The following is a 130,957-nucleotide window of genomic DNA, read 5'->3' on the forward strand; positions in this document are numbered from 1 at the left end:
CATTCAAAACCAAAGGCCATTTATAAAGTATCTTATATGAGTGAAAAAGCATTTATTAAATATTTAATATGTGTCAAGTAGTGTGGTATTGAAAATATAATTATAAGCTGGCAAGACAGGCCACGCACTGAAGCTAGTTACATTTTAGAAATGACAACACTGTTAGAGCATTCCTAGCCAGAAAATAGTATTTTATATGGAGAAGTAAAACAGAATGGTGACTAGAGTGATTGACTGATATCCTTGTAAGTCATACTAGTGTGGATTTGATGACTGTTCTCAGAGCTAAAGTTGGAAAGGGGAGAGGGGTGCAAGAGGACTTCAGATACCTGGGAAGAATGGCATCACAAGAATGTGATCTGAATATACATGGTGGACCTAAGAATAGTCAAAGCACAGTTAAATACTTACCAGAGTCTAAGATGCAACAGTCAGTTCTGGAAGGCAGTAAAGGATAGTGAGGAGATAGTGTAGCATGGAGATGGTGGGACTTTTCTGGGCACTGGGGATACAAAGATCAAAACAAAATATTCCCTACCTTCAAAGCATTTACATTCTACTAAATGGCTGCAACATATGAATAATAATAACAAAAACAATAATGTTTTTAAACCTCTTTAAGGTTTGCAAAGTGGGTTACAGATTAACAGATTTTATCCTCACAACAACCTTGGGGTGTAGGAGTTACTATTATCCACCTTTCACCAAAAAGGAAACTGAGGCCAATAGATGTTAAGTGAATTAACCAGGGTCACAAAGCTATTAAGTCTCTGAAGCTGAATTTGAATTTGGTTTTTCCTATTTTAAAATTCAAGGCTGTATCCACTATGCCACCTATCTACCTATGCACATTGGGAGAGAGGGAAAGAGGGAGTTTGGAGGTAAATAAATACAAGAAAATGAGGGAGAAATAAAATGATAACAACTGGGGAGAATCAGGACAGATTTAACATAGGAGATGTCATCTCTTCTGAGCTTTAAAGTGAGTCAGATATTTTAAGATGCAGAGGTGGGGAGACAGTGCATTTCAGAACCAAGGCACAATTTGTGAAAAGGAATGATGACAGGATAGAATTCAAGAGTTAAGAAATTTTGGCAAAAAAAGAAAGAAAAAGAAAAAAGCAAGGGTAGCTAAGTGGTACAGTGGTAGAACACTGGCCCTGGAGCCAGGAGGAGCTGAGTCCAAATCTGGCCTCAGGCACATACTAGCTGTGTGACCCTGGGCAAGTCACTTAACCCCAATTGAAGGAAGGTAGGAAGGAAGGAAGGAAAGAAGAAAGAAAGAAAGAAAGAAAGAAAGAAAGAAAGAAAGAAAGAAAGAAAGAAAGAGAGAGAGAGAGAGAGAGAGAGAGAGAGAAAGAAAGAAAGAGAGAAGAAAAGAAAGAAAGAAAAAAGAAAGAAAGAAGAAAGAAAAAAAGAAAGAAAGAAAGAAAGAAAGAAAGAAAGAAAGAAAGAAAGAAAGAAAGAAAGAAAGAAAGAAAGAAAGAAAGAAAGAAAGAAAGAAAGAAAGAAAAAGAAAGAAAAGGCTTGGCTAGAGAATAGAGTGACTGAAGCTGTGTGGAGAATGGACTACAGAGAGTTAAGACCAGAATAATAGAACCAATTAGGATATTATTATAACTGTTCAAAAGATCTTAATAAGAGTAGTGGCCATGTGAATGGAGAGAAGATGGTTCAGCACAGAGATCTGGTGAACATAGACAAAATTTGGCATGGGAGAAAGAAAAGTCAAGAATTACTCCAAGGTTGTGAAGATAGATGAATGGAAGAACTGTGGTTGTCTTTTTGGAAAGAGGGACTTTTGGAGAGGTAGGGTGGTGAATATGAAGATAATGAGAAGAAAAGGACATCCTAATAGAAGCAGAGATGTCTAACAGGCAACTGGTAAGAGTTCAAGGCAGACGTTAGAGCTGAATATATGGATCTGGAAGTCATCTGTATAGTGATGATAATTGAACCCATAATGCAATCACTGATCAGAACCTACAATGATTTGAAACTCAGAGTAAGCATTTATCAATACTTCCCGATGAAGGTACTTTCAGTAATTTTTTTTAAAAATGTGTTTGTATTGGCATCTTTTTTATATCATTATGTTTTGCTCCACTATCCTTCCCCCTTCCTGTCCCAGACAGTCATCATTAGCAAGTGACAGATTTACACATCATTTCAACTTACAATTTACAAATTAATAGCTGGCATTTTGGGGCAGCTAGGTGGTACAGTGGATAAAGCACTGGCCCTGAAGTCAGGAGTAACTGAGTTCAAATCTGGCCTCAGACTAAACACTTGACATTTACTAGCTGTATGATCCTGGGCAAGTCACTTAAACCCAATTGCCTAAAAAAAAAAAATCACCAAAATAACTGGCTTTTTAACTGTGGTATTTTGAAATTATATGCTATATAGAGCCCAAGTGCTGACTATTTTAAGGCATAAGGTAAATCATTAACCTATTGGCTAATCATCTAACCTCTGACTAAAGCATCATTTTTCAAAGGATTTTGCTTCTTTTGTTGGCTGACTGGTTATCTTAACTTTCTTGGATCAATATGCATCTGGGTGTGAAATCAATGGTTCTATTTGCTTGTGGCAATAATTCTACCTACTAGTTTATAATTAATAGCATATTATAAATATTGCATTGAGGGACATCCTGTAGGGCTTCATTTTTACTCAAGAGACTAATTTGAATGGCAGAAACATTTAAATTTGATTGGCTATTCTAACTTGTCAGTTCCTTTTAATACCAGTGTTACTGAAGTAAGTTCTTCCTACAGCAACTGATCATTTTCCTTCCAGTTATTCTCTGATCTAGACAGAAGTTAGCCTCCAACATCAAAATGTTTTCTGGGGAGTATGTAAGTATAATTATGTAGCAATATATTGTACACAATATTATATATATATATATGTATATATATATATATGTGTGTATATATATATATATATTATATATATTATATATATAAACACTATATCAAAGTATATATAAGATTATGTAATGTAATATGTATGCAATACATAATCTATAATAAAGTATAATTATGTAATATGCATACATATATATGGTATTTCGGTAGAATATTCTACAGATTTTTGACATCTGAGGTACTAACTCTGAATGATAGATAAAAATGTGGCTTCAATTTAGAATTTCAATAGGAAAATATTGTTAAACTGTAGCTTTTCATTTCAATTGCAATGTATTTATAATTCTTTTACTTATATGTAACAGAAAATATGCTAAATTTAGAGCCATAGGACTAAGATTCAAATCTCAGCTCTGCCATCTGGGCTAGAATTTTCTCATCAAAGAAACATCAAATTTATTAAACACCTATTATATGCAGAAAGTTATAAAAGTAGATGGGATAGGAATAGGTGATCTTTAAAGTTCTTTCTAGCTCTAAATGTCAGGAACAACCTAGAGTGGAAAGAGACATCTAGTCCAATCTTTGTTTCTACTCCAGTAACACGAATTCAATGTGGTAATGCACATTAGCCAGATGAACATTTTATTGCATCTCAAATGTATTTTAAAGTTGAGATACTGCCTGATGAGGATGATGAGGACACACTCAATATTACTAGATTTATAATAGAGCATTTTAATAATTAGAATTATTATGGGAAAATGAATACATTTGAAATAAGGGCTGTATTCTCTGTATTAATATCCTGTAGTAAAGATAAACAATTTTAGCTATGTTCATTAAAAAAAAAAATCTGAAAAACCTAAGATCCTTTGCCCACAAACAAATGAAAAGTTATCTGATTAATTTTAACAGTATAAGAAATTTGAACCTCTTTATTTGACTTAACTATACAGTCATAAATGTATCAATCTAACAGTGGACACATGCATTTAAGAAGCAATTAAAATAGATAATTATATAATAACCAACATTTATATCATTGGTTAAAGTTGCCAGCATGCCTTACATACCTTCTCACATTTAAACCTCACAACAGTTCTGTGAGATGGGTCCTGAAAGTATTAGTTTACTAATTTTAAAGAGGAGGACACTAAGAATTAGAGAGGTTATGAGGTAAGCCTATAAAGACACAGCTTGGAGGGGGCAGAAAAAAAATTTGAACCTAGATTTTCCCAAAAAAAATTCATTTATCTATGCTACTTCCACATGTACTTGACTTTATCTGTAAAAAATTTGATGCTGACCAATTTAAAAATGCTTTTAGGGTGGCAGGAACAAGATTATTCCAATAACTATGGCTTAACATCATATTTTTAAACTATGTGTGTGAAATTACGATTGCTGAACTGAGTCATCTCAATCTACTTACAAAGCATTTCTCCTTACGGAACTTTCTTGACCATCTTCATTTCTCCAGTCAAACTGACATTAAATAGAGGTCTATAATAATCTGATTTTCCACTAGTGTGGGTTTAGGGAACTCAAGTACGTTTTTAGACTTCATAATCCCAGATACACATTGAATTTTTCATTACTACTTTGTTAATTCCATGGTCATTACATTTCACTAGAAAGCAAAAGATAGGATTAAATCATTTGAGCCAGCTTGGGAATTGACTCAATTTGAAGGATGATATTGTTTTTTTTTCTTGTCTCTGACTAATCAAGCCTAATTACTTGTGGATAATTCATACTGCATATTCAGTATCACATAGCACTAGATTCATATTAGCATGGCCAATTTATCAAAAGAAACTTTCAGATAATTTTGAAACTACATCCCAATAATACTTATAAAGGGATCATGCTAACAGAATCCTTTTGAAATATAGTTCATAGGCTCATAGATTTTAAGTCTCTTAGAGCTCATTTAATCAAACTCTTTTATAAAGGAGAAAATTAAAGCCTAGAAAGGTAAGATCACACAGTCAATTAAGGGGGGCAGTTAAGTGGCACAATGGACAGAGCAAAGGGCCTAAGGTCAGGAAGATCTGAGTTCAAATCTGATGTCAAATAAAGGCTATGTGACTCAAAGTGTCACTTAACCTGCATTTGCCTCATCTGTAAAATGGAAATGGTAATAGCACCTATCTCCCAGCATTGCCATAAGGATCAAATAAGATAACAATTATAAAATGTTTAGTACAATGCCTGGCACATAGTAAGTACTATATAAATCTTAGCTATTATTGTTATTATTGTTACTATTATTATTATTAGTGGGCAAGCTGGACTTTAACCACAAGTGCTCTAACTTCTAATTCAGTTCTTTTCCCACTGCTTTACACCTTAGACAAAGATTTGTTTGCTTTTCTAAAGCAAACTCCACCAAAATGGAAAATCACAATGTGACATTAGCCCATGTAAACATTTGAGGTCAGTACTTCAAAAGTTAATAATGGTGATAATTATAAATGAGCAGGGACCTTATTTTTGCATTTCTTTGTATATCCAGAACTTGTCACATAGTAAATTCTTAATAACAACTTATAGATGGAATACCCAAATGGCTGACATTAATAGTTATAATCTAGTATAGCACTAGATGCATATTTGTGTTGCCAATTTATCAAAAAAATTTCAGATAATGTTCGAACTAATTTCCAATGTGGTAACCAAACAGATTATTCTAACAGAATCTATCAATGCTTTACTTGCTAACATTTATATAACACTTTGTATCTATTACCTATTCAACTTCTTTTCTAACCTTTAAATAGACAAAACTTCAGGTAAAGATTTGTTTTTTATAGTCATGCATCCATGAAATTATTGATATTGGTACTCCCTGCACTAATAAAGCTCATCCTGTGCAATTTTTGTCTATATCTTCTTGTAAATTCTTCATAGAGGAGATATCCAAAGTGATAGATGTTTTAATCTAGAAAAAATTAAAGCTGTAGAAGGCACATAATAAAGCAAGTCACTTTTTCTCATTCTAGGCAATTGTTTAGTGGGTCATAGTATAGTGGTGATAAGGTGAAAACAGACTCAGTGACAGTACTATGTTTCCAAAGAATAGATCACATAGGTATTGGGTATTTTCAGCAAGTTAAGTTTGCAGCTATGCTTGTGTTATGTTCAGTACGTATTTCTATTTGTGTATGCATATCTATCTGTCTTTCTGTCAGCACTTAACATGGGGCCTGACACATAGGAGGCACTTAATAAATGTTCATTGATATCTAGCTATTCATCTGTCTAGCCATCTTAAACCTGACTGAGCTAACCTCTGGACCTTATGTGACAGAGGTGAATCTTGAACCAGCCTTTCCTTACTCTGAGGCCAGTTCTCTGTCCACTGTACCATGCTGTCTTTCAGTGCCCACCCACTCCTCCCCCCAACTTAAAACAATTCTCTAAGGTAAGAATTCTTAACCTGAGGGTCCATGGACCCCATGGGGTTTGTTAACAGATACCAGAAGGTCTTTGAACTTCAACGGGGAAAAAATTTCATCTTTATTTCAATATCACTGGTTTCCTTTGTAATTCTATGTATTTTATTTTATGTATTTAAAAATATTACTCTAAGAAAAGGTGCATAGGTTTTCTCTGACTGCCAAAAAGAGTCCATGACACAAGAAAGGTTAAGTCTACCTCTCAGATTAATGGCATAACAAGTGCCACATGCATTCATAGAGGCTCTACTTTTGAAATCATAAGTATGAAAAATATAAAAGTAGAGATAGAAAGTTATATACGTATGCATTATGCTTAGTGCAGTGCAGACAATAGAAAAAAATTCACTCAGAAAATCCAAACTAACCTAAAGCATTTTATCTAGGAATGAGCATTCCCTATAGTTGATCTTTGGAGGAGAACTGTCACCTCATAAAGGCAGATAGCACATAGCTTACTTTTAGACACATGTTTTTGTTTTTGTTTTTGTTTTGTTTTGTTTTTTAAGAGTGAAAGGTAGTCGTTCCCTCAGAACTTGTTCTGACCAAGAGATCTGACTTTCATTTTTTATCAGCACTATGACTTACTAAACAAATATTATTAAAAGGTTGATCATACTCTAGATTGCTTTTTACAATCATGAGACTGCATTGGCTGACTTTTATACACCCTGAATCAATAAAAGTTTTGAATCAGGCCAGTTATAGCTTCAACTTTCCAAAAGGTTTCTATTGAACTCCTTAAGCCTCAGAAAGAAGAAATCATAAAGTTGCAACCATTTTTTTTTCCTGACTTGACTTATATGCTTAGAGTTAGAATTTTTTTTAAGAAAAGTTCCCAGCAGTTGTCTTAGAGTTGGTGGAAAAAAATTATGGAGAAGATTTTGGGTCAGTCTTTGCAACCAAAGTAAGTACTGGAAAAGATAAGATTGATGGAAAAACAAACATGGAAGCAGAACCATTCCTCCAACTTTAAGATAACATTTAGAAAGCAATGAAGAAAGACTCTTTCTATGTCCAATGATTATGCGTACTCAACCTGAGCTTGCAGGACATGTGTTAGATCCTTAAAGTGGTAAATATCAGTCAATCAACAAGGACTCATTGACTATCCACTGAGAGTTTTGAATTGTAAAAAGCTATATAAATTTAAATCTTTTTATTAATAGTAACAAGAATATCTTTTTTAAATAATAAGAGCAATAGGCTTAAAGTGGAAATAGTAAGCAAAAACATTTCCCACATTATGTAACACTAAGCATATAGATTAAATACCTGAATGTTGTGTGTAAGTGATTGTTTCTACTTAACAACGACTTTATATTGGGTCTATATATCCATAGATATCTTCTAAGTGTTTCCTCTCCAATTTTCTTGAATTACATTTATACTTTTCTTACAATAAGAACTTATTGGGTGTCTGCTATATTCACAGTATATACACTGTGTACTTATGGAGGAGGTGACAAAGAGGGATGTAAAGGGGAAGTTTAAGACTAAGATGTGGTTTCAGTCCTTTAGGAACTTAGAGTTTAGTCAGCCCTGTAAGTAGGAATTCTGGTGCCTAGAACACATTCATTTGAAGTGGAAAATGAGTGGTTATCCTGAGGACAATCTGTATAAATAAGTAATGGAAGGAGAGGGAAAAACTGGTGATAGGTTCCTCCTTGAGGGGTTGGTAATGACCTTGGTGGCAAGTAATCATCATGAGAGGTGGCAGCGGCAAAAGACCTTGAGGATGGCAGTTGCAGCAGAGGAGAAAAATGCCTTCCTAGGGAATAAGTACCCTTCACCCCACCATGTCTTTGTAGCAGTTCTCTCTGAGGACACGCTTACAAGGAACAGTTATATAATAGTATTAAAAATGGCTTAGATAAAGACATTCTGTGACAGTTAATAGTAGAGGGAGATCAATATGGCCTTCTGTAGTTCAAGAAGACCTTATGGAAGATTTGGAACTCAAGCTACATTCTAACGAATTGATAGGATGTAAAGAAACAGAACAGGTTGGGGCAGAGCCAAGATGGTGGAATGAAAGCAGTGACTTGCTTGAGCTCTCCCCCAAACCCCTCCAAATACTCATAAAAAATGTCTCTAAACAAATTCTGAAGCAGCAGAACCCACAAAAAGACAGAGTGAAACAAACTTCCAGCCCAAGACAACCTGGATGATTAATCAGAAAGCTGTATTGTGCTGGGCTGGGAGCACAGCACGGCGTGGGCATCCAGGCCGCAGTTAACCTGAAGCAGGCCTCAGAGGACTGATTCTCGGGCAGCTGTGGAGATTTCCAGACTCCTCAATGCACGAATGCCAAAGACAATTTAGAAGGTCAGTGGGAAAAGTCTGTTTCTGTCGGTGGTCAGAGAGGACCCCTGGCAGGGAGTGGGGCGCAGCTGCTTCCTGAGCTTCTGGCCCACAGACCAAGGGGGAATCCAGTGGCTGATCAGAGACAGACTGCAGGGATCTGTTTGCCAGTGCTGAGGCAGGAATCTCTTGCTTTGCCCAGGTGTGGATCTCGGTCACAGTTCTGGGCGGCTGTGCTGGGGGTGAGGAGGAGCGCTGGCGTGGTAGAACTTGGAGTGGCTGTACAGAGGAACCCCTCCTCACAGTTACATGACAGAAAGGAATACTTGTGGTCATAGTCCAGGAAAGAAATAAACACCTCACCCCTTATCATACCACCTTGGAAGAACTGAAAATGTACAGGTCCCTACAAGTATCTCTGAAAACAGCTGTACAGACTCCTGAAGCTTGGGACAGTACACTCTCCACATTGGAAGCAGACTCTTACCTTAACAAAGAGTTTAAAGCTCAAGTAATTGGCTGGGATCATGAGCAAGCAGTGCAAAAAGAGTCAGACTATATCATCTTACTTTGATGACAAAGAAGATCAAAATATACAACCAGAAGAAGACAATAAAGTCAAAGCTCCTACATCCAAAGCCTCCAAGAAAAATATGAATCCATCCCAGGCCTTGGAAGAGCTCAAAAGGGATTTTCAGAAGCAAGTAAGGGAAGTAGAGGAAAAACTGGGAAGACAAATGAGAGTGATGCAAGAAAATCATGAAAAACAAGTCAACAGCTTGCTAAAGGAGACCCAAAAAAATACTGAAGAAAATAACACCTTAAAAAATACCCTAACCCAAATGGCAAAAGGGGTTCAAAAAGCCAATGAGAGGGGGAAAAATGCCCTAAAAAGAAAAATTGGCCAAATGGAAAAGGAAGTCCAAAAGATTACTAAAGAAAATACTTCCTTAAAAATTAGGATAGATCAATTGGAAGAGAGTGACTTTATGAGAAATCAAGACACTGTAAAACAAATCCAAAAGAATGAAAAAATAGAAGAGAATGTGAAATATCTCATTGGAAAAACAACTGACCTTGAAAATATATCCAGGAGAGAGAATTTAAAAATTATTGGACTATCTGAAAGCCATGATCAAAAAAAGAGCCTAGACATCATCTTTCAAGAAATTATCAGGAAAACTGCCCTGATGTAGTAGAACCAGAGGGCAAAATAGAAATTGGAAGAATCCATAGATCTCCTCCTGAAAGAGATCCCCAAAGAAAAACTCCTAGGAATATTATAGCCAAATTCCAGAGCTCCCAGGTCAAGGAGAAAATATTACAAGCTGCCAGAAGGAAACAATTCAAGTACTGTGGAAACACAATCAGGATAACACAAGATTTAGCAGCTTCTACATTAAAGGATCGCAGAGCATGGAATATAATATTCTGGAGGGCAAAGGAGATAGGATTACAACCAAGAATCACCTACCCAGCAAAACTGAGTATAATCCTTCAGGGGAAAAAATGCTCATTCAGTGAAATAGAGGATTTTCAAGCATTCCTGATGAAAAGACCAGAGCTAAACAGAAAATTTGACTTTCAAATACAGGACTCCAGTAGAACATGAAGAGGTAAACAGGAAAGAGAAATCATAAGAGACTTATTAAGATTGAACTGTTTACATTCCTGCATGGAAAGATGATATGTGTAACTCATGAGAACTTTGTCAGTATTAGGGTAGTTGAAGGAAAAAAAATTGTAGGTATGTATATATAGATAGGGAGACAGACAAAGGGCACAGGGTGAGTTGAAGATTAAGGGGTCGTATCTGGAGAATAAAATTAAGGGATGAGAGAGGATGATACTCGGAGATGAAAGGGAGAGGTAGAATGGGGTAAATTATCTCACAAAAAAAAACAGAAAAGAAAAGTCTCTCACAGTGGAGTGGAAACAGGGGAAGGTGAGACAGAATGAAGGAATCTTATTCTTATAGGATTTGGCTTAAGGAGGGAATAACATACACATTCAATTGACATACACATTCAATTGGTTATGGAAATCTGCCTTACCCTACAGGAAAATCGGGGGAGAAGGGGACAAGAGAGCAGGGGCGTGATAGAGAGGAGGGCAGATTGGGAAAGGGGGTAATAAGAAGTAAATACTTCTGAGGAGGGACAGGGTCAAAAGAAAGAATAGAATAGATGGGAGGGCAGGATAGGGTTAAGGGAAATAGAGTTAGTTTTTCACAACATGTCTACTAGGGAAGTGTTTTGCATAACTGCACATGTACAACCTATATTGAGTTGCTTGCCTTTTCAGTGAGGGTGGGTGGGGAGGGAAGAAGGGAGAAAATTTGGAGCTCAAAGTTTTAAAAACACATGTTTTAAAAAAATGTTTTCACATAATTTAAAAAAAAGAAACAACAGAGAAGTAATATATTCTAGACAGGCAAATAATATTACTAAGTCTTGTAGTTAGGTGATCAACCCTGTTGTAGTAAAGGGTCCATTACCGGAAAGACTGAGAGCTGAGATAAGAAAGGTAGGGTGAGGCTAGATTACAGAGAAAAGAAATACCAGACTTTATTCTGGAAGCCAATAGAGTCAAACTCAAAAAGAAAGAGAACTAGTAAATCATATGTACATAAGAACTCTGTGGGCACTTATTGACTTAGAAAACCAAATATTAACATGTGTTATTGTACTTTATGTGTGTTTTGTCATTCTTTTAAATTTATTTTGTTAACTATTTCCCAATTACATTTAATCAGGCAGCTTTCATAAGTGTTGAGGGCCATATGGGCCTGTGACTACTTTAGACAGCAGTTGGAAGGTACTTGATAAAAGGAGTGCCCTAATCAATGGGAAATTTTAGGATGTAATTTCCCTTTTTATGTTTAATCATTTTTGTGGGGAATAGACCTAGATCCATGACCCCATTGACATAGGGAATCCCAGTAAGGGAACTCCTACCAATGCAACTTAGTACCTACTGTAAAACTTAAGAGTTTTGGAGAGTTGCCTGGGGTATTGACATGTTGTTAATTAGTCAGTTATTAAGTATGCATTAATTACCTTTTATGTGCCAGGTACTGTGCTAAGTGCTAGGGAGACAAAGAAATACAAAAAGATAGTTCCTGCCCTCAAAAAGCTCATAATATAATGTGAGAAGACAGCACACACACACACACACACACACACACACACACACACACACACACACAAGAACCTAGAAAGGTGTGGAGGTTGGGTAAATGGGAGAAAATACACAGCACAAAGGTATGATGAAATCCAGGGGACTGCAGCCATGTGGAAGATGATGAGATGTCTGCCCTGGGAACCCTTCTTAAAAATGAAATATCTAGGAGGACTTCACTATTGTCTACCCTCCAACCTCTCCAATCAGAGGGATAGAGGAGCCCAGGGGTAAGGGGGGGGCTGAACACAGGTAACTTACAGAATTAATTTGACATAGCAGAATGAGGAAATTCTGGAGAGCAGTGATGACATCCAGAGGAGTGGGTGACTTTCAGGGTTACACAGTCAGTAGGTTCAGGATGCAGACCTTGCTTCCTTATCTGTAAAACAATGGGATTGAGGTGGATGACCTCTAAGTTGTCTCCCAGCTCTAAATCTATGTTCCTACTGTAGAAAAGAGATAATTTAGCTTTTTCTTATAAACCCGCAGTTCAGGAAAAACTCCCGTTCTGTAGAAGTTAACTCTTCTTTTTTTTTAATAGATTTTCTTACAGTTTTTTTTCTTCACACCAATTCAACAAGAAACATTTTTAAAGCTTTTACTATGTTCCAAGCACTGTTGGGAGTGCTGGGAATACAACTATAAGCAACAAAAAATAGCTCCTTTCGTCAATGAGATTTCATATTAATTTGGAGAAATAACACATAAAAATCAGGAGAAAAGTATGTATGTGGTAATGAGGGAGCAAGGGAAGAGGGGAGAGTTGAGGGTGCCAGTCAAACTGAAACCTGCCTCTCTATGAATTCCACTTAGTTCCTAGTTCTACGAATTCCATTTAGTTCCTAGTTCTGGTCACTGGCACCAAATATAAAAAGAACAATGCCTCTTCTACATAACAGCCCTTCAAATAGTTCAAATGCTATTAAGCTTATCCAGTATTCTCTTTTCCAGATCTAACAGGACTTTCCATTTATGGCATGGTTTACAGTAATCACTATTCCGGTAAATGTTCAACAACATTTGAACATCTCTGAAGAAAAAAAAAAGTTGCACAACCCACTTTTCAATTTAATCTGCATGATTAACATTTTCTCCATCATTTTCTTAAGTCTAGCAATCAACTGAATAATAAATCAAGCATAAATTTGTACTATTTTCCAATTTCTAAAGTGTAAATGCTTACCTTGAAAATTTAACCATAACTGACACATAGTATTCTAAGTGTGATGTAAACAGGGCAGAATATGTTTAGAGAATATCCTTCATTCAGTGCATTATTCCTCTTTTGTAGCAACCTAGGCTATTTTTAGCTTTTCAGGCTGCCATGTGTCACTGTTGACATTTCAGACCTCCAGATCATTTACACAGGACTATTTGACATCTACTCCTTCCTCCTATGGTATTTGGAGAGTTTGCTTTTTGAATCCAGATAAAGGATTACAAATTAATTCCAAAGAGTTTCACTTCATTTGATTTGGCAAATGACCTAGCCCAGCATTATCAAACTCAAATAGAAATGGGTCCCTGTGGGCCACATATTAATTTAGAATACCACAAATTAACATTTTCTGCATTTCATTTTCTTTTTATTTATTTTAAACATTCCCCAATCATTTTAATCTTGTTCTGGCAACACACAGGAATTTTGCTAGCCCTGGTGAGATCAATATCTCTGTCCAGCCTAGAAACACCATTTGGATCATGCTTCTACCATCCAATGTGTTAAACATCCCTCTTAATTTTAAATCATGTGCATATTTCATAAGACCATATATGCAAAGTGAATGTGACCAATTAAATTTGAAGCAGCCCAAGGCAAATGACAGAAGGCTGAGCTTCTTTATTAGAGACTTCCTTTCAAATTGTCATCAATCCACCAATCACTAAACTTTTGAGTTTGGTGATTCAAGTAGTTCTAAATCCTCTGAACTGCATCCAGCCCACATTTCCCCATTTAATTCACAAAGATGTCATGGGAGGTGGTTTCACCAAATGATTTGTAAAAAATCTAGATAAAAATATGAAACATTTCCCTGAACTACCAGTCTATGACAAAAAGATAATAGGTTAGTCAGAAATGTTCTTGATGAAGGCATACTGTTTTTTAGTGATCGACCCTTGTCATTTTAAATTCTCATAAGCCATACCTTTAATGATACTACACTCTTAAAATGGGGGGAGGAGGGAGAAAGGGCTATATATGTATATCCCAAAAGATTGTGTTCTATCCTTTCCAATTAGAAGATCATTTTCCTTTAAAGAAAAAAATCAGCAAATGGAGTAGTTTTGCCTTTTCCCTCATATCAACATCCAATCTGTCTTGAGCTGTGGCCCTATCCCTTCTTTGGTTTCCCACTTGTCCCAAAACTAGCTTTAAAAAAAGCTTCATTTGAAGTTCTCAAGATTCCTTGTCAAAATTAACTCACCATGAATTTTGAGGGGTCCAGAAACAATTATCGAAGAACAAACCCATGGTTTAAAAAAATCTTCCATTATACATCTTTGGTTCCACTACCTTTCATCTTCTTTAGATGTTCTTTTAAAATCCAAGTTGTCTGAGGAGTTCTCTGTTCATCTACAATAGTCTCTTTATATTATTCTTCCCCTATTTCTTAATCTGTACTGTTTGTGTCATTAGAATTCCTTTTAAAAGAAACTGAACATCCTCTTGTGATGACTCAGTTGCCAAGTCTTATTGATTTTACCTCCAAACTGTATTTTGCATCCATTCCTTCTGTCTACCTACATAGTTATGAACCTTTTTTCCTCAAACTTCATCACCTTCCACCTGAATTATTGCAGTAGCCTCCTAATAATTTTCTCTGCACTGTCTCTTACTCTTTAACCCACCCTCTGCACAGCCACCGAAGTAATTTTCTTAAAGCATAGAACTGACCATGTCACTCCCCTGCTCAATAAACTCAGATGGCTTCTCACTGCCTCTATAGTCAAATATGAATTTGTCTGCTTAGCATTTATCCTTACTTCAACTTACTTTTTCAGTTTCATTATATTAACCTCCCTTTATTAACTCTACAATCTATCTGTTCCTCACATGGAGAACACTGTTTCCCATCTCCATACCTTTGCAAAGATTGCACAAAGATTGCCCAGAATGTACTTCCTACTTAGCTTACTTTTTAGAATCCCTAATTCTTTTCTCAGCTCAAGAACTTTTCAAAGTCTTTCCTGATTTCTCTCAACCCAGTTGTTGTTGCCTTCCTCCTCAAAGTTATCTTGTATTTATTTTTACAGAGAATGTATATACTTATATGCACATGTATCTCTTTCATATATTGTGAGCTCCTTGAACACTGAGACTGTTATGTTACTGTCTTTGTGTTCCCAATAGCTGGCACATTGGCACTTAATAAATGATGATTGATTGACTGACTAACTAACTCTTTGTATAGAATCTTAGGCTGTGGAATCACACCTATGATCAGGGGCCTAAAGCACTGGACAGTTGTTAATGCCCTTTCTTTGCTTTCTGAGTTTAACACTGCTTTCACTATTCTATAGCATAATATTTTCTGAGTCTTTTTTTCCCTCCCTGTAGCTTTTCAAAGTTTTGATGTAGCAGCATTTGTTATACCATGAAGTCACTATACCATGAATCTGTATCATATCATTGATCCAGTTTCACATATTTGGTGTCTTGAATACAGAGTTTTCATAAGGTAAGGTACCCTTGGAAAATTGGCAACTTACCTTTAGATAGTGTAAATATTTTAGCTTCTTTCCACTATTTGGAAAGTTATCTAAAACATCTTACTTATCTTGGCTTCCTCACCAGATTGCCATCAGTACATGTTTTCTCCCCAAAGGTGAAATCTAGTTAACAAAATTGATTTAAATCACGTAAGATAAATAGAAGTGCTTTTGGTAAATTATGATTAGATGCCCACCTGTTATCTATAGATAAAACTTCATGAATAAAACAGCCCCCCCATGCTAATGATTCTTCTTCTGCATGACTTTTGAAAACTATCAATAATCCAGAAAGACACAATTCAGCATAATTCACATCTGAATTTACCCAAGGCAATCTGAGTAGAAGAGCAAGTGATGAATTTGAAACGATGGGACCTGAGTTTGAATCTAGTCTTTTCATTTTCCACCTGTATGACATTTGACAAGTCAGTTAGCTTCCATGGGTCTCAGTTTCTATATCTGTAAAATGAAAGGATTGGACTAGATGACACTTCCTGCCCTAGATCTATGGGTCTATCTATGATCCACCCTAGAGTGAAGTTAGACCAAGTATTCACTAAGAACAATAAATAGTTTTAACTAACCTGGGATTGACCTCCAAGTGCCCAACTCATGTTTATACCACATGGTCACATGATTTTGGTGTAAGAATAATCTGTCTTCAATTGTACCTAGGAGCCATTTTGTCCCTGGGGATTATCAAAATGTCTTAATTCCAAATTGGTTTCCGCCTGTAACTCACTCTTTTAGAATTTGGAGGTGGAAAGGACCTTAAAGATCATCTATTCCAAGTACCTTTTCACAGATAAGAAAATTGAGGGAAAGTAAAGACATGTAGCAGATAGGTGCAGAGTTCAGACTAACACTTAGGAATTCCAATTCCAAACTTAATACTTCTGGAGTTGGTAGGGACTCAGAAATATCTAATTGGGACCATTTCACTCTCATTGGTCAATAGTCAATAAATATTTAATAAGTGTCAACAATATGCAATGCACTATTACAAGGGTTAGGAATACAAAGAAAGATAGCCTCTGTCCTCAAAGAAATTATAATCTAATGGGGAAAGACAATATACAAAATAAAAAAGCTAAAAAGTCAGGGAGGCCCCCAGAGAACAGCTAATGGGAAATGAAGTTAAATGGGAAATTAAAAGCTCTTTATAAAGGAAAGCTTTCAGAAGGGCTTATTGTCCTGCCCTCCAATCAGAAGGGAGAGGTAGATGAGGTAGCCAAGGAGGTATTGAGTATTAAAGCTTAATCAGTCTCCATGATGGTGAGATTTCAGATTATAAATTTATTCTGGGAAAGGCATGATGTTCTTGGAGACAAAAATAAGCAGAGCAGCTGATTAGAATTTTACAATATGGCAGATGAAGGAGATGTGGCCTCAAAGTAAGGAAGACCAGGGTTCAAGTCCCACTTATGACATAAAGTATTTGTGTAACCCTCAACAAGTCACTTAACCTACCCCCAAATAATTCTTGAAACTTATAAGTCATAGCCTTGTTAAAAGGAGTTCCTCACAGGGAGCTAGCTCCCTACATTGACAGAATCACAAATCTAATTTTTTTTAAAAGATGCAACAAAGTTAAATCCCAAATATCTTGATCACAATTGACTATGGAAAATTAACACATTGATCATAGAGAAATAGCGTTAAAGTGGACCAATATTTATTGAGCACCTACTGTACAGGGTGCTGGGGATACAGTGATGACAACCACCACAGTCTCTGCCCATTGTTTCCATTTTGTGAAATTACTGAAGTTTTGAGAGAAGCTGCTTAATGACATATTTTGAAGAAAGCTGATGAATTTGTGGAATCACCCTTCATCTAAAGACAACATCATTTTGCTGGAGTAGATTTAATAACTCCATGAAATGCAATATTTCACACATGAAATATTGGCATAATAGAGTATGAAATTCACAACTGTGTGTTTTACTTTGAGCATGAAAATCATTCCAGTCATGTATTGAATTTACTTCTTTCCTGACAGGAGCTATTATATATTGCATCATCTCCCATAACTAGCTCTCCTGGGTGTGAGTCTCTGGTCTTTTTTATTTGAGACAAATGACAAAATAACATTTTTTGCAATGTGTGCATTATGGAACATATTACCAGTCAAGACAAATAAAAGTCTTTACCGTAGTACAATAAGATGCCAATACAATTTCTACAGTTAACTTCCTTCAGTACTTCTAAGAGAGTAATAGGTTCAATCCTAGATTTTTCCATTTGGCCTTGGGCAAGTGCTTTGAATTCTACAAGATTCAGTGTTCTTATCTGTAAAATGGGGTTCAATGTCTGTGCTACCTGAGAATACTGTGAGTAAATTTCTTTGTAAGCTGTGTGAAAATATGAAATATTATATATATGTATGTATATATATATATGTAACATTGTTACCTTTCAATATTACATATTTGAGTACTCCTTGGAAATGCTTGTATTAAAAATAAAAATGTGAAGGGGCTAATGCAAGTTTTCCACAATCTGATGCTTTGAGTTTGAGGGATACATTCATGATTCTGACTATGGCCCTGATTTTCTCAAAAGTAATTTATGGTCATATATTATCTTTTAGTTATAGAACAGTCAAAGATACTCACAAGATCTATGGGTGATCAAGAAAATATAAAAAATGGATTGTTTTCCTACATCTAAATATATGGTATCTTCTCATAAATAATTCATCCAGTTAGAAGGTCAGAACTTTTTAGTGTACAGAATTCCAAGCTAATGAATTTTATTAAATTCAACTTGAATTAATCTAACAACTAACTTGTATTCATTGAGCATCATCTATATAATTAATATCCACCTTAGGCTTCCTCTGAGTTCTACTATTAGGGAAAAAATGTTCTATTGAAGAGTCAACTTATTATTTGATAATCTGCATTTATTAAGCACTTTGTATGTGATAGTCTCTGTACTAGGTAATGGGTATATAGCAAGAAATGAAATCATTCTTGCTCATAACAAACTTATATTGGGATATGCAAAATTAAAATGTTTTCAAGCTAATTTCTAAGAGGACACTAGCAGTTTGGAGGACCAAAACAGGCTTCCTGTAGGCAGTGGCATCTGAGCTGAGCTTTGAAAGAAGTTATGGGTTCTAGGAGATAGAACTGACTAATGAGCATATTCAAGCATAAGGGACAACCTGTCCAAAAGACAGAGAACAGATTTTCATTCTCAGGGAAGCACAAGGAAACTGGTCTGGCTGGAAGAGAGAATAATCAAATAGAGTGAATTTTTAATCTATCTCAGAGACAACAGAGAACTGATGTGGTTTCTTGATATGGTCAGAACTGTACTCAAGGAACTTCAATTTGGCAGCTACATACCTGTGTAGAGAATGCAATGAAAAAGAAAGAAACTCGAGGCTGAGAGATACACTAGGGTCCTATTACAATAATCCAGCAAGAGATGATGAGGGCCTGAACTAGAATAGTGGCTTTGTGATCTGAGAAAAGAGGATGGATGTTAGATATATTGTGTAAGTAGAATTGATAGACATGGCAAGTGATGGGTTGTAAGGGTGAAGGAGAAAGAAGAGTCCAAGATAACAGAGCAGGGAATATAGGGAAGAGGAAAGGCAGAAAGATAAAGAGGAAGGGGAAAAAGATGGACAGAGAGACCAATCAAATAGTATGAGAAACCAGGAAACAACAAGATATACTGTTACATCCAGAATTGGAGCCCACTTGTGATGGAGAAAGTATGAGATTTTTAGTTTCTTAAACTATGAATGGGTCAGAAAAGGTAGCAGAAATTTAAAAAAAAAAAGAACATCCATGAAATATTCTTTAAAAATCTACAAAAGACAGAAAAAATGTTCAGAAAGAGAGAGAAGTGAGGCAATTTTGTTAAGATCATGTTAAATTTAATATACACTTTTTATAAAAAGCCACTTGCAACAGTTCACAGTTTCATGTAGAATCCTCTTTCTTCTTTTTTGCACATCAAAATATCAATGCTTATTGACATCTATAGGGGCTTGGCCATGAACTCAGTATGCAAGGAACAGACTAGTGAATCTTGAAAGAATTTTCCTCACATGATTAGCCACTAGAAGATATTGTTTTATGGGGAAGAGTAGGAACAGCCACTAATGAAAACTTCATACAAAGGCATAGAAGGTTTCCAATCTGTCTAGATTTTTAGAAAATGCTTAAGTATATGTCCATCTAGTCACAAAATATATTGAAAGACATCATTTACTGTGTGAGTTCTTCTATTTCTCTCTCTCCCTTTCTATTGCCCTAACTTAATGTTAATGTATGCACAACAGAGGGAGAGGGAAGGTAGGGAGATGAGAAGGGAGGGCAAAGCAGAGGAGAGCCTGTCTTCTACCTTCCTCCCCACTGAAAAACCAAATTCAAACTGTCCTATAGTTTTCTTCAAACCCAGCTCCAATATCTGCCACCTTAATTATATCTTATTGTCACTTGCTATAGCCTAGACAGTCTGTCTCTTTGCTTGTCCCTGTGTTTTAAATATTTGCAGCACCATATCATTCTACTCTGGATCTTTGGCATCACTCAACCATGCTGCACATATTCAGCATTTCATATTTCTGCTATTACAGTGCTTTAGTCTCTCCTATTATTTTTCTTATATCCAACAGATAGTATCATATTTCTCCCTTTTTTGTGATTAGAGCTTCTAAAAGAATTCTCACTAGAGTTGCATAAAGTAGGATTAGCCTCCCTCTGCTGCAGACTAATATTCATCACACTGACCCCTTGGGCAGACTCTCTCTCAATTTCTATTTACTTCCATACTTAATTTCTTTTGGTCATCCAGTTTCCCAACAGTTTTCTCTCAGTTAAATATTTCTTTTCAGAACTGTTATTCTTTGAAGATATACCTTGCCTTTTCCCAGGTAAATTCTCACTTTGATACCTTCCTACCATTTTTACAAGTTACCTAGGATCCTTTATATTAATCCTCCATGTGCCCCAATACATACAACACTCAATTTAATTAACTCATGGGTTTTTCACTATGTCTTCTAGGTCATTACTGAAAAGAATAAATAAATTTGAACTAATTACAATTGCTGGGCCCCTCACCAAACAGTTCCACCATCCCCGAGAGCTCCATCTGTCTACTTATCAGGTTGCCATTTAACTATTCTAGGTACTGTGTCCCCCAAATGTCAATCCAATCACACAACACTTACATCTGAGTCTGTTCAAGTTTCCAGTCAGATTTTACAAGCTTGATTTGCTGGATTCTATTTTAAAACCCCATTAGAGCTCCTCCATTCATTAATTTATCAGTTCTTCCAAATCAAAACCATGTAATCTTTTTTGAGTCTATATGACATCACATGATAAACATCTGTTAACAGTTAAATGACATCCAAAGCTTAATGCCATCAACCACAGCCATATTTCTCCTTCCTTGACTGCTTTAACTATTATTGGACTCTCTTAGATGGAATTTGCATACTCCCAGGGAAGAATGAAATAGACCAAGACATGAAAAATGTATTCTACTCAGCAGTTAATTGATATCAATCCTATATACCTGTCAACAGAGACTGAGACCCAAGTTTTATTGCTATAATTACAGGCAAATACAAGAAAGACTGTGTCTAACTAAAAATAGCCCTATACAAATTTTGCCCTAGTTTTGCTGAGTTCTGAAATCAAAAGAATGCTCAGGTTTTTTTAAGGTTGTTACCTTTTAAGAAAAAAAGTTCTATATTCATATAAACTACACCTTTACAGTTTAAGCTAAATATAAAAATCCAACTCTGAAACAAGAAATTGTTTTGGAACACACAAGATTTCATGACCTCCTCCTTCACCCCCACCCCTACTCCCAACCACTAACCCCCACAACTAGTTAAATAGTCCCCATCTCTTAAAAATTAAATTGGGATTCTCGAAGTCTGGCTTGTAAAACCTGATTAGAAACTTTAATAGACTCACAGGTAAGTGTAGTTTGACTGGATTGAAACCAGGGACAAAGGGTCCCTTTAGTAGTTAAATATGAACCTAATGAATGGACTGAGGAACTCTGGCAGTTAGGGCCATTGTTTGGGGCTTTGCTTTGGTTTGGTTTGGTCCAGATTTGTGATTTCACTGTGTAGGTAATTCCCTGGTTAGGAAATTCTCCCTAACAAGGACACTCAGGACCTGCTCTGCAACTTTAAGGCTTAGAAAGTTGCATGGGACATTAAAGGATTGAGACTTGCCCATTTTCATGGACTAATATGCCTCAAAGGCTGAACTCAAATCCAGGTCTTACTGATTCTCTCTCCACTACACTTTGCTGCCTCTCCCTTTATATTTTCATAGTATGTACTTGATATTTGATTGATTTATGTCCAAGTTAGCTCACTCCTGCAGAATGTCAGTGTTTTGAAGCAGAGATTCTTTTGTTTTGTCTGTTGTAAACCATCTAGCACCTAGCTCAAGGTCTGACACAAGGCAAATGCTCCAGTTGAATTTCACTCAAGTTGCCCACATCTTCTTTGATCATCTATTCAAACACTTTTTTTAAATTATAGTCAGTATTGATAAGATATATGTCATTTGCTTGTACTGGAAGTACTAATGATTTTTCCCTCTTTCTCACCATTTAAAGAAATGAGATTGATATTTTAAAATACAAAAGTTTTTGAGCCAAATGAATTTTTTCCTTAACAAGAAAAGCACTTATTTCTGCCTACTCTAATATTTCTAAAAACACTTTTGAGAATCTTCAGAACCTCGCAAAAGTGTCCTTCAGTCAAGCAGATTTATTCAAGACACCAAACTAAACGTCAGTCTCAAGACCTCAAAAATCACACTTTATCTAGGCCTAATATTTTTTATATTTTCCAAGCTGACCATGCACCTTATTTCCCAGACAGAATGCCAAATGAATTTTTGTCCATTTGAAATCACCAAAAGTTGCTCTCAATCATAAAGGCATTTCACCTTTAATGACATTTATTAATAATAGTAATAGTTAAAATTTATATGGCTCTTGAAGGTTTGCAAAGTGCTTTACAAATATTTAATTTTATCATCATGACAAACTTAAGTGAGGCAGCAGAAGCTAAGTGATTTGCATAAGGTCACTCAACTAGTGCCTGAGGTAAGATTTAAATCAGGTTTTCCTGACTCCAGATCCAATGTTCTACCCACTGGGCTATCTAGCAGCCTCCCATTTAGACATTCTGAATAAATCTGCAATAGATGATCTCCCCAAAATAATTTGACAGCATCAGCATTAGTAGAATATGCCTACCCTCTTAACGTGGATACTTTTAAAGATGATATTTATTTGGTTCGTAAAATCACCCTCTTTTCTTTGAATATCATTAGAATGAGGGCATAGTCTTTCAAGATGATTGCTTTAGCAGTAACAACTCCATTTAGATATGCCTTTATATACTTGCTTTTAAAAAAAGGTATAATTCTCAATTAATTTTGAGGCACATTTTTAATTCTTTGCTTTCCCAGAATGATTTAAAGTCCCTTATAGGCAAGGGTCGTTTCTTATGCTTCTTTTTAACCTCTTACAATCCTGTCATTGTCAAGCTTCAAAAAGATTCCAACAGGATATAACTTGGAATAGTTCAATTAAAAAAGTATTTATTAAACATCTACTTTATGAAAAATGATGTCACAGATACCGAGGTGACCAAAAACAAAAACAAACAAAAAAAGAACAACACAGTCCCTGCTTTCAAGGAGCTTATGTTCTGCAGATGGGAAAACAACATATATACAAATGATAATAACAGATTCATTCAAACAAGATAGATGATACCAGTGTTATAGGAGTTTTTTTTCTAATACTTCATCCTGATTGATGAGGCATTGTTACCTGAATTATTCAAACTCCTGTTGGAGGTTTTGTTGACTAGAAGGCATTTAAAATCATAGTTATAGTATATCTTCTGGACTGTAGAGGCTCTCTTTCTTACAGCCTACTCCAAAAAGAAAAAAATTTTTTCAGACAAAAATTTTTGAAGGAAGAAGATATCATTTAAATTGAAAAAGAAACCACTGAATTTTTGAAAAGATCTTTCTTAAAGAAGTAAAACTTAATTCTTATTTATGATCTTTTCTTTCCTAATATCTATTTCCCCAGTGGGGAAAGAACAATTTCAGGAGAATTATAATTATTCATGGTCCCCTATTTTACTTCATGCTTTATCTCATTAATTGCAAATTGTACTAGTCAAGAACATTTGTGCAAACAATTAAGGATGGCATATGATCAACTGGTTGGATAAACATTTTGTCTATTCTATTCATTTTTCATATTTAGTCATAGCTGAGGTTCTGGAAGGCAATGCATGTGATAAAGCTTAGGAGTCAGGGGCAAAACAAATGGCAAAGCCTCAGACTCAATAGAATGAAGAGAGTTGGCAACTCCCATTTCACACAAGTAGTGTGAGCCATCTAGTGACTATAATGGGATCTGGACAGGAAGGGGCTGAAGGGGGAAGATAAGGAATGGGAAGGGACTATCCAATAAAATAGTTTACACTGATTTCATCAGTCCTTATCCATCTCTATTCATTTGCCATATTTGGCAGTGTTGGCTCTGCTTTCTCTGAGTTTTTGTGATACTACTCTCTCTCAGTTCTCTCCCAATCTTTCAGACCACTCCTCAACTCTTTTGCTGGCTCATCATCCACATCACACTCCATGACTTGGCTTCCCCAAGATTCTATTTTAGGCCTTCTTCCATTAAACTTTTTCTCAAAAACCTCATTAGCTCCCACGGATTTAGTTATCATCCTTATGCAAATTACATATAGATGGATGATAGATGGGTGGATAATGGATACATAGATGATTTGTAGATATTAGATATATAGATAGATACAGATAGATATATAGATATATACATATACATAGATAGATAGATAGATGTACATACTAGCATAATTGTATTTATACAGCCCTAGCCTCTTTCTTGAGGTTCAGACTCACATCATCAATTGCCCATTGAATGTACAATGGTACAAATGGATGTACCAAAGACATCTCAAATGCAACATATTCAGAATTGAACTAATTATCTTCCCCTCTCTCAAAAAAAACCCATAAAAAAACCCTTCTCTTACAAACTTCTCTATTCCTGTCAAAGGCACCATTATCCTTTCAGTCTTTCAAGCTGATCAGATTGTGGCATTATTCTATATCCTTCCTCTCTCTAATTCCAAATACTCAACCAGTTGCTAAATCTTGCTGTTTCTACCTCTTCAACATCTCTTGCAAGTAACCCTTTTTTTCCATTCACAGTAGTTTATGCCCTCATCATCTTTCTTAATGAAACCTTCTAACTCGTCTAACTGATCTCCCTGTCTCAAGTATCTCACCATGCTATCCATCCTACATATTGCTAGCAAAACAAATTTCCCAGAGCACAAATCTGACTGTGTAAATCAAACAACTCTAGGGATTTTCTGTTTATTCCAAGATAAATTATAAACTCTTTTTAGTTTTTAAAACCCTTCAAATATTGTCCCTAAGTGATCTTTCCAGCCTTGTTGGATATTCTTCTCCTTTTCCTTTTATTTTTATTTTATTTTATTTATGTGTTTATTTGTTTTTAGTTTTCAATATTCACTTTTGTTTTGTTTTGGGTTTTGGCAAGGCAATTGAGGTTAAGTGACTTGCTTAGGGTCACACAGTGTTTGATGCTGGATTTGAACTCAGGTCCTCCTGACTCCAGGGCCGGTGCTCTATGTACTGTGCCACCTATGAGATTTTTGTTTCCAAATTTTTACCCACCCTTCTCTCTTACCTCTCCAACGTGGCATGTAATCTGATATAAGCTATACATTTACAATCATACTAAACATGTTTCCACATTACTCAAGCTGTGAAAGAATAATCAGTACAAAAAGGAAAAGCCAAGAGAAAGGGAAAAAAGGAGAAAATAGTATGCTTTAATCTGCACTCAGACTCCATAGTTCTTTCTCTGGATGTGGATAGCATTTTCCATCATGAGTCTTTTGGAATTGTCTTAGATCATTGTATTGCTGAGAAGAGCTAAGTTTATCAAAGTTAGTTATCACACAATACTGCTGTTACTATTTACAATATCCTCCTGGCTCTGTTCACTTCAGTCAGCATCAATTAATGCAAGTCTTTCCAGATTTTTCTGAAGTCCATCTGCTCATCATTTCTTATAGCACAATGGTATTCTATTACATTCATATAACACAACTTGTTCAGCCATTCCCCAATTGATGGGCATCCCCTCAATTTCCAATTCTTGGTCACCAAAAAAAGAGCAGCTATATAATGTCTTTGTACATGTGGGTCCTTTTCCTTTTTTTATGATATCTTTGGAATACAGACCTAGTATTAGTACAGCTGTCAAAGAGCATTCACAGTTCCAATTTTCCCACATCTTCTCCAACATGTATCATTTTCCTTTTATTGTTTTTTTTTGTTATATTAACCAGTCAGATAGGTGTGTTTAATTTGTTTAATTTAATTTGTCTAATTAATTTAATTTAATAGCATTTTTCATATGACTATAGATAGCTTTAATTTCTTCTGTATATTACACTCTGTCCTGTCCTCCACAATCTAGCCAAACCTTCTCCTGTGACTCCTCATGGCCCACGTTCCATCTCTCATCTCTATGCCTTTTGGCTGCTCCCATACCTGAAATGCACTCCATCCTTATTTCTGTTACATAAAATCACTGTCTTTTTTAAGACATAGTACAAGCACTGTCTTTTATATGAAATTTTTCCTGATCCCACAGCTGCTTGTGCCTGCCCTCCAAAACTACCTTATAGTTAACTTATATGTATTTATTCCTTCATTTTTGTGTTGTATATATTTATATATGTGTTAGTTGACTTATGCCATTAGACTACAAGCTCCTTGTAAGTAGGGATCTTGCCTAGCACATAGTAGGCACTTAATAAACACTTACTGATTAATTAGTTGATTTAAGTGCTCATTTTGGGATACAGGCTATTAAAGAACTAAATTGAATAAGATAATGATGAATACATACAACAGTCAGTCAATAAGTACATTCTAAATGCTAGGCATTAAGCTAAGTTCTGGGGATTAGAAGAAAGGCAAAAGACAGTCCTTACTTTCAAGTAGCTCAAAATCTATCGAGGGAAACATAATATAAACAGTTACATACAAATGAAACATATAAAGATTACATTTGAAATAATCAGTAAAGGGAAGAACTACCATTAAGGGTGATCATCAAAGATTTCTCCCTAACCCTAACCCTAAACCTAATATTAACCCTAACCATAAACTTAAACCTAACCCTAACCCTAACCACAACAACCTTAATTTTCCTAACCCTAACCCTAAGCCTAACCATAACCCTAACCCCAATCTTAACACTAACCCTAAACCTAACGCAAACCTTACTAACCCTAAACTTAACTCTAACCATAATCATAACCCTAACCCTAACTTTTCTTGTGCACCAGTAACCCTAACCCTAATCCTAATATCTAATTATTTCTCATCCTAGTTTCTAACCCTAACCCTAAATGGAAACCCTGACATAACACTAACCCAAATTTCAAACTCCAACCCAAACGCTAACACTAACACTAAACTTAGCCATAACTACTAACCCCAATGCCAACTCTAACCCTAACCCAAATAGCTCTCTAACCCTAACCCTCATTGAGTTCCTAAACCTGACCCTAATGCTAAGTTTAAGGCTAACCCTAACTTTAGTAGCGCTAACCCTACCAATATGCCTAACCTTAACCCTAACCATAATTGCACTCTAACCCTAGCCCTAATCCTAACCCTAACCCTAACTCGAACACTAACCCTAAAACTAGATCTAACTGTGCTCTAAACCTAACACTAACCCTCATCATCACCCTAACCCTAACCCTCACCCTCACCCTAACCCTAAGTCTAACCTTAAACCTAATGCTAATCCTAATTGGGCTAACCTTACCCATACGCCTAACCCAAACCCAAATTGCTCCCTAACCCTAACCCTATTAACCTAAACTTAACCCTAACCATAACCCTAATTGGCCACTAACCCTATCCCTAACCATAACCCTAACCATAATTTCAAATTACTTCTAATCTTAATTTCTAACCCTAACCCAGATTTCACACACTAACCCAAACACTAACCTTAATTTCGCACACTAACCCTAACCTTAACGATAATCCTAACCCTAATTGTGCACTATAACCCTAAACCCAATGCTAACACTAACCCTACCCCTACTCTTAATCCTAACGCTAACCCTAACCTTAATAGCGCTGTAATCCTAACCCCAATTGCATTCTAGCCCTAAAGATAACCCTAACCCTAAACCTAACCCTAACACTAATTGTGCTCTAACCCTAACTATAACCATAACCATAACTCTAACTCTAACCTTAATATTACTTGAGCTCTAACCATAACCCTCAACCTAGCCCTATGCCTAACCCTAACCCTAATCTTAACGCTAATCCTAACCTTGACACTAATTGCGTACTGATCCTAAGACAAATTGAGCTCTAATCTTAATGATAACCCTAACCCTAACCGTTATTCAGCTCTAACCCTAATCATAACATTAACCCTAATTGCGATCTAAGGCTAACTCGAAAACTTAATGCTAATCCTAACACTAAACCTAATCCTTCCCCTGTCACTAAGCCCAACCTATACCCCTAAACTTAACCCTAATCCTAACCCAAAACTTAATTACACTCTAACCATACCCCTAACCATAATCATGAACTTAACCCAAATTTCTAATGATTTCTAACCCTAATTTCAAACCGTAACCCTGATTACAAACCCTAACCCAACTACCCCTAATTTCTAATGCAAAACCTTAACCCTAACCCTAATCCTAACAATACTTGTGCTCTAACTCTAACCCTAATTGCCCTAACCCTAACCCTAACCTTAATTGCACTCTAACACTAACCCTAACCAGAAACCAAAACTCATAACCCTAAACTTAACCATAACCCTAACCCTAATCCTGAACCTAACTATGCTCTAAACCTAACTCTAACCTTACCCCTAACCCTAATTGAGCTCTAACCCCAATCTTAACCCTAACTCTAACCCTGACCCTAAAGCTTACCCTAATTCTAATTGCGCTGTAAACCTAACTCTAACCCTGACCCTAAAGCTAACCCTAATTCTAATTGCGCTGTAAACCTAAACCTAACCCTATCCCTAACCCTAACACTAACACTAATTCTAACCCTAACCCTAAGCCAAACCCTAATAGCGCTCAAAAGCTAACCATAGCTATGACAATATCCCTAACAATAACCCTCACACTAAGCCTAATTGAGTTCTAACCCTAACACTAACCCTAACCCTAATACTAACCTTAACCCTTACCCTAATTGCACTCTAACTTTAACCTTAACCCTAATCCTAATCATAACTGTGATCTGACCCTAACCCTAATTTTGCCCTAACTATAACCCTAACACTAAACCTAACCTTAACCCTAATTGCACTCTAGCCCTCACCCTAACCCTAACCCTATACCTAACCCTACCCCTATAACCCTAAACTTAACCCTAACCCTAACCCAAATACTGCACTAACCCTACCACTAACCATAACCCTAACCCTAATTGTTCTCTAACCCTAAGGATGAACTACCCCTAACCTTAATTGAGACCTAACCCAAACCATAACTTTACCCTAATTGTGATCTCAGCCTAACCATAACACTGACACTAACCTTAACCATTAACCTAATTGCACTCTAATCTTAACGCTATCCTAAACCTAGCCATGACCCTAGATGTACTCTAACCCTAGCCCTAAACCTAATTGCACCCTGAAACTAACCCTAACTCAAACTCAAACCTATAACCCTAAGAAAAACCCTAATTGCTCTCTAACCCTAACCCTAATCCTAACCCTAACCCTAACCCTAACTCTAACCTTAACCCTAACCCTAACTCTAACCCTAACCCTAATCCAAACCAAACACTAACCCTAACCCTAATTGAGCCCTAATCCTGACCCTAACCCTAACCGTAACCCTAGTTGCACTAACCATTCCCCTACTCCTAACCCTGATCCTGATGGCTCCCTAATCCTAGCATTAATACTCTGACCCTTACTTTAACCCTAACCCTAAACCTAACCCTAACCTTTACCATAACCCTAACCCTAATTGCACACTATAGCCCTAACCCTAACCCTAATCCTAAACCCTAACCCTAACCATAACCCAAACCCTAACACACACCCTAACACTAATTCCACTCTAACCATACCCCTAACCGTAACCATAACCCTAACCATAATTTCTAATGATTTCAAACCTATAATTTCTAAACCTAACCCGAATTTAAAACCCTAACCAGAACACTAACAATAATTTCTTACATTAACGCTAATCCTAACCCTAATTGAGCCCTAACCCTAACCCTAACCCTAACTCTAACCCTAACCCTTTAACTCTAACCCTAATCCTAACCCTAACCCTAGCCGTGACCCTAATTGCACTTTAACCCTAACCCTAATGGTGCCCTAACTCTAATTGAGCTCTAACCCTAACCCTAAAACCTAACCCTAACCATAACCCACACTCTAACCTTAATTGTCCTAACCATTACCCTAACCCTAATTTCTAACGATTTCTAAACCTAATTTCTAACTCTAACCCTAATTTCAAACCCTAACCCAAATACTAACCATAATTACTAACATTAACCCTAACCCCAACCTTAACATTAAGCATAACCCTGATTGCACCCTAACCCTAATTTCTAATGATTTCTAACCCTAATTTCTAAGCCTAACCTTAATTTGAAAACCCTAACCCAAACACTAACCCTAATTTCAACCCTAACTCATACCCTCACCCTAACCCTAATTGAGCTCTAATCCTAACCCTAACCCTAATTGCTCTTTAACCCTCATGATAACCCTAACTGTAACCATAATTGAGCTCTAACCTTAATCATAAACTTAACCCTAATGGCAATTTGACCCTAACTCTAACCATAACATGAACTCAAACCTATAACTCTTACCATAACCCTAACCCTGACCCTGACTGTAATCCTAACCCCAAACCTAACCCTAATTGCACCCTAACCCTAATTGAACTCTAAACCTAATCCCAAACTTAACCCTAACCCTAACAGTAAACCTAACACTAACCCTTATCCTAACACCTCACTCTACTCCTAATCCTAACCCTAACACTATCCGAAACCTAAACCTAACCCAAACCCTAACCCTAATTGCACTCTAACCCTACCCCTAACTCTAAACCTAACCTTAATTTCTAATTATTGGTAATCCTAATTTCTAAACCTAACCTGAATTTCAAACCCTAAAATGAATGCTACCCTAATTTCAAACCCTAACCCTTACCCTAACTGCACACTTTAACCCTAACCTTAACACTAACACTAACCCCTACGCCTAACCATAATTGTGCCCTGACCCTAACCCTAACCCTAACCCTAACCCTAACTGTGATCTAACCTTACCCCTAACCCTAACACTAATTTCTAATCATTTCTAATCCTAATTTCTAAAACTAACCTTAATTTCAAACCCTAACAAGAACACTAGCCCTAATTTCTAACCCTAACACTAAACCTAACCCTAGCTATACCATAAACCTAACCCTAATTGCACTCTAAATATAAACCTGAACTTAAACTTTACCCTAACGTTAAGCCTAACACTAACCCTAAGCCTAATAGCACACTCTACTCCGAACCCTAACCCTAAAACTAACACTAACCCAAACCCTAACTATAACCCTAACCCTAACCATAACCCTAATCCTAATTGTGCACTGTAACCCTAACCCTAATGCTAACCCTAACCCTACCCCTACTCCTAATCCTAACCCTAACCCTAACCTTAACTGCATTCTACCCCTAATCCTAACCCAAATCCTAACCCTAATTGAGCTCTAGCACTAACCCTGATCGCGCTCAATCCTAACAATAACCCTAATCCTAACTATAATTGAGGTCTAACCCTCACCCTAACCCTAACCCTATCCCTAACTGAGCTCTAACCCTAACCCTAAGCCAAACGCTAACACTAACTCAAACCTATAACCCTAACCCTGACCCTAATTGCACTCTAACTCTAACCCTAAACCTAATTAAGCAATTAGCTGGGATTTGAAAGAAATCAGAGAACAACAGATAGACAGAACAGAAAGTATTCTAGGCACTATGAGCAGCCAGAGAAAGTGCTCAGATCCTAAGTATGGAATGTCTTGTGTGGAACAAGGAGGTCAGTACACTGGATTGAAAGTTAAGGTATGGGGCAACTAGGTGGTGCAGTGGATAGAGCACCGGCCCTGAAGTCAGGAGGACCTGAGTTCAAATCTGGCCTCACACCAAATACTTGACACTTACTAGCTGTGTGACCTTGGGCAAGTCACTTAATCCCAATTGCCTAAAAAAAAAAACTTAAGGTACAGAAAGGCTAGAAAGGTAAGAAGGGGCTAAGTTTATTTAAAAAAAAAAAGGCTTAGAAAAACAATATCCATGTCGGTTAGGATCTTTAGGAAAAGCTTTGCAGAGGAACTTGGCCTTGATCTGGACCTTGAAAGATGTGTTAGATATGCATAAATAAAGAATAACAGCATGGATAAAAAGCACAAACATCTTTAGACTCAAGGAAAACAAAGAATCAATACATAATACTATCTTCATTTGTAAAATAAAGTCAATAACTTCTAAGGTTCTTTTGATCAATATATCAATAATTCTCAAAATAATAACTGATATCTATATAGTGCTTTAAAGATTATAAAGCATTAGAGATACATGTGTGCTTTTATGTAATTTATGTGTGTATTCATATATATGTATGAATGTATTTAAGACATACATATATGTATGTTCTCATTTGAATCTCAGAACAACTCTATAAGGTAAATATTACAGATATTAGTGTCCTCATTGGATGAAAAAGAAACTGAGACTCAGAAAGGTTGTGACTTCGGCATGGTCCTATGTCTAGCAAATACTAGGCTGCAATTCAAAGCCAGAGTTTGTTGACCCCAAGTCTAGCATATTTTCTACTGCACCATTCTACCACAATTTTTGAGCTACATCTTGAAGGATAAAAATCATACAACAGCCCAAGTACTTATTTGGCATCTTAGGCATGTTAAAAGGTCTAAAGGAAGGAAGTTCATTAAATAGTTCATTGAGGAGAATTCCTAGAAAGAAATGAACATTTCCTTTGAAATGAGAAGGCAGGAAATTGACAAATATCCCTCCGGCTGAGAAGGCATGGCTGATTATGAGCTAAACAACCAAAGACAATTTCCACATCATTGAGAGCATGGTTCCATTGCTCTATTGAAATAAGACACTACAACAGTCAAACAATTCATTAACTCTATGACTACTCTGTCAAATTTTTTGATAGAATTAACAATCATTTTGGTTTTTAAAAATGAAAAGCCAAAAACTCTATTTAAAGAATTGATTTTGGAAATTCAATAAATAGTGTGGCTTTGTCACATCATCATTAGCAAAGGATATAGAATCCATGTAATCATCTGATAAACTATGAAAGGCTGCTGCTGAATACAGCATAAAATGTCTATTTCAAGTAATAGAGTCACTGAAGTCACTGTGATAAGACATTGACTTTTTTCTAGAATAGATATATTCCCATTTATACAGTGTCATCATGTAGTCATTAGAGACCTATTAATCTTTCTAGAAATACTAAAGATCTTATCAACACATTTGGTGATGTTTCTGCCATTACACCTTCCAAACAAACAATGTTAACAATGCATTGACAAAGTAATAACACTCTCAGCTGATGGTGTGCAGCTGCAACAAAAGAAATTGGGACTAAGGAATCAACAGAGAAAATTAAATTTTCTTTGTCAGTAAAGCAATTAAAGATATTCTTAAAGGAATGAGCAAAAAACAAAATCCATAATCGTGAAGATTTCTAGTCTTTTATTTTCTATAGCTTATTTGATGGCTGGAATTATCCAAAAGAAGGAAGGAAGGAAGAAAGGAAGGAAGGAAGGAAGGAAGGAAGGAAGGAAGGAAGGAAGGAAGGAAGGAAGGAAGGAAGGAAGGAAGGAAGAAAACATATTTATGAAGCAACTTAGTACATGCCAGGCATGGTACTAAGCATTGGGGATAAAATTTGGCCAGCTAGTCATCATCCTCAAGTAATTTACATTCTAATAGAAGACACCACATACAGCAGAGTTGTGGATGGGGAAGTCAGAGGAAATGGTGATTGGAGATATATGCTAAAATGATTGATATATCATTTTCAGAAATGAGTTTATTAGATTATTGTTCTCAGAGCTAGATTTAGAAATGAAGGGTAATAGGAAACAAAGCATATTTGCATTATGGTACAGACTGGAGATGTCCAGGGAGTAGAATGATAGGTTTATAAGTGGTCAAGTTAAGCTGAATGATCACCAATCAGAGCCCAGGGAGATAGAGGTGAGACCTTGAGTCTGCTGTGTGGTAAAGAAAAGATTGTGGAATATGGAGCAAGGAAAAATATGGGTTACTATTAGTGTGACTATGGGCAAGTAACATCCTCTGTGACCCTCAGTTTCCTTATCTGTTCACTTGGGACAATAATGCCTGTAATAGCAATACAGAGCTTTTATTATGATCAAATGTGATGCGTGAAGATTGCTTTCTAAATCTAAAAGCACTTAAATGCATGCTATTATTATCTGAGGCAGAAAATGTTCTTTTATCTACTTCTGATAAACCTATTTGACTTCTTATAAACATCAGTTTTCTCTGGATGATAGCTAAAATTTATGAAATATAAAAGCCTAGTCCAATCTTTTATCTGGTGAAGTCTCATTTAATGTGATAAGACAGTGAATTTGAGGATTCATCAGAAACTCATGGAGTGATAATAGAACAAAAAAGTAGTAATGAACCCGAGAAACCTTCAGGGTTATTTTCTGATAATCTACTGAACTCAAAAGTCACCAGAAAAATAATATGTAAATCTGGGGCCAACTCAAGACACCTCACAATTTGACACCACCTCTCCTTTCAAGATTTATAGCCTATACTATATACATAATTTGTGTCCCCACCAAATTAAACTGTTGGTCATCCCCCTTCTTTGCTTCCCCTATACATGACCCTTACTATTCCACCCCCACACTTTAGGTTGTACAGTTCCATAACCCTAGATTATTTCACCCCTGCCCATCATTGCAAATGTTCTCATCGCTTCATATTAATTTAAATTCAATCCATCTTTTAAGGCTCAGTTCAAATGCCACTGACTCACTTAATACTAACTTAAGAAGAAAAGTGAATTCCTTGCTTTTTAGGAGACAGCTCTCATGTAATAGAAAGGGCAATAGATTTAGAATCAAGAAACCTGTATTTATATCACAGCCATACCTCTTAACTAACTATGACTGTGACTGGGCAGATCATGAGTCTCAACTTACCCACCTGTAAAATTGGGATGCTAGCTATACTATCTACTTGACAAGAATTCTTTTTAATGGACCATACAAGCTAATGACCATATGTTTTGCGCAAAGTGCTATGCAAAGCATCAGCAATCATTATTAATATTTCATGACATTTCTCTTTGTTCTACTCAGGTTTTTTTAACAGAAATGCTTCCAAAATATTAGTGTAATTAATGAGAAAATTGGAAGAAACGCGTTGTTATCAAGGAGCATTGTAAAAGAAGACAGTGAAACCAATTGATTATGTATGCTTATATATGCGTATATATATATTTATGTATAAATGTATATATTTATAAATTTACATATTATATATGTATATATATGCACACATACACATACATGTGTGTGTCTTAATCATCTTATGAAGCAGTAGAAATATTAAAATATTCTCAATTTACTAATTCTCTAATTAGCTCTCCCTCTGTTCCCTTACAGGACCTTCTCTCCCCTGCAAGGTTTTTTTTTTTCCTCAGACAATGAGAAACACTTTGTAATTTGTTATAGGACTCTTTTGCATTTAAGGTCCCCCTTTTTGGGTCCTGGGGTCTTCCTTTAACAAGGGTAAGGAGAAATTGGAAGAAGTTTGTTTTTGTTTTGTTTTGTTGTAGTGATAGGGAAGTTTCAAGGGATGGGAACAGAATAGAGTAGTGGAAGAGCTCGCCTGGGGTGCATGAAGACCTCTGAATTCTCTCTCTCTCTCTCTCTCTCTCTCTCTCTCTCTCTCTCTCTCTCTCTCTCTCTCTCTCTCTCTTTCTCTCTCTCTCTCTCTCTCTCTCACACACACACACACACACACACACACACACTCACACACACACACACACACTTCACCTTTATTGTGCCTCAGTTATCTTTAGTGGCCACTTGTAGTCACAGTCAAGGAAATGAGGAACAACATGTTGCAGATACAAAGGACTGTGGCATGTGGATTGCAGATCACAAAGAGTGGGAATTGTGGACCAGAGACATACCAGGAAGGAAGTATGCCTTGCTAAATTTTAGTACCCTGAGTGAAAGCCCAGTCATCTCATACTGGTCAAAGATCTAGAGTTTATTAGATAATTTCTCAAGTTCATTCCCGATCAAATATCATTTTTGATAAATCTTTTCTCACACTTCCCTTTTTCTCCTCCCTCATCTCCAGCATCATTCTCAAATTTAAAGAAACTTTCAGATCACTTTTAAAATCCAAAATTATCTAAATTGGTGGCTAACATAGCCCAAATTCACCAAACTACTGCTACCTTCCACCTTGCTTGACTATGTCAAATTGACCATTTGCAAAAATGCCAAACACAGTTAAGATCTATAAGAATCCTTGTAGACCTGAAAATGACAGATCTAGGACACATTTACAAGATGGTCTTAACATGGTGCAGTTTGGCAGAGAAGTTATGGCACTGAATTTGGGGTCAGGAGGCCTAAAAAATCTCACCTAATAAGTATTTGCTGCATGACCGTGACAAATTGACTTAACCTTATAGTGTCCCAATTGCCTTATCTGTTAAATGAGGGGGTTAGATTAAATGACTTTTAAGGTGCATTCTAGCTCTACATCTATAATTGAATAATCCTATGAAATATTCCCTGTCATGAAACAGTATCACCTTCAGATGTAGAAAAATAGCACCTGACTCTAAACCCCCAGGACAAGTTCTAATGATTTTTATGAATAAATGACAAATAACTTATTAAATCTTGTGATATGCCAGACCTCATGTTAAGTGCTAGGAATACAAATACACTTAAGCAAGACAACCACAGACCCCAAAGAGTTTATATTCTAACAGGAGAATGCAAGATAGAAGGAGACCTAGAAAGGGGAATGGGCAGGATATTTGTACTGTGACATTTTATGGAAACGATCAGGAAAGTACTTAGAGCCCTGGTTCCAGGACAGATAAAATCTATTAAAACCTAGCTTCCCAGAGCCTAGTGGGAAGATCTAGTGGGATAAGGATGAGGAATCTAGGAAAAAGGGCTGGAGAATGGATGGCATGGTATGGAAATAGTGGAATCATACTTGAATCATTCCCTAATGTCAAGACTGGATTGACTAATTGAGGTCACCAAGATATCTTTCAGCAACACCTTATAGAATACAGTTATCCTTTCTATGCCCTGGGGAAACACAGTGTAGTGCCTCCCATCTGGAAAATTCATGTAAAATATTTTAGCCCTCCCTTTGAACCACAGAAAAGAAATTGTGCATATTTGTGGCATTAAAAAATAAAATATGTTGGTATTCTACAGTAGTATGCCTATATTTTATACATTTCTGAGTTTCTAAACCTTTTCTTAGTGACCTGCTGGCCTTCATGTGTCATCTGCAGGTTTTGCAAAATTCCCCCCAAAAAATTCTGATTTAATGTCCTATGCAAGTGCAATGGGAAAAGTCACAAGGTGGAAAGGATAAGTATAAGCTCCTTGAGCAGGGACTGTGTTTTTGCATTTTGTTGCATTCCCATTGCTTACTGCAGTACCCAGAACATAATAGGCACCTATTAAATGCTTGTTTAATAACTTACTAACTTTCTCCTTAGGAGAACACTGATAATATCAACATTACATTTTGTGCATGGGCTTAAATTTCCTGTAGGCAGATATATAAAGAAAGTAATGTGGTATGGGAAAAAAATGTGCTGAATTTTAAGTCATAAAATTGGGATTTGAATCTCTGTTCTCCCATTTGATACCTCCGTGACCCTGGACACTTTTCCACTCAAGCTTCCAGTTTCCTCTTCTGTAAAAGAGGGGGTTGAACTAGAAAACCTCTGAATTTCCTCATTTCAAAGCTGATCTCATTTTATGCCCCACCCAAAATAACAGTGACTAGAGTATAAGAATCAGAACCTTAATGGAGACAAGATGGACCTTATATACAGAAAGATTGTGGGAGGGATCTAGGAGTGGATCTGAATGGGAGTGGCCAGTAAACTGGGGTGAACAGAACTCCCAAGACCTGGACAAAGAGCTAGGATTAAGTGTGGGAAATGGCCTGGGGCCATAGGGAGGGCTAGGCTAGGTTAAGGGTAACAGAATTGGGAGATTGGTGTAGCCACAATGAAAGGCCAGTTGATGGAATTATAGCCTCAGGAGAACACCAGAGATTTGGCCATGTGGGAAAGTCCAGAGTTTTTCATTTTGGGGGTCTATATCCCATCCTCATCATTCTCCCCTCAAACAAATGAGGCCCAAATTCTTTTGGAATAAGGGATGAAGGTCTCAGCTTCTGAATCTGTTTCCTGCTGGCAAGGGGCATAGAGCTGTCCCTGTCTCGAGGTGGTCCCAAAGAGGAGGTTGACTGGAACTGAGCACAGGCTACATCCAGGGAACAATGTGGGGACATTGGGTGGTACTCACTGTTTGCTACCAACTGTAGGTGAATGGCCTGTAGTCTGGAAGACACAAATATGACAGAAAAAAACCCTCAGAGCCTAGATATAAAACAGGGACTAGATTTAGGGCCCAAACATGAGAGGATAAAACATTCTTAGTTCTATTTGGATCAGATAATTCAGTTTTCCAACCATGCAGTATCAAATTGACCTCATTACGAGACTCAGAAATAGCCAGGTGGGTAACATTCCCTTTCAAAGGAACATATTGGGGAAACTGAGCAAGGAGGAGCCCATCTTAGACTGAGACTAAAATTATCCTCTCAGCTTTTCCCGATGCTGACTTCCCACTAGTATCACATTCTCTCTGAGCAGCTTGTGGCAATTCTCTCAGATGGTGGATTACTGATTATCAATGGATTATTATGACCCATCTCAAAATAAATCCCACCAGCTTTTATCTCAAACAACAGGTTTCACTAGTCACAGTTTAGGAAAACCTTTTCCAGGATTTACATCTCAAACTTAAATTTGTCCTGGTGTAAAAAGCCAGTCGTTAGAAATTATTCCTATATACTTGCAAATTCTCAGCGAGACAAAACCCAAACAAGTCTTTTGGCAAATTTACACATTAAAACAATAACCAACAATAGTCAAAATGTTTTAGCCATAATCAAATTATGAAAAGTTGCTTGACATAATTCCCTGATGCCAAGCAATTAGCTCAACTGTCTCTCATACTTCTGGAGAAGATGGGGAATTCTGGTACACAGAGGGAAAAGGGAGATAGGAGGCTTAACTAGAGAAGATTGACTCCCCAAATTCACCATCAGATCCCTTACCAACAAAGGGGCAGGGCAAGAGAAGAGAATAAGGAGGGAGTATTCAAGCAACAGATTCTCAGATAGGCAGGGGAGAGGGTATGTCTCATGACATCCCATAGTTTTCTTCAATGCCCATGACCCAACAGGTTGAGAGGCAAGTAGGGCCAGAGTAATTAGTTAAAACAGAGAACAGAGAACATAGCCGTGATAAAGTGGGTAACCTTACCTTCAGCCTCGATTGTTGCCCAGGGCTCTGCAAGAGAGATGGAGAAAGTGGGAGCACTACCAAACCCCAGGCTCCCTTGTCATTCCCAGTCCTGAGAAGACTGGAGGATAGGGTACTGGGGAGTTACTCCACCACTTTTCCAACCTGCGGGACAATCCTTCCTCCAATATCCCTCCTGGTCACATCTTGGGCATGGTCCCAGAGACATTGGTAGAGTGGGCTCCCTCTGGGGGTGGGGGCGCCCTGGAGGGGCATTCCTTGGACCAGCAGGCCTCCTGGTGGCAGGTTTTCCCACTGCCAGGGTTGCCAGGAACACCCTTGGGTCCTTTCCTGGCTATGGGCAGCAGCCAAGAATTGAGCATGTACTGTGTCTCTAGCCCTTTCCCTTCTTTTTCTTTCCTCTGCTGCTACTAAGTCTCTGTTGTTAAAAACTCCAAAGGCCATCTCCAGTAATTGGGCCTAAGGTGTTTGGGGTCCAATTGCTAATTTCTGCAATTTCCTCCTAATATCTAGGGCAGACTGATTAATGAAATACATGCTAAGGATTGTTGCCCCTTCTATAGAGTCTGTATCTAAATTCGTATACTTTTTAATAGCTTCTACTAGCCTGTCTTGGAAAAGGGCAGGGTTTTCCTTTTCTCCCTGAGTAATTTCCTTAATTTTTTGAAAATTTACTTGCTTTTGAAATGCAGTTCTTATTCCTTCTAACAGTCAAATTACCATGTGATCTCTTTTTGCCCTACCCTCACTCTTCTGATAACCTCATCCTGGGTCAGTAGTGGGAACAGTAGCTGTTCCTGGGGGGGGTATTTTATGGTGTCATCGGTAGCAAAATGATCCCCAAATTTTTGGGCCTTTTCCAAGATTCTCTTTTTCTCTTCAGTGGTACAGTAGGTAGAGAAGATGATATGCAATCACCCCAAGAAAGCTTGAATTGTAGGGACACGTCCCTAAAGCCCTCAGCAAACTTACTGGGATCTTTTGAGTATTGCCCCAGTTTCTCCCATTGGGCCAGGCAGGAACTTCCCTTAGGGGAAAAAGCCCTGAAGGCACTGTAGGAACTGGAGATAGGGAGGAAGGGAGGTAGGAGGTCCCACTTCTTTTGAGGGAGGGACTGAGGAATGCTGACTGAACTGGACTGGACTGCAAAGCCTGGGGATCCAACATAGCCACTAAGAAAGGCCAGTTGATGGGATTACAGCCTCAAGTGAATGCCAGAGATTCCATGTGGGAAAGTCCAGGGTTTTTCCTTTTTGGGGTCTAGATCCCATCCTCATCAGTTAGATTATAAGAATCAGAGCAGTGGCTACATTAAGAATCTAAGAACCTTAACGGAGATAAGATGGACCTTATATACAGAAAGACTGTGGAAGGGATCTAGGAGTGGGCAACTAGTTTGGGGTGACTGGAAGAGGGGTCTAAGGAAGATCTGGATGGGAATAGCCAGTAAGCTAGGATGAACAGAACTCCTAGGACCCGGACCATTGGCCAAGGGAGAATGGAGCCGAGCTAGGATTAAGGGTAGGAAATGGGGGGTGGGGATGTGCAAAGGGAGGTAAGACAACTGAGAGCTAGGCTACATTAAGGGTAACAGAATTGGGAGATTGGGTGCAACCACAATGAAAGGCCAGTTGATGGGATTATAGACTAAGGTGAATGCCAGAGATTTGGCCATGTGGGAAAGTCTAGGGTTTTTTCTTTCTGGGATTCAAATCCCAACCCCATTATTATTGTCATTCAGATTAAATATAAGTTCCTCTGTTTAGATTTTAAAGCCCTTCAAAGTCTGTCCCTAACCTCTCTTTGCAACCTTATAATTTCTCCCCTTCTCCCAAGCAACAATGCAGCCAAACAAGGCCAGTTTTTACACACACACACACACACACACACACACACACACACACACACACACACACACCATCTCCTCCCCTTTGCACTGGTCTTTCTCCATAACTGGAATTCACTCCCAACTGGCCTCATTCTCTTGAACTTCCTTGTTTCCCTCAAAATTCTACTCAAGCACTACTTTACATATGAAGTTTCTTTCAATGTCTCTAGCTTCTAGTACCTTTCCCCAAAAATATTTTAACCTTGTATTTATATTACAAAAATTGTAAATAATCTTATTAATGTAGGCTTTGCCTCTCCTAATAAAACATCAGCTCCTGAGGGCAGGAACTATTGATTTTTTGTCTTTGCATAACCAGTACCTGGTAACTGAATGGGTACTTGATAAATTATTGTTGACAGATTGATCAATTATTAAACATTTAATTTTCCACCATCTTTCTGAAATAATGGACCATGTCAACCAAATGCCTTTTTCAAATAGTTCACCTTTTTGTTAGCCTAAAATGTCATTTAAAAAAATGATGATAAAGTCTTGGTATTCTTCTGTCACTGGTGAGCTTTACCTGAACATATCTTCTACCTAAGTGTTTCTGTTTTTCTTTTTTTAAAGTGGCAGAGTTCTCATGTCACTTTACCTAGAGGGTCCTATAATCCATTCCTATAAACTGCCATGCATAGACCCCCATAATCCACTTAAGCAGTCTCAATTTTCCTAAATGACTTTAGCAACATGCAATTGTTTTGAAGGAAGTTCTACTTCTTATTCATATAAAATGCCCAACTGGTTCTATAGACAAGTCCATTTTCAGGTTATCAAAGTTCTTCTGATGAAAAAAAGGAAAACAACAGCTGGTTTAAATCCAAAACTTCTTATAATTTTCTAATATTAGTTATGATGGTGCAAAGGTGATATGAACCATAAACTGGGTATTTTAATTAGATAGTAAATCTCAGGATATTGGAATCTGGAAGGTATCTTTTTCTTTTATGCAAGGCAACAAGATTAGTAACCTGATCCAAACATGAAAGGGAGATCATGTAACCATACTTTCACAATCTAGTTCGTAGGTTTCCAAAGTAGTTGATACCACTCCCTATGAGATGCTAGAAAGATCTGGGGGGGGGGAACAGTAGTAATCTCTGGTGCAATTGAGGTGGGGCAGTGAATAAAAATAAGGGGGTGATGGAAGCATAAGAAAAGAAGAGAAGAAAATATTTCATTTGTTGTATGACAGAGTTACACAAAAGTCCACGCATAAGTCTTAGCAAGAGAGTATCAGCAGTCAAGCATGTTGTCGGAAAATCCAGCATGCATTGTCAGAAATATATGCATGTAATGACTTGTTTACAATATGATGTTATATAGTTACAAGATGCAATATTATGTCATCAAAATTTCAATGCAGGAAAGAAACCACAAATTTACAGTAAAGTATTAAATTTAAGAAGCATCATTTTTTAAAAATTATTTTTTGAAATGACTCAAATATTAAAAAATGTTAAAGTGTTAAAGAAAGTAGATTTTCAAAGGGCGCTGAGTAATTTTTTTTAAAAGGGGGCAGTAGACCAAATAAGTTTGGAAATCTCTGATCTAGTCAAATGTATTCACTTTGCAGTTGTCAATGCACATAGAAAATGCTGTCTTTGGGATCCTCTTAAACTTTGTTTCACTAAGTTATTTAGAAGACCACCTTCATGACAATAATGATGGGCTCTATGGTTTCTCTTCTAACCAGGTACAGGGAACCATCTTTCCAGCTCCAAATTTCAATCCTGTCATGGATGCTCAAATGATAGGGGGAGCCCTTCAAGGATTTGGTAAGCTTCATATATTAATTTTTGTCCTTTTATTTCACTGTTATTTCTTTTTAATTTAAGTATGTTTAAAGGTGAAATTATTTGAGTACTTGCAAAAAAGACTAGAGGGAGTGGGTCAGGAAATATATGGGGAGAAGAAATTAAATAAGGATAAAAAAAGAGAGATCAAAGTTGAGTGAGGAGAAAAAACAAGGATATAAGCAACAGAGAAGAATGTAGAGTCCACAGGATGATCAAGTTTTTAAAGTTTTTAAAGATCATGTTGACAGTTAAATGGTACAGTGCAGGGCCCACAGTCAGGAAGACTCATCTTCCTGAGTTCAAATCTGGCCTCAGATTCTTTTTAGCTGTACAACTCTGGGTAAGTCACTTTATGCTGTTTGTCTCAGTTTCTTCATCTGTAAAATGAGCTGGAAAAAGAAAAGGCAAACCACTCCAGTATATTTGCCAAGAAAATCCCAAATGGGGTCAGATACAACTAAACAACAACTAAAGACCATGTACTCCAGATAAAGAAACTGAGACCTGGAGAAGTTTGTCTAAGATAATCAGTGTAGGATTCAAACCTATACACCAGTCTGGTTCAGAGTTTGAAAAGGTAGTATTGGGAAAGGTACTGGATCTGTGATTTCATGGTTTAAGGAATTCTAAGATGAGCAGGTCAGCACCCTCTACTGATGGGCAGAGATTCTTAACCTTTTTAATGTCTCAGACACCTTTGGAAGGCTGGTAAAGTTTATGGACCCTTCTCAGAAAAAAAGTTTTTAAATAAAGGAAATGCTAAATTTCAGTTAAAGTCAGTGGAAATAAAGATGTATTTTTCTTCCTATTCAAGGTCATAGTCCCCTGAAATCACTTGCTGTGTTTCTGGCTACAGCCAGAAAGCATCAGAGTCAGAACCTTAACACAAATCCTCCAGCCATTTCTCTATCCACTGCACAATACTGTCTCTGTAAAATAGATGATTAAAGGAGATAATTCAAAAAGAATTTTAAAAAAAAATTGATGTCTTCTAAATACTGAAATAATTTTAAATAAAGTATCTTTCACACACCTACGTGCTGCTTTAAATAGATCTGTTTTTTTTATGAGGTCTCTTGGTAAAAACTATGTTAATCAATAGCCTTAAAAGAAACATTTGTTTAAAAACTTATAAAAGCTTTCCCAGGAAAGCAAGCTCCATGTCTTTAAAGAAAAAGTGGCCCTTAGGAAGAAGTCAATTTTTGCTGTCTGTCTCTTCAAGCCAAAAATGGCTTCAATTGTGCCTTCTAAAAAAACTATCTTAGAAATTTACAAAGCTTTTATGTTTTTCAAAATATCAATCATGAGAAAAATTATAGAGGCAACTAGGTGGTGCAGTGGATAGAGCACCGGCTCTGAAGTCAGGAAGACTTGAGTTCAAATCTGGCCTCAGACCAAACACTTGACACTTATGAGCTGTGTGACCCTGGGCCAGTCACTTAAGCTCAATTGCCTAAAAAAAAAAATTATAAAGACAAAATGACAAAAAGCTACAGATTGACTCCCCCCCCCCAGGAATGCAGTAGTTTCATGCTACAGATCAGAAAAAATCCATTTTTTTTCACTAGAGCATTTTTTCCCACTTTCCCACTTTCCAATCTACCTGATATTGAGGTTAGGGGTCAGAATATGGATTCTTTTTGACCACCATCCTCATTTGCTTCTCCTTGAACTTTTGAGAGTCAGAGGTCCCAGCAATGCTTATGTCTTTAATTTTCTGATAATTGCTTCAGTTTGAATAGTGACAATGAGATGTGCCTAAAGGGGTAATGAATGATAAACCTGGATGGGGGTGGGGTTGAAATTGAGTGTTTGCTAGTAGAGTGTATTTGCATTCAGCAAAAGTAAGCATACAAAAACAAGTCAATTAGTAGCTGTAATCCTGCCTTTTTTAAAAATTCTGAACTTTAATACCAAATGGGTTTTTATATATACAAAACAGAATAGAAGGACCATATATGTGTTTCCTACTGACCTTCATTCTATTTGTTATTTATGCATTCTTAAATGCTTCAATACTCTGTTTTTGTAACTTTCTTTTTGTTTCTTTGTTTGTTTTTTATTGTGGTAACCCTACTGCCTCTTCCCAAATTCTTCCCTCCAGACAAAGAAAGAAAAATAAAACTCTTGTATCAGATATGAATAGTTAAGTAAAACAAGTTCCCCCACAGTGGCCACTTCCAAACATGTACATATCATTCTACACCAGGAGCCTATCCCCTTTCTGTCAAGAAATACGTTACATGTTACATTATTGGTCCTTTAAAATCATGGATGGTCTTTGTCATCAGAGTTCTTTAGTCTTTCAAAGCCATTTTACTTTATAATGGTCTTATTATTGTACAAAATGTTCTCCTGGTTCAGCTTAGTTCACCTTGCACCAGTTTATACAAATCTTTTTCTTTCTTTGTTTGGAGGGAAGAATTAGGTTAGGAGTGTCTAAGAGCAAGGCTTGATATTTGATGAGCCAGCTGCTAGCCAGCCATTGATGACCCTTCGTTTCCAGGATGCTCTGAACTTGTGGGGAATTGGCCAAGTATAAGTTTGGAGGCTTCCTCAATTAGAATGGCTGTAACATCCACTGCCCAGAGGCATGAAGGCCATCCAGCAGACACAGAGTCTAATTGTTTTGAGAAATAGGCTAAGGGGGGGGAGGGGTCAGGTCCTAAGGACCGAGGTTAGGATTCCCAAAGTCTGTCCTCTCCTTTCATCAACATACAGAGTGAAAGGTTTTTCTAGATTGGGGAGAGCTAATGCTGGAGTTGTGGTCAATTTAGTTTTCAGTCTCAAAAGCTTTAGCCTCATTGGGGTGCCTCTCTAGAGGGAGTGAGTCAGGGCCTTGAATAAAGGCATAAATGGGCTTAGCAATTAGATCAAAATTAGAGATCCAGAGTCTACAAAATCCAGCCACACCTAGAAAAGTGTGAAGTTGTTTTTTAATAACTGGAACAGGGATAGACAGGATTGTCCTTTTCCTCTCTAAGGTTAAGGAGCAAGAGGGGAGTGTTACTTCATGGCCCAGATACTTTACAGTTTGACATGCCATTTGGACTTTCTTCAAAGAGACCCTATAGCCTTGAATGCCCAAGAAATTAAGAGCTACTGTGGCGGCAGCCTCCCAGGTGGGGATGATATGAAAATATCATTGACATACTGACATCAGTTACTGTCTCCTAGTTCCAGGTCCCTTAAATCTCTTCCCAATGCCTGGCCAAATAAATGGGGGCTATTCCAAGAACCTTGGGGTAAGACTTTCCATGTTAGCTGACATGGATTTGATAAATTGTGAGTCTGCATGAAGAGGTATACAGAAAAAGGCACTTTTGAGATCCAGGGTGGAAAACCATTGGGTACTCCCAGGGATCTGAGTGAGTACAGTATATGCGTTAGGGACTATGGGTTACATGGGAATAACAGCTTCATTAACGGCCCTGAGACTTTGAACTATTCAGTATTCTCCATTAGGCTTTTTTTACAGGAAGGGTAGAGGTGTTACATGGGGACTGGCAAGGGACAAGGATTTCATACTTAAGGAATTTTTCAATCAATGGTTGCAGTGCCTTCCAGACCTCAGGCTTAATTGGATATTGGGGGAGCATATCGGGTTCTTGGAGGCAAACAATGGCTGGTGTGGCATTGATGGGCCCAAGCAAAGACTTTTGCCCTTTACTCCAAAAAGAATTTGGGTCCCATTTTTCTATGGGCCCTGGAAAACCCTTGGACTGTCATTGAATTCTCTTATTTGATCAAGGAAGCCTCTGAAGGTATAATCCCATCAACTGACCTTTGCTACACCCAGTCTCCCAATTCTCTGTTCCTATCCTCCATTGTCTTACCTCCCTATGGCCACTTCCTACCCTTAATCCTATCTAAGCTCCATTCTCCCTTAGCCACTTGGTCTTGATTCCCAGAGTTCTATTACCTCACAATCCCCACAGACTACTTGGCCACTCCTAGATCCCTCTTACAGTCTTTCTTTATATAATGTCCATCTTATCTTCATTAATGTGCTCAGATTCCTTAAGAACCTATCCAACAGCTCACAAGCCTTCAAATTCCTTAAGAATCTGGCCAATATGGCAGATCTTTAATAAACCTTGTGTCTGGCTGAAAGAAGGCTTGGGTCGAATTCTTTTGGGCAGGACCTTTGCTCTTGATATTTTGGGGTCCCAACTCCTCTAAACCTCTAGACCTCATCAGCATAAGTAGCTCACCCAGGAATTCCCTCATCCCAAACAATTGGCTCAACTGTTACCCGCATTTCTGAGGGAACATGGGGAGGTCTGGTGAACAGAGGGGAAAGAGAGATAGAAGTCTTAACTAAAGAAAATTGATTCCTCAATTTCACCATTAGGTCCCTAACCAACAAAGGGGCAGGGCAAGAGAAGAGGATAAGGAAGGAGTGTTCAAACAACAGCTCCTCAAATAGCAGGGGAGGAGGTATTTCTCAAGACATCCCTTAATTTTCCCTTCAGTGACCATAACCATCAGGGGCGAGTAGAACTAGAGTAGTTGGTATCAATGATAAATCAGGTAACCTTACCTTTAACCTTGATTTTTGTCCAGGGCTTAGTGAGAGATGGAGAAAGTGGAAGCACTTCCAAGACTCAGGCTTTCCTGTCATTCTAAGTCTTCTCAAGACTGGAAGACAGGGTACTGGGAGGTGGTTTTGCCACTTTTTCAACCTTGGGGACAAAGTCCCTCCTGGTCACATCTTGGGCATGGTCCCAGAGGCTTTGGTCTTGGGTGGGCTTCCTCTGGGGAGGGGGTGCCCTGGGAGGCCACTCCTTGCACCAGTGGCCCTCCTTGTGATGTCAAAAACAGGTTTCCCCACTACGTGTCACCAGGAGTGCCATGGAGTCTTATCCCGACTATAACAGCAGCCAAGAATTGAACCTATTCTCTGTCTCTAGCCCTATCTATGAGTTCTCTCTCCTTTGCTGCAACTAGGTCGCTGTTTTTTAAGACTCCAAAGGCTGTCTCCAGTAATTGGGCCTGAGGTGTTTGAGGTCACATTGCCAATCTCTGCAGCTTCCTCTGAATATCTGGGGTAAATTGATTAATCAAATACATGCCAAGGATTGCTGCCTCTTCTATATATCTATAGAGTCAGCATCTAAATTAGTCTACTTTTTAATACCTTCTACCAGCTGGTCCTGGAAAAGGGCAGGGTTTTCCCTTTCTCCTGAGTAATCTCCTTAATTTTTTGAAATTTTGTTTCTAAAATCCTGTTCTTAGGCCTTCTAACAGGCAAATCACCATATGGTCTCTCTTTCCCCTATCTTCACTTTTCTGATAGTCCCATCATTAGTGGGAACAGAAGCTGTTCACCAGGGGTATTTCCGGGGGTCAGAACTAGCCAAACTTCTTGGCCTGTTCCCAGATTCTCTTCTCAACAGGTGGAGAAGATATGCAAGTCTCCCCAAGAATGCTCAAATTGAAGAGACACATCCCTAAAGCCCTCAGTAAACTTAGTGGGATCTTCAGAGTATCAACCCACTTTCTCTTTAACTTGAGTAAGGTCTGAAATTGAAAATGGGACATGCACTCTAATTGTTCCCCTGGGCTAGGTAGCTACTTCTTTTAGAGGAAAAAGCCCAGATGGTGCGGTGGAAGAGAGATAGGAAGTCCCACTTCTTGTAAGACAGGGGCTGGAGAGGGAGAGCTGAACTGGATTCAACAGCAAGGCAGCCAAGGGAAGAGATTAGCTTGCACTGGAGGTGGGGGAGAGGTCAGAGGAGGAGATGCGGCCTAGACTGCTGTGGGGTTGGGGCCTGGGGTGAGCCAGTGGGCCAGGTTACAGACAATGAGGGTTGGGATGGTTCCCGGGGCCACAATGAAAGGACAGTTGAAAGGATTATACTAGGAATAGCCCAATGCCTCAGGGGAATGCCTGGGATCTGAATTCAGGGTCTGGATTCCTGAAATTCTTGGGAAAGTTCAAGGAGGGAGGGGAGGTCCAGATCCCATCATAACCACTCCTACCTGAGATCTTGTGATAATATAAAATGGAGGAATGACTTTCTGAGGTTATGACAGGCATGAAAATGGAAGTAGAGAAGGGATAATTTGATGAGGAATGGAAGCCACATGAGATCATTTGAAGCAAATGGGTATGTTACTCTATAGAAGACAGGATTTAGCTGGGGACAAAATGCCTCTCTTCAAATATTAGAGGATCTTCATACCAGAAAAGGCTTATTGTTGTTTTATGTAGCCCCAAAGGTCAGAGCTTACTACTCAGAGGGAGCAGCTACCTACTAGTACTAGAGAAACCAACTTCTTCACCCATAACTCCCTAAAAAAATCTGCTTCATCTACTTGCAGATCAAAATGCCTTTAACAAAAAGCAATAACTTGCTATTCTCCAAATATAAAAAGTGTTATTAAAATGAATGTTTAAAGATAAATATGAAATTCTTTTCTGAGCCTGATTTTAATAGCATGTGTCTATAGAGTGGGAGTAAATTTGAGGGGCACTGGATACCAAAACACACAGAGAAATAGAAAAAGAAGTCACAAAAAAAGAGCATTTGGGATTACTGGGCACATACCACCTACTGTACAATTTTGTGACCTAAGGAAACACATAGGTATATAAGCAATTGCTCATCTACCCTTTTTTAAGGGAAAGATCCAAGCAATAGCAAAAATACTTAAATAAGAAGCAAGGGTTTTTCATTTTATCTTATTTTAATGAACTCCTTCAATATATGTCCTTGTAAATTCAAGAAGTAATTAATATTTTTCCTCTTCTTTAAAGGAAATATGAGGATTAATTTTTGCAAAGTATTAGGTTTTGCAAAGTATCATCAAGGTTCTATATTCATATAGATTATGGTAGTGTTAAACTTAGAATATTGTTTTGCCTCTTTTTTAGACTGCAACAAAAACATGTTGATTGATATTTTGACTCAGCGTTGTAATGCACAAAGGATTATGATTGCAGAGGCATATCAGAGCATGTATGGCAAGGTACAAACTCTATCTTTGTCCTTTCAGTTCTCCTGTTACTAAGCCTATCAGTTTATTATGATTTGCTTTCTCTCACCCAGCCAGATTTCTAGAGTACACAAATGAGGATCACAAAAGAGATTTTCCCAACATGTGGATGCTAATGATCCCTGAAATGTTAGTCAGCCAGTACCTATTTGAAATTAGTCACAGTGAAAACCTCTTTACTTAATTACAAGGAACACGAGCTGTTCATTATTGGGGGAAACACTTTCAGTGCCTACACCATCACAGAAGCTTCCCCAGTACTCTCAACAATATAATTCAAGTTAACAAGCCTTTATTAAGTACTAACTACATACACTAACTAACCTATTCTAGGTTATGAGGAATGCTTTCTCCTAAAAATATTCATTTTGACAGCTATATATTTCAAGTTGGTCCAATTATATTAAAAATATTGCACTACAGAGGATTCTGGGAAGATGGTGGAGTAGGTCAGAAAATCCCAACCTCTCTAGATTTCCCCCACAAACAAAATAAAATCGTGCCTCAGGGTAAACATAGAGTGGCAAAAATAAACCAAGAGTTGGGGCAGAATAGTGGTCCTCTTGAGACAACCAGAAGATCCAAAGAAAAATCCCAGGACCTTTTTTTTCCTTTTTTCTTGGTTTTAATTCTCCTTTAAATCTTTTATTATTATACTAATTATGTTATATTAATTCTTAACGATGTGACTAATGTGAAAATATATGTAATATCAGTGTATATATAGAGCCTATGTCAGATTGCAAGCAGTCTTGGAATGGGGGGAGGGGAGGGAGAAAATTTGGAACTCAAAATCTTATGAAAGTGAACATTGAAAACTAAAAAATATCAATTAATTTTTTTAAAAAAAGAAAGAAAGAAAGAAAGAAAGAAAAGAAAAATCAAAGGATGGAGGTTTGGTCCCTGTGAAGAGTAAATACTTCCAGGCTAGTTCTGCTGAAATAGAAAACAGGATCCTGAGACTAGCTGGGTTAGGAGGTGGCCTCCGCCCTAGCCACAGGGAACTTTTACCTCCTTAACTTTTTTGTGTGGGGAGTCAGGAGTCTGATCCAGGAAAGATTGAGGAAATCTCTGCTGATAAGGGACAACAGGCTTAGCTGTGGGGCTGAGACATGGCCCTGGGTGAGAAGGAACCAGCCCATGCCTGGTGAGTGCAGAAGCAATGTGGCAGCAACACCTGGCTATGGGCACTTACAGGAGGGTGGAGCTCTTGATTTTGATTCCAGATTGAGGGGAGAACTGAAGGAGGATCTGAGGCCAGAGGCACCAACCCCCAAACCCTAGGACTAGAGATGATTGCAAAAAAATAAACTGCTACATAAATTTTTTTAAAAGTGCAGGCAAAGGAGAAATAATCCAATCACAGAAAGTTACTATGGGAATAGAGTAGACTGGGGTTAGTCTTCAGAGAAGGATACTGAAGCAAAAAAAAAAAAGCCTCTCTTACCCCAAAGAGTACATCAAATGGTTACTTACCCAAAAATAGAAGAACTTTTAAAAAGACCTTAAAAATCAAATGAGAGTGATTGAGGAAAAGTCTTTAAAAATAAGAACAATCCAAGAAAAACAAGATTAAGGAAAGAAAATCATCCAATTTAAAAAGGAGATCCAGGACCTTAAGGAAGAAAATGACTCCTTAAAAATTAGAATTTAGGGGCAGCTAGGTGGTGCAGTGGATAGAGCTCTGGCCTTGGAGTTAGGAGGACCTGGTTTCAAATACAACCTTAGACAATTGACATTTACTAGCTTTGTGACCCTGGGCAAGTCGCTTAACCCTGATTGCCTCACCCAAAAAAGAAAGCAAAAATAAAAAATTGAATTGAGCGAGGGGAAGCCAGTGAAGTTATAAGAGACCAAGAAATAATAAAATAAAATATAATAAAAAAATAGAAGAGAATGTAAAACATCTCATAAGAGAAATGACTAATCTGGAGAACAGATCAAGAAGAATAAACATAAGAATAATTGGACATCTGAAAGCTACAATCAAAAAAGGAATCTTGACATAATATAAACTATTACAAACAACAAGAAAAAAATTTAAATATTACCGTGCCACAATTAGAATCATTCAATACCTAGCAGTGGTGACACCAAAACACTGCAGATCTTGGAACACCACAAAAGAACTGGGGTTGTGGCTGAAAATATCAGACTAGCAAAGTTAAGCATAATCCTGAATGAAAAAAAAATAGACATTTAATGAATTGTCAGGCTTTCAGGATTTTGTTTAAAAAAATCTGAACTTAATAGAAGATTTGACATATAAGAGAGAAGAAAAATAAAAAGTACTTCTCAAAGACTAATTACAAGAAACTCAGTTAGGACAGACTCTTTTATACTAGGAAATGTAAAATGTACATCCAACATTGTTATTAGTAATTGGGTAGTTTGTAAGCAAGATTGGGGTAGACCTGAGTATGATATGATTTAGAGAAAGAACTGACACAGAAGAAGTAGATGGGGGAGGAGAGCTGGTAGTTCTGGAACCTTACTTTCATCAGGAATGAGTTTAAGAGGGAATAATAACTATACATACATATATATGTGTGTATATGCGTGTGTGTGTGTATGTGCAGGTGTGGGGGTATACATATGTATGTCTGTATGTCTGTCTGTCTGTCTGTATGTATGTATGTATAAAAGTCTCCTAAATTCAGAAAGAAATAAAAGGCTAAGGGGATAGAGAAGGAGGAGAGGATAAGGGAGAGAGTTTTAGAGGGGAGAGCAAGGGAATGGGGGGATTAGTAGAAGGGTATTTAGATTAACTGAAATGGGAAGAAAAAGGAGGGATTCTTGGACTGGAGGATAGGTTAAGGACAAGGTAGCAGGTAGAAGTTAACTAGAGGAGTCAGGAGGATTAGGATAAGAGATATAAGATATAAGAGATACACACAAATATAAAATAGAGATCAAGAGTAGAATTTATTAGGGAAAAAAGCATGGAGAGTAATCATGATCTTAAGTAAAGTTTAAGCTAAAATAGATTTAATCATAAGAGAAAAAACTACACTACATATCAGCCATATTAATCAATATTGTTTTAGACTATTTAAAATAACTAGAGAGTATAAGATTGAAACGTTGCTGTGGTGTAGGAAACGACAAGTTGGTGGACTTAGAAAATTATGGAAAGATTCGGACTTACAAAGGAAGAGATTATGCACCCTCAGAGAAGCAGAGAACAAATAACTATAGGATGGTCTTACATGGATGCATATTAATGTATACGTCTATATATGAGTATGATTATAGATATCTAAGTATATGTATGTGCATGTAAGTATATGTATGTATATGTATATATGTATGTGTGCATGTGCATATTTATATGTGTATGGAAATATGCATGTGTATATATGTATATGTGTGTATATACCTCTGTGTGTGTGTGTGTGTGTGTGTGTAGGTGGGGAAGAAGGTGGGAAAAAAGAACAAAAGAAAAAAGAAAAGTGCATAGCAGAAAATAAAAGAAAACTTACAACAAAGCAAAGAAGAGATGGACAGCTCTCAACAAAATGAATAGTATTTGTTATATAGGCTTTCTTGAAATGCAAATTTATTGCTATATATTTTGAATCCTCTCTTATGTTCTGCTGTGCACATGGAAATGCTTTTTTTTCTTTTCTTATTTTGCATTTAAGTTTTCATATTTAAGTTTATGTTTTATTTTCCTTTTCTTTTTGTATATTTAAGCTTTAGTATTTAAGTTTAAATAAAAAATTAAAAATATTACACTAGAAATGTACATTTGCAGAGTTTGAGGGCAGGTGTAGAACAGCAGCAATAATCTCCAAGTTGAGAAAAAGTGATTTTTTGTTCCAATACTGTCCCCCTCTCTACCATCTTCACCTCATTCTCAGCCAGAGTAAATTCCTTCCTGGCTTTCTCCTTATCTAATAGTATTATTAAAGACCATTAAGAAGCAGAGTCTTTTATCTTCACCTTCAAAATTGCTCAAGATATATTAAACATTATCAACAACATTTTAAAGTGATTACACTGAATGTTCAAAATATGTCTCACCAAACAATCTGTCTTGTAATTAATCTATCTTGTGATTAATAATTCAGAATAGAAACTTGTCAAGTCAAAAGGCCCTGAAACATGTACAGTGCTTTGCAATCCTTAAAGTGCTATATGAAATGATATTATTATCATCATTATCATTATTACTGTAACTATTATTACAATTACTTGTCAAGTCAACAAGAATTTATTCAATAATTACTATGTGCAAGACACTGTGATAACTGCTTAGGAATACAAAGAAAGGCGAAAGATCATCTTTACTCTCAAGGAGTCCACAGTCTAATGGAGGAGACATGAAAATGACCACAGACAAATAAGATATATACAGGATAAATTGGAGACAATCAATAGAGGTAATGCACTAATATCGAAAAAGATCTGCAGAGGTTTCTTGTAGAAGGCAGGGTATTAACAAAAAGCCAAAGAAAGAAGACAGGGAAGCCAGGAGATGGAAATGAGGATGAAGGAAATTCCAGGCATTCAGGGTAGCCAGTGAAAACACCCATAGTCAGATACAGAGCATGTTGGGGGAGTGGGGAAAGTAAGATCTGGAAAGTTTGGAGAGCCCAGGTTAAAAAGGGTTTTCAAAACCAAACAGAAGAGTTTCTATTTGCTCCTGGAGTTTATAGGGACATACTAGAATTTATTAAATACGGTGGAGTGACATGGTCAGATCTGCTCTTTAGGAAGATTAATTCAAAAACTGAGTTAGAATGGGTTGGTCAACACTGTCAAATGCTTCAAAGTGATTGGGGAGGTAAGGGCTGAAAAAAAGGACCTTGTATTTAGAAATTAGAATGTCTAAATGCATGTGTATCAAAATAGTCTATGAGCAAGGGAAGGATTCTCAAAACTGAGTGATGGGTGCCAGTTAATCTAGAAGAACTCATGCAATTTGAAATGTAGATAAAGTTTGCAAGGAATACTAAGAGGTGTTTGTTTTAACTTAAATGGGAATGTAAATATGTGCAGCTAAATCATTCATTTTAGAAATTGGCCAGAATCTGAGACTGATAGATTTTAAGGGTATTCAACCTCTTTCTAACTGATTTTTTTAATGCCTTGTCCTTTTCCTAACCACATCCATAACTTATTTCTCTTTTCTTTATGTACTTATCCTCTGGTGATTTACATTCATTTCCATGGTTCCAACCATCACTGCCAAATCTCTCTAATTTATCCTGGGCCTCTTTTCCAAAGTTAAAATGGACTAATTGGTCAACCATCTCAGATGTTTTAGAAAGGTGAAACAAGATGAAGACTCAAAAAAGCAACAATGAGTTTTGGGGAATAAGATAACCTTATAAAGTAATATGGAGGTTATTCTAGGTTGCAGGGATAGAAAGGAGTGAGTGAGTGGTAAAGAAGTAAAAATAAACCACAAAGCATTTTGGAGCTCTTATGATTGCCATGTTCTGGCCTCATAATTATGAAATCATACTGTATCTTCCACCTAACATAAATACACTATTGATTTTATGTTGAAATCAACATAACATCAAGATGTCTCTGGTATTTGTTAATACATGACTCTCTTGTCAGTCAGATAGCATATTGCTAAGAAGAGTTCAAGTTTCACCAGCATAGCAAACTATTTTCTTATCTAAAATTCTGGGATCTGTCACTGGCATGATGCCCAGGAATGAATATTTATTTTGAGATAAGGGATAGAGACTGAACCTATAATTTTATTTTTGTAACAAACTCCTGAGTAAGTAAACTCCCTCTATTAACACACGTTGCCAGCTTCTCTGCAATTTATGATATTGGAGAGTTGCCTAGAATACTGAAATTTTAGCAACTAGGTGACTCAGTGGACAGACCACTAGGCCCGGAGTCAGGAAGTCCTGTGTTCAAATCTGGCCTCAGATACTTACTAGCTGTGTGACTCTGGCCAAATCACTTAACCTCTCTTTGCCTTAATCCACTGGAGAAGGAAATGGCAAACCCTTCTTGTGTCTTTGCCAAGAAAACCACATAGACAGTATTGGTGTGCTATGGTCCACAGAGATACAAAGAGTCACACAATTTAACAACAATAACTGAAATGTTAAGTAATTTGTACAGGGTCACAAGGGAGGTATATGTCAGAGACAGGACTTAAACTCAATTCTTCCTGATGTCAAAGTTCTCTATTTACTCTTCCATGTTCCCTTTCAATATCACTCTATGTAAAGGCAGTTAGGTGGTGAAGTGGATCAAGTGTTGTACGTAGAGTTAAAAACTCTTAATTCCAGCTTCAAAATTACTAGCTATGTGACTTTTGGCAAGTTATTTAGCCTCTGTTTGACTCAGTTTCCTCATCTGTAAAATGAAGGTAATCATCACATCTACCCTTCCCTAGAATTCTGAGGATAAAATGGGAAAATATTTGTTTTGCAAAATGCTATAGAAGTGCTAGCTATTATTCTCCCATTATTATTATTCTTCAGAGAAGGGACTGTCCTTTGCCTTTATTCAATATAAGTAGGTATTTAATGTTTTTGGACCCATTGACTGAATGTAATAAAGACAATCTGTCATATGAACACACCCAAACTGTGAAGGACCCTTACAGAAACAGACAGTGGAATTTTACCTGTCTTTCATAGAAAAGTTTAGAGTGGTTAAAAACACTGCAAATTCTTAATCCAATCCTTAAGGCATTTAGAGGGGGGGTCTGCCAAGTGTTCCTGTTTGTGAATGGCATTGTGTTCATTTCATCAAATTATGAAAGAGACTTCTAAGGAAATCTGTAATAATCTAAGAATTTTGGCTTAGCTATCCACACAAGACAAACCAAGTAGTGAAGAATGTCTTCTGTTCACATTACAATATGTATTTGCATGTGTAACCATTAATTTGGTAAATCGGTTCTTGTATATTGGAAACATTGAACTGGGCCCCAAATTGAACAGGAGGAAAACAGACTAGACTAATTTTGGGGACCTGGCAAGTGCTTTTAATGCCCTCAGGCTTCCACATAGACGCAATGTTATAAATGATGATTAGGTGTAACTTAAATATTATTAGCATATTATCTACTTTAAACACCATAGCAGGTAAAGACAGTTTACTGGGACTCATTTGGGAGCTTAACCATTTAAAATTCTTTTTAATCCAGAATCACATTCCTTTACAAAAACTACAGACAACCTTTTTTTAAAGTGTTGAAATACATCCCATTTGACAAAGGGTAATAGCCTTAAAAGTTGTTTTCCTCTGAAAACAAACTTTTCCCCAACTCATTATCTTGTTTCTCAAAGATGGACAATCCATATTTAAAGAAATAAAGATATTTATATTAATATAAACTTCACATTACATGTAAAATCTCTATGGATTATGCAATTGATTAAATTGTGAAAATAAACCCTCCATAATATTTTAAATCCTACATTTGTAGACATAACAGCCCCCTTGCCTTTATTTATTAAAAATAATACTGTGTCTTCTTATAGAAATAGAAGGAATTTAACATACCTTTTGCTCTGAATTTTTCACTTTAACATATTGCTGATAAATACAAATTACCATTGGATCATGGAAAATAAACCAAGTATTTTCATCATTACTCATGGTCCATCACCAAATCCATTTATAGTAGTCATCTGAATCATGCATTAGGCTCCTTCATTCATTTAGCAAATATTTAAATGCCCAGAACCAAAATAAATGCAAAGTATTGGTGATATATAGGTAAAAAATGGCAGCCTCCTACCCCAAGGAACTGAAATCTATCATGTATCTGCAAAAAGCCTAGTGACATGCAGGTTTTAATTTGATAGTCCTTTGACTGCTTCAAATTTTCTGGATAAATTCTCCATTTTAGAAATGATCATTATCAAGGCAACTGGGTGGAACAGTGGATAAAGCACCAGTCCTGGAGTCAGGAGGACCTCAGTTCAAATCTGGCCTCAGACACTTGATACTTATTGTGTGATCCTGGGCAAGTCACTTTGTGTGACTTTTAAACTGAGATTGCCTCTCACATTAAAAAAAAAAGAAGTGATCATTATCCATAACAAAGGCAATTAAGTAGTAAGATATCATTAACAAGAACCAAAATAAATAAAAACATTAGTGTTATACCATAGGACTCCCTGACATACACCACACCTTTTCCCCCTTAATGAACATTTTTTTTTTAATTCGAGAAAAGGAGTCTGGAGGAATACTTCGCTAAGCCTCTTTCCATGATATACCACTGAAAATAAATAAATAACAATTGCTCAGCCCCCAAGTATTTATTAAGAATCTATTAAATGCCAGACACTGAGCTTACTCTAGGGATACAAGTATAAAGAAGAGAATAATTTCCACTCCAAAGGAGCTCATATTCTAGTGGAAGAGACAAGTATGTATGGGGGGGGGGTGTATACACACATACACATGCATATATAAATGTATTTATATATACATATCTCAAATATATATAGAATATTTAGAAAGTTAATAAATACAAATATGCATACATATATACAAATATTTGTTACATATAAATAAAAGAACATCAGAAGTTGCAATGCACAGTAAAGAATGACTGACTTTACTTGTAATCTTGGAAAATTTTCAGGTGGTATAGCCACACAAAAAAATGGCAGCCACCTCAAGAAGATCTGCGTCTAATGATTCTGTTAGTGTTGAGTCATTCTGATGGAGATTACTTCACATTTAATTGACATGCCAGTGCTATACAGGCTGATTTGAACTTTAGAGTTTACATTGCATTAGGTCAGTGACTTCAGTGGCAGGTATCCATCATGGTCCAGCATTGAACTAAAAGACTAATTTTCAGGTGAAAAATGAGCAGAGTAATTTTAAACATTCAAGGTTCTCCATGAAAGAGTTGTTCGGTATATTTGCAATATGCAATTCATCAATACTAACTGTGAAAATGATCCAATATAGTTAATATATGCTAAGCACCTACTATGAGCTAGTCTCTATGCCAGGTACTGAGGATACAAGACAAAAAGACAAGCAATCTCTGCTCTCAAGGAACTTACATTCCACTAAAGAACACTTTGTGGGGGCAGCTAGGTGATGCAGTGGATAGAGTTCCGGCCTTGGAGTCAGGAAGAACTGAGTTCAAATCCGGCCTCAGACACATAACATTTACTAGCTGTGTGACCCTGGGCAAGTCACTTAACCCCATTGCCTAACCAAAAAAAAACCAAAACTTAAAAAGAAGAATACTTTGTGACAAATCAATGAAATTATAGGAGACAAAGTAAAGTGATTAATTTCTAGAAAAATAGTCTTGCCAAAAAAAAAAAGGACAGTGTATCCAAAAAGGAAAGGAAAGAAATAGATTGAGAAGAAAAGTTTGGATAAAAATTTGACATCCAAAAATCTACTTGGAATTACCTCAATTTTTTAAGGGTAAGATCAAACTACCATCAAGGGGTAAGTACTAGAGAACATGAATAGGCAATTCTAAAAAGAAAAACAAACAAAAAATCATTGACAAATTGTCCCAAATTTTCTAATGGTCAAAGAAATATACTTAAAACTATTATAGACCACCTTATGCCTACTGAATTGAAAATAGCCTGAAATGGAAAAAAAAATCATTGTTGGTGAGGTCTGGAGAAATAGGTACACTTACACTGTTGGAGAAGTAGTGACTGACAGTGTTCTTTTGGAAAGTAATATTCAGTATGGAACAGTAGGTGTAGTGCTAGACTTGGAGTCCATAAGACCTGTGCTTAAATTCCACCTCAGATATTTAATCACTAGCTGAATAGCCCTGGGCAAGTCACTGAAACTCTCTCTGCCTTAGTTTCCTCATCTGTAAAATGAAGAGGTTGAACTCAGTGTCCTGAAGGGTCCCTTACAGCTCTACAGGTTTGATCCTATGATCCTATGGTAGTATATAATAACGGCTACAATTTTTTTAAATAATTTTTGAACCCACTGCCATGAAAATGCCCTAAGGATATGATTGAAAGAGGGAAAACAACCTTTCTATGTACAAATATTGACAGTAGCATTGACAGTAGCAAATTAGAGTAAAGGAGTTGGATCAAATATTGCATCAAAAAAAATAGGATGGAGGAGCAGAGCTGAGATAGAGGAGTAAAAGCAGGAACTCACCTGAGCTCTCCCTCAAACCCTTTCACATACCTTTAAAAAGTGACTCTGAACAAATTCTAGAGTGGCAGAACCAACAAAGAGAGAGAGTGAGGCAGATTTCCAGCCCAAGACAACTTGGAAGGTTGAGAGGAAGTTTCTGCTACATTGGACTGAGAAAGGAGTGAAGTCTAGTGCAGGCCACATGAGGCCAGCCCCAGCCCCAGTGAACCCTGAGCAGGCCTCAGGGGACTGAATCACTGGCAGCAGTGGTGGTTCCAGATGTCTCAGCCAACAGACTCCAGAGACAATTTAGAAGGTCAGCAGGAGGAGTCCATCAGAACTGAAGAAAACAATTCATTAAAAAATAGAATAGGGCAAGTGGAAGCTAATGACTCTATGAGACAGGAAGAATCAGTCAAATGAAATTAAACAAAAAAACAGAAGAAAGTGTAAAATATCTCATCAGAAAAACAACTGACCTGGAAAATAGATGTAGAAGACATAATCTAAGAATTATTGGTCTGCCTGAAAGCCATGATCAAAAAAAGAGCCTGGACAGCATCTTTCAAGAAATCATCAAGGAAAACTGCCCTGAGGTCCTAGAACCAGAAGGTAAAATAGCCAGAGAAAGAATATAATGATCACCTCCTGACAGAGATCCCAACTTTATAATGCCAAGGAATATTATAGTCAAATTCCAGAGTTATCAGATCAAGGAGAAAATACTACAAGCAGCCAGAAAGAAACAATTCAGATATCATGGAACCAATCAGAATTATGCAGCACCTTGCAACTTATACATTAAAAGATCAGATGGCTTGGGATATGATATTCTGTAAGGCAAAAGAGCTTGGATTAAAATCAAGAATCAACTACCCAGTGAAACTGAGCATAATCTTTCAGGGGAGAAGATAGACATTCAATGAAATAGGGCATTTCCAGACTTTCCTAATGAAAATACCAGAGCTCAATGGAAAATTTGACTTGCAAATATAAGACTCAAAAGAGGCATAAAAAGGTAAACAGGAAAGGGGGGGAAAAGCATACTACTCAATAAGGGCAAACTGTTTACATCCCTACATGGGAAGATGATACTTTTAACTCTTGAGAATTGTACCTTTATTAAGACATTTAGAAGAGATATAAATAGACAGAGGGGGTGGGTGTGTTCATATTGACTTTGATGTGATGATAAAAAAAATCCTAATTAAGTGGTGAAAATGGATTGCAATGGGAGAAGAGGAAAAGAGCAGGCAAAGAAGGGTAAATTACATTACATGCAATGGCAAAAAGATATATTACAGTAGAGGGAAAGAAGGGAAGGAGATGAACATTGTTCGAACTTTACTTTCATCAGATTTGGCTCAAGGAGGAATAACATAACCAGGTATAGAAATCTAACTTGCCCTAAAGGCAGTATGAGGGGAAAGGGGAAAGAAAAGGGAGGAAGGGATAGAAGGGAGGAAAGATGTAGTAAGAGAAAAGAGAAAGAAAATAGAGGAGGTTGATAGAAGGGAGGGCAGATTGAGGGAGGCAGTGGTTAAAGGCAAAATTCTAGTGAGGAGGGAAAGGGAGAAAGGAGAAAGAAAACCATAAACAGGTTGGGGGGAATAGGATGGAGAGAAAGACACAGATAGTAATCATAACTGTGAATATGAATAGGATGAACTCTCCCATAAAACAGAAGTGAATAGCAGAATGGATTGAAAACCATAATCCTGCAATATGTTGTTTAACAAGAAACACATTTGAAACAGAGGGATACACACAGGGTAAAAGTAAAAGGCTGGAGTAGAATATATCATGCTTCAGGTGAAGTAAAAAAAGGCAGGGGTAGCAATCCCGGTCTCAGATAAAACAAAAGCAAAAATAGATATAATTAAAAGAGATAAGGAAGGAAAGTACATCCTGCTAAAAAGGCACCATAGACAATGAAGTAATATCATTACTAAACATACGTGCACCAAGTAATATAGCATCCACATTCTTAGAGGAGAAATTCAGGGAGTTACAGGAAGAAATACACAGCAAAACTATACTAATGAGGGAATCTAAACCTCACCCTCTCAGAACAAGATAAATCTAACTGCAAAATAAACAAGAAAGAAGTTAAGGTGAATAGAATTTTAGAAAGATTAGATATGGTAGACCTCTGAAGAAAATTGAATGGGGATAAAGAGGAATATACCTTTTCTCAGCAGTATGTGGAACCTACACCAAAACTGACCATGTACTAGGGCATAAAAACTTCACAATCTGATGCAGAAGTGCAGAAATATTAAATGCAATCTTTTGAGATCATGATGCAATAACAATTAGATGTAATAAATGGCCATGGAAAGATAGACTAAAAATTAATTGGAAACTAAATGATCCAATCCTAAAAAATGAGTGGGTCAAACAAAAAATCATAGAAACAATCAATAATTTCATTTAAGAGAATGAAAATAATGAGCTGACATACCAAAACTTATGGGATGCAGCAAAAGCAGTTCTTAGGGGAAGTTTTATATCTCCAAATGCTTATATGAATAAAACAGAGAAAGAGGAGATAGATGGATTGGGCATGCAACTACAAAAACTAGAAAAAGAACAAATGAAAAATCCCCAATTAAATACCAAATTAGAAATGCTGAAAACCAAAATTGAAGTTAAGAAAACTATTAAACAAACAAATAAAACTAAGAGATGGTTTTATGAAAAAACAATAAAATAGATAAACTTTTCATTAATTTGCTTAAAAAGAAAAAAGAAAACCAAATTACCAGTATCAAAAATGAAAAGGGTGAATTCATCACCAATGAAGAGGAAATTAAGACAATAATTAGGAAGTATTTTCTCCCAATTGTATGCCAATAAATTTGACAGTCTTAGTAAAATGTATGAATATTTGCAAAAATATAATTTAACCAGATTAACAGAAGAGGAAGTAAAATACTTAAATAACCCCATTGTAGAAAAAGAAATTAAACAATTCATCAATGAACTCCCAAGGAAAAAAATCTCCAAGGCCAGATGGATTTACACATGAATTCTATCAAACTTTTAAAGAACAATTAATTCCAATACTGTATAGACTATTTGGGAAAATAAGCAAAGAAGGAATCCTACCAAACTCTTTTTATGATACAAATATGGTACTAATACCTAAACTGGGAAGAGTCAAAACAGAAAAAGAAAATTATAGACCAATTTTCCTAATAAATATAGATTAAAAATTTTTAAATAAAATATTAACAAAAAGATTACAGCAACTTCTCATGAGAATAATTGACCATATCAACAAAAAAATTACAGAAAGCATATGATTATCTCAATAGATGTAGAAAAAGCTTTTGACAAAATACAACACCCATTCCTATTACAAATACTAGAGAGCACAGAAATAAATGAAGTCTTCCTTAAAAGGATAAGTAGTATCTACTTAAAACCATCAGCAAGCATTATATGTAATGTGGACAGGCTATTTTTTAAAAAAATAATCCTTTGTACTCTCAAAAAAATTGCCAGAGATTCAGGTGAAGATAAAATTTTCTTATATTCTTTAATTTTATGAACTGAATAACTCTGAACAAAAATTCAATGTACAAAGAATGAAAAAGAGGGGCAGCTAGATGGTACAGTAGGGAGAGCACAGGCCCTAGAGTCAGGAAGACCTGAGTTCAAATCTGGCCTCAGACACTTGATACTTATTGTGTGACCCTGGGCAAGTCATTTAGCCCTGATTGCCTCACCAAAAAAAAAAAATTAAAATTTTAAAGAATAAAAAAGGTTTTTATATGAAACCTATGAATTCCTATTATGAACAAAATTTTACGTGCGTATTCAAAAATGTGGTAAGAAAATTGCCTTCTTTGTGTCCCCTTCTGAAATCAAGATATATTGTGGAAAATATCTTTATCAATCAGAACCATAGTCAATTTCCATGGCCTTGTACTTGAATTCATATTTATGAGGCTGACAGTAAATACTGCAATATACTGAGGACTCTTCTCATGTGAAGCCTTTTGGAAATGATTTAACTCCCAGATTTCACTATTTTCTGGAGGCAGTTAAGCAAGATTACCTGAAGTCAAGTGCTACAAAATGCTTTAATAGCTTCTGAGCTTTATTCTTTTGGCTTGTGAATCTCATAGTCTCTTCAAAACAATATTTCTCCTAATAGAACAAATATTCAGAATCATAGAACCTCTGAGTTAAAATAGAAAGAGACCATCTAGTCCAACCTATAGCTGAACAACAACCAAAAAAAAAACCATGGTACACTCTCTAACAAATGGCCATCCATTTTTTGGTTGAAGATCTCCAAGGAAGGGGAAACCCCCCAACTCTTGAAGCATCCCATTATACTATTAGACAGCTCTAATTGTTAGAATGTTTTCCCCTCACATCAGACATGGATTTTGCTTATATAATTTATAACCAATCTTCTTATTAAATTGTGACCTCTTTGTGGGCAGGAAGTGCTTTTGTCTTAGTCCTTATTTGAATGTCTAGCCTTCAGCACAGTGTTTTGTACATACTAAGTGCTTAATAAATGCTTTATTCATCCATTTATTCATTCTTATAAAATTGTCTGGGTTATTAGGAATGTATCAAATACCAACAGTCATCTAGCCAGCAACCATAGTGATCTTCCTGGCTCCAAGGCCAAGGCTCTTTTCACTCCTTCCATACTGCTTCTCTGTTATTGTCTGAGACAATTATAAATGGCAAATCTAATTTAGTCACTAGGCATGCTCTTTTTCAGGATTTCATTACAAACTCCATAAACCTATAGTCTAAGATGTTATATTCTACACTGTGAGCAATAATATCCCCAACCTATTGGTTCCATTCAAATAAAAATATAACATTCAAATAAAAAAATAACAAACAATGATTACTTCTGGCTAACATAACCAAAAAGAGGAAGACTAGACATTGTATCCAAGCCACAATACCTCTCAAAAGAAAAAGAGGAATTATGCATGAAAGGTAGAGGACTTTTAGATGAGGGGGGTAGGCAATAACAATAGAATTTGGTTAAAAAAAAGGAACTCAAACATGGTATTTTGGAAGTTTGTATTCTATGATGAATGCCATGAAAATAAAGAAAGAATAAATAAGTATACACACCATGAATAAAAGAATAAAAATTAAAGAATAAAATTTCTGAAAAGAAGAGACAGGCTTGGAAAAAAATTAAAGAAGAGAACAAGGTAAATAAATCCTTTTTAGGAAAGTGTGCAGAAAAAGATTTTTAAAGTCCAGGAAACAAAATAATTTGGAGAGTAGGAGAAGGGGATGGATTTTTAATGAACTACTTAACCAACAAGGTGAAAAGAAAACAAAATTAATAAAATTCCAAACTAGGGAGAAGGGAGTAAACATTTACTAATCACTTACTATGTGCCAGGTACCATGCTAAGCACTCTGTCTCATTTGATGCACTCAACAACCCTGTGAGGTAGGTGCTATTATTATCCCCATTTTATACTTGGGGAAACAGAGGCAGACAGAGGTTAAGTGACTTGCCCAGGATCACCTAGCTAATAAGTGATTTATATTACTAGTAAAAGAAAAAGTATGTTTTAATAACCTCATAAGTTCACCAAATATCTCAAGCTTCTTAGGTGAAACAATAATGGTGAGTTACCTTAATGTGGCAAAAATTCAGTTCTCACATCAATCATGCAAGTGAACATCAAGATTCTGTTTAGGTTTTGGGCCCCCTATTTTGTTGGTTTAAAAACTGAATAAACCTCAGCTTAGAAACACCAAGAAACAAGTCAATTGATATCAAAGTAATCAGTATGCAAAAAAAAAAATCTACTTTAGTACAGGCAATACTGAAGTCCCAAGGTGGAGAAAAAAATTCAATTGCTTATCAGGACAGCTTGAGAGTGAATGTATATGGGGGCAGGTATGTGGCACAGTGGATAGAGCACTGGCCTTGAAATCAGGAGGACCTGAGTTCAAATCTGGCCTGAGACCAAACACGACACTAGCTTTGTGACCCTGGGCAAATCACTTAACCCCAATTGCCCAAAAACAAAACAAACAAAAACAAACAAACAAAAAGAGAGTGAATGTATATGGCATGCTCTTGTCACGACTTTGTGAATTAACCTATCCTCACAATCAGAAAAGGTGTAATGTTAGTGGAAAGAAAAACACAAGGACCAGGCGAAAGAAACCATTAACTTTTTTAAGACAGTCCCTGGTTGCTGTAAGCCTCCGCATGTACACAGTCATCCTAAAATCATTGCAACACAAATTACAGCAACTCTAAGGCAGTGGCTTCAATCCACTTTTAATTTATAACAAATGTAGCTTATTTATTAGCTGTTTCAGGAATAACCCCAAATTATGGAGGTATTTCATTTCAGATTTATTTAAGGATCAAAAAGACCAGCACCTTTCACAACTTAATCAAATCCCAGAACAGAATAATGTATATAGATTATGAAGTGAAATCTTTTGTGATTCTTATTATCAGTCAATACTTAAGTCTATCATGTAAAACCTTTAATCCTGTTTTGGGCAAAGTACAATGTAGTGTTATAAATATAAAAGAAAATTGAAATAAATTTTAACTCAGAAACATGTTTAGCCTGGCTTTGGTAGGAACATCAAATTGGATATGGGAGTAGGAAGAAAAAAATAAAGATTTTGAGAATAAGAAGGACTCAAGTAAGTTCCAAGTTAGACATACATGGAGTCTAAAATGCCTTCTTTCAATTATATAATGAGATACTTAGAAAAAAACACAATTAATAATGACAATTTAGTTTCTTATTTCTCAGTACTTCTCTCTGTTAATCTTGTTTCAGACAGCAGGGGGTAATTTTTAATTAGTCATCATTCCAACTATTAATCCATTTTCCCACTGGCGTGGTGTCAGTACTGAAATGCCTTAATGAATTAATTTCTTTTCTCTTTGTAATTTAGTGGTTGTCAGAAGTAACTGATGTGCATTCAGTGAACATTACTAATTGTTCCTTGACCATAAAATTCCTTTTTTACAAAATTTCTAAGGCTTTTTTCCTGTTTCTATTCTATCTACCAAGTTAATTATACTCAGTATCCTGTGGATATCTTCAATTATTTTTTTTCTCCTTCAGGGAATCAAGTTTTATTGAAACTGAGTTGTTGATGACTTTATAAGTTTGTCTCCATTTGCTACTATCTCTCTCAGAAATGAAACTTTCCCTAATTCACAATCAAGCTCATAATACAAGTTGTACTTGGGGAGCTATTTCTGATGCACACCATGTAAGCTACTAAACTTTCAGCCCTGAGTAAGGGCTGATCCTGGGACTATGAGAGGTCAGGACAGAGAGCTGGACCATGCCATCAGAGAGAATGACTAGAATAGCATGAAAGGTAGGAATCATGGCCAGGGAGATATGCTAGCTTGTGTGAGCTAAATTTACTGTAAATCCTAAAGGCAAAGCTAAGGTCAAAGTCAAGGTCAATAGACCAAATTGGAGAAAATAGACAAGTTTAGGTCCAGAGCCCCAAGACAAGCAAGAAAGCATTCTGAGACACAATGTGATCAGTAAAGAATAGGCAGAGAGTAAAAATGGGATCTGCTCAAGTACAAGGAAAAAAATCTTTAGAATAGCTCAACTAGTTCTCCTGGGGCAAAGCCTGCCCTATGCCTTGGTTAGGGAGCATCCCCGATGTGATTGAATAAGAGTAGGAGATGCGAGCTACTTCTTGTCTTAGAGAAGGTTCTGAAGGTTTTGGGAGACTGTAGGAGAGATGTGAGTCCTCTAATACAGTGGTCCCCAAAGTGGGTACTTAGCCCCAGAGGTTGTGTGATTAACCTTTGAAGGAGTGGAGGGGTGGAAAAATGGGTCACTTCCTATCCTATCCCTTACTCTCCCCTAAATAGGATTTATCTCCAACACAACTACTATACCCAATTCAACATTCTTCTCTACAACCCAACCACTGGCATCCTGTGTCTGTAGCCTATACCCCTAAAAGAAGTTATATAACCTAATCCAACTATGTGCCCTGGCAAATTTTTCTCATTGGCATCTGAAATAACTTTCCTACCTTGCTTCAAAATTGTAGAATCTCTGATTTTCTTCCAAGTATAGTTCAAGTAACACCTCTTATATGAAATTTTTCTTAATCTCCCTAGTTGTTAGTGCTTTTTCATACCTGATATTATTTCATATTTCCTTACATATACTCTGTATTTACTTATTTGTATATAAGTTGTACTTAAGATGACACTTCCTTGAGAGCCATTTTGTGAATAAAATTTAATTTGCTTCATAAAACATGACTTGTAATTAAGTGCTACCTATGTTAATAGGAAGAGAGGCATTATGGCATGGTAAACAGTCAGTCTTGAAATCAAGAAGACCTGGGTTCAAACTCCTCCTCTGATATATATATATATATATATATATATATATATATATATATATATATATATATATATATAGTGGATTTATGACCCTGGGCAAATCATTGGATCTCTCAATGTTCTTTTTTTTTAATTTTTTTTTTATTTTTATTTTTTTTTGGCTAGGCAATAGAGTTAAGTGACTTGTCTAGGGTCACACAGCTAGTAAGTGTTGTGTCTCAGTCCAGATTTGAACTCAGGTCCTCCTGAATCCAAGGCCGGTGCTCTATCAACTGCACCACCTAGCTGCCCCAAGGATCTCTCAACATTCTAAGCAGCTCTCTAAGATTTGGAGAACATGGGCTGATCTGAATTGGTAAAGGGAATTTTCTTAGTATGAGTTCTTATCTCTGCCTCCTAGCTTCTTTGACTTCTTTCAAATCCCAGCTAAAATCCTACCTTCTATGGGAAGGCTTCTTAATTTTATTCCCTTCCTTCTGTTGATTATTTCATTCTTATCTTGTATATACCTTATTTGTACATAGTTGTTTGCCTATTAGATTAGATTGCTTTTAATTATTTTTTGCCTTTCTTTGTATTCTTAGCAATTAACACTGTGCCTACTAAATAGTAGAGGTTTAATAAATGTTTATTGACGGACTAAACCAATAAAATTCACAGGTCTCATCCAAAAGAAAAATGTTATTGGCATGACCAAAGATATCAAATATATTATGAAATCAAAGGTTAAATGATCAGCTGATAGAGACGGTTCCTTCACAACTTCAGAAAAACCTAAGGATAATAGCAATAATTCATATTTCTATTGCACCATAAGGTTTTTCATAGTGATATGCTTCACAAGAAATAAAGGCAGCATGGTTATATTACAGCACTTTCTAAACTTTTTGGTCTCAGGAACCCCTTATACTCTTAAAAATTATTGAGGACTCCTAAGAGGTTTTTGCTTATGTGGATTATATCTATAGATATTTAATGTATTAAAATTTAAAATAGCATTAGTATAAAAATAGTTTTGACATCATATACCCCTGAAAGGGTCTCAGGGGCCCCCAGAAATACCCAGACCACATTTTGAGAAGCATTGGAGTGGATAGAGTTGGCCTCAGAAGAGAAAGACTTATGTTCCACCTCTGACACAGTGACTCTGCAGCCCTGGAAACTTACCTTAACCTGTCAGTGTTCTAGTTGAAGAAAAGATGCCTACCAACATTGTGAGAGGAGTTTCCTCACCTGGAAACTCCTTATATTAATGAAATCACAAATCCATTCCCTATCCCCTGCCTTCACAGCCACTCTGCAAGGTAGGTAGAACAAGTTGTTATACCCATTTTATAGATAAGCAGAGACTAAGAAAAGTTGTATCTAGTTAATAAGTGTCAGTGGTGGAAATTGAAACCATGTTTCCTGACTAAAAGTTTATCCTCTTTCCTTTATATTCTACTTCTTCTCTAAGAAAATTGTTTCTCCCTAAAGTGAGGAAACCACTTTTTATAAACTGTTTCCATAAATGTATTGTAAAGAATTCTGTAAGAAAAAAAAATAACTACCTTAAGAATCCAGATTCAAAAAAAAATGCCAGAAGTCTGCAGGTTACTAAGTGATTATTTGTAAATATTCTGATTTACCTGCTAGCTTGCCTTGTCCCAGGGCTCCCCATGACCTAGGGCTGGTCATTTAGCACCTTCTGTGGTCAAAGACAGAAATTATTGCAGTGGGAACTCAGGTATAACTTGTTTTAAGTATTTCTTCGTAAATGGCGATTAATGAATATGTAAGAGATCCATTAGGAATTGATCAGAAGAGAAAAGGTATTTACATTTTGTTCAATTTGATGTAGAAACATTTACTATGCATCTGTTATGTGTAGTGAATTGACTGTGGGCAGGGAAAGAAATGGGAGAGAAGGAAAGATGTAAATCCTCTGCCCAAAAAGATCTTCCAGGGGAAGCTTTGAATCAAGTCTTGATTAACACCATCTCCGTCTGTTTGAAGGGCTAGATGGCTGAGTTCCAAATTCCTCCCAATGTCTTTCTTTATAGAGAGACTAGACTTTCAGTTCATTCCCCTTTGCATCTACTTGTCTGTCTACTTTCAGCTCCACATGGAACAAGATGCCCCCCACAGAAGATACCATCTAGAGTCCCAATCCTGTCTCCTTCTATATGTTGTATCTCTCATTATATTATAAGCTCTTTGAGGACAGGGATTGTCTTTCTTTTTACTAAGTGTATTCCCCGAGCTTAGCACAGTGCCTGTCACTTAATAAATGTTTATTGGATTGGATTAAAGGAATAAACTGGAAAGATTAGTAAAACTGGTTTGCAAGGAACACTTTTTATATCTAGAAAAATATTCATCTAGAGGACTGTTGGCATCCAGAAGTACAGAAATACAGATGGCTACATGTTAATATTTTAAGGTTTGCAAAGTACTTCATATTTGCTATTTCTTTTGACCCTCACAACAACAATCCTGTGAAGTAGATGCTGTTACTATTCCAGTTTTACAGATGAGTAAACAGAGGAGATTAAGTGATTTGCCCATAGTCCAACAGCTAAGAAATGTCTGGGTAAGGATTTGAACTGAGGTCTTCCTAAAGCCAAATCCAGCATCCTGTGATGGGGTATGGGCCCAAGCTGAGACCTTTGTCTCATTTGGGTCCCATTTGTCTACAGGCCCTAGAAAACCCTTGAACTGTCCTTGATCTCACTTGATCAAGGTCTCAGGTGTTCCCCTGAAGCCACAATCCCTTCAATTGGCCTTTCATTGTGGCTACTCCCAATCTCCCTATTCTTGATTTAGCCTAGCCCTCCATTCTCTCACCTCCCTATGGCTCACAGCCACTTCTCACCCTTAATCCTATCTAGGCTCCATTCTCCCTTGGCCAAGTGGTCCAGGTCCCTGGCTTTCTATAGATCCTTCCCATAATCTTTCTGTATATAAGGTCCATCTTGTCTCCATTAAGGTGCTCAGATTTTTACAATCTAGCCAATAGCTCACAGATGTTCAGATTCCTTAAGAGTCTGGCTAATATGGTGGATCTTTAATAAACTTTGTCTTTGGCTGAAAGAAGGCTTGGCTCAAATTCTTTCAGGCAGCACCTGCATGTTGTGATCTCGGGGTCCCAGCACCCTTAAACCTCCAAACTTCATCACTGTTCACTGCATCACCTAGCTAGCTAGCTTTTTCAAGCTTAAGATAAGCCACATGGAACAAGGAGTTTCCTTGGTCACAAAGAAGATGCTGGAATGGCAAAATACATAGGAAGTACTGAGAACTAAATTAAATCATGGTCTAAGAAAGAGTACAAGATGCATAATCAGAAGTTTTCTGAGTTTTCTATCTTTACCATTAATTGACTATGTCATGGACAAATCAGTCTCCCTGAACATGTGCAAAATGCCAATAATAATATCTGCCCTAACTCCCTCATAGGGTGTGTGTTGGGACCAATGGCAATGATTCATAGAAAGCAGTTCTAAAACTGAGAAATAAATATAAGATAGTCAATGTCTTTTTAATTGCTCAAATGTTTAACTTCTCTCTCTGGCACAATATAAGGATCAATGAAAGTTGTCATCTATTGGAGAAGGCTCACAATTTAAAGTAAAATGAGGATTTTGACACAAACACACAAACTCTCAAAAATCTGCTCTCATATCCAGGCAGCATTTTACAAGCCTTCCAGCACTATTTAAATGTCAGTTATTAGCAGCAGCAACAACAGCAGCAGCTTCCAGTCTGGTGATGACTTAATTTTGTGAGCCTTCTGCTGCCCTCTTGCTAAACTCAGGCAATCTCCATATAGCAATACGAGAGTTGGTTGACCTGCCAACTTGGCTAGGGAGGTGGGGGTCTAGGGGTGGAGGAGGAATGTAAGCACATAACACTTTTAAATTTAGCTTGCATCATTAACACTTTGTTAAGTTTAAACAATAAAACAATAAATCAAGCCCTAATTTGTATTGATGATTGATCACTTAGGTGAAAATTCTCACACTGAAAACTTATGGATCAAGCAGGTTGGAGCTGGTTCTGATGCAGTTTTGGGTTGCTGGGAACCCCAAAATGTCATGGTAAAGGGCAATGTCCATATGGGATGAATTCACACACTCAAATCTTCTTTCAGTCAAGGTGGCAAGATTTATTGTAACACCAATAGTGTGGGCTAGATTCCTAATCAATCTGCAACTTAATGGGAGTAAAGCAGAGGCTTATATACAAAAAAAAGGGACAATGATGGGATTAAGGAGCCATAAATAGCTTAGGACTGGCCAGGTGGAGTAAAGTAGTCTGATGTGGGTCAAGAGTGATTGTGAAAGACTGTCAAGTATCTAGGTGAGCTGGGATGGGGCAGATGCCTTGGGCAAGCTGCCAGTAATCTAGGCTGTTGAAATGTGTGGGAAAATTTGGGGACTGGGTTGCTTTCAAAGACATTGTCTTTTCCTTTTAGCAGTCCAGGGCCACTAACCCCATCAGTTCCAGAATCTCCCTGTGTGTAGCCCTGACGTATAGAAGACAGAAGAGGAGGGCAATTTATGCATACAGTATATAATGTTTGAACCATAAAAAAAAATTTGGAGTTAGTAATGAGTATGGAACCTTTGAGAAAAAAAATTATTTTTTCCATTATTTAATGATTATTAATTAAAGTTTGGTGATGAAATTACCAAATTTCATCTAAATGTTTATTTCCTTGAATCTCACTCTAAATAATTTTTTTTTTGGAAAATGTGTTCTGAAGTTTAACAATTAGTGATCAATATTTATGCTTTATCATGCTCTAGTAGGAAAGACATTGGCCTGAGAATTTAAAAAAAGAAGTGGGCTCTAATGTTTACTCAGTCACTGACAACAGCATTGTAACTTTGGACAAATCAATTGACCACAGTATGCCTCAGTTTCTTTTTTTCTTTTATTAATTTATTTTGATTTATCTACACTCACTTCCGTGTGCTTTTGGGTTTAAAATTTTTCTCTCCCTTCCTCCCCACCACCCTCCCCAAGACAGCGCACAATCTGATAAAGGCTATATATACACATTCCTATTAAACATATTTTCACATTAGTGGAGTTGTAAGTAAAAATTAAAACCAAGAGGAGGAACCATCAGAAAGAAGAAACAAAACTCAACAGAAGAGGAAAAAATAGCTATTGAACTTTCACAGTTACAATTACTATCTGCGTCTTTCTCCATCCTTTTCTTGCCGTTTATGCTTTTCTTTCTCCTTTCTCCTTTCCCCCCCTCACTAGTGTTTTGCTTTTGACCACCACCTCCTTCATTCTCTCCTCCCTTCTATTATCCCTTTCCCTTTTCTTCCCCTTTGTCCTTACTGCTTCTTCTCTCCCTTCTATCCCCCTCTCCCTTTTCTTTCCCCTTTTCCCTCCCACTGCCTATAGTGCAAGTTACATTTCTATACCTAACTGGTTATGTTATGCCCTTTTTCAGCCAAATCTGATGAGAGTAAGGTTCAAACAATGTTCACCCCCCTCCTTTCTTTCCCTCTGCTGTAATAGTATTTTCTGTCTTTTCCTGTAATGTAATTTACCCTTGTCTGCCTCTTCCTTCCTCAGTACATTTTCTAAGATCAGACTAATCCACTTATTTGGATAACTTTAACCCACTTGATTAGATTTTTTTTTATCATTATATCAAAGTCAACTAATATACACCCCCTTTATGTATACTCCTTTAGTATGGTGTAATAACAATACAGTTCTCAAGAGTTGCAAGTGTCATCTTCCCTTGTAGGGATGTAAACAGTCTGCCCTTATCAACAATATTTTGTATCTTTCTGTCCCATTTACCTTTTTATGTCTTTCTTGAATCTTGGACTTGGAGATCAAATTTTTTGTTGAGCTCTGGTTCTTTTCATCAGGAAGGTTTGAAAGTCCCCTATTTCGTTGAATATCCATCTCCTCCCTTGAAAAAAATGATGCTCATTTTTGCTGGGTAATTGATCTTTGGCTGCATTCCAAGCTCCTTTGTCTTACAGAATATCATGTTCCACACCCTGCATTCTTTTAATGTAGAAGCTGCAAGGTCCTGTGTAATCCTGACTGTGGTTCCATGATATTTAAATTGTTTCTTTCTGGCTGCTTGCAGCATCTTCTCTTTCATCTGGTAATTTTGGAATTTTGCTATTATATTCCTTGGCGTTGTCAGTTTGGGATCTCTTTCAGGTGCTGAGCAGTGTACTCTTCCTGTGGTTATTTTACCTTCTGGTTCTAGGACTTTCGGGCAGTTTTCCTTTATGATTTCCTGAAAGATATTGCCCAGGCTCTTTTTTTCATCACGATTTTCAGGTAGTCCAATGATTTTTAAATTGTCTCTCCTGGATCGATTTTCCAGGTTGGTTGTTTTACCAATGAGGTATTTTATGTATTCATCTATTTTTTTCTTTTTTTTTTGTTTCTGTTTGACTGATTCTTGCTCTCTCATAGAGTCATTAGTTTCCATTTGTCCAATTCTAGTTTTTAATAGATTGTTTTCTTCTGTTAGGTTTTTGTACTTCCTTCTTCAATTGACCAATTGTATTTTTAAAGGATTTGTTTTCTTCAGTGTACTTTTTTTCCAATTGGCCAATCGTGTTTTTTAAGGACTCTTCTACCAGTCTCATTAGATTTTTAAAATCCTTCTTGAGCTCTTTTTTTAATTTTAATTTTTATTTTTATTTATTAATTTTTAATATAAATTTATTTATTTTTAGTTTTCAACATTCACTCCCACAAGTTTTTGAATTCCAAATTTTCACCCCATCTCCCCCCTCCCCCACCCCAAGATGGCATGCATTCTGAATATCCCTTCCCCTAGTCTGTCCTCTCTTCTATCTCTCTCCCCTTTTTTTATCCCCTTCCCCTTCTATTTTCCTATAGGGCAGGATAGACTTCTGTTCCCCATTTCCTATATTTCTTATTTCCCAGTAGCATGTGAAAACAGTTTTTTTAAACATATATTTTTAAAACTTTAGGTTTCAAATTTTCTCTCTTCCTCCCTCCCCACCCACCCTCATTGAAAAGGCAAGCAACTCAATATAGGTTATACATGTGCAGTTATGCAAAACACGTCCATAGTAGACAAGTTGTGAAAAACTAACTCTATTTCCCTTAATCCTATCCTGCCCTCCCATTTATTCTATTCTTTCTTTTGACCCTGTCCCTCCTCAGAAGTATTTACTTCTGATTACCCCCTTTCCCATTCTGCCCTTCTCTCTATCATCCCCCTGTTGAGCTCTTCTAAGAAGGCTTTTTGGGCTTCACACCAGTTCATATTCCCTATTGATGTTGCACGTATGGGTTTGTTGACAATGTTGTCCTCTTCAGAATTTTTATCTTGATCTTCACTCTTCTCATAATATGAATCTGTGGTACGTTTCTTTTTACTCATGGTTTCTTTATTCCCTGGCCCTTAAAGAGATTGAGCTCTCCTGCTGGGGAACAGAGGGCACTGACCCAAGCTTCTTGTGCTGGGAGCCTAGGTCTTGGTCACTGGCTTTGTGTGCTGGGGCCTCTTATGCTGGCAATTGGAGGCTGTGGGGTTTTGGCAGCTTACCTGGTGTTGGGTTGGAATCAGCAAGGCTGGGACTTTCGGAAGACTCCAGGTTGCTTTCTTCAGCTCCTTTCAGATGAATGCTGCAGGGTGCTTATCTGCCTGGGGCTGCTTCCCTTATTTTTGCTGAGGCACTGGGAGGTCCTTTTGCTAGACTGCTGCACTGCTGTTCCCCATCTTTCTTCTAGTTCAGCTGTTCTAGGTTCTTTTTTTCCTGGGGTGATATTTTCTGAGTTTTCAGAGGTTGATAGGGGAGGGTGAGAGTGACTACCTTTTTACTCCACCATCTTGGCTCCTGGAAGCAGAAGTTCCCCTGCCTCAGTTTCTTTATGTATAAAATAAAGAGAATAAGGACAAGGACCTTTCTTGCCTTAATTTTGTGTGATTCTAGATGATCTCTCCCTCCTAGCTCTAACTGTGTGGGATAGCGACCACAAAACTCAGGACTTTGGATTCCGAATCAGAGATCAGAAAAGGTCTTTATTCTTTCTCATGAGAAAGGGCATAGCCCTTGTGGCTGCTCAAGCAACATCAGCCAGGGAGTTCGCAGCTGGCTGTGAGAAGCAAAGTTTTATAGCCCTAACACATGCCCCTTCCCATTCTCTTACCTCTTTCCACCATTGTCTGGGCACTCAAGGCATACAATCTAAATGTGGCAACTAATACCCAATAGAAGCTAACATACCCATATTTGGGAACTAGATGTATGTGTGCACCAGGAAGCAGGAGCCACCAGGAACTGCCTGTGCTGACATGGATTTTTGAGAAAGGTGAAACTCAACTCAGGGCTTAGGCCTGAGGAAACTGCACTTTAGACCATCTCTGTTCTAATAAAGCTTTTTTTTTCAGACAAACAAAAGTACCATCAGATGGTCAATCCAGATCTAGAGAGAAACTCAAAGACCATCTAGTCCAACCCTCTTCTTTTATAAAAACAAAACACAAAAACCTGAGTGATTTGCCCAAGGTAACACAGGTAGCAAGCATTTCAACCCAGATTATGGGATCTTAGATAAGGAGCTGGAATGGACCTTAGAGACTGTCAAATTCAAATACCTCATTTTTCATATGGGGAAACTAAGGCATGGAGAGGTTAAGGGACTTAGCCAACAGTCACACAACTAGTAAGTGTCTCAGGTGAAATTTGAACTCAGATCTTTCTGACTCCAAATCCCACCCTCTCTGACTAGTACTTTTTTTTAAGCAACTGGGGTTAAGTGACTTGCCTAAGGTCACACAGCTAGTAAGTGCCAAGTGTTTGGTCTGAGGCCATTTTTGAACTCAGGTCCTCCTGACCTCAGGGCCTATGCTCTATCCACTGCACCACCTAACTGCCCCTCTGACTAGCTTTTATTGTCAAGTCTAGATCCTCTAATTCCAGAGCCAGAGATTTGATTTTTCCGTGGTATCTAAATGGCCAAGTTGTGTGTTATACTCTTTCTCTCTGTTTCTGTGTGTGTGTGTGTGTGTGTGTGTGTGTGTGTGTATTATTGAAAACTGATGAAGTAGTTGGCTCTTCTTGGTTTGCATTCAAGCTTGAACAGGTTTTATTCACTTTGAAAAACAACCTTTGTTTCATCCTATTATCACCTTAGTACCTTCCTTTCATTCTCTTCATTCATGTTCATATCATTATCATATTTCATAAGTGAACAATGTACATACTTTTCTCCATTTTCTCAATATCCATTCCTTCTTTAATCCACTGCAATCTGGCTTTTATTCCCACCCACCACTCTGGCAAAATTGCTTTTCTATTAGAAGTATCATTTCTTTAAAATTCTATGTTCACGTTCTCTATCAAAGATTATTCAAAACACTGCCTGAATTTCTCCATGAAATCTATTATAGGCCTGTGTCCTCTTCCTACTGCATTTTGTGTATATGGATTTAGAGTTAGAAGGCAGCTTAGAAGTCTTCTAGTCCAATTCTCTCATTTTTCAGATTAAGAAACTGAGGCCCATAAAAGTTAAATGAATTGCCCAAGGTCACACAGGTCATAAGAAACAACACCCAAATTCAAACGTAAGTCCTCTGGTTCTAAATTCAACATTTTTTCCCTTGCAAAATGCTTCCTGCCTTAGAATTTTTGAGGCTACATCCATAAAACGAATATCACAGGTTAAGCTGACAATTTTGCTCTAGCCTTTGTGTCATGGACCTTTTCCCAAGCCTATATACCCTCTTTCACAATAATGCTTTTAAATGCATAAGATAAAATTCAAAGGATTACAAAGGAAGCCACATACATTAAGATATAATTTTCAAAACTTGTTTTAAAAAATTCACAAACCCCAAGAACTCTTGCACTACAAGCAGAGGTTCTCAAACTTATTTGCCTGTCACCATCTTTTCAGGAAAGAAAATTACCCTGGAAATCTAATTTCTTTAACACTTTAATGGTTTTTAGAAATTTGCATCATTCCAAAGATAGATAGATAGATAGATAGATAGATAGATAGATAGATAGATAGATAGATAGATAGATATACATATAATATTTTTTTAAGAATGATGCATCTTAAGTGTAATAATTCATTGTAAACTTTTTTTCCCGTGTGTTGAAATTTTGATGTCTCTGTTGCAATCTAGGGGTGCTAGGAATCATGAATTCAAGAGCAAAAGGCAGAGGTCCTACTTGTAAAGAATTTGGCCACTCAAGCCTTCTTTCAGTGAGAGACAAGGTTTATTGTTTTGCCAATAGAAGCAGGAGGGATTTAAGAACTTGCACATTTGTGAGGCCTATATTGACAAGCAGGCCAGATTTTAAGACTAAGCATTTGGTAGAAGAGACTGACCTTTTTTACAAGGAAAAATATTTGGAGGAAGATTTGAATGGGATCTAGGAATAGCCAATAGACTCGGGTGACTAAAGGTAATGGGGGGGTCTATATAGGATTAAGGGTAGGAAATAGCTTGGGGTGGTCCAGAAGTAACAGACAATGAAGAGCTGGCCTGGGTCAGAGGTAAGAGAAAATTGAAGATTGGGGAAATAGTCTGGGGTGATCTGGAGTTAACCTACAATGAAGGGTTAGACTGGGTTAGAGGTAACAGAGAATTGAAGGTTGGGGCTAAGTCAGAGCCACAATGAAAAGATAGTTGAAAGGATTATTGACTGGGATAGGCAATGCCTCAGGTGAAAGCCAGGCCATGTGGGAAAGCCCAGGGGCTTTTCCTTTTTGTGGTCCAGATCCCAAAGACACAGTCTTTTCCTTTTAGAAGTTCACATCCCATTCCCATCAACCCAATATTGCGTCATGTAACCATATTACATCATATTTTAAGCAAGTCATTACACTCATATATTCCTGCCAATGCATATTGGACTTCCCAACAATGCTCAACACACTCTCCTGCCAACACTTGCTTATTAACACCTCTCAGCAGACTCGACCGTTGATGGTTATAACCTGCATTTTGTGTGTAATACACGTAATAATGTAATCACTGCATAACAGATAAAACATGCATGAATGCAAAATTTTATATTTTCTTCTTTCCTTATGCTTCCACTGTCCTCTTATTTTTATTCAACAGCTTCCAATTGCCCTGCAGGGGTCAGTATTGCTCACTTTGGAAACCTATGCCTAGAGAAAACAATTAATTGATGACTACAAGCAAGAACATGAATTTGAGTATGGGAATGGGGGGAGGGTGCAGAGGAAATAAATGTTTGTTGAAAGGCACCATGGTCTAGCAACTGAGAATTGCTGGTCTTGGACAGTCAGAAAGCACTAGGTTGGAAATCCTGCCACAGATAAATACTGGCTGGGTGAGCCCTTGAGGTTATTGTCACTGCCCCCAGCAATTCTAATATCAAAATTTTCAGAGTTCGTGTGATGAGGTCTAGAGGTTAGAGGTGTTGGAACTCCATGATCATGATACATGGGTCCTGTCCAAAAGAATTCATGCCAAGCTTTCTTGCAGCCAAAGACAAGGTTTATTAAAGTTCCGCCATATTAGCCAGACTCTTGAGGAATCTGAGGGTCTGTGAGATATTGGCTAGATTCTAAGAATCAGAATAGTGGTTAGATTTTAGGAATCTGAGCACCTTAATGGAGACAAGATGGACCTTATATACAGAAAGGCTGTGGGAGGGGTCTTGGAGTGGCCAGGTATTTTGAGGTGACTGGAGGAGGCATCTAAGGAAGATTTGAATGGGAGTGGCCAGTAAGCTGGGGTGAACAGGACTCCTAGAACCTGGACAATGGAGCCTAGCTAGGATCAAGTGTGGGAAATGGCCAGGGGCCATAGGGAGATCTAGGCTAGGTTAAAGGTAACATAATTGGGAGATTGAGTGTAGCCTCAAAGAAAGGCCAGTTGATGGGATTACAGCCTCAGGCAAATGCCAGAGATTTGGCCATGTGGGAAAGTTCAGGGTTTTTCCTTTTTGGGATTTAGCTCCCATCCTCATCACATGCACAGGTGCATTGGTAAAAGGTAACCTTAACCCTGAGACTTGCCCAGGGTCACATAGCTAGTAAGTATCCAATGTTAAATTTGAATTCAGATCATCCTGATTACCATTGCTCTATTCACTACGCCACCTAAATGCCTGTGCTTCTTTTATCCTTCCTTCACTGTTTCCTTATCTGGTCTTCCCTTAAGCCTTCTCTTCTGGTTTTCTACTCTTCTTAGAGTGGTTATAGATGTTCATAGCTTCAGCTGTAGCATCAATGCATATAGCTCTCATGGTATTATCTCTTCCGACCTCCTCAATATCAACAAGATATTATCTATACTCCTCAGTCTGGCATTTAAAACACTCTACAAACTGCTCTCATTCTCTACTTCTTCAACTTGTGTCCCATTACTTTCCCACACAAGATCTCCTGTCATCAAGGCTGGTCACCTTATTGTCTCTACAAAGATGCTTTCCTTTATATTTGGTCCTGCTGATCCCTACCATATGGAATGCCCTCACCATCTACACTCTCTGATTCTGCAAATCATACCCTCCTCCAAGGACCAGCTAAGACCTCACTTCCTCCATAAAGGATTCATTTTTCTGTCACACATTCAGCTCATGTTCTTTTCTGAAATTGTAATCACATCATCTCAGAATGAAGAAGAATCTCAAAATACCATTGAATACAAACCAAACCAGAACAAAAATCCTCTCTGAAATGTGTCAGAGAAGTAAAATTCCAGTTTTTGCCCTAAGATACTGTGAGGAGAAAGCAACTTCACTAGGAAGATCCTCTCTCTTTAGAGGAATATTAATTGTGAAGAAATTGGGTTTTATTTCCCTTATTTCATTCTTTTCTACAACTTTTCAGATAGGCATAAATAACTTATACCTCCCCATGCCCAAGTCTTCTATGTGCCATATAACCCCTCTTAACTTTAATTGATACTCATTTGGCAAGATCTACAGGACTTTCACCATCATGTTTGGACTTTTCTTTATATTCTCCAGTATATCAATGAGCCTCCTAAAATGTGATGCCCAGAACTGAACACAGTGCTATAGATGTGGGGTCTGACAGAGTACAGCAGGCTATCACCTCCCTACTCCTGCCCACAATGCCTCTCTTAATGTAGGCTAAGTTCACATTCACTTTCTTGGCTGTCACTTTTGAGTTACATACAGATTCCAGCCCACTGAAATCTTCATATATTTTCTTCAGAAAAACTGTCATCTAGTCACACCTCCTCAATACTATATTGGTGAAGTTCATTGGTTCTCCCACCCCCCAGTCCCCACCCCCTTAATTTAAGGGTAAGACTTTACTCATCTCTTTTAAATTCATCTTATTAGTTCTGGCCCAGCACCATAACTTTTTATTGTACCTACTGTCTACCATTTATTTAGCATCTGATAATGTGTAAAAGTAATATTGAAAGTAAAAATAAAATGTTAAATATTTATTATTTTATATTAATATTCCATCATTTCATGGGTACATACCATATTTTCTCAGTTTGATAATTCATTCTTTAAGGCAGAAAGCATAACTTTTGTTTTTGATCTTCCATTCATTCTTTCATTTACTTGAAGCACTTATTAAGAACCACTGTTGTGCTTAATATTATTTAAGGTACTCTGCTATTCACTAGACAAAGAAAAAAATGAAACATAGCCCCTACCACCAGGATTTTATGTCACATTTCAAAGTGTAAGGTTTTTGATTTTTACTGGTAACTTCAACACTTCTTCAACCCCTATTTCCCCATCTTTTGTAGTTCTCAATGTTTTGTGAGTTATGGATGTTTTATTGTAATGTTTGCTGTCTTGATTCTTTCAATCTCTAGTTACTGACATAGTGCAATTCCTAAGACATTTTGATGGTTTATAGGGACAACATGATAAAAATCTTGAAGTAGCAATTGTTCAGGAAAATATAAGCCATATGGTCCTCATATCTACAGTGCTCAGCCAGCAATTTTTTTTTTGCTTTTTACTTAAAATGAAACATAAAAGCACATTGAGAATTCAACTTATGATTTTTTTTCTTCTTTCTTAAAACCTTTATGCCTTTCTGTGTAACTAATGTGTGGGACAGTGACCCTAACCCAAATTAAACTCAGAGACTTCTGAAGGTGGAAAGCAAAGGTTACTTTATTACCATCTTGTGAGATGGCTGTCTGCTTCTTCATACAGGGGAGAGAGAGACTGGTCACGGGAAAAGGGACACCTTAGAAAAACAAGTCCCCACTCACCACACAAACAAGTCTCTATCCACCGCTATCCCTTATTCCCCTTAACTGGGAGGTGGGGCTTACATTCCAGGTGAGAAATTCAAAGGGCTCAGGTTGGGGGTGGGACAGGGCTTATTCTTTCTGTTAAGTGCTTAAAAACAGGGTCTGAGTGGGGGAGGATTTTGAAAATAATAATCAAAAATTATTGACCTTTTGAGGAGGCTTCACCTCTGAGAGTTCATCTCTCACACTAAGATATCTTAATATATATGATCAGAACAAATTTGAACTAATATGCTGGATATATTGAGGATAGAATATTATCTACACATTTTGTCTAGTCTTTGAACCATGTGAAATTGATTTATAAGCCTTTTTCTAGTAATTTTAATAAAAGTAGTCTTAATAAAATAAATATGCTGCAAAAAGATTATATGTATGTTTCTATATTATGTATGTTATATGTAATATATACATATATTTCTGTTGTTAATATAACTTAAAGACTGAGAATGAAATGTCCTTTCTTATCAATTTTTATACTTTTGTAATTTTGCAAACATTGATTTTTTTTTAAATCTTATGTTTTAACAAAGAAAACCCAGCATGTTTGGCTTTAGGAAAAAAATATTTTCACTTTCAATGTTCTTTTATGCATTACAATCATCATGTAGCAATGATTTTCAGAAATGCCTACATGATTATTTTTTTTAAACAGTCACAAAAGATAACATAAGCATTTGGGCAATAGCAGAATCAGTCCCTTCCTTCTAAGGGTTATTATTATCACAATGGAAAAAATTATTTTTGTTGAAGAATACTGTTTTCTAAAGCCCCTACCAGGCAATTAAGGATACTGGGTAAACATAGCCCAGCTAAAGCATACTTAGTTTTTAACTGCTATTCCTATTTACAGTGAGACAAAGGCAGTTGTATGAGTTTGGCGGGGTTGGATAGAAGAAGGTACAATGTTATCCTGGTTTTTTTTAATTATTATTATTATTATTATTATATTGCTATATATGGTAAGATATTTTTTGATGGGGAAATGGGGTAAAATTCAGTCATCCAGGAATCCTGAAGTTTTCAGTCTAGCAAGATCCACTAATTAGTTTGCTCCCAAATCACTCATGTTTTTCAACAGGAAAGTATATGCCTTGGGGAAGGATTGGAGATGAGGTAATATTTCAGGCTGTAAAATATATTCTCCACCATTCCATGATTTGTACAGATGGAAATAAGGTCACAGATTTTTGGTCTAATATAGAAGGAGCATGCTACAGGAGAAAGACTTTGTATTTAGAGACAGAGGACTTATTTTAAACCTATGTTGAACATATAAGTCATTTTAACTTCTTTGGGCCTTCATTTCTTGAGTTAGACTAGTGGATATCTCAAGTCCCTTCCAGCTCTAAATCTATGTGCTAATGAACCTAAGATTTATGCTCAATCAATGTTCATCAGCAACTTTCCTGCAATTTACAGTCTTAGGGAGTTGCCTGATTCTCTGAGAGATGAGTTATATAATTTAATACATAATTAAATACCTAGAGTAACATGGTGTCAGAGACAGGACTTGAACCTATGTCTTTTGGACCCCTGAAACCATGATGCCTCTGATGTAGGTATGCTGTGATGTGGATAGCATGTGGATTTACTGATTTGTTTTCCTCTGCAGGATTTGATTGCAGACCTAAAGGAGAATCTTTCAGGGCATTTTAAGGATGTTATGGTTGGTCTGATGTATCCACCACCATCTTATGATGCTCACGAGCTCTGGCATGCCATTAAGGTACTTCTCCAATCCCCCAAACCCTGGGAACTATCCTCAGATACTGTTTGCCTACAATCACGTGCATTTTTATTGCTTTCTGACATTTAACAGGATCCTCAATTATTGTAAAGGCCATTTCTAAATGAACCATAATGAGAAATACATTGTGCAATGTGATTTATGTTTGTTGTCATATTAAGGAGGGCAGAAGTAATATTCTGCTCTTTAAAAAGTTGGTAATCATTTTAGCACATCACATACAAATAGAAAACAGTATCAGAAATGAAATGTTTATATGACGTTTTCTATTTATTTTGAAAAGACCTTAAGTTTCTCCTTTATGAAATAATATGCTTTCCCATGTATCTGAATTTCCATTTTGAACAACTGAGGTGGTTTTTTTTCTTACAAGAAAGTTGTTTCTTAAAAATGAAACAATTATAGATTCTACTTATGTTTTTTGGTTGTTGCTGTTGCTTGGAGATTGTGTATTCCTTCTTACTTTTAAAGCCTATACTCAAACACCAGTAGGACTTCTGAAATCTTTCCAAAATTAGTTGGCAGAGAAGATTATCACAGTCTACGAACAGAGGGTATGTGGGGCAAGACCAGTTGGTAGTTATCATTTAGGGCCAGAATAAACATTATTAAAATCTTCTCTACATTTGGAACTACTTTATGTTTTATTAAACTACATGTCAATTCTATCCACCTCAGGGATTTGGCTGAATGCTTCTGGAATCAAAACTTAATCAGTGAATTCAAATCTTACCATTGATTTGCAATCATAATTTTTTATTGATCACCATTCCAATCAATAAATAAATAAACATTTATTAAATACCTACTATGTTCCAGGAAATGGCACATATCTTTGGGGATTAAAAAAAAAGAGCCAAAAAAGTCCCTGCCTTCAAGGAGCTCACAATTTAATGGATTATGATTCTGGGGAATGGATTCCAAGGAACAGAAAGTATGGCTAGATATTTTCTTTAAAAATTCGATAGTTAAAATAGAAAGTCAATGAGTGGTGGTAAGATTGCTAGATAAGAATCTCTAGGTTTAAATCTCTATTTCTCATATTATTACTAATTGTAACCTTGGGCAAGTCAAGTTCTGAAAGCCTCAGATGACTCCCTGGGCCTTATTTTTTTTTAACGATCTGCATGAAAGCAAGGAATTTCCCTCAGCAATAGGACCTTAGATCCTCCTGTAGTCACACTTACTATCAAAAACTCTTAAACTTAAGGTGGGGCTACTGCAGAGCCATTCATATTAAGTAGGTACAACAAAAGGAACCTATTCATTTTATTGGGGAAAAACCTTCAAATTTGCAAAATTTAAAATACTACATAATTGACATTATTGTTATCATTATCATTATCATTACTATCATAGATTGATCACAATGAATTAAGACAAAGTATGGCTAGGACTGATTTTTTGACACCCCAGACCTTATAGTTCTGATTAATTAAAATTAAAAAAAGGAGTTCATGTGCTGAAATTACTACTTCGAAGATGGAAAGACTTTTTACAGGAAATATTGCTGATCAAATCCATTTTATTTTAAGATAAACTATCAAGGCCCAGTGACAACATGAAAAGGAAATAGCTCACTTGGTGCTACAAAGCCATTTATTTTAAGATCTAACAGACCACAGAAGAAGATAAAGCTTACAATTTCCTCCAAAGGATTAAACCCTTCACTTGGCCCAGGAAGCATTATTCATCTCCTTCGATCTATACACCTGCAGAAGGCCTAGACTAGAATTATCCTGGCTCAATTACTCCCTGGAACCAAAATAGTTAGATCCTAGTTTTAGTAACTGTTACCTGTTGAGGTTTAGCAGTTTAGGGGTGCTGAGACCTCAAAATCACAACACTTGAGTCCTGCCTGAAAAAATTCAACCCAAGCCTTCTTTCAGCCAAAGACAAGGTTTATTAGAACATCCATCATAATGGGCAGACTCTTAAGGAGTCTGAACATTAGTGAGCTATTGGCTGGATTGTAAGAATCTGAGCATCTTAATGGAGAAAAGATGGACTTTATATACAGAAAGACTATGGGAGGGATCTAGGAGTAGCCAAGTAGCCTATGAGGTAATATAACTCCAGGGACCTGGACCACTTGGCCAAGGGAGAATGGAGCCTAGATAGGATTAAGGATAGGAAGTGGTCTGGGGCCATAGGGAGGTAAGACAATGGAGGACTAGGCTAGGTTAAGGATAATAGAGAAGTGGAAGGTTGGGTGTAGGCAATAACAAAAGGCCAGTTGATGGGATTATAGCCTCAGGAAAATACCAGAGATTTGGCCATGTGGTCCAGGGTTTTTCTTTTTGGGGATCTAGATCCCATCCTCATCATCATGATAGGCTCATGTAAGGGGGTAACAATATATTTCCTGACTTCTCATGCTAAGCCTCCAATCATAGATAAAATGATCTGGGCTCTTATCAAAGTCAGAATAGGATGTAAGCTTACTGAGACAGACAGGTGCAGTGATAAAGTGTTGATGAGTGTGAATCCTGCCTCAGACACTTACTAGCTGAGTGACATGGAGTAGGCAAGCTACTTAAACTTTCTGGAAGTCAGTTCCCCACCCATAAGATAAAGAATTTGGACCCTAATGACCTCTAAGTCCCTTCCAACTCTAAATTTTTATCCTATTTTTTATTCCATTTTTATGGGATTTATTTATTTATCTATTTCTCTATTTATTTATTTATTTTTGCTTTGAATACTCAGTACAATGACTTTCACATGGCAGTTGACAGAACTGAATAAATGCTTGTAGAATTGAACTAAATTGAATTGAACCAGAGAAATACACAGAATCTCGGAGGTCACCAGACGCTAGGTCACAAGTTACTTAGTCTCTCTCTAGGAGTTGGTTCCCAGAATTCTACTCCCCTAAATTGAATTTATTCAGCTACTAGTATTTATATACCTTTATTTCCACACTGCAAATATCCTATAGTCTTAGTGTCTCAGTGATCTCAGCATGCCTCTTCCAGCATCAGTCAAGAAGAATCCTTGTAATCCTTGCTGGAATGATAAATATCTGTCATTCAATTCTATACAAATATCTCCTTATTTAAATACCTTCTGAACTATTAATCCATAGTATATGTCTCTCTCTGTTTTGTTTTGTTTTTCCTTCTAGGGAGCAGGCACAGAAGAGAATTGCCTCATTGATATATTAGCATCAAGAACAAATGGAGAAATTTTCCAGATGAAAGAAGCATACTATTTGCGTAATGCTTAGATTATATGTGTGTGTGTATGCATGTATAAACATGTGTGTATAATTACATGTACATGTCAGACTTTGCTGCAAATGAAGCAAATAAAAACTCTAATTTAGGTCTAGTCAAGAAGTATTTATTAAGCACCTACTATGTGCTAAGTATATAGAGTGTTCCATGGAAATATGCTGCTCCTTTAAATAACTTTGAAAGTGGCATTTCACCAGTGTATGGTGATGACACAAACCTGACTTTGGTTCCATGGAGAAGCAGGTTAAATAAAAATTTCTCTGGGAATAGCTAGTGCCTAATAGACAAATTCTTCCCAAGTCAAGAAACTTATCAGTTTCTGATATCCCAAGGCACTTTATTCTTGGGAGGCAGGCAGTGGATTTGGAAATAATTAACCTGAGTTTGAATTACTACTGGTGGTAATGAGCAAGTCACTTTACCTTTTAGGTCTCATTTTAGTCATTTGCAAAGTAAAGATGATAGTCTAGTTAACATCTAAGATCCCTTCAACTTTAAATCTATAATTCCATGATCTCACCAGCATATGTTCACATGCTACCCAAAGGAAAAGGATTGGTTTCTGCATGGACAAAATAGAGGGAAATTTAACAATTTATCTAGTGAATTCTACAATGATAGACAACCAGTAAAATAATTCACATCAATGAAATGCTTTTCCTTTTGATATCTTTAATAAGTATCTGCACAATTGCCTCAACTCATCATTTTGCTTTATTTATACAACAATAATCTATATGTCACCCCAATTCACCCAAAGATCAGATTTTCTGCAAACTTTCAAATAGAAATGTGAACTATTTTTCTTTCCAATAAGCTTGAATGCCATGGAACCTGCTCTATCATCTTTGATCTGAAATTGAATGTCAAGAGACATTCAAGGGATGATGGCTAGATAATCATTGTGTGTGTATGTGTATATATGTGTGCACATATACATATATATATGTATGCACATATATATGTATGCATATTTACATATGTATGCATGCTTGTATGTATATATACATACATATATTTACACTTATATTATGTGTTATATATTATATGTATTATTATATATTATTGTGTTTATATTATATATTTATATACATATATGGATGTATGTAGGATTTTCCCAGTGAAGTTTCTAGGAGATACTATCGCTTACAAAATTTAAAATAATTGAAAGAATGTCAAGTTTTTGCAGGGAAGTCATCTCGGAGGCAATGGCTTCTCTGTTTCCTTATATCTCAAAAAACCTGAGATCCTTTTAAGTTTGAAATAAGCCATTACAAAATAGCTGCCAGTGGTGTTTATAAATGCTTGTGAAAGGCTTATGAGTTAGCAGGAAAAGCCAACTGGTTGTTTCTTTGCTGTGATCTTTAATGATGACTTCTGAGGAGAAGGTGTTAAAAGACATAAATGTCAACTGCCAGGATGCATTTCCTGAGCTTTGAACCTACTGCTTCTAGGGAGTTATCACTAGAGGATTCCAAGCACATCACATGTATAGGTCTATAATAAATCATTCTTTTTAACACAGGCTTTTTCTTCCCCAGAATACAGTAGTGACCTTCAGCAAGACATTTACTCAGAGACTTCTGGACACTTCAGAGACACACTTATGAATCTGGACCAGGTACCATATTTTCAAACTCAAACATGAAGCATACTGTTCAGAAGCATGAGTACAGGTCAAAGCATGTTCACAATTAAACTAGGAAGCACTGGTTTCTAACCTACTATTCAATACTCAATACATTCAGCCGAATTGTTTAGTATAGAGTAAAATAATTTCCCAAAAGGATCAAAAGATTTGAAATTAATGCTCTGTACAACTCTTATTTTCAATTGTAAAGAGTTTTTGAAATCAACAGTTTTATTGGAAGTTCTAAATTAAACATTGATACAAACTATAGTTTGTGAGTGGTACAATGAATAGAGTTCTAGAAATGGCAGGAAGACCTGAGTTTAAATCTGGTCTGGGACACTTATTAACTGTACAATCTTGGCAAATTCCTTAGCTCTATATGCCTCAGCTTCCTCATTTGTGGGGGAAAAAAGTAAGGACAATACCTACTTCCCAGAGTTACTCTAAGGTTAAAATGAGACAATGTTTGTAAAATGCTTTGCAAACCTTAAAGTACTAAATAAATGCTAGCAATTATTATTATAGTTGCCTTAAAAATTTGCATTTTTGCATAGAATCATTACTTTCAACATGTAAAAAATTAATTGCACTTTTACTTCCTCCCTCTAAGTCCCCAGTGGTATTCTAGAGTAGAAGCCTCTTTTTTTTTGTTATTTACTTCTTTCTTTTTTTTTTTCCTTCCTTTCTTTCTTTTTTTAAACTGGGTTATTAAACTGTTAAATCAAGGGTATGCTATAGACACTGTTACCAGGGGCTTTATAGACAGCTTTCAGAAAACTATCTGATCAAGTATTTCATGCTAGTTTTGTGGACAAGGTGGAAAGATATAGTTTGGCTAGGTGAATTTACAACTCATCACCTTCTTGGAAGCTGACATTGAATTATTAATTACACATTGGATCTAGTTACTCAATGAATTCTAAATCTACCTAACTTAACCATCGTCTAGTGCCTATCTTTCCATCATATTGTGTGGGACAGCAACCCCAACCCAAATTAAACTTAGAGACTTCTCAAGGTGGAAAGCAAATATTACCTTTATTACAATCTCAACAGTCTGCTCCTCTGATACCCGTGGAGAGAGAGAGAGGCCGAGTAACAGGGGCCGCCTTATAAAAGCAAATCTCTGCCCACCATGAAAAGAAGTCTCTGTTATGGTAACTCAGAGATGTTCCAGAGGGACAGGGTCATATATCATATCAGAAGGAAAGAACTTCCTTAGCTCTATTTGATTCCAGGCAGGAGTCATATCTGATAGCCAATCATGCAGTCACTGGATGTTAAAAGCAGGGCTTGGGATTAATCAGGTGGGGATTTTCCTTTTTAGAAAGCAAATAACACAATTGGGAAATAGAGTCAGGAAGATCTTACCTATGCTGTGTCCAAGGTCGTCCTCAAAACTCTTCCCAGGCACAGACATCCACCTTTAGCAGTTCTCAGCCTGCAGCACATGCCATTCTACTATTGGCTTCATGACAACTCAGACAATTATCCTGGTAATCAAAGCTCAAAACAATAGTAAATTTCTGTCCCACAAAATCACATATTCTAGATAATAAAAATTTAATCTCACATTGGTAACAGTAAAAGACTGATCACAGACAAATACTACTGCTCTCATAATTCCTTTAAACAATGGATTACAGAAATTTAGATCCTTTAGTATTAATCACTAGCTTTAGATCTCTGACACTGCTCCCATTGAGACTGTTTCTCTAAAAGCACTCAGTTAACTCCAGTCCAAGAGTACAACAAACCCAGGAACGAAACTTTAAGTTCATAGTAGGCTTGGGCATAATTTTCTTGCAAATAGAAATTTAGTAGGCTCTCTAAAAAGAGTATCAAAGATTTCAAAACTTTTTTTGGTAATAGTATCTCCCTTTCTGAAAAACAGCTTACAATTTTCTAATTACCATAAAATTCCTAGTTACCTAAGTTCTCATCAAAAGGTGTCTACATAAGAATTATGAGATTTTACAAAATCGGGTTTTTGGGTTGTTTTTTTTTTTTGCATAATTATCAAGTTTCTTTTCACATACGCAAAATACTTTTACCAGTGCTTGGCTTAAACAATAACTCCAAATAGCTTAGTTAACAATTTTAAGCTTCAGGAGTGAAAGCCAGATAATCCCAGCTAAAACTTCCCTTTAAACAGAGACAAAACTTGGAAGTTCTCATTTCTTAAATTACAACACTTAAAAGGAAATGTTACAAAACAGGACCATATAGCCCCGATTCATTCCTTTTTTTTTTTCTTCTTGGAAGGCACAATTCTTAATTTAATATTCTGGGTTATAAAATAAATTGCCCTTCCAACAATGTAACTAATACAATTACTTACTAGATTACATCACATTCAAAAATATGTAAACAGCATATTAAAAACTTAGGACAGACCCAATAAAGATCTTTCCTTCTTTCTGAATTCTTTCACCAGGTCCAGTCTCCTGGGGCCACTCCCACCCCTCTAGACTGGCTTTTCTTTATTATCTACAATAGCCCATCATTGTCTTTTTACTGGTCTGATATCCTCGGTCCACATCCTGATTCAACCACAATGACACTCTCAAGCAGGAATTTGGTGGCTGGTAGCCTGGATTTCCCCCAGGTCCACTAGTCCCTGCCTTAAGAGTCTGGCCCACATGGCCCATCCCCCAACAAACCCAATAGTTGGCCTAAAGAAGGCCTGGGTTGAAAAACATATGTATTTTTTTTCCAATTTCTAATTGAGGCCCTAATATAAGAGAATACCTCATTAATTCCAAATACATATCAAGAGGTTTTTTACAATAAAATATGTTTGTATCACAGGGCATACATTACAAAATTATTCTCAAAATTGTAATAAACTTTGAAATAACCTATTATCAATTTAGATGAATGCATTCCCAATCACTTTGACCAGAGAATTCATCTCATCATTAATATGTTGAAACTATAACTTTAAACCACCATATATTTTTTATACTAGTCAAGATGTCCTATCGTAGTCTTATAATCAAATATGCCTCACTAGGTATTTAACAATTCCAAATTATCCCATCTTTATCACTAAAAGACCCATTCAAGAGTTACCTAAACACCATTTCTACCTCACAGTGGTTCCTCAAATTTTAAAAATCTAAGAGTTTTAGAAATACAATACAATTTAGAAACATAGTAACAACTTAAACAATAAACTTCAGATTTAATCAGTTGCATTTCCAGATTATCACAAGTAGAAATTATCAATCTATTATTCTTAGTACTTTCAACAATTACATTAAGTGATAATGCCACATCTCATAACAACCATTTTTTAAACAGTACACTTAAATCCAATCAGATCCAAATTTATAATGATTAATAATAAGCAATTAAAAACATTTTTGTTTTAAATCCAATGCTCTTACCCCTTTAAAAGGAAATATACTCCACAAATTTATATATTCCCTTGAAAAGACATGTGGTGACAATTTCTGCTCTAAATCCTCCTTTTCTTTCCTACTTCCTTAAGGGAACTAAGAAAAAAGTCCCCTCTGCTTCTTAGAGGCTTATCAAACAGAACTTCCCTCCAGAAAATCTCAGCCTTCAGCAATTTCAACAGGACATAATCCTCTATAGATAATTGAATAGGGCCCTCCCTCTCTCTTCCTGGACTGCTTTAACAACTTACTATTCATTCCGAACAATTCAATGGTCTTACAAAAAAAATTTTTTTTAATTCCAAAAGTTTCCAAATCTTTTACTCTCAAACCCTTTATTCACTCTCATTCACACCATGGACACAAACAGGAACACAAACCAGACATAACATTGCTGCAGAGTCCTCACACCACATTTAATCAATTTTTTTTTATCTTTCCCTTTTTATTTTGGAGTCTGCTCCCTAAAAGACTATCTTCTGGAATATCAAATGGCAGCTTCTGGTTTACTACTTTAGACTGCAGTTTGCCCATAATTTTCTTACCTGTATGCAATTACACAAATGAATTAGGCTGAGAGAGATTGCTCCTCTCTCCGAGTCAGTGACTCAACGATTAACTAACAGAAGAGGTCATCCTCCCCCCTTAGAGTCACCCGAATGCTCTGTCAGTGTCTTCAGAATTTATTTGGGTGGGGTCATCCCCAGCCCTAAGTCAGAGACTTAGCAATTTGTTAATTTAGCTGAGGGTTGTCGCCTTCCCTCCAGATCAGGGACCTTACAAATAAAGGGGACATTTGAGTGCCGAGTTTTTCAGGCTGTATGCATACAACTTCACCCTATTTCACTCTATTTACTGAGGCCAGCCAGCTTTGCACAATCTCATAGCTGCCTTGCCTTTGCTTTCCCCCTTGAATGTCTCTCTTCCAGACCTTACCCAAATGGAAGGACACTCCCTAAGTCTGGTCTGAGGGTTTTGCCGGAGAAATCTCTAGACCCCCAGGGTCTAGACGGTAGTCTGCCTCACAGATGGGCAAAATCTCGGTGGAATCTCCAAAGCTGCATGGGACAGCAACCCCAATCCAAATTAAACTCAGAGACTTCTCAAGGTGGAAAGCAAAGGTTACCTTTATTACAATCTTAACAGATGGCTGTCTGCTTCTCTGATAACACGTGGAGAGAGAGAGGCCGAGTAACAGGGGCCACCTTACAAAAGCAAATCTCTGCCCACCATGAAAACAAGTATCCACCCACCACTATCCCTTACCCCCCTTAACTAGGGAGTGGGCTTACACTCTAACTGGGAGGTGGGGTTTACATTCTAAGCTCGAAAGTTTCTTCCTATCCTCTTAACTGGGAGGTGAGGCTTACATTCCAGGCAAGAAATTCAAAGACAAGGAAAGAGGCCGGAAGCCAAGGGCAAACGGCTCAGGTTGGGGGTGGGGGCAGGGCTTATTCTTTCTGTTAAGTGCTTAAAAACAGGGTCTGAGTGGGGGAGGATTTTGAAAGTAATAATCAAGAATTATTTGACCCTTTGAGGAGCCTTCACTTCTGAGAGTTCATTTCTCACACTACCTTCTGAACTCATTACCTTAATTACACTGAGAAGTCTTCACTGGGACATCCCATTCAATATCCACAAAAATAGCACAAAAGACTTTATCCAAAGATCACTTCTTGTTGGTCTCTTTTCTGTCTTCTAACTCCAGATATTGAGGCAGTTTCCTCCAATTGGGCTTTTGATAGTAAAGTTGACTCAATTTGGGATTGCTTGGAACCCTGAAATGTCAGGGTATGGAACGACATCTGCCTGGAATGAATTCAGGCATTCAAACCATCTTCTAGTCCAGTGACAAAGTTTATTGTAATGCCAAAACCTGCAATTTAATAGAGGTGAGACTGTTGCTTTACATACAAAAGGAACTGATGAGATGGGTAGGATCTGAATGAGTTTGAGGAGTGGTAAGTAGTCTGGGGTGGGGCAAGGTACAATAGTGAAAGGAAGATCTAGTAGACTAATTAGGTGACCTAGTAGGGTGGGCTGCTGGAATGTATGGGAAAATTCAGGAATTGGGTTGTTTCTAGAGACATGGTCTTTTCTTTTTAAGGGTCCAGGTCCTGTAATCCCATCAAAGTCATAGTGCTATACCCCATCCTTTTATCATATTACAAAGTAAAAGAAAGAAACAAGACATATAATCCAAGATGCCAGAATTCAGAAGGAGCAGGAGTGATCTAGGAAAAATAATTGCTTTAAAATAGGGAAGGGATTAGAAAGAGGAAATAGGCTGCACTAGAAGCATATTCCACAGATTAAGTCAAGGTTCTGCTGTAATTGCCAGAATTTTTTTTAGCTAAACACATGAACCCATAAATCTGTTTGTATAATGAACTCCCAAAGAGGAATCTCCCTCCACCAATGCAAATTTGCACATTTTCAACAATTTATGGTCTTTATGACTTTTCATCCAGTGCTTAAAGTACTGCACCACACGGACTGTCTAAGATCTTGTCCATGTCATCCCTTATATCCTACATTGAAATGCCATCCAATGAGTTAGAGGCCTTCCTTTTTGTCTTTAACATCTCATGAGTATTTGAAGAGGACTCGTATTGCCCGTTATCCCTAATTCTTTCTGTTACTTGGCCCTCTTCCTTTTCTTTTTTTTTAATATTCTGATTAATATTTAATGAATCATTACATTAAGTATATATTATATCATGTATGACTATATCATTTATATTATTAATTGTTAAAATATTAATGTTGTTATTGATGTAATTCTACATTACATATACATTATTATACATAACATATAATACATGACTTCTCTGCATTCTGCAGCCTGGCCAAACTATCCTCTCTGTTCCTTTCTGAGTCTGCCCAAGCGACCACTCCTCTCCTACTCCTCCACCCCCAGAGGATAGGTAGGTACTTCTCCCTCCTGACTTTTGCCTCTTGGCATCCCTAGTTTCCCCCCAAATCATCAGGTCCCACCTTTCTGGCTCCCACTCTCTAACTACCAGTACCTCCACCCCTTCTCAAAAATTATCCTGTATTTAATTTTTATAAGTTTTATATATACATATGTGAATATATTGCCTCCCTCTATAGAATACAAGCTCCTTGATGTCAGGGAATATTCATTTTTGTCTTCATATATTCATCTCCTAGCACATAACAGGTGCTTTAAAAATACCTTGATGCCTGAGTACTTTGACTTTCTATACAAAATGAAAGAAAAGGTCATTTGTGGGCAAAGAGGATGCTGGGGAATTGGAAGTTTGAGAAGAAAGGAGATGTGGAAGGGCTGCAATGGAGAGTTTAATCACAAATGTCTAAGGTTTGCTGAGTAGCAGCCCCATTGAAGTTAAAGAGCTTTTGGACTGAGTTGAGATGACCAGCCTAGCCCTTGTCTAGCTAGGCTTGAGGTTTGTGGAAACCTGACTCCCTAAACATGGCATTGGGAATCTTGGGGCCTAGTCTAAACATCTGGTGTGAGGGGGTAGGGGAAGGATTTGTGGAGCATGGGCAAGCATGTTGACATCTGTATCTCAGTGGAGGAAGTGGAGCATAGTGGAAAGAGACTTGCTTTTGCTTTTGCTTGATGGTTATTAGATTTCTGACAAATATTTGAATAAACAAGGAGAATTAAAAAATAAAGTCATGCATAAAACTGAAAGAAACATATTGATTTCAGAATCAGAGTTGGAGCCCTGCTCCCTTAGTAGCTGGGTGGGAGGAAATCACTCAACTTTTTGGCCATTACTTTCCTTATCCTTCCAATCTTCTCTTCTTTGGCTAAACAGCCCTGTTCTGGTTCCTTTGGTTTCTGCTCATATGGCATGAATTCAACACCCTTCATAATCCTGGCTGCCTTCTTTTGGACTTTCTCCAGTTTATCAAGGTCCTTCCTGAGTGTGCTATCCAGATCTGAACACAACACTCACTGAACAATGGTCTGATTAAGGCAGAATAAGCTCCTGGTTCTTCTTCTTCCTTTTTTTTTAATTATTTTTTTTTGTTTTTTAATTTTCAACATTCACTTTTACAAGATTTTGAGTTCCAAATTTTTTTCTCTCCCTCCCCAAGACAGCAAACAATCTGATATAGGTTATACACGTATAATCATGTTAAATATATTTCCACATTGCTTGCTGTTGTTTGTCTTTTGTTCTCAAAGAGGACCATGACATCAGGGAGGTGCCATGCAAGTGAATTGGATTTAAGTGAGGGAGGATTGTGCAAAGTAACTTCCTCCTCCAGAGCCGTCTGGGTCCAGATGTGGACCAGATATGGATCAGGACAACTCCCTCCTCCTTTCCTAAGCACAGGATTGTAGAATCATAATCCTAGAGCTTTAAGGAAACTAAGAGGCCATTGGGTCCAATCCCATAATTTTACAGATGAGGAAATCAAGGCCTAGAGAGATTAAGTGACTTGCTCAAGTCAAGGAAAGGAGGGATACTTTAAAGGAAGTAACATGGTAGACACTACCTATGATTCCTGGATTATACATATTTACCCACCAATTTCTTACACATCCTTGGTAACATGTTGCATCTTACTTCTTGCACTTATGATTAATCTCTCCATTGCCCTTTTGATCACCAGCAATCTTGATCTTTCAGCTATTGATCTGATATGATTATTTTAAAGTTTAGTTATGTTCTGAATCATAACACAAGGAAACGGATGATGCAGCACCCTAATCTCTGTTTTTGACCTTAAATAGTTTCTTTCTACTTTCCTCGCTTCCTCCATAGCAAGCTCAAGTTAATCTGTGAAATATCTGTGAAATAATCTGTGAAAATAATAATCTATGAAATAGAGGATGAAAGAGTCTTTTTTTCTCTTACAAACAGGGAGTCAGAGATAAAAGAGGAATCAGCAAAAAAAAAAAAGCCATAGTAGAAGCTATATAATTGTGGTAGAAGGAGAACCAGGGAAAGAGTATTGTCATATAAACCAAGAGAAGAGAGATTATCAAGGAACAGAGTAGTCAACAGTGTCAAATGCCCCAGAAAGGACAAGGAGTATTAGCATTGAGGAAAAAAAAAAAGAAGAGAAAATATGGAGAAGTGGAAAAGGTACTAGATTTTATTTCAGTGAATATGGGCTTTAATCCCCATTTTTATTTGCTATAGATTTACAATTATATTATAAACTAATTGCATACTAATGTATTTATCATACATACAAATAACTATATATTATATACTAATTATAATTAGCACATTTTATATATAACTCCTCACTAATATATGTGATACAATTAATGTGTAACTAGTTATTTCTATATTAACTAGTGTATTAATAATTACTATATTAATTATATGTGTAGTTATATTGGCTATAGTTATAGTCACATTACTAACTATGTGACCTTAGGCAACTCACTTTACTCTCATAGGCTTTGGTTTCTTTATTTATAAAATGGGAGAGGGGAGTTGAATTAGATGATCTTTAAATCCCCATCCAACTCTAAATACTACAATCCTATGTGGTTTGCTGACTACCTGAAAATGCAGTTTCAGTGGACTAATAAGGTGAAAATTAGGCTACAAAAAAATTGAAGAGTAGTAGATGATTAAGAAGAGTCACTCAGTCTGCTAAAAATTTGGTAAAGAAAGAAAGAGTGAGATAAGATAGCAATTTGACAGAGATAGCAGATTACAGGGAAGAGTCCTTGGTGTTTTTGATCTATGTTTTTCTTTTAGATTCAGGATAGAGGAAACCTGAAAGTGTTTGATATCAGAGGGTAAAGAGGAAATGAATCAGACATGACTAAAGATTCAGGAGAGAGTGGGCTTGGTTAAGCAAAGTCACAGAGGCAACAGAAAGTAATAGCATAGAAGATTTGGGGGAAGGATTTGCCTTTGGCAATATCTACCCTTTTCCCCTACAATGAAAGTGAAGGAGAGATTGAATGAATAGGAAGCTTCAAAGCATGGAGGTGGAGTTAAATGAAACTCTGCTGTTTGGCACCTTCAAGTTTCTTAGGAAAATAAGTTGTGAGATTATCCACTAGTAGCATTACAAGTGGAGTGGAAAGAAAGGTTTAATGAGCCTTGGATGACTTCCCTAGAGGAGGCAATAGGATGTCATTAAGAGATTATTAAATGTATTACCATGCAACAGTGAAAACCTAATTGAGTTTAAGTAGAATAAATTTGTAGCAGATACCAATCAAAAAGATTTCATGACTTTCTCTAGCAGTACTTGGCTCAGCAAGAGTAGAAATGGAGAAAAAAGGTGTTGGAGTTAGTCAACAAGATTGGGGCAGAAACAGTGGAAGGTCAAAAAACAGGACTGAAAGGCAGAATCCAAAGTACTGTTGAAATTACTTTCTTAGGAGTAGAAGAGAAGTTAAGGACTAAGTAGAAGGCAAATGAGGCTAGAATAGGAATAGTGGATTAAAGAAAATTGCAGAGGTTGCAGGACCAAAAAGTGATAAGAACAAAAAACAAAAGTTAAGTTCAATAGGAATAGACATGGGCAAAAGGTGGTAAGGTCAGATGACTGTACTTGGGAATTCAAAGGTAAAGATATTAGAGTTAGAATAGTAGTGAATGGAAGGGTCAAAGGCATGACATCCTCCTACCCCAATGAAGTAACATTACAGTGAAGTACACTTTCGCTGAAGGCTGAAAATTACTACTTATATGATGTCAGTCAAGTCATTTAAAATCTCAGGAACTCAATTTTGTCACCTGCATACTTGAATACATAGCTTCTGAGGTTCCTCTAGAATCCTATTATTAATACATTCATGACCAAGATACAGCAAAAATTCTGATGTACCCTGTGAATGACCAATTTTCTCATTAAACAAATACCTTTGTGCATGATAATTGTTTGAAAACTGGAAATCCAGAAATGGTGACTCCATTATGCATAATGTCCAGTGTTGAGGTGGTATATTTCCCAGCCATTCTGCATAAATGGGAAGGGGGGGGTAATTGGATGTTATTTTTCTCTTGACTTTGAGGTAGAAAATTAAATCCCTTTAGTTATAAATAGTATTTCTAGGGCCAACTAGAAAGGATTTTGAATTTTTTACCTCAAATTTTATTTTTACTCTCCCTGTATCAACTAAATTTCCTTTGTATCTTACAAATATTAAGTGGGAAAAATGTATTTTTACATAAGAAAGATGAAACAAGGTTATTTGTACTCTCATTGAGGCTGACCTATGTATTGAGAAAAAAGTGCATCAGTAGCAGTAACTTGGAGTGGGAAAGGGGATAAGACAATAAATTATTTCTCTTGGAATAGCCTATTACAAACATAAAGCAGATTGTTATCCTTCCATTTTCCATTATTCTCATTTGGCAGAGACTCCCACTTGGACACTCACAGATAGTTCAGTGCAGGTTCCTCCGATTTACGGATGTTGTGACTTAAAAACTTCGTACTTTACTTGACACAAATTTTGGAGAATTCAATTAAAGTGGAAATTAGCATATTTGCTACACAGGAAAAGCAAACTAATTATTCTAACACTTTCCAAGCAATATTGACTTTTAATTCTTTCTTTCATTTTTATGGCAGAGTAATCATCAACCAAAGATAACCTTTTAAAAATATACTGCTGAGTTAGCCAATTATTAAATGCCTCATGTGATTGAGGAGGGCCTAATGATTGGGCTGATTGAAATCTTTCAAGCATCATTGATGTTGGAAAGAAAAAAAATTTAACTACCAATATTTTAATGCAATGCTCCCAAATCAGATATTGTTACTTTATAGGCAAACTTATGATTTTTGGAACTGTGTGGATAGTTAGTGAAACACCATACTATATCCTCTAAACTGTCCTCCAGGTTTGAATCCAGGAAGCTTAATTATTAAGGATATTAAAACCAATTTTTAAAAAGACATAGATTTTTAAAATGTATTTTATTTTTAATTTATGGAATAAAACATGCAATTCCATGACAGCATAATTTTAAAAAATGATTGCACATGAAACTGCAAATCTATTATGTACAACTTGCTATTCCTCTCTACAAGTTCATACACCTAAGTGGTGCAATGGAAATAATAGCCACAGTACTTACCTCACAGGGTGAATATGAATATTATATGTACTTAGTAAGCCTTAAACTGCTAAATAAATGCTATTATCACCCAATAGGATATCATCTAATTGGTGTATTGGTTAAAGAAAGATGGAGAATGACTTGAATATTTTATTTCTCATCACACTGGTTTCTCAAAGCACTGTTATATATTATATTAAGGTTTACTGGCCCTTTAACAGGCTTCTCTAGGATTCTTTGTAGATGAAACACATTTTCAGCCAAGTACAAGTCTTTGGAGAAACATAACTTCATCAGTGTTTCCCTTTTCTGTTTCTCCTGCCCCCAGCCCACCCTCTCTGCTTCTACACACTACTGTTGTGACATTTATATCAATTAAAGCATCACCTACTGCTAGTTTAGGCTGTCCACATTTATCATTCAGTCTGTCCTTTGCCTCTGTGGACCCAGTCCAATGGCACCCAGATCATATTAAATATTTTCTCATGAGTCAGTCTCTGGATTCTACTAATCTGCAGGATACCCGTAGTATTTCTGGCAATTAAATAGATACAATGTTAAGGAAAAAAAGAAGAGAGAAAGATGTTTCTCCAAAGACCTGTACTTGGCTTAAAATGTGTTTCATCTACAAAGAATCCTAGAGAAGCCTGTTAAAAGGCCAATAGACCTTAATATAATATATAACAGTGCTCTGACAAAACAGTGTGATGAGAAATAAAATATTCAAGTCATTCTCCATCTTTCTTTAACCAATACACCAATTAGATGATATCCTATTGGGTGATAACAGCATTTATTTAGCAGTTTAAGGCTTACTAAGTACACATAATCTTCATATTCACCCTGTGAGGTAAGTACTGTGGCTATTATTTCCTTTTTTTAATTTTTGGAGGGGAAGTAAATCTTTAACCAAAGATATATTTACTATGATTCAAATCAACAACTTACCTGTAACTTAGAGTCTTAACTTCCTGAAGCACTAAATTGATAGTATTTTAGATCTAGAAGAGATCTCAGAGGTCATCTAGTCCAACCCTTTCATTTTTCAGATAAAGAAACTGAGGCCCAGTGAGTGTGACTGGTTCACTTAGGTAGCAAACCTGACTCATGTATGCCAGTGAAAATATAAATGCATTTTCCACACTTTCAACTTTTAAGATACAGGTAGTGTTTTTTTAACTATATTTTATGTCCCTCCTAGTGGCTAGCACAGTGCTCTATACATATAATAAATGCCAAAACAAATTCCTCCACTTGTGCCCTTGATTCCATCCCCACTCATCTCTTTAAGGAGTTTTCTCCATCAATCATTTTCCTCTCTACCCTCAATCTCTCTTTCCTATACCTTTTCCTGGCACACATAAATTTGAGACTGTTCGATGACCATCAATGCATTTACTGCATTGGGCACTCAAGACCTATAGTAGGAGAAGCACAGTCTCCGAGACTTCTCTCTAGAACTCTGAGAGTAGTCATAGCTGCCCTCTGAGAACCTAACCTGTCAATTCAAGCAAAAGTTGGTGAATTCTTCTATTTCTTCTTCTTCTGTTGCTGCTTCCTTCATCACTTGTGGTCCCTCTCTCCACTTGGGGTGCAATATCCTTATAAGTGTGTGCTCTGTCCATAGGAATTTGGAGGCTAGATTTCTTTTCAAATTTCAATTAATTATTTATTTTTATTTAGTTAGTTTTATTATTTTTTTTAAAGCTGGGATCATTTATTTTTTTCTCCTGTACAGTTTTCCTGTATGATTTCTTTAAATATAGCTCTGGGAAAAAAAGAAAAAAAGAAAAACAGCTTTTAAAAAGCCCAGTGTGTTTTGAATGGACCTACTTGACTAGGCCTTCAAAACCAAATCACTCTGGCTTTCATAGAATAGCCAATAATAGCCCCCAGCCCAAGTCTCTGTGGTTCATTTTTTAAATTTTAATGAGTATAAATAGCAATTGTTTCATGTTCTGGCCAGAAACGGTGAGGGTTTTCCATTTTCAGACTGACATTTTTGTGATGGTAAATTAGGGCATCTTTTGTCTCAATTCTTATTTATTTATTTGTTTTTGCTTTTTGATAGGCAATTGGGATTAAGTGACTTGTTCAAGGTCACACAGCTAGGATGTGCTGTGTGTCTGAGAACAGATTTGAACTCAGGTCCTCCTGACTTCAAGGCCAGAGCTCTATCCACTGCACCACCTAGCTGTCCCCCTCAATTCATATTTAACCTTTAGTCATTGAATGGGTGTTGCCTCAGACAAACTGAGGACTAGGAAAGACCTTAATTTAGAAAAGGTCACCCACTGCATCTTGGGCCATCACCAGTCATCTTGACTTTTGTCTTGCCACTAAACTGTGATGACTCTGGAGAACAGAGTGAGACTGATGACTTTAGGCAGGGTCTGCCTCACTTAAATCCAATTCACAGGCAAGTCAAAACATCAAGCCTCATGACATCATTGGTCCATTTTGAGAAGGAAGGATGAATAACAACGAATATGTTCAGCTCTCCTTTTTCTTTGAAAAACCATCCCTTAGTCCTGCCAGTACCTTAAGCTATTATCTTCTACCTTACCCCAGCCCTTTTGCTATTAAATTCTTAACTCCAGAAATAACTCATTGTCTCTACTTTGTCATAACCCACTAACTTGTCAAGCCATTTCATTCTGGCTTCAAACTCCACCCTTTTATCATGACTTCTGTAAAAGGTCACTAACCACCTCTTAATATTTAATCCAGTGACTTTTTATCAGTCCTCATTCTCCTAGACCTTTTGGTAGCATTTCACTCACAAAGCATTGTCTATGCATATGATTTTCCCTTGACTTCCATGAGCAGAGGTGATTCAATTCAACAAGAAGCATTTTTCTAGCATCTATTATATGTCAGACACTATGCTAGGCTCTGGTTCTAAAAATGAAAACAAAATAGTAGCTGCCTTAAAAAAGCTGAAGCAGGGGAAGTAAAGGAATAATAGAAATATGGATAACTCAACATAAAATATATTCAAAATAAATAATAGATAGTTGGAGCGGGGTTGAAAGGAGAGCACTAACAACTGGGAAAATCAGGAAAGTCGGCACTTGAGCTGAGCATTAGCATGACCTAAAAGTTCCAAGAGATGGGTATGAGGAATAAGAGGATTCCAGGCATGGAATGTGCAAAGGTGGATTGCTACCTATGGGCAACTTCCAGAAATCTAGTCTGGCTAGAACATAGAGAATATGAAAGACAGCAACATTTAATCAGCTTAGAAAGATAGATTGACTCAGACTGTGAAGGTCTTTAAAGGCCAAACTGAGGAATTGGCATTTTATCATAGAGGCAGTAGAAAGCCTCTGAAGCTTCTTGAACAAGTAAATAACATGATCAGATCTGTGCTTTAAAGACATTAGTCTGTCATAATCCTGGGGGAGTATTCTTGGGAATTACCAGTGTTTTTAATATTTCAAAAATTCCATAAATACTCAAGACAGCTACTCCAATCATTTAGTTTATGGTAAGTATAGTTAAAACAGCAACAAAAGACACAATCATTGTGTTTCTCTTTACAGGGAACCAGAGAGGAAGGTTACACCAATCCTGCTATGGCAGCCCAGGATGCAATGGTAAGTCTAATTAAACAATCAAAAAGCCAAAATTCCAAACCAGCTTTTTCCTTGGGGATATTTCTCCTTGTGGTTTGGGATTATTCTGATGACCCTTCCTGGCCTCATAATGTTCCAGGTTCTATGGGAAGCTTGTCAACAAAAGACAGGAGAACATAAAACTATGCTACAAATGATCCTCTGTAACAAGAGCTACCAGCAATTGTGGATGGGTAATTATTAATCATTTTTATTTCTTCCTCCTTATCTAAATGTGTAATAAAAGACAAGTAGCTAACTGAAAAGACAGAAAAAAATATGAACTGAAAGCAGAAAAAGGATAGTAATCACTTAACTCTAAGGCAATAAATCAATTTAATTTATGTATATGTAGCAAGTCTTATTTTTCCAGCTGCAGTAGGGAAGTTTTTTCATGTCAGTGAATGTTCCATATAACTAAAGCTAAACTCTATAGTTCAACTCCTAGAAATGCATCCAGTGCCTACCACAGTTCCTGACATAAAGTAGACAGACACTTAATAAATATTTATTAATTAGATTGTACTGGTTGATTGATAAAAGCACTAAAAAATTTTTTGGTTTAAAAGCTTAATTATTTCTGGTGGGAATTTTTAAGCAATCCATTAAAGACTCCTCTTGCCTTTTTAAAAAAGGACAGCTAGGTGGCGCAGTGGATAGAGCACTGACCCTGAAGTCAGGAGGACCTGAGTTCAAATTTGGCCTCAGACCAAACACTTGACACTTACTAGCTGTGTGACTCTGGGCAAGTCACTTAACCCCAATTGCCTAAAAAGAAAAAAAAAAGACAAAAAAAGGATATACTTCAAATGAAAGGCAGCTTGCAATAGTGAATAGGGAGGAAGCCTTAAAAGCAGGAGATCTGTGTTCAAGGCTTACTGCTGACACTGACTCTGTGACTCTAGGCAAGTCATTTAACTTCTCAGTCTCTTGAGCAACTAAGACTTTAGTTTGCATAGAAGTTGCTGGCCTATACAAGTTTCCTTATATGGGAGTTTCCTATTCCAATAAAACCTCAGGTGCATTCTCTATTCTTTTATTTTAAAAGACTTAGGGCTTGATCAATCTGTACATGCCCTCTACCAATATAGATAGAAATTTTCCCAAGGCTTAGTGGATGATTTTAATGAATTTTATTGTCCCAAAATTTTCATGACTTGGTGGTCATCCTTCTGTTGAAGAATCTCATTTTATACAAAGCTAGGATAGTCCTCAGAGACAAGACATGCAGACAATCATGTGGCCCATGCCCAATATCTTCTTAGGTGTTAGGATATGCCAGAGTTTTGTTTTGTTTTGTTTTGTTTTCCACCCCTTCCCCTAGGCATAGTCTTTGAGAAGTCAGGATCATCTCCACGCCACTATATTATGAATACTATCTTCCCAAAGAGAATTGGAAGGTTCTAAATATACTGAATATTAAAAAATCATGCCCAAAATTGAAATTTACTCTACCATGACAGATAGAAAATGATTGATTGCTGATTTGGAAGTCATGACATAGTTAACTATACATATAAATTTGGTCATTTACTAGTTAAGGACAAAACCAATGTGGAATTAAAAGAAAGGATAACAGCAAGGAGATATTGTATACAATAAGGAAAAATTTAAGAGTCCATATTCAAACAAGCTTTCTATGTCCTTAAAATGTGAAATTGGAAAAGGTGAATATATTCACCTTGATAATCACCACTTTCCACAAAAGTTTAGACAGTAAAAGGCACTCACCTAGATCAAAAGAGCCCAGAAACTGTTTTAATGATAAACACTTGATCTTGTTACTGAATAGAGATGCATATCAGGTAAAGGAAGTGCCAATTTAAAATAAAATATTTGCAAAACATTAAGGTGGCAAATTAAAAGTTTTGCCTCATAGAATAGCAAAAAACAAGGGAAGTGAAAATTCTGCAGAATACTTGAAGTGAGTCTTAAGAATATTCATAGATGAAAACAATATGCCAAATATTAGAAAACAGAGTAAGTGTCCACATTTCTAGTTTATCATCAGTAATGGCAAAACTACCACATTGTGACTATAACATGTGAGCCACTCCACCCCTACAATATGACATATGAAAATGTAGAAATGGTACTGAAGAGGATGCCATTGAGAAGACTGTATAGACCAGACCAAATATAGACAAAGAAAACTTGTGTTGAAAGGGACACAATATTGAAAGAACCAAGGAATCACTTTACAAACTATCTCAGGAAGGGGAAGATATCAAAAGAATGGAGGAAAATCATGGAAGATATTACTATCCCAAAGCATCAGAAGATCAATAAATACCTATAAGTCTACTTTCTCATTTAAAAAAGATCTTTACTAGAATCATTGATACATATGTTAAGGGTGCGCTTGATGAAAATATGAAATACACACATTTTGACAAATTATTTTCTATAGTAAATCATATTTTTGTAGTCATGTAATTGACTAGAAACTAGAGAATCTTGCTACATTCGATATTTCCTAATAATAAGAAAATGATTCAGGAAAGCAAAATACAACCTCAGTAGGCTTTCCACAAGGTGTAACTCATGGATATCTTAAGGTAAACTAAGATTTTTTTTATAAAAGGATATTTTTCATTGTTCCTCTGGTTATTATTGCCAAGTGAGACATACAGTATGCTTTTCATATGTATTCTCCATTCTTGAGTGGAATGTCCAAACAAAGTCCAAATAGGAAAGGAATTCTGTACGTGTGTGAGGTGCTTGTGTGTTTAGATTATGTTGTGCTGTTAGCATCAAGGTCTAGAATGTTACAGAGATTAGTTAATGATAATCACTTAGAAGCAGCAGGTTTAACAATGCAAAAAAATATCAAATTATGGATAATATCTATTGTCAAGACTATGACCATATACTTTGATGGGCAGGACACTGAGTTATTATATGAATGCATATGTCTCAAAAGGCACTGCAAGTGAATAGAGATATGAACTCAAAAATAAATAGGGGAAATGAATAGCTAGTAGGCTTGTATTTGAAATCTTACTGTGCTTTTAATGATTCCAAGAGACTCCCTAACACAAAAACTCATCTTTTTTAAAAAATTGACTCAAATATTCTCCCAACGAAGCTTTATGATTCTTAATCTTAGAATATTAGTTGACTCATCTTCTTCATCATTGTGGCTGTCCAAAAGTGGAAAGGGCTGCTTCATGAGGGAATGCCAGTGGTGTTCTTCAGTAAAGTCTGGATACACAGTGAGCACAAATAGACAGTAACATGATTACAAGTATGTGGCAAAAATGAGGGATAACAGATGGACAGCTCCAGTACTTTCTCTGGCGGTACACACAAAAAGTAAAAATACCTAGAAGAATGTCTTTAGCACAAAAGATAAATCCACTGTTAAGGATCCATGGACAATGCAGGTAAGAATTATATAGAATAACAGGGCACAGAGGATTGGTATCTACAACAATGAAGGGAATACCCACCCATAATGAGAGTATGAATCAGTGTAAATATTAAATGTTTTTAATACTTAATTAATATAATATATGTTAATAATATATTATTATGTAATAACAATATAAATATTTGATCCTTTTAGGGGAAATATATATCACCAAAATTTATTGTACCAATAATTTTGATATGCTCAGTCTTTTCAAAGTTATATGTAAGCTATACAAATTTTTTTGAAGTTTTTCAGGAATTTCAAAATATTTCTGGACAAGACATAGTAGATGCCATTAATGAATGCTATGATGGATACTTTCAGGAGTTACTCATGGCAATAGGTAAGTGGAAAATCATTAGTTATAGGATAGAACTTTCAAAACCCCACGATATAAATTTTTCTGATTAAAATAAATTGTGCATGTGTATATTATAAAAGGGAATACGTCTGGTTTTCTAAAGGAACCTTGATTTTAAGTAGCACAACCACATTAACCATTTGAAGAGATGCAATTATCATAGACTTTCAGAATCGGAAGGGGTTTTTTGTCCATTTTGTTTAACCCACATGCTTGAACCTTCATATTTGTAATGGGGAAGAAGTATTAATTTTTTCTGCCTGCCCCCAGAAGGCAGAACTTGGAACAATGAGAGAAAGATACAGAGAGGCAGATTTCTACCCTATATAAACAATAATTTGCTAATAATTAAGGCTGTCCCAAATTAGAGTAAACTCCTTCAAGAAGTTCCCCTTCAGTAGAGGACTTCAAGCAGAGATATATGACTATTCATCCAAGACACTGTAGAGGGGATATCTATTCATGTACTAGTTTGAGAAGACTAAACATGGAGAGCTGAACTTGGAGCCATGGGAACTGAGTTCAAATTCCAGCTCTGCCGATCACTACTTGGGTGATATTAGATATATTATTAACCACTATGGACCACAATTTACATTTGCAAAGTGAAGGGTTGGATTAGATGACCTCAGGAGTCCCTCCCAATTCTAGCTTTTTGATTTTTAGTGTAAATGTCTACTGAGATCTCAGCCAACTCTGAAATTTTGTGGCTCTGTGTAACAAATATGTACAAAATTAGCTTTCATGACCAGAAACTGTTAATGCACATAGTTCATCTTTTATGAGGATGAATATTAACTACTGAAACATCTCTCATGAGTAATTTTACTCACTATCCTATTCAGCTTATTTTCATATTCACTTAATTAATTCAAGGACAGAAAAATACTTCCAATATGACCTTCTCTAATTAAGCTAAGATCTCCTTTCAGATCTTCTGTTTAACACTTGGTCTTTATCCTGGGAAATTCTGCTGGAATTAAAAGGAAAAAAAATCATCAAACAGTCCCTAGCCACGTGCCAAAAAACCTGCTTGGAGAAAGAGAAATATTAGTTACTATATCCCAGTAAGCATAACTACCCCATTCAAGTAGATAAAAAATAAAGCAGCTATGGGAGTGGCACAGCTGCCATGCATTTAAAAATACAAAATGGCCTAATTCATCTTTGTATTACTTTGGGAATTGCCTCATATTTACCGTAGGAAGGTCAAGATACCCACATAATTTGAAGTATGACTGTGAAAGATTCTCAAAATGCAATTAGTAGGTATATTGAAGATATAATACATATTGATCTGATGAATCAATAAAAAGTATAAATAAATATGTAATCTTTATTCATTAAATATACATAATTAGTAAAATGTACCTTGTAGAATGGCATGGTCATAGATTGTTAGTGGGTCAAAGAGCTCAAGCCTCTCATTTTACAGCTAAAAACACTAGTTTATTGCCCAGCATCACAGAATTGGATAGAGAGCATGGATAATGGAGTAAGAACTCAGGGTCACTCACTCCAAATACAGTCCTTTTTCTTCTATACAATGCTTCCTAAAAGACAAAAAACATTTCTAGACCCAGTTTCAAAAAACTTTTGTATGACAGAAGCCCAACTACATTTGTAGAATGGAAGAAGGTCCCTGGAGGATAAAATTATGTAATCAGCATGACACAGAGGTGTGCTGATGTAAGCTTGGAATGGCTCTCAAGAGCTGATTGTTTTCAGTTCCACCTCATTAATTGACAAAAACAATAAATTGGGGCTTGAATTGCTTTTCTGTTGATTGTCTAGATTTAAGAAAGTGATAGAAAAAAATGTTAATAATACAAATTAAACTTAAAAGTGTGTCCTATTGTCCATTTTTTTTCCTGAAGAGACAGTTGTTAAATATCTACCAACATACCTCTGAGTATGAGGTAGAGTAGAATGAGCACTAAATTTGGCGTCAAGAGAGACCCAAGCTCAAGTCTCAGCTCTAACAATTACCAGTTATATGACCTTAAAGAAGTCTCTGAGCCTCATTTCTTCATCTCTAAAATGAAGATAAGCATACCTTCAATGACTACCTTACACAGTTGTCCAGAGAAAAGCACTTTATAAAACATAAAGCTCCATATGAGAAACAATGTGGTAGAATGAACAGAAGGTAAGCCTTGCATTCAGAAAAAAACTTGGGCTCAAGTCTTATCTCTGACACACACAAGTGGTATTACCAAGGCAAGTCACTTATGCTTTCAGAACCCCATTCAAATCTTTAAAACTATAAGTTATAGATGGATGGACAATCAGCATTATTGGAGGGAATTTTCATACTGGAAGTCTGTCACTCTAATGAATTCACAACTTTCAGATGAGGAAGGAGAAAGCATTAAAAGCTTTGTCAAAATACAAGTTATTACTATAGCCATTGGGAAAAAAAATCAGAACAGATTATCTTAAAAATTAAAGTTATTTTCTCCTTTAAGAGGAAAAAAAAAGAGAATAGGAATGTTCATTATGCCACCATACTTGAAGTGTTATGTGACATACATCCTACACCAGCACACTTGCATGAGCACACACACACACACACACACACACACACACACACACACACACACACTACAATGCAACACTCAGAAACCTGTGTATCTTACAGAATACTGAAACTGTTCTAATCTTATGTAGCCTGGTCTGACAGAGTTTAATTTTCTCTCCCCTTCCCCACCCTCCCAAGCTGTAGTCCAAAAGGTAATTAAGATGAAATGGAAAGAGTTTATTATCCCACAGCATTATTGAATCCGACCCTTCGGGAAAAAACAACAGAAACACAATATTTTTTTTTCCCTTTGCCCAGTATACAATTATTCAATAGCAATAAGAAGACATGGCACTTTGAGTGCTCTGAATTGTGCCTAATTTAGTTTCTATAGCCTGAGAGGTTTAACTATAGGAGCAGTTTATCCTATAACTTGATATCTAGGCCATATTATCTGCTACATAACTGATTTGTGACTATTCATAGAATCAGAGCTCTAGAGACTGAAGAGAATTTAGAGATAATCTGATCCAAGGTCCTCATTTTATTAATGAAGAAACAGAGGTTTCAAGAGAGGTTTGGTAACTTCAGTCAGTTTCAAGGTTGCTGGTCTACTTACCATTCCTCCTATATAATATTCCATCTCCCATCTCTGCTTGTGCACTGGCTGTCCTCCATGTGCAGAATACTATCCCTATTAGAATTCCTGGATTCATTCAAGACTCATCTCAAATGCTTCCTTCTGCAGAAGGCCTTTCTTATTTCTCCCAGTTCCTAGTACCTGTGTCTTTCAAATTACCTTCCATTTACTCTGTCTATATATTTTATACATGCAGTGATTTACATGTTGTTGTTTTTGTCTTTTTCCTTTTTTTATTTTTTGGCAAAACAATCAGGGTTAAATGACTTGCCCAGGATTACTCAGCTAGTAAGTGCAAGTTTCTGAGGCTGGATTTGAATTCAAGGTCCTCCTGACTCCAGGGCCAGTGCTCTTTCCACTGCACCACCTAGCTGCCACTACATATTGTTTCAAATGAGATAATATTTGTAAAATGTTTAAAACAACACCTGGTTGATTGCTTAATGAGTTCTTGTTCCCTTCCCCTTTCCCTCCCCCCATTATAATGTAAGCACTTTACGGACAAGTCTTGTTTTTGCCTTTCCTTGTATCCCCAGTGTTTAGCCCATGCCTAGGACAGAGTAAGTACTTAATAAACATGTGTCAACTGAATGACTGACTTAGCTATTAAAGTGGCAGAGTCAATATTCAACCCCAGATCTTCCAAAAATAAATCCAATGAACCATTTTCTGTACTTGTATTCTAGGTTAGCACACCATCAAACACCAACACAGTTTTGGTTCTACGACTTCTAGCACTAGGTTCAGGCCAGGTCCTCAGAGAAATTCCATGAATGAACAGTTCACTGGTAGCCTAAAAAGTTAAAATATTCTGATAATAATAATAATTGCTGACATTTGCATAGTACTTTACATATATTATCTCATTTCAGCCTTACGCAAAAATTGAGAGATATATGCTGTAATTTTTTTTGCACTAGCTCTGTGATTTTATTGATTTGGGGATCTCCAGGTTGAGATAATTCCCACTAACAAAGTGAATTTGTACTCTCTCTGCCACTCAGTCTTAGAGAGTTACCTGGGGCACAAAAAGTTTAAATAATTTGCTAAGGATAACTCACAAGTATATGTCAAATGTAGCCTTTAAATATAACCTTCCTGATTACATGGCTAACTTTCTATTCACTATTCTAGGTGGAATGATTGAGGTGGGGTAAGCCTAGAACTGGCTGGAATGTGTGACAGCAATGTATTTCTAAGTTCATTTCTGTGACAGTAGTGACCTCTTGTGTCTGTTCAGTGTCATTTTGATTTCCACAATTCTTGACTTTATAGAGCTGAAAGAAAGTCTTCAGTGTTAAAATAAGGGTTATTTTAGGGATGAGAAGAGAAAGGTGGAGTGGGGGAGAAATCTCAATTTCATTCCAACTTTAACCATTCTATAATATGGAACTTTGAATGCAATTTTGGAAGAGAAACTCAATAAGGACTTGCCAAGGGGCACTGACTCTCTCACTCTTGTGCGTGTTCTCAATGGGTTTGACCACCTCTCTAGGCTTGCTTAAAATTTGCAATATAAATATGTTTTCAAAGAACATCACTCATCAGTACTCTGTAATGATAACCAGGCTCAATTATCCCAGGCCTTTATCAATAAATTGATCATCTACTCATCAGTAATGTGGAAGAAAATGGATACAGGTATCTTTCACAAATCTCAAAGCAGTTCCTTTTTTGTATCCTATAGTTCTCTGTGTCCGGGACAAGCCCGCCTACTTTGCTTATAGATTGTACAGTGCGATCCATGTAAGTACTATTCTCTGTGTATTTAAGTAGTTTTCTACATGAACCATGCCCCCATCTCAAAGGTACTACTTAGCAATTTTCATTAATTAAAATTATATTCATCTGTTATAGATCATCTATGGAATCATATCAGTTTCAAAGATCATAACACCCTATCCCTGAAAGACTTCTTGACCCAAAAAATCCCAATTTAGTATAAAAATCTTTCTCATGGTTCACATCTGTTTACAATATCAGATTGCAGAAGTAGTGTTTTCTGAGGATTGGACTGCCCTCAGATATTTTGAAGCTAATCTACAGCTATAGTGTTTGGTAGGCCTCCAGTCACCTCCTTGATTTCATCTTCATGATATAAAGGCATGATAGAAAGAATGTTGTTCATTTAATGTGACCCCATGGACTTGTCCATGGGATTTTCTTGGCAAAGATACTGGAGTGGTTTGCCATTTCCTTCTCCAGTGTGTCCCTATTTTACAGATGAGGAACAGGCAAATAGGAGTTGTTACTTGCCCAGGGTCACACAGCTAGTAAGTATCTGAGACCTGATTTGAACTCAGTTCTTCCTGACTCCCAGCCTAGTCCTCTATTTACTGCACAACCTAGCTGTCCCACAAAGAATGTAACATGTTGTAAATTGACAATGAACTCATAGCCAATACAGGTCAATACAGCCAATACAATTGGGTGCTCACTAACACACTTGCTTCAAAGCAATAATACCTTTTTGAATACATACCAAATATTGGACACAATGAGAATTCTCTTGATAAATGTAAAGCTTACCCAATTTCTTGAAGGGTTCCCTCTCCTCTCTATGAAACCACATGCTAGTTTAATCTTGTCTTAATGAAATTAGTAGCTAGCATTTATATAGCAGTTTAAAGTTTACAAAGTACTTTAAAAATATTATCTCATTTTATCCTTATAAGAAGCATAGGAAGTAGGTGCTATTATTATCCCCATTTACAGATGAGGAAACTGAAGCAAACGCAGTTTAAGCAACTCTTCCTGGGTCACATAAGTGAGGATGAATTTGAAGTCTTTTTGACCTCAGGTCTAACCCTCTATCAATTGAGCCAGACAGCTGTCTTCTAAAGCAAAGCTCAAAATGCATTGTTGAATTAAATGGGGTCATGTTACTCATGATTTAAACAGCATCTGGTCAGTGAAACAAGGCTTTTAATGGCAATAAAGCTTTTAAATGCAAGTGGAAACGCTGTATGCCATCCTATTTTCTATTGTTGTACAGGTGTCACAGAAACAAGAAAAATATGGAGAGCAAATCTATTAGTGTTCTCAAAAGATTAAAGCCTACATTGAAGTAGAAGTCATTTTTCACAAGCCCTCAACTCTTCCTAAGTAGTTATAAAACTTCTAGCATGCCCATCTATCTTGAGAATCATTTTTTTAACACTAACATAATAAGCATTATTTTTCTATAGAATGCATTGTAGTACAATAGTTGGGATTCAACATTAAGTTGCTTAATGTGTCTGAACTGCAGGCTCCTCATCTGTCAAATGGGAAAAATAATACTTCTACATGATGATAAAGGTAGTTTGGTGGATAGTGGAATCAAGAAGACCTGAATTCAAATCCAGCATTAGACACTTACTACCTGCATGACCTCAGACAGTTCACTTAACCTCTGTCTACCTCAGCTGATATGAGGTTAAAATGAAAAAAAATATTTATAATGTACTCTAAAACCTTGAGGTTCTATGTAAATGCCAGCATGATGATATAGCAAAAGCATTTTATAAATCGTAAAGGGCCATAAAAATTATTATTCACCCACTAGAATAGATGCTTCCCTTCACCCAAACAAAAAATTGAAATAGGCTCATATTTGTGCTATTGAAATAATGAGGGTTAAAGGCAGCACTTCAAAACAATAATAACAGCTAGCATTTTTATAGCATTTTAAATTCTACAAACCATCTTAGAAATGTTATCTCATTTTATCCTCACAACAGCTTTATGAAGTGAGTGCTATTATTATCTCTTTTTTTTTATATAGATGATAAACCTGAGGCAGAAAGAGTTTAAGTAACTTGCCCAGGGTCACAGAGCTAATGAGTATCTGAGGTATTATTTGAACTTAGATTCTCTTCATTCAGGTCCAGTGCTTTATGTACCTAGCTAGCCAGGTACTTGTAGATAGACAGCTGGCCAGAAAGACCTGGATTCAAATTCTACCTTTGACAGATACTAGCTGTACGATATATGTATGTATAAATCACAACAGTAATAATAACTCAAATTTATTATGTTCCTTAAGGTTTGCAAAGTGATTTAAATGTATAAAATATGCTTTTCCTACAAGACCTGTCAGGCACATAGCTAATATAAGTATTCCAACCCCTAATTTTAAAATGTGAGAAAACTTAACATTAGAGAACTTACTCAAGGTAATTGTAAGTGCAGGATTTGAACCAGACTCCTTACTCTAAATCTGATGCTCTTTTCCCTATAATATACTGCCTGTAGACAGTAGCCCAGTGGATAAAGCTTTAGTCCTGGGGTCAGGAAAATCAGAGTTCAAATCCACTCTCAGACACTTGCTAGCTGTGTGACCGTGGGCAAGTTATTTAACCTCTGCCTACCTCAGTTTATTCATCTATAAGATAATGGGACCTACTTCTCAGGGTTGTGATGAGGATCAAATGAGATAATATTTGTAAAGCACTCAGCCCAGTGCCCAGTAAATAGGTATTTGTCCCCTCTGTCCCCAAATTTTAAACCCAAAGTCTCAGTGCCTTCACAAGGCAAAATCTATTTACTTTGGATTTAGAACCCAGTAAAAGATACTTGGGTAGGGAATAATATGACCATTCTCATGATCTTGTCACAGAACAAGCCACTGCAGCTGGATAAAACTTTACTTGTTGGTGTTCCCCAATCCCAGTCATGCCTATTTTGGTAGTTAAATAGGCTGCAGTCCTGCATGGTGGTCCACCCTAGAACGTTGTGTATGCTTCTAAATATGTGAGTGCTTGTGAATCTGGATGAATGTGTGCTGAGATAGAATGATATCAAAGAGAGTGAGCACTGGAGCTGGAGTCAGGAAGACATAGGATCAAGTCATATGTATGACACTGATTAGTTGTGGGACTATGAGTAAGTCACCTAGTCCCCCAGTACCACATTATAAGCTACAAGCAAGGCACTGATCTGCATTGGTGGAGGGAGTTTCATCCCTGAGAATGCTGAAAGAGAGAGAGCAATAGAGAGAAATACATAGACAGAGATGGTGAGGGACAGGCACAGAGAGATAGAAAGATTGAGGGATAGAGAATGAGAGAGAAGAGACAAACAGACAGGGAGACAGAGGCAGAGAGAATGAGAGAGGTAAAGAATAAAGAGAAAGAGATATAGAAAGTTAGAGAAACAGAAAAGAGAGAAGGTGAGAGTAAGAGAAAGAAGAAAGAAAAAGAGAGAGACAAAGAGGAAAAGGAGAGACAGAGAGGGACATCAAAGGAATAAAGAGAGAGAGAATAGAGAGAGTGAAAAACCAACAGAAACAGAACAGAGACAGAGAAGAAAGAGAGGCAGAAAGAGAAGAAAGACAGAGCAAGAAGTAGAGTAGGACAAAGAGGAAACAGTGAGAGAGAAAAACAGAAACAAAGAGGAGAGAGAAAGGGAGAGGGAAGGAAAGGGGTAGAGTTAAAGAGAGGGAAAAAAAGATGAGAGTTTTAAGTTGAGTCTGGATGAGGAAAGTACCTTATATCAGTATTTTGGCACAAAAGATAAAATAAATGCCTAACTTGAATAGCTATACTCAGCTGAATTAAAGCTCTTTAAAGGAAGGGGCTATTTCATTTATTCTGTTTTTGTCTTGGTATCTTCTGCACCTAGCACAGGGCCTGGCATATAATAGGTGCTTAGTAAAAAAAGCTTCTTGCAGTAAGTTGAAAAGCTGAAACATTTTTGAAATAATACATAATACCATGGGATTAAAGAAAATCTGCCAGGAAATTTCAACAGATGATGTGAGACTCTAAATAGAAAAGTTTGGAAAATGGGCTTTCCTTCATCTTCCTAAAAGACGCACAACTGATTAGTAAAAACTTCACTAGAATTTTCAGACCTCCCCCCAAACTGAGATTAGTCACTTTGGCCACAAGATGTCAGTACTGCCCCTCTACGTTGAAAACCATATCAAGATAGGGATAGGGACTGGAGCTGAGACTCCACAGCTATTGGAGAGTTCTGGTGAAGAGCTTCCTATATCAATGCAGGTTGTTACCTTCTTTGCAATTCAATGTTTTTAAGTGTTGCCTAGAACACTGAGGGGTTGGGGTCAAGGTGGTGGTGTCACGTAGCACTTGAAAGGTGGAATATGAACCTATCTGGGAGCTGTGTTATTGGCTCCAAAGCCAGCTCTCAGATATCCACAATACCAAGCTATCTCTTTTATCCTGGATATTTGGGGTTAATTTCACCAAGGTTAGCTGTTAGAAATAGGCTTGACACCAAAAATTTAGTATCAAGAAAATTTATTATAAAGAAAGTCCAGAGGATTTAGATGTTTCTGGCCAGAAGTGGGCTCCACCCCTCTTCAGGAGGGGTGGGCCCTGAGTGCAAGGGAAAGTACGCTTTTATGCAGTTGAATTCAGCCCAAAACCTCCCAGGCTGGGATTGGTCCAACCCTTCCCAGGTTACACCTTTCTTTACATGTTTCCCCTTGATATGCTCAAGTATGTTCCCCCTCCCTTGGTCAAATGTCCCATGACTCATTAATGAGGCTCTAATTTTATGCGGGGTGTGTCAGATAATAGTAATGAAGTTCATTAAGCAGGAACAGTAACATTTTTCAGGTGTCCTCAGGTTGACCCTAACTGGTCTGAGCTGGCTCGAGCCCTATCTTGATTTTGAGGTCTTCTTGGAACAATCCACTTACTTCCTATTGGTCAAGCCCAGCCCACCTACAGTGTACCACCTCCTGGGACCTTTGTTCTTTAAATCTCTGCATTATTCTACCTGTGGAAACTTAAGCCCTTCTAACTCTAACATTAGCTTTAACTAAAATCTCTTCTCATCAGATTCTTTCACTGTTCTTTCCAAAATCAACTAGAAATTTTCATTGTTAATCCCTGCTATACTAAGATTTGCTAATTTAGGCTGGCAGGAAACATTTCCTTCAACTCTACCTCTATTTCTATCCTTTTTTCTAAAAGTTTCTTTATTTTTGCTTCTTTTCTTCCCTCAAACATTATTTATCTTTCAAAACAAAAATAAAACAAAAACTTCTATCTCTTCCATCACAAGGGGAGGTTTCCAAGGCCCACATTTTAATGTGAGATTTTTTTTTCAGTCAAATCCATGGTGGTGGGGAGGAACCTTAGGCCTTTTCATTTTCTCCTTTCTTTTCTTTTAGGAATTTGGTTTCCATAACAAAACCATTATCAGGATTCTAATTGCTAGGAGTGAAATAGACCTGATGAATATACAAAAAAGATACAAAGAAAGATATGGAAAATCTTTGTTTCATGATATCAAAGTAAGTCTCATGGCTTTTTACTAGACTTTGTGGTTTAGTCAAATTTCTGATAGACTTTAAAAAGATATCTCAAATTGAATATGTCCAAAATGGAACTCATCTTCCCCACCTAAAACTTGTCCACATTTCCCAACTCAGTTACCACCTTTTCTTTGAAGTCTTGTAAGGGGGAGGAAGAAGCATGTTACAGGGAAAGAGTGATGGATTCAGAATCCCAGGACCATAGTTCAAATCTCAATTTTGTCCCAAACCAACTACCTCTCTGAAAGTAGGCAAGTCACTTAACCTTCCTAGGCCTCTTTTTTTTTTAATCTGTAAAAAGAAGTAATGGGATTAGTTGTAGTCCAAAGTCCTTCCAGTTCTCAATCTATGATATGACATTTAGATTTTGCTACTCCCTTGTTCCTAAAATTATCTTACATTTACTTGTTGTTGTAGATACTGTATGTTCCCCCTAGTAGACTGTAAGCTCCCCAAGGGCAGAGAATATTGTTTGTTTTGTTTTCACATCTTTAACCCTAGCACACTACCCTATATACAGTGGGCATTTAATAAACACGTGTTGAATTGAATTATTAGACTGTTTTACGTTTGAATACAAGTGTTTACAAATAAAATATTCCATCTTATCTGGTTGTAAAATTAGATGTTTTCTTAAAAATTTTGTCTTCTGGTAAAAAAAAAACTCATAACACTGCACCTTTTTTTTTACATGGGCCTACTTAATGTTCTCAGTACAAGGCCTTCTCTCTCTAATCTCTGTGTCTTTGTACACATTGTGGCCACCCTACCTGGAATGTTCTCTCTCTTCACCTCAAGCTTAGGAACACACCTCAGGTCAAATGCTAGCATCTATAAAAGGCTTTGTCAGTTCCCCCAATTGTTATTCCCTCCTCCAACTTCCTGTAATTAATTAATTTGTGATGTATATATGTGTGTGTGTATATGTTTATATACACACACACATACATACACATATGTACACGTGCATGTGCACACACACACACACACACACACACATACACATTTCTCTGTATATATGTTGTTCTTCCCTCCCTCACTAGAATACAAACTTCTCAAAGTACAGTTTTACTTTGTCTTGGTAAGCCCAGAAATTGGCCTGGCAGGCACTTAATAAATGCTTATTAAATTGAACTGAATATCGGGGCAGCTAGGTGGCACCATGGAGAGAGCACTGGCCCTGAACTCAGGAGGACCTAAGTTCAAATCCTGTCTCAGACCAAACCCTTAACACTTACTAGCTGTGTGACCCTGGGCAAGTCACTTAACCCCAATTGCCTGGAAAAAAAATTGAGTTGAATATCAGTTATTATGTTGACTTTCCTGTTAGGATGGAGAGATTTTAGTTGCATTCAGAACTACTTTTCTGGCCCGAGTATTACAATCACTGTAGCACAGACAGCTCTGGGCTCAAAGAGGGAGAGAAGATGGTTTCCTGGTCTAATTTGTCATTTACTTTGAGATTTATCACTTCATCCAAGTTCTTACAAAAGCAATACATTTGTGACTTCTCTTTGTCTTCATGACAATTTTTTTTCCTTCCACTTAATTTCTTTTTTTTCTGCAATCTGTTTCCATTTTATTTAAATTTTTTTCCATATGCTTTTGAGTTGAAAATTTTTCTCCCTTTTCCTCCCCCCCCCCCCCCAAGAAGGTACACAATCTGATATAGGCTTTACATTTACATACCCATTAAACATATTTTCACATTAGTGAAGTTGTAAGTAAAAATTAAAACCAATAAGAGGAACCATCAGAAAGAGGAAACAAAACTCAACAGAAGATACAAATAAGTGATAGCGATTCGACTTCCATAGTTCTTTCTTTGAATGTGAACAGAACTATCGATCCCAAGGCCTCTGGAAATGTCTTAGATCCTCATAATGCTGAGAATCTTAGTCATTGCATAATGTGGCTGTTATTGTGTACAAAGTCCTCTTGTTCCTGCTCACTTCACTCAGCATCAGACCATATAAGTCTTCCTGGTTTTTTCTGAAGTCAGCCTGTTCATCGTTTCTTACAGCACAATAGTATTCCATTACACTCATATACCACAACTTGCTCAGCCATTCCCCAACTGATGGGCATCCTCTCAATTTCCAATTCTTTGCCACCACAAAAAGAGCTACTATGTATATTTTTGTACGTATGGGTCCTTTTCCCATTTGTTTGATCTCTTTGGGATATAGCCCTAGAAGTGCTATTGCTGGATAAAAGGGTATGCACATTTTTGTAGCCCTTTGGGCATAGTTCCAAATTGTTCTCCAAAATGGTTGGATCATTTCACAACTCCACCAACAATGTATTAGCATTCCAATTTTCCCACATCCTCTCCAACATTTATCATTTTCCTGTTTTGTCATGTTGGCCAATCTGATAGGTGTGATGTGGTACCTCAGAGTTGTTTTGATTTGCATTTCTCTAATCAATAACAATTTAGAGCATTTTTTCATATGACTATAGATGGCTTTAATTTCTTCATCTGAGAACTGTCTGTTCATATCCTTTGATCATTTATCAATTGGGGAATGGCTTGTGTTCTTATAAATTTGTCTTAATTCTCTATATATTTTAGAAATGAGGCCTTTATAAGAAAGACTGGCTGTAAAAATTCTTTCCCAATTTTCTACCTTCCTTCTAATCTTAGTTGTATTGGCTTTGTTTGTGCAAAAACTTTTCAATTTAACGTAATCAAAATTATCTATTTTGCTTTTCATAATGTTCTCTATCTCCTGTTTGATCATGAATTCTTCTGTTCTTTCTTCATGATAATTTCCACTGTGTCTATTTTACACATCATTTAAGATTTTTGTAGAGAACTCCTTTCCTGGCCTTCCCTTTGAAAAAAAAAAAGGAATGATGCTTTTTGGAATACTGCCACATTTTTCTCTCATAAACATTATGCTTTACATTTCAGAATTTTGCTTCAGGACATTACAAGAAAGCTTTGCTTGCCATCTGTGCTGGTGATGTTGAAGACTATTAAAAGAAAAAGATGAACTTGGGAGACTATATCCCCATTCTTTAAAGAGACCTCCAAATATTGACATTTCTTCACAAATGCAGGCCGTTGATTATCCGTGAAATGAAGCTGGAAAAATCACAAGGTCCTCCTCTAAATTAGCATTATTTCTTCTTTTTTCTTTTTCTTTCTTACTGAACCAAAAATATGTAATTGTCAAGGTAAATGCTTATTTCTTTTAAAAAGATCTTTTCTTAATACAGTATTTTGCTAATTTATGAATCATAGAGTAATAAGAAATTATTAGATTTAAATGGATTTATTTAGACATATTTTATCAACATCAAATTAGTGACCAGGCAGGATAAAAGGTCTGTTTAGGGCAGGGGTGGGGAACTTGCACCCTTGAGGCTTCATGTGGCTCTCTAGGTCCTCAACTGCAGCCCTTTGACTGAATCTTTGTGAAGTTTGGATTCAGTCAAAGAGTTGCACTGGAGGACCTAGAGGGCCACATGTGGCCTCGAGGCTGCAGGTTCCCTATCCTGGTTTAGGGCAATCACAAAGCGGGATTCAGAGCCTATGACAAATGAGTGTGTACAATCTAGTACAGATATACTTCAGTTTTAAAGAACTCAAAAGAAATGGAATGTAACATATAATAATATAGAGAAATGTCAACAAATAAATTATGTTTATTTTAAAGGGAATTATAATAACTATATCAACAAGTTCAATTTACATGTAAATATTTCAGTTAAATGTCACAGATGGGGGCAGGTAGGTGTCTCAGTGGATAGAGCACTGGCACTGGAGTCAAGAGGACCTGCATTCAAATCTGGCCTCAGACATTTAACACTCACTGGCTGTGTGACTCTGCGCAAGTCACTTAACCCCAATTGCCTCCCATAAGAAAAAAGGAAACAAAATGAAACAAAAATAAATGTCACAGATTGACCATTAAGCATACAAATACCATCAATGAATAGCACCATAAAGCCAGGATTACTGGTCTAATACAAGTTACTTTAGGTTTCAAATTGGTATATTATTTTGAACATACAAAAACAGACATTTTATGAAAAATAAAGATTTTTTTCTCATTTGTTTTGATTTTTTCCTTTCATTTTATCATTATTGCCTTAGACATGGCCCTTGAGCTTGCTAAGATGCTCCATTTTTCGCAGTTGATGGAAATTATATGTGGATGTTACTTTTTTATTGAAGAGGAGGAGATGGACTTGAGTTATAACTCTCTGGAGTGGGTAGAGGCTAGCCAAAGTAGTAGATCAAAACAAGTTGGAAGCAATCTCACAGAAATATAATAGGTCTCAAAGAAAAGGTCATACTTTGAATATCATGAGGACATAGAAGTTTAGTCAATCAGCAATTGAATAAAATCTGTGAAGCACTGGACCTTGAGGGCATAAGTATAGCAGAGAATGTGGCAAAGATGGGCATAAATGATAGCAAAGATAAGCAAGACATTGTGCTAGTCTGTGAAGCTAACTCAGGTTTTTTTTTCAGATAACATTTCTGTATTCTGTAACTTGATAGATTTATATTCTGTAAGTTTATTTTCTTTTGGCTTCTCTTCCTTCAGTGCTTGATAAAATCTTTAAAAATATATCTGCCTCAGAGAATTCTGGGAAGATGGCAGAATAAGGCAGAAAATTACCTGGCTCTCCCAAATTCTTCCGCAAATAATTTAAAATAATGCCTCAATATGAACTTTAAGTGACAGAAATAATTAAAAGTTACTGTAAAGCAGTTGTATAGCCTAAAATAACTTGGGAGAATATTAGGAAAGACCTAACCTACTGGGTGGTTATTTGTCCTGATTAAAATTCAGATACCTCTAGGCAGATACTACTAAATCAACAAATAACCCCTGGGGGCAACTGTGTAAGGAACCAGTCTCAACTTCACACACTTTTACTCCTTGGACAGTGTGGGGGGTCAGACAAATGATCAGGGGAAGATTGCAGGGCCTTTCAAGGGCAATGGAGGGGCAGCTAGGTGGTACAGTGGATAGAGCACTGGCCCTGGATTCAGGAGGACCTGAGTTCAAATCCAGCCTCAGACACATAATACTAGCTGTGTGACCCTGGGCAAGTCACTAAACCCCATTGCCCAGTCAAAAAAAACAAAAACAAGGACAATGGATATGGGGTTGACAAAATGTGGTCCCAAGCTGTGGTTGTAAGTGAAGAGGAGGGAGAAGGGGCAGCAGTGGCTGTGCTCTCTATTAGCATTTGCAAGAAAGCAGATTCCCTGCTTTTGGTTCTAGGGCAGAAGGGTAAGCTGATGCTTGCAGTCATAGAAGGGACCATACAGAGTAAGAGCATTTATGGTGGCAACATTGCTGAGAGTCCAAACTGTGGCTCAGGGGTATAAAGGAGTACCTGAGATCAGTCCCCTACATAGAGCTCAGAAAATAACAGCATGAAAAACCTGAACTTTGAGACATTATCTTCCATACCTCAGGACTAGAGCCTGACTCTAACATAAAATTGATAGGTAAGAAATTAGCTACTAAAAAAAAAAAAGGAGTAAGCAAAAGAGAAAGAGCCAAAACATTGATAGCTACAGAAGACTTGAGTTCAAACTCAGAAGAAAGTGACATCAAAACAATTACTTCTACTTCCAAAAAACAAATACAAAATACTCACAAGCCCAAAAAAACTTCTTGGAAGAGACACACAAAATGAAAAGAGGCTCTTCATCAATATTAATATTGCTTTATACCAGTCATTTCCCAACAAAAGGGGCAAAAGTCCTCTACTTCCTTCTCCCTTTAATGACAATGCTACATTGAATTGAATGGCTTTAAATAGATTTTATTTAAAATATACTGTTCCTTAGAAAGAATGCCTTCTTCATACAATGTAAAGCAACGACATTGCAGCTAAAGTGCATTGCCCATAGAATATTCCAAGGTGCTACAGAAATTGATACTTTGTCATAGAACCTGAAGTCTTTCCTTTAATCATTCAAGGTCTGCCCATTGACATCCAGTATAAGACACATAGTCTACTAAATTGTGCAAGATTGACACAGGGAAAATTTCCTTCAACCCAACAGCACAGAAATCTTGGACATACTGCAGGCGCTAAGTCTTTATCTTCCTGTATTGTGATATTACAAGGCGCTGCATCATATTTATTTCACTTCCTATAGATTTTTTTCAACTGTGTGTGTTTTCCTATTTCAGTCAAGGGTTGACCAAACCCAATGCTTTTTGCAAATTCAGGGAAAGGAAAACTCTTACTCAGCCTCAAAATGGAGAAAGAACCACAGTCTGTGGCTACTGCAATGCACAGAATCCAATTAATCCGAACAACACCTGAGCAATTCCTGTATTTCTAGACAAAGGTTGTCCATAGGACAAAGGGCTTATATTTAGGACATCTACAAGTAGGCCCCAATTGACACACAATATGAGAAGAGACTTTTCATCAACAACAATAGGACTTTATACCAGCCAATTGCCAAGAAAATGGGTGAAAGTTCTCTGAATCTTTCTCCCTTTAATGGCAAAGCATCTTTGAATTCAATGGCTTTAAGTAGATTCTGTTTGGAATAGGCTGTTCCTTGGAATGAATGCCTTATTCATTCAACCTGAAGCAAGGACATTGCAGTCAAAATCCACTGCCCATAGGATCTTCCAAGGTGCTGCAGAAATTGATACCTTCCTGTAGAACTAATAGTTGTCTTGTTGAAATGTTTCTTTAATTATTGATAGTCTGCCCATTGACATTCATTGTAAGACACGTAGGTTGCCAAATTGTACAAGATTGACACAGGGAATGTTTCCTTCAACACAACATCACATAAATCTTGGATATAATGCAGGTGCTGAGGTCATGTCTTTATCTTCTCCCATTGTGATATTACTGGGCACTATATCATGTTCATTTTAATTCCTATAGAACTTTTTCCAACAGTGCATGTTTTCCTATTTCAGTCAAGGGATGACCAAAGACAATGCATTTCACAAACACACTCATACTCAGTCTCTAAATGGAAAAGAACCACAGTCTGGCTATTGCAATGCATGGAATGCAATGTGGACTGAGCAATTCCTGTATTTCTAGATTAAAGAGAAAGGTCTTACTTTTGAGACCTCTACAAATAGGCACTTACAGACACACGATGTGAAAAAAGGAACTTTATCAACATCAATATGGCTTTATACCAGCCCTTTCCAAACAAAAGGGCCAAAAGAACTCTTCCTCTTTCTCCCTTTAATGGGAACACTGCATTGAATTCAATGGCTTTCACTAGATTATGTTTGGAATGGACTATTCCTTGGAAAGAATGCCTTCTTTATGCAAGGACATTGAGGCCAAAGTCCACTGGAACTGAATACTCCAAGGTGCTGTAGAATTTGGTACCTTCCCATAAGACTAAAAGATGTCTTCTTGAATCTTTCCTTTAAGCATTAAAAGTCTGTCCATTGACATCCAGTGTAAGACACAATGGCTACTAAATTGTGCAACACTGACAAAGGGAATGGTTTTTTTTTTCAATGCATGGCACATTAACTTGGACATGGTGGAGAAGGTGAAGGCATGTCTTTAGTTTTCCCTATTGTGATAGGGCTCTGCATTTTATCATGTTTATTTCAATTCCTATAGACTTTTTGCCAACCCAGTGTATTTTATGTCAAAGGTTGACAAAACCCAATTCATTTTGCAAATTGAGGGAAAGGAAAACTCTTAACTCAGCCTCAAAATGCAGAAAGAATGATAGTCTATGCCTTGTGCAATGTATGGAATCCAATCAAACCAAACAAACCCTGAGCAATTCCTGTATTTCTATACTAAAGCTGTCCACAGAAAAATGGCCTTACCTTTGAGAGATCTACAAATAGACACTGATAGACACACAATAAGAAAAAAGGAACTTCATCAACATCAATATGGCTCCATATCAGCCATTTCCTAACAAAAGTGGCAAAATTTCTATTCTTCTTTCTCCCTTTAATGGCAATAAAGCATTAAATTCAATGGCTTTAACTAGATTTTGTTTGGAATAGGCTGTTCCTGTGAAGCAATGCCTTCTTCATGCAACCTGGAGCAAGTACATTGCAGCCAAAGTCCATTGCCCATGGAATCTTCCAAGGTGCTGCAGAAAATGATACATTCCCATTAATAGATATCTTCTTGATATCTTTCCGTTAATCATTAAAGGTCTGTCCATTGACATCCAGTGTAAGACACATAGGCTACTGAATTGTGCAACACTGACACAGGGATTGTTTCCTTCAAAGCAATGGCACAGCAATCTTGGACATGGTACAGGTCCTGAGGACATGTCTTTATCTTCCTCCATTGTAAGATTACTGGGCAGCATATTGCATTTATTTTAATCTCTATAGACTTTTTTGCAAACATGAATGTTTTCCAATTTTAGTCAGGGGTTGACTAAAGCCAAGGCATTTTGCAAATGCAGGGAAAGGAAAAGTTTTGCTCAGCCTCAAAATGGAGAAAGAACCACAGTTTGTGGCTACAGCAATGCCTGGAATCCAATGAAACCAAACAAGGCTTGAGTAATTGCTGTTCTATCTAAAGTAAGGTTGTCCATAAAAGAATGACCTTACCTTTGAGACATGTACGAAGAGGCATTGATAGACACACAATATGAAAAGCGACTCTTCATCAACATCAATTTTGCTTCATACCATCCAATTTCCCAACAAAAGGGGCAAAGGAACTCTCCTTCTTTCTCCTTTTAATGGGAATGCTGCATTGAATTCAATGGTTTTAATTAGATTTTTTTTTAATAAGCAAAAGTCCTTTTCCAAAAGAATAGGCCAAAGTCTGGCAGAATTTGCTTTATATCAACCATTTCCTAATGAAAGGGATAAGAGCTATGATTCTTTCTCCCTTTAATGGGAATGCTACATTGAATTCAATGGTTTTAACCTGATTTTTTTTTGTAATAAGCTATTCCTTAATAAGTTAATTGCCAATAGAGCATTCCAAGGTGCTGCAGAAATTAATACCTTCCCACCTAACTAATAAGTGTCTTCTTGAAATCTTTCCTTTAATCATTGAAGGTCTGCCCATTGACATCCAGTGTAAGACATATAGGCTACCAAATTGCGCAAGATTGACCATGGGAATGTTTCTTTCAATGTAACAGCACAGAAATCTTAGACATTGTGGAGGAAGTGAAGGCATGTCTTTATTTTCCCCTTTGTGATAATGCTCTGCATTTTATCATGTTTCTTTCAATTCCTATATAGTTTTTTTTTCCAACAGTGCACGTTTTCCTATTTCAGTCAAGGGTTGACCAAACCCAATGCGTTTTGGAAATGAAGGGAAAGGAAAAGTAATCACTCAGCATCAAAACGCAGAAAGAATCACAGTCTGTGGCTACGGCAATGCCTGGAATCCAATGAAACCAAATGAGGCCTGAATGCCTCCTTCATGCACTCCAAAGCAAGAAATTTGCAGCCAAAGTCCATTGCCCAAGAATTCTCCAAGATGCTGCAAAAACTGATACCTTCCCATAGAACTAACTGACATCTTCTTGAAATTTTTCCTTTAATCATTGAAAGTTTGCCCATTGACATTCACTGGAAGACACATAGGCTACCAAATTGTGCAAGATGACACCAAGAATGTTTCCTTCAACACAACAGCACAGAAATCTTGGACATGGTTCATGTACTGAGGGCATCTCTTTACCTTTCTCCGTTGTGATATTAAAGAGCACAATACCATGTTTACTTAAATTTCTATAGACTTTTTTCCAACTTGTTTTCCTATTTCAGTCAAGAGTTGACCAAAGCCAAGGAATTTTGAAAATGCCAATTCATTTTTCCAATTTTGGGAATGAGGACTGCCTTAAGTCTGCTACCAAATGCAGACAGATACACAGTCTCTACATATTGCAAAGCATTGAATCCAGGGAATCTAAGCAAGTGCTGAGGAATTCCCATCCTTTTCACTCTTTGTTTCCTCTTAGTAAAACAGTATTTCCTTTGAGCCTAGTAGAGATAAGAATTGAGAGACTCAAAAAAATAGTAGAGGAACATCAGCAAAGTCAATAGGGCTTCATACCATTCCTTTCCCAATAAATATTGCAAAAGCCATTTACTTTTCTCTCTGAAATGGCGATACCCCATTTAATTCAATGACTTAGCCTTCATTCTACTTGGAAAGGCCTTTTCCTGAGAATGAAAGCCTTCTGCATGCAAACTGAAGCAAGGGGATTGCAGCAAAAGTCCTTTTCCAAAGAAATAGGCCAAGGTCCGACACAATTTGATGCTTTTTACTAAATCTAATAGGCCTCTAATACAAATCTTCTCCTTAGTCTTTGAATCTTAGCATATTGCCTCTAATGAGGTTAAAAAATTGTATAAAGCTTTAAGCATAGCAGGTTTCTTTCAGTATAACTCCATAGAAATCTTGGACCTCTTGGGGTAATTCTTCATCTTCCTCCTTTTGTTTTTTTTTTCTTTTTGGTGAGGCACTTTGGGGTTAAGTAACTTGCCCAGAGTCACACAGCTAGTGAGTGTTATGTGTCTGAGGCTGGATTTGAACTCAGGTCCTCCTGACCCCAAGGCCGGAGCTGTATCCACTGCGCCACCTAGCTGTCCCTCCTTTCTCTTCTTCTCTTCATTCTATCACATATCATCAGGTTCCCATAGACATTTCACTATCCAAGGTTGGCTTTCCCTTTCACTCAAGGCTCAATCACAGCCAATCCATTTTTCTAATTCTGGGAAAGAAAAATGCCTTAAGTCTATTACCAAATGCAGAAAGATCCATACCCTCTACATATTGCAATGTATTGAGTCTAGGGAATCTAAGTGAGTGCTAAGGAATTCCCATTCTTTCCAGTCTTTGTTTGCCATTAGTATAATAGCATTTCCTTTGAGCCTAGTAGAGATAGGCTTTGAGATACCTACACAAATGAGGAATATCAAGGAAATCAATAGGGCTTCATACCATTTCTTTCCCAACAAATATTGCAAAAGCCATCTACTTCTCTCTCTACAATGGCAATATATCATTTAATTCAATGACTTAGCCTTCATTCTACTTGAATAATCTTTTCATTGGAAAGAAGCACTTCTGCATGAAACCCGGATCAAGGGGATTGCAGCAAAAATCTTTTTCCAACAAAATAGAACAATGTCCTGCAGAATTTGTTCCTTTCTACCAAATCCAATAGGGCTCTTATTGAAATATTCTCCTCAGTTTCAAATCTCAGCCTACTGATTTCCAATGAAAGGTGTGTCTCATATATTATTTTTGAAGCTTTACACACAGTAAGTTTCTTTCAATGTAATTCCATCAAAATTTGGACCTCTTCCATAACACGTCTTCATCTTCCTCCTTTCTCTTCTTCTCTTGAATTATATTTTGTGTCTTCTGGTCCCAACAGACATTTTCCCTATCCAAAGTTGGCTTTCCCTTTCACTCAAGGCTTGATCAAAGACAATCATTGACAATATTGACAACCCAATGGCAAGACACCATTTAATTCAATGATTTAGCCTTGATTCTACTTGGGATGGGTTTTTCCTTGGAAAGAAGGCCTTCTGCATGCAAACCAAAGGAAAGGCAATTGAAGCAAAAGTTCTTTTCCAAAAGAATAGGCCAAAGTCTGGCAGAATTTGCTTTATATCAACCATTTCCTAATGAAAGGGATAAGAGCTATGATTCTTTCTCCCTTTAATGGGAATGCTACATTGAATTCAATGGTTTTAACCTGATTTTTTTTTGTAATAAGCTATTCCTTGGAAACAATGCCTTCTTAATGCAACCCGTGGCAAGGAGCTTGCAGCCAAGGTTGATTGCCCATAGAATATTTCCAGGTGCTACAGAAATTGATACCTTCCAATGGCACTAATACGTATTTCTTAAAAACTTTCCTTTAATCATTTAAGGTCTGTCCATTGAAATCTGGTGTAAGACAGGCAGGCTACCAAATTATGTAAACTTGAAAAAGGAAATGTTTCCTTCAATGCAAGGTCAGAGAAATCTTGGACATTGTGGAGGTGGTGAGGGCATGTCTTTATTTTCCCCTATTATGATAATGCTCTGTATATTATCACATTTATTTCCATTGTTATAGACCAACTGTGCATATTTTCCTATTTCATTCAAGGGTTGACCAAAGTCAATGCATTGTACAAATTAAGGGAAAGGAAAAGTTTTAACTCAGCCAGAAAATGAAGAAAGAACCACCATCCATGGTTACTGCAATGCATGGAATCTGATGAAACCCAACAAAGCCTGAGCAATTCCTGTTCTTTCTACACTATGCTTGTCCATAAATAAATGGAGTTAA

General features: G+C 36.8%; 1 protein-coding gene across 1 annotated transcript; it reads left to right on the forward strand.

Moving 5' to 3' along the window:
* Positions 1-42,858: 42,858 nt before the first annotated feature.
* ANXA10 (annexin A10) lies at positions 42,859-121,672 on the forward strand. The gene is made up of 11 exons (XM_020976330.1): positions 42,859-43,054; positions 49,956-50,050; positions 84,407-84,520; positions 87,669-87,759; positions 89,322-89,401; positions 104,408-104,461; positions 104,580-104,673; positions 108,142-108,237; positions 113,104-113,162; positions 118,543-118,665; positions 121,604-121,672. The coding sequence occupies exons 1-11, from the start codon at positions 42,859-42,861 to the stop codon at positions 121,670-121,672; spliced, it is 1,071 nt and encodes a 356-aa protein (XP_020831989.1).
* The last annotated feature ends 9,285 nt before the right edge of the window (positions 121,673-130,957 follow it).

This window comes from Phascolarctos cinereus, unplaced genomic scaffold (genome assembly GCF_003287225.1).
Source record: "Phascolarctos cinereus isolate Bilbo 61053 unplaced genomic scaffold, phaCin_HiC Scaffold_9;HRSCAF=440, whole genome shotgun sequence".
Taxonomy (NCBI): Eukaryota; Metazoa; Chordata; class Mammalia; order Diprotodontia; family Phascolarctidae; genus Phascolarctos; species Phascolarctos cinereus.

Coding starts and splice junctions, on each gene's coding strand:
- ANXA10 (XM_020976330.1), top strand. CDS start 42,859: ATGCACATAGAAAATGCTGTCTTTGGGATCCTCTTAAACTTTGTTTCA. Junction 50,051..84,406: donor ATCAGAGCATGTATGGCAAG/GTACAAACTCTA, acceptor TTTCCTCTGCAG/GATTTGATTGCAGACCTAAA. Junction 108,238..113,103: donor GGAGTTACTCATGGCAATAG/GTAAGTGGAAAA, acceptor TGTATCCTATAG/TTCTCTGTGTCCGGGACAAG.